Genomic DNA, 134,208 nt, shown 5'->3' on the forward strand with positions numbered 1-134,208 from the left:
GAAGAAAATAGGAAATTAGACTTATATATCCCGTATGGCGCGTTTGCTGTCGAGTGTCTTGATTCTTAGTAAACTCGCCTCGGCCAACATCGGTTAATTCGACTGTTCGCTTAATTCGAACAATGTGAGGTTTTGGTGAGAAATCGTACTTTGCTATGGAAAGAAAACACGTTTTGTTGGTATGCGAAATCACGCCGATTCGATTAAGTTGACCCCACCGGCGGCCCCTCATGCATGCAGCGGTTACTAAAAGCTTGAAAAAAAAAAAAATCTGCAGATAAGATTACTGCTTCCCTAGGCATGGAGCTGTTTTATTTTTATCTTTTAGTGGCCGTGGCGCCCCTTCTGTCCATGAAGTCTTCCGTTTGCTTGCTTTGTGCCGTGTCGCGTCCCCATATTGAGCCATATCTGCTTCGTCCGTACAGCATGCCGTCGCGTGGCAATTGACCACTTGAAAAAAAAAAAAATGTTGCCGTGCATGTGCGAAAAACATTAACAGCGAAGCTATTTGAGCCAGCCGTAATTTCTGGTGCGTATCAAGAAACTACCAAGAAAGAAAATAAACTTCCTTGCCGAGGCGGGATTCGAACCCGCGTACCCCCAAGTCCCAAGGCGAGCGTCGTAACCACTAGGCTATACAGCCACGCTTGCAGAGCATGCATTTATGCGAACCATATGATTTCGTTCAAGCGTCGTCGTCTTCGTCCACAGCTGGTGCGTTCGCACGCTCATGCTCTGCGAGGTGAAGAGGTTTTGCGCGCTATGAGAGCGGGAGACGCATTCACGGAGCGGGTCTCCTGGAACGCGGTGTCGGCATTGGAACGTGGTGTCGGTGTTGCAAGCTGCGCTATGCAACGCGCAGTGACGGCCGTAAGTCCGAGACGCGCGAAAAGAAATTATCATCATTATGAATAATAAGATGAAAAGTTCGCGCGCACTTCCGGAAAATGCTGGGCTATGATCGCCCAGCTTCGCTGTTTCAAGCGTGCGCGGCCGAGTGCAAGTTCAAGTGTTCTTTTTTTTTTTTTTTTTTTTTTTTTTTTTTTTTACACCAAATAAATTTCGACCACAGACTAGCAGAACGAAGTAGTGTTCCCACTCAACACGTTTTTTGCCTTGGCCACCGCGGAAACCTCCACACGCCTCTACTCTACCAGTGTTTGGTGGTGGTAAAACCTTTTGAATGACAGCATATACAGTTGTTACCCACACCCAGGTTTAGGGTTCGGGATAACTTTGAGGACGTGGAAACTTTGCAGTCATTTTTGAAAAGCCTTTGTGCTCGCGCTTCCTCCCCAGAAAAGAGAGAGACAGGGGGGGGGGCGGAGCGTACTTAGAGGGAGAAATGCAGTCTATGAACGAGAGTTTGTGGTTAAAAAACGCCGGGCGGCGCTTACTACTTTGCAAAGGTCAACCATTGAGGTCAACAAATAGAGGTCAACAAATAGATTCTTCAGGATGTTAAGAAAGGTGCTCTCAGGTGGTGCAGGCCACAGTGTCGTGTCTGACGATCCGCATTGTTATTGGTTTCCCGTCCACGCTGCACGTGCGATTTCGCATAGAAGATCGACACCACTGAACACCAAAAAAGTAGAGCGCACAAAGGGACCGACAGCGCATTGCCGCATCTGCAAACTCGCGAGTGTGAAATCGTAACCTGAATCGCATCATGTTTCACATGCCGCGATGCGATACGCTCCGAGGAGTGGCTCCGCGCCACCATCGCGACATCTTTTCAGATATTCCGACGTTCCGACATTGAGCTAGATTGAGCTTCCGCCGACGCAGCGCATTCCACCGATTGTACTCTCCCGGTAGCTAGCGCGTGATCCCGCCAGTGATGCCAACCTCCTGGGCCGAGATACCCCTTAAAATAATCCTTAAAAAAAAAAATCCCTAGTTTGCCAAGAAAAGTTCTCGCTTTGTCTGTTCATGGTTATCTTTTATTTATCAATTAATGGTCCTCTCTGTTGTCTTGCGTCTTATATATTGTAGCGGCAATGCGCGGAGTCTAGAAGAAGACAAAGAGGTGGCGTGGAGCGCGTGCTTGAACTGGGCGGTTGATCGTACCGGACTGGTTTTCGCCTTTGGCTGCTCCCCTCATGTGTTCTCATCTATCATCACCTGTAAATAAACCCATACCTTCGTAACATTTTGGTGGAGACGCTGGGTACATCGCCCTGGACGACTACGCAGCTCTACCGACTTCGCGACGGAGCAGACGCTTGGCTGGCTTGCCACCACAGGCAGCGGACATGGAAGATTCAAGAGAAGGCGCCATCGGCGGTGAGCCCCAAGACCCTCACACAGGCCTGGCTGGCTACGCGACACCGGAGCGACATCCGAGCACCTTTTCGGGAAAGCCGGATGAAGACGTGGAAGACTGGTTGAAGCACTACCAAAGAGTAAGTCGCCACAACCGCTGGAGTACTACGAAGCAGCTCGAGACGTGGTATTCTTTCTTGCCGGGACCGCACTTCTCTGGTTCGATAACCATGAGAGCGTGTTGCCAACCTGGGACGATTTCGTCGACGAATTTAAGAAGTGCTTTGGTGACTCGATGTCTAAAAAAAAGAAGGCTGAGCAGTCGCTTTCACGCAGGGCTCAATTACCTGGCGAGACATGCACAACTTACATTGAGGCTGTTTTAAAATTATGCGGAATAGTGAGTGCGACAATGTCTGATGAGGATAAAGTGGGGCATCTCCTGAAAGGAATCGCAGAAGATGTTTATAATTTTCTGATAACGAAAGAAGACCTCAGAACCCCTTCCGACCTAAGACAGCACTGTCGGACGTTTGAAGCCCTTAAAATGCGGAGAATTTTACCAAAATTTGGGCCGCTTAGACAATGTAACCACTGTTGCAAGTTTGACAGTCCCATCTGATGACATCTCCTCGGTAATACGGCAAGTCGTCAAAGAAGAGCTTGCTCTGCTTCGCGTTGCCGACCCAGCTCATGAGTGTCATCAATGCGCCTTTGACCAGCGCTCTCATGCACCACAGACATCTTGGTCTCGCCAGAGTTATCCGGAACCTCGTGTGCCCTATACCGAGTGGTGTGAAAGCAGGAACATGCGCCCTCTCGGAAACCAGGGACTTCCACACTTCCACCCCAAAGATTTCCTACTCGGGCTCTTTCGTCATTCTCGCTCGTCTAAGTGACGTAAGCTACGTTGTCGCCCAAGTGACTGCAAATAACCGGCGTTCGCGCGTGACACAAGTTGTTCATGTGGCTCGCCTCAAGCAGTATTATCACCGACCCATTTAACTCGCTCGGCGAGCTTCGTCTGCCCCCGGGGAAAATGTAGCGGCAATGCGCGGAGTCTAGAAGACAAAGAGGTGGCGTGGAGCGCGTGCTTGAACTGGGCGGTTGATCGTACCGGACTGGGTTTTAGCCTTTGGCTGCTCCCCTCATGTGTTCTCATCTATCATCACCTGTAAATAAACCCATACCTTCGTAACAATATAATGCCGGTACTAGCGCGAATAACGAGCAGAAAAGCTCCAAAACTGGCAACACGTACACGCTAATCCTTTGAATCTCAACTCATCTCGTGCTACAAAAGCAATTGCCAATCAACTCGGACTTGTCCAGCTTTACACTCGCGCTTCATTGCTCACGTACTTCAGAAGGTCGCCGCTTGAAAATACTTCGAATTTTCTCGAGAGGGCACACATTATTTTGCAAGCGCACTTTGATATCAATGACATTGAAAAGGTCTGACATAAATCCATCTTCATAAATATTCTGATGCGGCATCCTCAGTTCTGAAATCGCTGTACAAGATTTCTATGTATGTTGATTTTCATAAAGAGGCATTGAACCGACTCATCATCAAAAAAGGCACTGTTGCAGACAGGCAGTGATAGCAGCGCGCAATGCAAATATTTCTATGAGTTCTCTTCCTGAGCAGTGAACTGCTGCTCGGAACTGCTGCAGAGCGCCTCTCAACAGCCTACTTTCTTTCATTGATATCAACCTGACGAAACGTTTTTGACGGCAGCATTCAACACGAAAAGCCCTGAAGTTTTCTGAGAGCCTCCGGCGTGTATTACAGTCCGCCGACACCGTTGTTCGTTTGCAATGCTACCGAGCTTCTGGAGGGCGGTTATGACTTAAGGTTCGGTTTGGGTCCTTTTTTCTGACCAGGCAAGATGTACTATCGACCAAAAAAGTCTACTGACCAAGAGATCTGACAAAAAGCTGAATATCTCCGCAGCTTCAAAACGCAGCCGGGTATTCCCATTTCCAGCCTCTACTGGTATATCCAACAGCATTGCGTTGTACGTTTTTACTGGCTACTTTTAAAGGCTGCTCGGATATTTAGCGTTTTCTGAGATCCCGTGGTCCATGAACGTTTTTGGTCGATAGTACATATGTATACGTTACTCTGAATGGCAATGTTCAACAAGATACAGTAGCAAAATGGGAGCCTATCACCAGCTGTTTTTACTTCCTAATATAGATGGTATTAATATATACCCAATACCTGCCGTGGCGGCTTTGTGGCTATGGCGTTGCGCTGCTATAAGCACGAGGTCGCGGGATCAAATCCCGGCCACGGCGGCCGTATTTCGATGGGGGCGAATATGGTGCATGCATGGCGCACGTTAAAGAAGCCCAGGTGGTCAAAATCTAGCCGGAATCCCCCATGGCGTGCCTCATAATCAGACCATGGTTTTGGCACGTACCCAGAAATTTAATTTAAATTGGTAACCCAATTACAGCGGCCGCATTTTGTGAGGATTCCTTGCTTGTTTATCATATTCGTTGCTGCAAGTGGCCGATCCCAATGATATAACGACGGCGACCCAACCAGCGACAATGATAAATAGTGGGAATAGAAATGAATGATAACAAAATACGCGACCAAGTGTATGAATGCGTCTTGCCGATGGTTACCAGCCTCTTTCGGAAATTCCTTGATATCGCTACAATGACGCCATATGCTGTTACGAACGGCCAGCGGGGACAGCGACCTTCAACCCTCCCCTGCTTTCCTGCGACGAATCGCCTGGTGGAGTTGAAAATACGTCCCACGGGAAAGACCAGCGGCGACACCATGGCGAGACACGTATCGACGAATATGTGGTTGCTGGATACCACTTCGTCGCCGACCTTGACGCTGGGACCGATATACTCTTGGGAAAGTGCGTTATACGCCGATTCGCTATGGCCGCTGCTAGTAGAGCACTGCACGGGCTCGGGCTTACCCGAAAGCCCGGGCCCAGCCCGGCCCGTGGGCTGGGCCGGTCCGGGTAGGGCAGTTTTATCACGGGCACGGCATGTGCTTTGTGACCCGGGCCCGGGCCGGGCTCAGGTTTTTTGACACGGGCCCGGGCCGGGCTCGGACTTTCTGGTGGTGTGCATGTAACGTGCATCGAGTTATCCTCGCGTGTCTCGACTCTGAAAAACGTGTTTTTTTTCGGTCTCGGGCCGGGTTCGGGCCGGTTTCGAGCCGGGCTCGGGCCTAAAGTAAATGGGTGGCGGGCCGGGCTGGGCGGGTAACGTAGATTATTTCCGGGCCGGGCCCGGGTCTCGCCATAAAACTTTTGGTCGGGCTCGGGTGGGCAGCCCAACGTAAAAATGGGCCCGGGTCGGGCCCGGGTTGAAAAAATCGGCCCGTGCAGTGCTCTAGCTGCTAGCCTCCATAGCTGTTCGACAGACGAAGCAGCTAATTGCTGGGCCATCCTGGGAGTCATGACGCGCCAGATTGGGTCAAGCATGACACCTCCCGTCTACGATTGTCCCCTCCGTTCTCTGTGACAGTGAGCCGTGTGCGCCCGAGGCTACTTTTCCAGGTGTGTTCAGGGAACAAAGGCGCCTGAGTGTTTATGCGCACCCTTGCACTCAAGGCGGAGCCTTCGGCGACATTGGACGCTCCGGTTGGGGGAATGTGTCCGCAGGATTTTTCTGCCCTAGGGATCTAGGGAGGGCAGAGGGCATTTAAGCGGACTTTTGCGGCTCACGTGGAGTGCTCTCCATGAATGATAATAACTAGTGCTCGCCCAGAACGCTGTACTGCGCTCCGTACTCCGGCCAGAAGGATAAATAATAATAATAATAATAATAATAATAATAATAATAATAATAATAATAATAATAATAATAATAATAATCTTTACTTGCACTAAAAAGAAAAAAAAGGAAAAAAGGTAGAGGAGTAAAGAGAAAGAGGGGGATCGCCCCGGGTGGCGTGCTATAGGCGTGGCAGGTAGGTACAGACCCGTACACGGAGCGCCTGCCAGCCATCCACCAAGGGAGAGGGGGGGGGGGGTGAAAACACTGTGGAGGATGGTAGACACCAGATAATTAATTCACTTGCTAATTAATGAACTAACTAAGCCCGGTCACGGAGGCTTCTCGCCACTGCTCTGCACAGCTCCCCAGATGACGCACGGTCCGAAGGGAGGGGGGTTCGCACATGTCGTGGGGCAGAAAGAAAGTCCCGCACTGCAGCCGGAATGAGAGAACTCTGGTGGCGGACTGTCCTCGCGTACATTGGTTCAGGCTGACCCGTTCGTTTGCTGTAGCGGACGACTGAGCTGATGTTGTCCTGTACGTACCTTTCCGATGTAAATAAACCCCCTGTTCCGTTTCCCCTACCTCTCGACCTCGTACTCGTCACGATAGAAGCAACCCTCGTCAAGTCAGCTCGGACGACGGCGTGGGCCAGCTTAGCCTCCATGTGACGCCCCGGTAGCGTAGGTCTACTACCCGTTACGAGACGCACCGGTGGCGTAGGCTAGAGAGCGGCCCTCAGTTTGACGTTGGACTCCGAGACCATGACCCCCGAATCCTACAATGCCTAATTTGACTCAAAACACCTTACATCTGCACGGATAAATCCTTAGAGTAGGTATCACTGGATCCCGCTTAAAATTCAACATGTACGTCGGACTCAGCCGCTGCTCTGCTATTCGTGAGACGCAGCGTTGCTGGGAAGATTTCCACCAATACCAAACGACCCAACTCCGCCGTGCCGCTTCAGCCACTGCAGCCGCTGTTCGAATCTAGACCGGTTTCTGCGGCAGCTGCGGCTGGAATCGCGGATGATTCGTATCATATGAAACAGAGTCTCACGAGTCGCATAATTTCAACTGGTTGACGTTCACCATCGCTCTACGCGGTCATGCATTCGCACGTTGTCAATGACAGCTATAGGTCAAGATCGCAGCAGTAAGTGTCCCTCAAATCTCATATGTGTGTATGCGCCAGCGAATCACCTCGTCTGTAGTCCCCACCTCCCCTCTTATCCTTTGTATCCGTGTCCCCGCTTTCGCTTTCCTCGGAGGCTTCTTTGTTACGAAACCTCTCGCCTTGCTGGGGGAGCTTTTTTATGGGGGATATGTCTGTGAAGGGATCAGTTGGTTCATTCAGCCTTTCCTGGTACATCTCGATAGTCGCACGTATCCATTCATAAGGGGAGAGAGGAAGGATGTTCGCGAGGAGGTACTTTGCCCATAAGGCTAGTGAAATCTTTCTCTTTATCCCCTTTTCGAACGACTAATTTGTGCGGTAAGCTGTCGTCTTCGTTACAACACTTGGGCGGTTTTGGCTGTTCGTGCATTCGTTGCTTGACATCGGCGTGCTCATTACAGCTGGAGCTCCTCTTCTTCGTACTGGTAGCATTCTTGCCATTACTTATATTTTGGCTCGCAGTAAAGTCAGCTGTGAACAGCACAGCTTGGCGACGACAATAATACGTTTGCGCACCTCTGGCCATTTGCCATGTCATGCTGAATGCTCCGGTTCTCGTCAAATCACCTAAGCTAAGTAGCATTGGGCTTTGCCACTCCTTGGCAGAGAAAACACCAGGAAATAAGGAACGCCGAGGTAAAGTCTTGCCCCTTCTTCTACATTGTAGTTCTAAGTGCCCGCGGCAGAATATGCCACCCACCACTCCATTCTTTAAAAAGCACCGCTTTGTTTTCGCGCTTTCTTTTCCCTAGTTTACATTGTGAACATATTTGTCTGCTTGCCATTAAAAAAAATCTGTCGTGAATTGTAAAGATCCGTGGTGTTATTTTTTTAAGCGTGCAGCTCTAAGACAATCGAGCGCTGTGCGAGTTAGGGCTTCAAGGCTATAGCACAAGGTGCGCAAGTTATATGGCAGTGGCCTAAAAAATAACAGTGCACGGTGTGGAGTACGGGCCACAATGAAGGGGCTCGCGCTTGTGGGAAAGGATTCATTGTGTGCATGCTCGTAAAAGCGGCACGATTAGGCATATACTTACGTTAGTTCTGCACGCAGGGGCTGTTGAAAGAGACATCGGAGAAGCACCCCCAAGAGCAAATTAAAGGGCAGCGAAAGACGGTGACCAGCTTTCTGTCATCTCTACGCTTGGAAAGCGTGTCTGCGTGTGCGTACGTTTTTCTTTTTTTTTCTTTCTAAATCATGAATTAAGCGATTTTATATTTTTGCCGTGCAAGAGCTGACAGCAGTAATCTACCAAGTCTGCTTATCTAATCAGATGAGTATTATATGTTGTGTGCATTTGTAGTAGAAAAAAGTCGCAGTTTCGCCTGAAAGGCGAAGCATCAATTAGGATAGCAAATTAGTAGATCGCTAAATGGAGTAAAGATAGTCGCTTTATCGGCTGCATAAACTTGGATACATTCGCTTACTAAGTGAATTAACAAGTGTCAGCGCGCACACGCAAACATTAATAGATCACACTCGATGACCGCACACAACTGCTGTTAAAACGCTGGCGTGAGCAAGCGCGGCGGCAGCAGCGAGCGAAGTTTGTGCGGTCTATCACTTCAACGGAAACTGAGCAGCGAAAGCACAGCGCATACAAAGGTAAGAGCCGTGTGGCAATCGCTTTCAAGATGCGGTGTGCGTGACAGCCCGGAGCCGCGCAAAGTACAAGTGCGCAGTTGCTGCCAGAGTAGAAGCCGCATCCCTTCCTTCCCGCGCTGCCTTTCCTCCTTTCGCGTGGGAGATTGATTCGCCAGTTCCCCTTGCGCCCGGTCGCAAGATGCGCATTTGGTGCCGCAGCTAAACGTCTCCTCCCCTCCCTCCCTCCCATCCCTCCATGGCCTTTCGCCCGACGGAAGATGTCGCGTTTGCTCTCCGCCGTGCGGTCGCTCTGTGAAAGCGCGCGTCCCTCGCGCGCTTTTACTCACACATTCAGCATACAGCGCGCGGCGACGATTTTATCGCCGTTGGACTCTATACAGAACCTCACGGTGACGACGACGCCGACGGCAGAAATCCGCTTGCATGGAGTGTCCATATAATTGATATCGCAATTAAAGTTTGGCCTGTGTGAAGTTGAACTCCACACAAGGCGGACTGAAGTTCCGTTTTAAATCCCCTCTAATGGTGTGCTGTATAGACCCTTTTCGCGGGCAGTTAGCTCTAGAAGAACCAGATGGTGCGTTCGGCGGCGCGCTGCACATTGCCTCTGCGAAAACGTACAAATACGAACCCATTGCCGCTTCTGCCCATACGCTACTGTGCGATCATCTGTCGGAAATGCAACTGGACGTTCGCTAACGGACTTTGTTCTATTCATGCTGCAAGATGTGGAACGGTAGAGGTAAGACGTGCGCAGTAGTTGGCTACCAGAATAGTGTTTGATATATCAAGAAATAGAATGAATCTCTGTGACCAAGTCCATATGGACTGCTGCTACATAAAGACTGTCTGTGTTGCCGGCTCTTTGCGATGTACGGCTTCTCTCGACAGACAGACAGTCAGTGAACTTTATTATGGCTTTTCTCAAGGATAAAAAAGTCACTCATCCGCCAGCGTTGTATCGCTAACATCCAAAGAAAGAACTTCACCGGAACGTCGGCAAGAGTGAAGATACCGCTCGTTACACAGTGACAAAGGGAGTAGCGCCGCTGCCTGCCATATATAGTAAGTTTATCGCACGTTATCTGCACGCACCCACCGCAACTCACGCGCAAACTTACGCCCACTATATCGCCAACGTATCAATAATAAGTGAATGGGCGCACACTTGAATCAATGCGCCGATGTATGGGTGACAGTGAGTACACCGACGACACACGAATGTTAGGAGCTGAACGTGACGGTCGTGAGCGAGTGACTAGCGATAATACGTCTTTCCCACAAGCTATTACAAAATACATAACATCCATGTTCCAAGCCCTTGTACGCAGCGAGAACAAGTCTATCGCAACTGAGCACACCCACGAGCCATTGGGCAGAAAATAAACAATCAGATAGTGGCCACGCCGAGGAATTTTACTGAGTCACAAACAGGACAAGCCGCTGCTTAAAAGAGCTGGCCAAATAAAGAACGAAGAGTAAAACACACTGATCCTGATTTAATTCACAAGCGGAAAGCTTAGACAGCTTGTAATACATTTCTAGCTCCACCTGTAGTACAGCACCGTATACGCTGCTTGCGCCGTTTGGACGAGGCGTAATGAGCTTCGAAAGCGGTTTCGTGTCCTCTGAAGCTGTGGCCAAAGTTTCGTGTCGTTCACCTAGTCACCGTCTACGATATCCGCCAAAGCATACATTAATTATAATTTTTATCATACTTTTTTGCTGAGCCGCACCGGGTGCCGTGCACATACATTGTAAACACGGAGGCAGCTGAGGCATGTAATGGACGCGTCAACACGTTATCGAACATATATGGCGGCGCCCACGGGATCGCCGTGGACAAGGTTTATACTATATTATACCGTATACTATACTATACACGTGTATACTGTACGTGATTTGTGGAGCTGTGAACGGCGATGCAGGGAACGTATACGTAACAGGCACGGTCAGAACCGCACGGTCAAAATGTATGTGCGTGCATGCCTTAAAATTTAGGGCTGGTATATACCAGGATATTTTAAGGTGAAAGGCTTATATGCCTCATCGCACAATGGCCTTCACACAACCTTGAAAAAAAAAAAAAAAACACCTGTCGATGCTTCTGTGAGTAAAAAAAGTCACGTCTTTCACAGCTGGCTCCGATGCTGCTCATTATGCCAGCGTTCCCAATCTGTCCCTCGCACTCGTGCCACTGCTCGCGCGTTCGTCATCGTCTTCTTTCAGAGCTGGCTCCGATGCCGCTCATCAAGCCAGCGTTCCCATACTGCCTCTGCGAAGGCGCTGTCGGCACTGGCCCCACCACCAGTCGGTGCGGCTGACAAGCTTTCGCCTCCACGTTTTACAAACGAGTAACACTTGCTTAATTTTTTATTCTCGCACCCGCGTTTAGAACAAGGGGACGCGGGCCTGCGTTCCACTTGCGTACGCAAGCCGCTTGGGTAGCTGCAAAAGCCATGCAGACTTTTGGTTTTTGGATATATATACGCAAGCCACTTGCGTCTTCTAATAAAATCTGTGTCAACCCAAAGATCAGGTACAGCCGGCATGGCTTTGCTCGCGCCCAGTGTTGGAGGTCACGCGATCTGTGTTTTGGAAGCGTGGTATATAGTTGAAGCGGCAGCACGAAATGATCGCTTTGGGACAAGCACGTGCACTCCCAGCTGCCAGCGTCACGCCAGCTTTGTGACCGCGAGTGGTCGCGGTCGTCAGGAGAACTGCTTTCATGTATTTGTCTGATAACACGCTTATTTGTTATTAAGCGAAAGTTAACTGCAAATACTACTACCTACAAAACTGCAAAATTTACTTCGTGTAATAGTCTAATACTTTGTCAACGCTTCGACTTTCGAGCGAATTTGCGACTTTTTTTACTTCCCTGTACCCATTCGGCCGGTTACGCCGAGCCATATGCACAGACGCGAAAACTAAAAGCGACTGGGTTTCTTGTTTTTGTTTTGTTCTGCAGCCAACGACACAACACAGTGCAGTTTCTGTAAGTCATACCTAGACTACGTCGAGAGGTGCCTGATGAACAGAAGTGCTGTAAGTATACTTCCCGTGCACCCATAACAGCTCGGATGCCTCTTCATTGCATATATACGGCTTCTTGTTCTGTATGTCGATTCACGAGATTCACGAAGTGCTTAAGGAGGTAGACATCTACAACGCTGTGAAATCTTGGTAGACGCGTTCCAGCTTAGTTGCGTATGGTGCATATATATATATATATATATATATATATATATATATATAGCACGTTCAAATTCGTTGCGCAACTAATATTTAACCAAATTTGAAGCGCATAGACAGATTTGGAGTCGTTTTTGATTGCCGCTATTTATTAGCACCCACAATCGTGAATTTCTACTTAGGCAAGGAAAAAAGCAGGGAAACCCACGTGCTTTCAGTCGGTCTCGCATGTTGGTTTTAGCCAATGCATTCGCTACGCGGCCAAAGCGTGACGTCACGATGATGCGGTTGCGCTGCCATCAATGACATTCAATGCTGGGGAAATAAATGAATATGAAGAGCTTCTCCGTCGTAAGTTTTCTCAGAATGTAAGATTAATGTCCTTGGCGAAGGTTTTGAAAGTTACTTGGCAGTCATTATATCGTTTAAAGTGGCGAGCAACGAAGAGGAAGAGACGTGTTAACCTTTATTTTCCTCTTCTTTCTCTCTGCTCCGTTTACTGCTACGTTCTCTGCTACGTTATACCGCCATGTTTCTTTGTTTAGTAACATTCAGCTTGAAATCGTACGCAGCGTATGCAGATCCGCACACATTACAGGCGCGGGCCTTTGTGTGTGCGCGCGCGCGTGCGTGTGTGTGAGAAGAATGTGCTATTGCGCGTTCTGCATCTTTTCGCGAACATCTCTTTGCCGACATATACTCCGTTTCATACACCAGATGCAACGCTGTGGAGGCTACGCAAGAAGTTCAGTCACCAAAATTTATTGCTCCGCGAGGTCCTTCTATGCTTCGCTGCGCGTTCCGTCTATACGCTTCGCTGCTCGCAAGCGGCGCGTTTGCTCGGCAGCATCACCGTAACGTGAGGCTGCCGCGACACGCTGCAAAACTAATAAGCACGAAAAGAAAAACAACGAAAAGCAAATTCGCCTAAAACAACGCGTTAGCTGCCGTATAAGTACATAGCTTGTTTCTAAGTATTAAATATTTTTTTTTTCATTCAGAATTCAGCCGATATAAAAAAAATCATTTTCACAAAAATCGGTCAGAAAACGCTGAACTATTCCTAAGCGCGAACGCAGCCGCTACCAGAAGTCTCTCTAGCCTCCACAGCGTTGCATTTGATGTATGAAACGTAGTATAGCGACAAACGAGTTTGGTAGTGAATAAGTCGCGAGACTCCTTTACGTTTCCGCGAAGGAGAGAACGCGGTCCAAGCTTGCACGGGTAATAAATCACGTCGTATCGTTCCCAGGCGCAGGTAATGTACCGGGTGAGCGTGATGTGCGAGTTTTTCTACACCACCATAGAGGAACCCTGCCGGCTAGCCGTGGACAAGAACGCTAACATCATCTACGCCGGCCTCAAGTATCGCAGTGACCCCGCCCTGCTTTGTGGCGTTATGACGCTCTGCCCGCGTAAGTTATCTGCAGTACATAAGGTAGTTGGCGCCAAGTATGGGAATTGCCAGAGCTATCGGCCTTAGCCGCGTGTCTCGAGTCATAGAGGAGGCACTGCTCGAGTACAGGTAGCGAGGTGAAATACGCGGTACCAAGGAATTTTACACACGACATTGTGCAGAAAAAAAAAAGTACCGGTATTCTTCTATTTGCTTACTCGGTAACAACAAGTGTTCAGATATACGAATGCTGTTGTCATAGATCTTTGTTTTCCAATCTGTGGCCATCGAATGTATTGAAAGCCTCCAGGAAGGTCAGATTGAGTCTATGCTTTCTTTGCCAAAGCGAACACCTGTATATGTATAACGTATACGAAGTTGGCGTTCTCAAGTACACATTGTTTCTGACCAAATGACCCACATAGTGGCTATGGCGTTGCGCTGCTGAGCTCTAGGTCGCTGGGTCGATCCGGCCGCGGGGGCCGCACTTCGATGGAGCTCGCGTACTTACATTTAGGTTCACGTTAAAGAATCCCAGGTGGTCAAAATTAATCCGGAGGTACTGCGGCATGCCTCATAATCAGATCGTGGTTTTAACACGTAAACCTGGATTTTTCTTTATTTTTACCAAATTGAAAGCGGTGAAACAAAATAATGTTTTACCGCGATTGCGACTTTGACTACCTTCATAGGTGAATGTGACGTCAGCACCATTGTTCACGACCTGCAGCACTACTGGCAGCGCACAGGGACGTAATTTTTTCAACATTTCTGGGCTTTCTTTAGAGCTCGGAAAAAAGACTCGCGTAGAAGATTACGAGATGGAAACATGAACTTCATTCGGTGTTTCTGAGATAACTTCTCAAGTGCACGACTTATGCCTTAAAGCGAAGTTAATTTAATTATGAGGTTTTACGTGCCAAAACCAGTTCTGATTATGAGGCACGCCGTAGTGGGGGACTCCGGAAATTTGGACCACCTGGGGTTCTTTAACGTGCACCTAAATCTAAGTACACGGGTGTTTTCGCATTTCGCCCCCATCGAAATGCGGCCGCCGTGGCCGGGATTCGATCCCGCGACCTCGTGCTCAGCAGCCCAACACCATAGCCACTGAGCAACCACGGCGGGTCTTAAAGCGAAGTTATATATATATATATATATATTCAATTAAACGTACCTAATTTACTAACCAATCACTTCAGAAAACAGCATGAGTAACTCAAGACGACTGCGAATTATATATGCCGGAGGTCCGACTTGTCCAAGATGTGCCACCATATTTTTAAAGTTTGGTTCTGGTTACGCGAAACACCCGGTAGATACACCGGGCGTGAATGCGTATTCTGGAAACTTTGTTTTTTTAGGGAGAACTAGTTAGTTAGGTTTCATATTGCGTATTTGATAGGAGAAATGGGGGCTTACGGAAAACTCCTGATGCTGTATCTGTCGGTTATAATGTTTTTTCGCGCTATAACGCCATCTCGCTTCTTTATATTTCAGAGACATCCACTGCACAGAGGCAAAAGCTTTCTGGAGAGCCTTGGTCGAAAGGTTGTGACTTCAACCCAGCGATTGAACCATAGCTTGTTAGATGTCCCAGTGCTATATACAATGAGACAAATAGAAAACTCCTTTACGACAGATGAAACTTTTCATCGCTAATCGCATGGATCATGTTCCAATCGCATGCTCCGGAGGTGTGCAACTGATTTGGAAGCCTAATGAACGTAGAGGAGGAAGCTAGGTGTCATAATTTTATATGGGGTATAGTCGCATTCACAATAAAACGAGTTATCCAACTATCGGTGACTATTTTGTCCCGCTACTTCATTTGCTCACACAGCGAGGTGGAAAATACAGGGCTCTCTGCCTATACCTACCGTTATGAGGTATAGAAAACTTGACAGATTTGTGTGTATTGATGCATATTTGTGAATGGCGCAAAAACACCGTGCGGACGAAAGGAACGGACGCACAGATGTGAACTCCGAACTGAGAGTTTAATCAAAGCACCACACCATCTTTTCTTTCTTTTTTCTTTTTTTTAATGCGAAACATTTCTTGCGAACTGCAGGCACTTTGAATGTATCTATCTGTCGCCGCGGGGCTTGCGGTGCCCATACCAACTTGAGCCGCTGGGTTTACGCTCACGTTCGCGTTACCGGCGTGGTCGCAGTATTGTCGTCATTGGAGCTCCGTAATCCGACTCTCGCCTCTGATTTTCGGGTACTACCTGCGCCGAGCCAGGTGGCGCGCGTAAGAAGATCCGGGCATGTCTGCTGCGGAACACCGGACGGTGGTTGCCTCCGTACGAAAAGCGATTCGAAAGCAAGTTTCCCACCCCGTGCACGCCAAAAGACTCCTGACGCTCAGAAAGAAGCTCTTGGAAGACCGTAGCTTCGCCGACAAGTGCGTCAACTCGGACATTGCGTTCCTCAGAGGTTTACTTGAGCAGCTCGAGGATGACATTCTACATGGGGTACTACTGGGCGCAGAGGAAGGGGGACGTGTTCACAATAATCGAGCAGCTAGGCAAGTTCAAGTTCTTTCTGTCCCTCAGCATGTCTAATGAGCGCCTGCTCGAAGTCACATCGAGAGAGTCAAAGAGCCGGTCGAGGCGCGCCGCCGCAGGGTCGATGCCATAGCCAGCTACCTGCAGAATGCTTCGCATAACTTCGATTCCTACAGTACGTGGGATCTGCATAACTGTTTTTCAATGCAATATAAGGCAAGATCACACGATTCTGGAGTGTGAAAACAAGGCAAGGTCATCACAATGACACTGTCACATCGAAAGAAAGAACCTAGATTAACAGAACCTGCTATCCGCAAGATTTTAAAATGTAATCATATTCACTTTTTTTTTTTTTGCACGGGCGGAGCACCTGCTGTTCCCGATGTTTTTTTTTTTTTTTTTTGCGCCCTGCGTTCTTAGCCAACGTCCACACATACCGACACGCGCCGCATTCATGCTGCGCTTGGTCGCGTTGCATGTTGTTTTTGGCTACGTGCACGAAACACGTGCGTTCTGGTACGCTGATTAGACTAAGGCTAAGGGGCAGGGACATATGTGTAAACCCTTTTACTTAGATGCATGTGGTGCCCCTTCGTCATTTTTCTTTAGTCTGTCATCGCGCCACTTGCTTATATAGCAAACGTGCTTGCATCAAGCACTATACCGGTCTGTTAAATGACGACAGGTGTTTTACAGTGACAGCTGTTACAGGTATACGTTACAGTTTGCAGTCTCGCCGTAACCATCAGTTTTGGTGTCCCAGAAACTCGGCAACGTCAGTTAGTTTTTATTAAGAAGAGAGACAGAGAGAGAAAAAATTGTACTGCACTCATTAGACAGAAGAGATCAGGGCCCGAATTCACAAAAGCTTCTTACGCTAGAATTGTTCGTAAGAAAGAATTTCAGCCAATATGGATGCAAGACATATTATTATCTGAGGTGACCGGTCAATGGCAAAGAGCACTTACGAAAGAAAAGCTTTGTGAATCTGGCCCCAGCAGATGCTTTATTTTTCTTGATATACGCAGAGCGAATAGTCACATTTCGCCTTTCTACCGACGCGAATTGGCTTCTTCAAGACCGTTTAATATATTTTAGGGGCATTCAAAATTTTGAAAGATCGAATACAAATTGAATATTTAGGTGTCAAACCAAAATATTTGATTCCAGATTTCGATTTCTTTGAATGTCCTAGAATGTCAGAATGTCGCGACATGTAGAAACTTTCGAAGAGCGGCTGTGTGGCGGCTGGCGTCTCGTGTCGTCGCTTTCTTTGTAGAGAAAGAGATACAGCGTCGGCGGAGGTCGATGATGGCGCCATACTTTCGAAGAAAGTCAATTCCGTGTATTAATTCACGGGAGCATTCTCGGAGAACAAGGGAGCTGATCCGAAACGTAGAATTTTGAATTTGCACCCGAGAAGTGCACACATGAAGCGGTTTGACGATCATGTCCGCCAGCTGTCCGTACGTGCGTCCCTGTCCTAGGCGTAACGACTTTCTTTAAACGGCTTGACAGTTTTCCGCTGATAATCGAGTAGTCAGCGCCAGTGTCGATTAAGGCAGTAACATTTCGACCGTCGATCAGCACAGGTATGTTCATGGAAAAGTTGTCTCCAGCCTGGGACACCGGCGTCGTCAAGTCTCCGTCGGTCTGAGGTCGCTTTGATTGGAGGTCTTCGGTACGTCGAGTATCAGCGGCCTCGCCTCGAAAGGTCGCTGACGTCAGTTTTTCAGGCGAGTGCTCGGAGAGCGTCCTTGTGACATCCGACCTCCACCTCCGAAATAGGATGGTCGTGGTGATGGCGATCGCAACTGGCGCCTTGATGACGGTGGCGCGCGTTGTCGGGCAATAAAATCTTCAATCTCGGGTGGCCGTTGTCCGAAACGGGATCGGGGTGAATTGACAGGAAACTCCTGGAGTCCAAGGCGGCGGTACTGGCACTCTCGGTATAAATGACCCGCCTCACCACCATGGTAACAGAGCGGTCGCCGGTCGGGCATGTGCCAAATGTACGATTTACGCGCGGATGGCCGAGCCTCTCCAAAATAAGGAACCGCCTGCGCTGACTGAAGCATCGCATACAGGGGGACGGCAGGTAGGGGCGCTGGTGCCGGGATATATGGCCCGAATGCGTCGGCATAAGTCGCACGCTGGTATTCGCCCATGGTAGGAGGTGTCGCCGGCGACGGGGCGGTGCATCTTAAAACGTCAGCGTAGGTTGCGCGTCGAGGTTTACTTGAAGTTGTGAACGCCTGAACTGGTGGAGCGGGTTGAAGTGCTGCTTCGTAACGTGGTGCGCCGAGCGCATGCTGCACTTCGTCACGCACGACGCTAGCGATGAAGTTGGCTGAAGGCTGCTGCGTCAGATGCAGCTGTCGCAGCTCGTCGCGGACTTCCGCTCGGATAATCTCGCGAAGCGACTCGATGTCGGTCGTGAGAGCTCCTAGGCCACTGGTAGCAGAGGAGAGATTCACTTGCCGATCGTATTGGTGCGAGCCCTGGTGCAGGGCCTTCTCCATGGCGACGGCGTCATTGAGAAACTCCGCAATCGTTTTGGGCGGACTACAAACGAGTCCACCAAAAAGCTGCTTTTTCACTCCGCGCATCAAGTGACGCTGCTTCTTGTCTTCCGACATGGTAGTGTCAGCTCGCCTGAAGAGGCGCACCATGTCTTCCACGTACATAGCCACACTCTCGTTGGGTTTCTGAATGCGAGACTGGAGGGCCCATTCTGCTCGTTCTCGGTGATCGGAGCTGGCGTAGGTGTCCAAGAGCCTGCGACAGAACTCACGCCATGTTGTCAGGACGCCTTCGCGGTTCTGGAACCACGTGCGAGCAACATCCAAAAGACAGAACTAAACGTTTTTGAGCTTCGCCTCGTTGGCCCAGCCGTTGAACCCTGCTACGCGCTCGAAGTCCGCCAGCCAGTCTTCCACGTCTTCAAGAACGTCACCATGGAAGGGTCTTGGCACGCACGGTTTTTGCAGCGTGTAAAGAGGAGGTACCGGAGCTGCCGTCGCAGAGTTAGTCGTGGTAGTACCGGATGTAGCATCCGTACCTGCCGACGTTGTCGTTGTCCTCTCAGGTAAAGGCTCAAACTCGGGGGCCAATCCCTGGATTCTCCGGCTGGCGCGGTGTACTGGCGTGAGGTCTGGTAGCGGTCTAGCGTTCCTGCTGCTGGGAGGGGTCTGTTGCATGGGTCGAGAATACCCAGCACCTCCACCAGAAAAATGTCACGTTTAATATACAGGCGACTTCTAAAAGAGGCCGTTATAGTAAGTCCAAGTCGTCGAAGGGGCAGCGCAGCACCGACAAAAGACCAAGGCGCTAGCTCGTGAACTAGACCGTCCTCGTCTTCTTCTGGGAGCAAGTGGCACAAGCGCGTGGCAATATCTTATCTCAATGCAACAAGGATTAAAATTATCTCACTGCCACAAGGAAGAAGTTAAGAAGAAAAAACTAATAAACATTATTAGTCACATCCGGGCTGACAGTGAATGATGTAAAACAAACGGGCTCGTCCGGGATTTGAACCCGGGACCTTTCGCACCCTAAGCGAGAATCATACCCCTAGACCAACGAGCCGACGACTATCGGCTACAGCGACATGTTTACACATTCGTAATGTCTTGGCTCACTGCAACATATATATTTTGTCTTCCTACTGGCATAGATTTTCTTCCACGTTCCAGCCTCTCCCGTCGCCTTCTTGACGTTTCGTGTTTACCGCTGGTTTTTCCTTTTGGTATAGGATAGTATATCGCATGAAGTGACAACTAGAAGACACCTAGACCCGAGTTCCGGAATGTTTCATTGTGTCTTATTGTAAGTTTTGAGACATCCACGCCTTTCTATCTCAAAGGGGCAACATCAATTACACAGATTTTCCTTTTCACCTTTCCCTCATAATGGAATTAGTCGGTAAGATTACAACAGCCAATTCTTTCACGACTACAGACGAAGAAACGCAGCACCTTAGTTGCCACACACAGTGTTTTCTTTATTATTTTTTTTCGCCCTATTATATTCGGCTATCTTTTTTAATTGGCAAACCTAATATTGGCAAAGTTCCTCGGGATTTTTATGCGAATTTGCTGGGCGCCACCATGTTGATCACGTGGTGACGTGCCCATTATAATGCCCAATATACATGAGGCTCCCCGGTGCGGCTCCGCAAAACTCGTTTCAGCGGATATCATTGACAGTGACTGAGTGGACGACACGAAGCTTTCGCACAGCTTCAGATGACATGTAAGTGCATTCGGAACTCATTACGCCTCGTCCAAACGCTGCGAGCAGCGTATACGATGCTAGAAATTAAGCGGGGCTAGAAATGCATTCCAAGCCGTCCAAATTTTCCTCTTCTGAATTAAATCAGGATCAATGTACTTTGCTCTCCATTTTTTATTTGAAAATAACTTTGAAGGAGCGGTTGGTCATATTTATGACTCAGTAACATTCCCCGGTGCTGTCAGTATCTGATTATTTTCTGCCTAATCGCTCGAAGGTGTGCTCAGTTGCGGTAGTCTTGTTCTTGCCGTGCACCAAGGAAGAAGGAAAAATGAAGAAGATAAGTAAAAAAAAAAAACGAATAAGCATTGTTCAGCACATCCGGGCTGTCAGCGAAAAAAAAAAAAAGGGCTCGTCCGGGATTTGAACCCGGGACCTCTCGCACCCAAAGCGAGAATCATACCCCTAGACCAACGAGCCGACGGCTCCTGGTGTCACCGACATGTTTACAGATTCATAATATATTAGCTCACTGCAACAAGGAAGAAGATAAGCAGAAAAAAAAATTCAGTGCCATTCCACTCTGTGAAGGTGGATGACCAGCGGAGCGGTAAATATGGTGATAAACTATATTGATTTAATTAAAGACACATACCGCGTGACTTGTCATTTTCTACCGTCTTTACTATTTTGTCACTACGGTGACAAAATGTGGTCGCTGTGGCCGCTGTAGTAGACGGCCATGAGTTCCGTAACGACGCTGGAAAGGTTCTTCGCGAACGTCAAGTCTATGCAGGACCGATGACGTGTGGTAGGCCCACCAATGTTTGCATAGCACTGAATGCCGAACCTTTGCAACAGAAACGACAAGAAGCACTTTCCGTCTCGCCGAGACAGGTCTACGTTCAAATCCCCCGCATTTACGATGGGAGTGGAGTCGGTAGGGGTGATCCAACCAAAGGCGTCAATAATAAAGTATCCGGTGTGCATTCGCGCGGACTTTTCTCCTCTGATAGTACATATACATGCGGCCTGAGAATCTGTGATTATTGTCAGTGGATCGTTGCGCTCCATGCCTTCTCTTGTAGCTAAGTCAATGGCTTGGGAAACCGAAGCACAGGCCGTGATTTTACCTTTTCGGTTTACGACAACTGCCACCATATTCTTTGCGTTGGCCGGGTATGGTGAAGCATCCGTGAATCTTGCAGTGTCCAACATCTTCGTTGTTTTGTCTATGTACTCTGCTCTAGCCTTTCTCCTTCCTGCGTGTTATGTCGGATCCATGTTTTGTGGTATTGGTGATACCGCATACAAATTTATGATCTGGCAGGGTGGTGTCTTTGGTGTTTTGGTTTACTTGTATGCATTCTCTAAGGCCGACTCTACGAAGAAGAGCTCTGCCGTCTGGCGTTTGCGCCAATCGGCTCGTCTGCGCTATGAGTTGGGCCTCAGCCAGCTCGTCGAATGTATTGTGGAGGCCGAGGGCTAGAAGCTTCTCATTTGAAGTGTTGCCTGGCAGCCTCAGGGCTGTCTTATATGCCATCCTTATTATTTGATCAGCCTTTTCTTTTTCCTCCCTATTCATGGCAAGGTAAGGTAGGGAGTATATTAGTCTGCTAATGACCAGGCTTTTCACCAGTCTGAAGGTGTCTTGTTCCCCCATCCCTGTCCAATTATGAGCCACACGGGCTATCATCCGGTTAATCTGTTGCGTTGTTTTTCTGATCGTGTTTAAAGTGTGGATACATCTGTGGGACGACAGAAACTTGCTCACTTTAGGAATACTGGGATGTGAGCATCGTTTTATATTAATTGCGATAACGGCTGTTCATTATTCGAAAACTATTCGAAAAGTATTCGATATTCAATTCGATTCGCTTGTGACACTATTTGATTGGTATTCGATTCGGTCTAAGAAATCACTATTCGTACACCCTTACAGATAATGCATCGTGCAGCGAGTTCGGCTTCGAAAGTTGTGTAACTCGGAGCGCAAACTCACAAAGCACAGCGCAACTACCATCATTGAGCGGAGGAGCGGATCTATAGAATTGACAGGTAAAGCAAGCATCGTCGCTTTGTACAAAGCTCGTCCGGGAAATCTCTACCATGCTGCGGCTATAGGCGAATATTTGCTCCGGGTACCCGGCGTATGTCATATACTTACTTGATTGTTTCCTGGTATGTGGCACATTTTCTCGCATCACTATGCCCGATGATTTTATTGTTAATTTTTCACCACTGATCAGGATATAGACGAGCTGCGCCTGCTTTCTCACTGCTCGAAAGTTTTTGTCATACATAACGGCATGAACTGTACACCACAAACCCTGAAGTGTGTGTATAAATTGCAGCAAAGGCATGATAGCCTCAGATGTTAGTGCGACATGTGGTGTTATTGCGACATGACGGCGATCGGTGCTGAGTGTTGGCTACATTCAATGCTTTTCAGGGATCTTTGCATGATCCTTCTCTATAGCTAGTTGTGGATTAAGTTGCTTTGCATGCGCCTTTTTTGCAGCCCGTGTGAAAATTTTATAAGCGTTGGATTGCCTGTTCGAAATTTATTGTGCTTGCTTCGGGCAGATGCGGACCTTGCATGCTCTGCATACGACTGTTTTTTTTATAGCAGGTTTACTAGACTATTTCCCTATTAAAGCACCTATATTAAGAAAATATGCTTAATTTACAAATGTATGCTACAGGGAAAAAATTCTCTTGCTTTATCTGGGAAATCGAATTAGGAGTGCAGCATTATGTCGTTATATTTACTGTGTTATACTGTTAAACAAAGGACAAAATAAAAGAAACTGACATATTGCACGCATGTGCGTCAATTTCTATTATTTTGTCCTTTATGTAACAGTTTAGCGTACTAAACAGAACTATGTCATAGCATCTAGCCCTAGTCGACGCCTTATTAGCATTATGATCTTCTAGTTTCGTTTTTTTTTTGTGTGGTTCACTACATAGCTTTCTCTGTTTTAGTTTCCGTCGTTTCTATTGAATAGCCAAAGTGATTCAATAGAAGCCATGGTGCAGCCTCATCTAAAGTTTAATTCGGAAACATCTGTTTATTCTTTATACTCTAGAGCCCCTATTGGCTGGCTGCTGACACTAGAAGCGCTGGGTGTAAATGATAAAGACGATCGCACGAACAGCTGCAAAATTCGTGCTTTGCAAACCATCTCTCTTTTCAAGGACATCTCGTTTCACTGGTCAATGTTGAAATTGGCAAATCGTGGCCAACAGTGACAAGGCCTAACTAATGACCTTCAGTCGTATACGGTAAGATTACACTTTCAGTAAAAATATAAAAAAAATTGACATCTACCTGACTGTAGCAGAATGCTACAAAGGAAATCCTATCGACGTGCTTCGTTGCCTTCTACTACAGTCATGTTGCTGGCAATGTTTTTCTTACCCTAAACTTACGCCACCTTACGGATTTCTGCGGAACTTACTTTAATAATTTATTTGTTGAAGCTTCCAGCACTTGTAGTTGTCGATTGCTTCGGCCTTGTACCGCCTCTTGCTGACCTCCCGGTAGGCTCAGATGGTAGAGCAACCGCCCCGAAAATGCTTTGGTTCCGTGTTTGAACCCCGAACCAGGACGCATTTTTTCCTCATATGCGATGTTTGCTCTTCGAGGACACCGAAATGGGCCCCATTGTACCATACTACTAGTCAGGATTTTTTCTTGCTTTAAAGTAGTCCTGAAACAAAAACTTTGTGTTCGATTTTTTTTCTCTTAAATTAAGTCCAGTGTGGTTTCGGACGTGCGCCAGACGAATATTCACGTATTGTAACAACGCAAGAATACAATACACAAAGACGAAGGTCACGGGACAAGCACTGGCGGCACACGGTGTCCGTTGGACTTGGCACGCATTTGGAACTGGTCGCATTAATAGGTAGCGTAATTATTAATTTGTTGCGCTCATAGCGTAATTGCTAGGTAGACAGCTACACAATAAAGAAATAAAAACAAGACAGAAGCTTTGTCAGTACCTTTTTAAGCTTCCTCCACGTTGTGGATTTCCGCAGAGCTTACTTGAACAATTTCAGTTAGTATGATCACAATTCCTTTATTGTTACCACACAGTTTACAGATATACGAGCCTGGCATGTACAGCCTGAAAATCACTTGAGGGGCAGTGCCTGGCAGTGTGAGGGACAGATGCTTTCTATATTACAGTACCATGTTGTATAGTTTAAGCCACAAAGCATGTTCTGGTTAATTGCACATATTGAAAAACAAGAATTTTGCGTCTTTACAATTGTTTAATGAAAATGATTGAGCCCACAAGTCACTAAGGATTTTGGGCACATAGTGCGCGCGGCAATACGCGTACGCACACGTGGCAATACGAAGCGATGACATGGATGAATTGCAACACGAACATACAAACGATAGAATTCTTTTGGCCACAAAAGAATTCATCAATCACAATTTATTTATTCCTAAAAGAAGAACATGACGTGACAGTAAGCGAACATATTCTTTTCGAAATTGAGGATACTTAATGCATAACAGACCATAAAGTTCTCTTCAAAGTAGAATCCAGCTTATCGTGCCAGTACACGCACCATATATAAAAACAAGCAATACTCGTAATATAGAACATTATAACTCATTGCGTGAACCATAAATTTCCTAAGTGGACAAAATGCTTTGAGTACAAGACGAAGGCGGATGCTATCATAATTCAAATGGTTTGAACCAAATTATGAACTTTCTTTTTCTCGTCGAAACGTATTGAATAGGCGAGACGGTGCAATTACTTCATTGTGAAGAGGAGAGGAACTGCGGGATTTCGGAATCGGTTTTAACTATGACATATGATTACTTAAAAATGCCAGTTGGTTGCGAGACCTTCTCACAATTTCTGTTTCTGTGAGGCACACGTATACATAGTACGCCCAGCTCCAACCCTTCACTGGCGTAAATCCTCCAACTAGAGTGGTGCGCTTCTTATTAGGAAATGCATTCCGATAGCGTGTTTGATGGCGATGCAGTAAATTCGCACGTAATGCTTACACCTACCTCTAGAAGATGTGGAACAGGTCGACAACGTTTAAAGCTTTAGGCTTATTTGTGTTTTTTTAAAGCATTGCTGACGGTGACGATGTCGGCCTCAATCATTACATTTCACTTTCTTTCTAGTCACATTGCTTCCACGACATATACTTTCTATGGAATAGTTCACCTGAATGTAATCCGAGTTATTTTCACATATATTTGTATGCATATTCATCCCCCTACCCCTGCTTGTGCAATACCCCTTATTAATGTATTTAAGCGCAAAATAAACAAATTATAAGGTGTTACTGGGCTACTTTTGCTTTCCTTCGAGGAAGCCTAGCTACATCGGTGCAAGCAGCGCTTGTGACTCGACCATCCATGCGTGTGATCCCTTCGTTACGTTGCGAAGCCGAGCTGTGTTCGAACCTTCTCGCACAATGTTGTCGGCCTTTCAGATAAAGTGCGATCGAATGGCTTAACTGTGGGAGCAAGCTAGCACTTTTATTTCTTGCGAATTACGAATACATACGCGCAGGTCATCGAAGATTTGTTGACCAAGTAAACAAGTTCATTTTTTTTTACTGCCCATCGGGTCGTTCTTCTCAAGGTTAGGAAAGCACGAAAGGAAAAAAAAAAAAAGACGACAGAAGAACAGAGGACGAGCCCTTTTACGTGTTTTGTCGTCTTTGTCCCTTAACTCGCGCTTTGGTAACCACGAATTCACACCAACTCGCCCAAATTGTCATTTTGTGAGGTCATTCTTCTATTCTTACCGTATTAACGAGAAACCAGTCACTCTTCTACGCCGCTTCTTTTTTTTATTTCAGTTATTCATGAGCTTAGTACAGTCGACATAACACGAGTAATTAATGGACGCTCACACACACAGGGCTTGGTGTACACGCGCATGCCGAAGATCTCTTCCATTTACCTGGCGTGGAGGATCCACTTCAAGGCACTTGATTTTCCGGCTTAATTACTCGCTGCTGCAGCTTCGCTGCCCCTGCTTTGCGCGCACGCTAACTTTTCGCTCCGTGCGATTTCAGTTCAGGGCCCTCGCTGCACTCGAGGGACAAGGGTATAAAGGAGAAGCTTTGGCTTTGTCCGGTTTGAGACGTCGCGACAAGAGTCACCGCAAGCGACGACGGTCGTGCTGGCATTGAACTGCTCTGAAAGTCTGGACAGTGCAGGCAGATTGAAGAGGGCTCGACTACGCAGTCCCGAGCATCGGCGCTTCCGTGCTGGAGAAAAGACGACGACGAATGAGAGCTCTATGCCTTGCAGTATTCGGACTTCTCGTTGGTGGTGAGCAGCTGGACGCCCCTCCCAGGAGCCCTGTCGCTGAAGTAACCCATGAGGCCTTGCGGCCCGCGCGACTGGCACTTGTTCTGCTCCAGTGCCCGGTAGCCTCCGTCGCACGGGATGGACACGAAGCGGCACCGCTTGTTGCGGAGGGACTCGAGGAAGTAGGCAGTAGCCCGGAAGTGATCGCATGGCAGATCTGCGTGCAACCAGAGAACAAGACCGGTGAACTTGAACGTCCAAGTTCTGGCTGGACAGATCGGCCGTCACGCAACCAATTACAGCTATTGTCGTCGGCAGGGCGTGTACTGTAGAGTATGCCTTTGATCAGTATACGGTATATGTGGCCGTGGCTGGAAAACTCATAATCTAGATATTAGAGTATATTGTGGCTATTAGCTGACACACGTTGAGCACTAAGGCATGGCTCCCCAGATGCACTTTTCGAGGCTGTCGAATATTCTCTTTCACCTTTCTCTGTTGCATTTTTCCACGTGGATAACCTGAGCTGCGTCATGCATGGTTAGTGAACTGCTGTTCACTAACTGTTCAGAATATACTTTGCTGGTGTAAGCTAAATTTCTATAAAAAGCAAAAATAAAAACAAGATAAGAAAACAAGATGATGTGCAGCATGGTAACGATTATTTTCTATCCTTACTTATATTTCACATTTCGTGCACAACAAATGACTGTCGAACAATTTTTGAGGCACAAAACAGCTGAATTGCTGAGTGCAGGTGCCATGGATTCATCTCTTCAAGGTAGCCCGCTTGCTAGCCAATCAAGTGCTTTGTAAATGTTTCTATGTAGGATGGCATAGTTTTTTTTATTTGAATGTTTTTCTGCGCCACTTTATGTCTCAAATGTACCAAAGCTCCATCACTTTGTTTTCTTCTTCATTCATTTCATCTTCTCTCAACTGAAACAGCAGATAAAAAGGCAGAATTTCTACCTACACACTTTAGCAGCTAGAGCCAGAAACGCACATTGTTTTCAAGAACTTTACAACAAAAAACTATTGCGAATGCATCTAGAGTAAGAGAAAATTTGTTGGAACGCTTGTAACAGTTTCATTCACTTTGATTGCCATGACCGCCAAGAAAGCAAGAGACAGATTTAGGAAGGGCACCCAAATAATGGTAATGACTGATCTCCTTAGCAGTGGCATAACAGCTATTTCTCGAGTGAGGGGGGGGCGGGCAAATCGCAATCCATGTGATCCCCCCCTCTCTCTCTCTCTCTCTCTATATATATATATATATATATATATATATATATATATACATGGTGTCCCAACTATCATGCACCAAGATTTAAAAATATGCAAATGCCGCGTAGCTGGACAGAACCAGGTGGTGTTGTTTGCCGTCGCTTGGAGATACTCAGATTATTTTTGCATCCCGCCTAATTACATAATTAATCTTAATTATTTGATCAGCTTCTCAAATATTATAATTGATTAAAAGTGTCACTGAGAGAATTGCAGAGCAACATGAAAAGCTCCCGATACAGCTTTCTGTTGCTGAGTACGTGCCGTGTAAAAGTGTTTTTCCGAGCGTGAAAGATGCCCGCGAATACAAGTAAAGTGCCTCGAGCGGCCAGTCGCGCGGCAAGAGTCTGGAAAACGCTTAAGCTTCGCCTTTAAGAGTGGAACGCGATAACATTCAAAGATTCCTGACTGTTTGTCAGGCTTCCCGGCAACTGCAGCTTTCTTTCTTCTGCACCTTCGCCTCGTCGCGCGGCTGCCGACACCGGGTTTTCTGCAACACGGGGCCCTTAACGCTATCGCGTTAATATTGCGTGTATTGGCGGGCTTCTTCCACGCTTGGAAAAAATACTTATATGTAGCGCTCACCGATGACGCAGGAAGCGCCGGCAGTCATGTGCTCCGAGTATCGCGTTTCAATCGCCAAGCACTGTACTGTCAACTTGGGCCGCTGAGCTATAGCGGCCCAAGTTGAGTCTACTCTCGATTTTTATTGTGAGAGATCGGCCGACGTCCAACCAAAGTGGGTTAAGTAGCTAAAAGAAAAAAAAAAAGAGCTATCGCTGCAAAAAGTAAGAAAAAAAAAAAAACACCAAGGTTTCGACCATACGAGAGCCGCTGCCACGTTAGAATTTTTTTTGGAGTCTGCACTTTGACGTTAAACCCGTCAATTTTCGCAAAACAACTTTAAATACTTTCAAATGACACGCGTACGAACTTTCTCTTGTACAAAATGTCCACCTGTACTTAATTGGTATACGTATGGAGTATGGACAAAAGAGGAGGTAAGGGGGCGAGTGGTGAATTCCGGACGTCACGAATGTTGAAATGTTCGCGGCAGGTATTTTCGGCTCACGTTGAACTGCTGTCGCAGCCATGCCCCTACACCGAGAAGACCGCGACACTCACCGAGTGGCTTGCACCCTGGTTGCTTCTTGCCGCCGTTGGGGTAGAAGTCGACGTGGCCGACTTGCCGGTCGATGCCCAGTTCGCCCACCACTATAGCCTTGCCGCCGCTTGTGTGGATCGCGTCGACGTAGCGGGCGTCCTTTTCGGAGAGGCACACGGTTGTGTTGTCGAACAGCGGTCCGGCCGTATCCAGAGCTGCGTAAGGAGCGTTGCCATCGCGACGCACGTTAGTGACTGCAGCGGCCGAGAAACGTAACGGCCCGTACAAAGCGTTTAAGACAGAGAGAGAAACAAACACACACACATTAGGCGGTGGTTTTTGCTCGATGTTAAGAGGAAATGGATTGAAGTCTAAAGTGTCGTTTCCTTCTTTTATTGGGGAGTTTTCGATTAGGGGGACGCAAGCGTTGGGGCCCCCTAACTCTTGGGGCGGCGGTACTGCGCAATTTGCAGAGGGGTCTGCACATGCGCAGTACGGCGGCCCCATGAGCTAGGGGGCCCCAACGCTTGCTTCCCCCTAACCTAAAACTCTCTATTAGCGAATGACGACAACGAAGTACTGGGGAAGAATACTTAAATGGGGGACGTTTAGAGGCAACAAAAAAAAATACACTGTACACACACGGTGATGCATTGAAGATGCAGCGGATCTTGCTCTCGTCTTTTGCCCCTCTTCGCCCCGTCTTTTAGAGCGCAACTCTTAGGCGCCCCTTCCTGCGACGAGCGTCGGCGTCCGTCGGCGTCCCTCGTAACCGAGCGAACGAGCACAGCGAAGGATGTAAGAGCGAACGCGGAGCGCAGCGGGCATGAAAGACACCGATAGCGAGGAGAGAACGAGAAAGAAAGCGGAGGAGTAAGGGGCAACGGTACCATGAGGCGGAAAGTGCAGGAGGAGGGTATGACGAAAGCGTGAGAACGGGCTCTGCGGCGACGATGGCTACGAGATGGTGCCAGAGTAGCGCGCGTCGTCTGTTCACCGATGACGTCACCAATACTATATATGGAAACAAAGTGTTGGATGAGCGAAGGTCTGTCTGCGGCGGCTGCTGTGTATCGCTCCCACGCGTCACATACGCGCTGCCTCTCGCGATCTCCCGATTAGCGAGGAAGTCGCGCCACACTTCGCTCCGTTTGCAACGTGTCGCCCGGGACAGATTGTCCGCGCCAGCCAAGATATCGCGAAATGAAAACAAGTATAGAGCTGCGGTCAAATTTCGCTTTAGGGAGTATCTTAATCGTCGGTGAATGTTTTTTTTCTGTTCTTTTTTTAGAACGCAGCTCTTAGGCGCCCGTTCCTGCGACGAGCATCGGAGTTCTCGGCGTAACCGAGTGAACGAGCACAGCGAAAGATAAGAGCGAACGCGGCGCACAGCGGGAGATGAAAAAAAGTTGTCGCAGTTTCACCTGAAAGGCGAAGCATCAATTGCGATAGCAAATTTGTAGAGAGGTATACGGAGTAATGATATTAGCTTTATCAGCTGTATAAACTTGGACATGCAGCAGCACCGGCAACACGCAGAACTGTTGTAGACGCCGTCGGCGTTTTGCCCGCGTTCGCTCAAAATGCGTGCGGCGTTGGTGACTGTTGCCGGAGCCTCTGATATAAATGGGCACTTGGTGCCGCAGCTAAACGTCGCCTCCCTTCCCTCCCCCTCTCCCCCTCCCCCACGGCCTCTCGCGCGTCGGAAGAAGGCGCGTTTGCTCTACATATATGGTGATTGTAAAGGAGGAAAGAGCCGCCTACTTCTGCAGCCCTTAAGGGAGCACAGCGCAGAACGCGCGTTTGTTCTCCGCCGTGCGTTCACTCCCCGTGAAAGCGCGCATCCCTCGCGCCCTTTCACTCGCACTTACAGCGTTCGGCGCGCGGCGACGATTTCATCTCCATTGACGTCATACGGAACCTCACGGCGACGGCGACGGCAGAAATCTGCTTTTGAGTGTTCATATAATTGCTATCGCAATAAAAGCGGCGAGAGCGAAGAGGCGGGAGGAGGAAAGCGGAGAGCCGGCGGAGGCCAGGCATGCGGCCAGCGCGGAAACAAAGCGCTGGCATGGGCTTCGGACCCACTGCGCATGCGCTACTTTGCCTGTGGCGCCGCCGCCGCTAGAGAATGCGCTCCGCGCGAACCACGCGTCTCCGTGTTCACGCTTTTTTTCTGAACAATAAGCAACGCAACCGGTGGAAGTGCTTCGTCGCCCGCTGCTGCTAAATGAACTGCCCGAGCACGGAGAGGCTAAGTGCCGCCGCCAAGAGACCCTATCGCTCAGAATCGAATTATTTGCCACAATATACCGCGAATTCAAAAGCCTAAACAGTTGCGCGAAAAATTCGCATTAGGGAATATCGTAATCTTCGGCGAATTCTTTTTCTTTTTCGCGTTGCCTCAGCGCACTTCGCTGTCTGGCGATACAGTATACGAGTGGCGAACGTCGGAGCCCTGCCAGGCGATGCGGAAACGCTCACTCGTGTCGCGCGACTACAAAAAGAAAAAAAAAAAGAAAGAAAATTGGCTGAGGTTTAACTCTAGGAAACCTAGTTATCAAAGCGAGAGGTCTGTTTGGCTTGGTTTTGCAGACTATGCACGCAGTGTTTCATTAATGCACGCTTCCGCGCTTGGTAAACTTCTCTATAACGTGCTAATCTGGCCTCCATTTGCTCCTGTGTTTCAGCAGCCTACTTTGCCTTTGCTTGAAATTTCGCAGCCTGCCGTCTAGCTATATCTACTCAATGATTGGATTCAGCCTGTCGCTTGCGCTGAAGCGCAGGCACAGACGGCACAGCCGGCGCGCCATCCATGGCGAGACCGAGCGACCAAGCGCCGGCGAAGCAGCCGTTAAACCCTTGCCTAGTCACGTGGTACCGTAGCGGCGAGGATCCGACCGAGCGTAGCTGCGACGCCTCTCCGCAGTGGATCACGTGGCGTGACGTCACACCTGCCACACTTGCGCTCCAGCAGCTCAAGGTCATTGCGACGCGATGAATGACCTTGCGAAACATGGCGTAGTAGAGCGTTCGCTTAAAAAAAGAAGAAAAAAAGAAAACAATACCGCTAATGCGTGGGATGAGCGTCCCGGTGCTGTTCTTGAAGTGTCTGCCGAAGAAGCCGGAGATCTGGGCTCCCAGGCTGAAACCCACGATATGCACCTGGTCCGGGGTGAGCGTGTCGCGGTGCGTCTCGATGAGTCGCTGCACGAGCAGCGATGCCTCGCGGCCCACAAGCGCCGTGTTGCCCGACGCCTTGATGTAGCTGAGCTGCTGCGCGCCACCGCTCCAGTCGATGACGATCACGTTGCAGTCCTCCTGCAAATGGGCTACGTGAGGGGTGCGTCGCGATTTCGCAGTGACGCCATTGCGACGCGAGCATACATATAACGAAGAGATCCCTTTCCTCGATCAATCTCACACTTCGTCCTTGGCGAGCAGCTTCTGACTTGACCAGCTGCGCTTTCTTAGGCCAATCCGACAAATTAGAGGAATGCCGTTATTGCATAACCCTTCGGACGTCATCACCGCTGCTGTGGGCGTTCCAGGTTCTGCCAGACGACGCGCATTTACGCACTCTGTGGGATATTTTACGTTTTTGGCCTGCGGCGTGGCGCACGTGCGAAGGATTGTTTAGTATTCTCTGTATTCACCGATTTCAGCTTGCGCGGCGCAGCCTCTTGCACAAGGTGGGAGGGAGTAGTGGGCTAAATAACGCGCAGAAGAGAAGAATGAAAATGATACGAAGGCAAGGAGGTTAACCTGGACAGTATCCGGGTTGTTAAACAGGGGTGGGAGGGACGGGGTGCAGAATGGTACGAGGAAGGGAAAACAATAGACACGACATAAGTTAAGACTTATAGTAAACGTCTGTGACCAAGGAACGACACCGCACCCAATCGAGAAAACGCACGCACAGGCAAAACAAGGAAAAAGAAAAGTAAAGAGAGGTAGAAAAATAAATACATTAGCAGCTTATTTAAAGGTTTTTGAATATGAGCCGACCTCGTCGGCTCATTTAAGTACAGGTCATCTGAACGTCCCAATGCGACAGGGAGTAGTCTTTTCTATAGTTTAATCTGGGCGAACAGTGGTAGGAAAGATTGCAAGTGCTGCCTCTGTAACCGCACAGTTCGCAGACAACAGTATCGGCAATTTCGGTGAGGACGCAATGGGCGCCCGTAAAAGCTTTACGATGGCAGATAAAAGCACAAATGGAAGGCTTGAGCGGTTCCATTCTTGTATGGATGCCAGTGCCAAAAATAGAGCTGGATAGTCTAGGCAGCACTGGCTGTTGGTCTTGTTGGTACCCTTGAATGAACGTGGTGAGCGTAAACAAGGCGGCGCAGAACGCGCACAGGAAGGTGTGCACAGTCTTGTTTTTTGTGCTCCTTTTTGTTTTGCACTGAGCGTGCTCACCAAGTTGGATGGGTGCAGAGTAAACATCGGGAATAGCAAATAGACGACCCTTACCGGAAGTGGAGGCTTGGTATGTTACAAAATGAAGGGAATGATACAGACGAATGAACTTGATAACTTTAGAATTTGGTCTTGTCGGTTGCACATAATTTGATCTGAACAGCGCCGAGCAGGACGAGAACGAAATAAGGCATTCACGTTACGCTGACTTCCAACTACTATTTTAGTTCAAAATCAGCGCACATATTAAGAGGACAGATAAACATAAAATAATTAGAGAAAGAAAGGCAAATGTTTTATCGTGCCCCTCCTGGCATTTCTATAATAATTCTTTGCTGGAAAGTGCGAGTGACCTCATATAACAACGCCTGACGTAACCGACCCACATATTTCAAGAGCTTTCGAAATTTTCGTAATCAGCTGTTTATGAAATCCGGGCGAGAATGGCACTGGGACAGCAGTGAGAACCAATCGTGCGTAATTCTCTTCTGAGGTTTACTTCATGTTCATTCAGCCTTTAACACGGCGTCCTGTTTGTGCAACATAACACTTTCCACACTACAGTGAACTATGATGTCGGCACCTCTTGAACACTCATGTTGCCTGGGTGCGTCATGCGTTTTATCACTTAACTGGCGTATCCAGCAAAGAGTTGATGGCCACAGCCATCACAGCGCATTGAAAAGTGATTAATCACATTTCAACGCATTGTGATGACTGCCAATTTTCGGAAATTGAGTCGATGGTCCACGCAGACAACCCTGACGTGCATGCATTACTTCAATGAAATATCAATTGAAGGCCACCTATATCATTATCGTTCTTTTTTGTTTTGTTTTGGTTTAGCTAGGTTGAATGTATGAGCTAAGGCAACCGCACCAAGTAACCCAATTTTCTTCCTTGTCAATTAAGATAGGAAGCCTTGCCTTTTCTGATCAAAAAGATTCTCCGAAGGTGCGGTATCCACGGTTTAAATTCGTGGCGAAACTGGTGTGCTGCCCGCATTTTATATATTATATAGAAAAAAAAAAAGAGTGTTTAGCAGTCACCACTATCCTCTCTCTCTGTCCTTTTTACTTCCCCACCGCTATCCGCCCACTGCTAATCGCTGTTCAGGTTGTCAGCAAATCGCGCTAGACAGTTACAGTGCGGTCAGGAGTAACTTCCCACCCTACCTCTTAGTTTATTTTTAATAATCAACCAATTACTATACCAGTACACGTGGGTGCACATACCAGGTCCAGGAATGCGTCCTTGATGTCCTGCATCCAGCTGGCCTTGCCGTTCTCGAGGAAGCCGTGCACGATGAGCTTGAGTGGCTTGCGCTGCTCGAACTGGGCGAGGCGGCCGAGCCTCTTGCTGGGCCGGTAGTCGAGCTTGACGGGCGAGCGCCGGTTGGAGCGCGAGTAAAGCAGGAATTTGGTGTCCACAGACTTCGGATCGCTGGGGAACGAGGTCGGGTGTGTGAACCTGTCCCGGTTGGTGAAGCAGCCCACGTACTCGTAGCACACCTGGTCTTTCTCGCCGTCGAACTGCGATGGATAATCGCGCCATTCATTGAAAAAATTGTGTCCTTTCTTCTTTGCTCTATCCCCCTCTGCTATCCTCTCTCCCCGCCATTTTACTGCCACCGGAAATGCGCCGCGCAGCAACAAAATAAAGGGGGGGATAGAGAGAGGGGTCACAGCGTAAATGTAACTTAGGCCCTCGGCTCCGATATGGGAGAAGGCAATGAAGGAATGATTTGTTTGTGGACCACGGTCGAGTCAATGGAAGAGAGGGTCTGCAGCAGGGAGGATAACTCGCCTCCGTTGTTCACCGTTGCCTCGCAAGATTTTATTTGCTTCTATCTAGAATATTACAGACATTCTTAAAAAAGAGGAAAAAAAAGACTCCATATTTTCGTCAACAAAAGATCGATATGGAAGACAAAATTGAGTGGTGAGAAACGCTCACACACACACACACAAAAAAGTTTAAGTGAGACAGGTGTTGCAACACGAAATGAATATACATTCGCTAAAACAGTTCTAATTGAATAAAGGACCGCAATTTATAGGCTCAAAAATGGCAGAATGCGAGAAAAACAAAAGTGCTGCGCGTTCGAAGAATACAGGTCTCATAATATGATTAGCTTGCACGCATTACGCCGTGCAAGCTAAGTTCTAATCACTAAATGGAAAGTTCACACGGTGCGCATGCATACCTTGTAAACTGGCGCAATGACAGAGGCTTTCTGATGCCATTGCGCAGGTACCAGAAAATAATAGCAGTGAAATCCCAAGCATAATCCTGCACATAATAGTGACCTAATATCCAAAGCAATGTTTGAATTAGTTTAAATGAAAAGTTGTGAGTTTCAGGGAACATATCGCTTTGCGCAATTGCCTGCAGACGATCTTTGCCACTTTGCAAGACTGAGGAGTATATTGCCAAAGTGGGGCATAAAATTTACACCTTATGCTGAGTTGTATATGGGTAAATACAACAACGTCCACAGTTCTAAGAGTTCATGATGCCATATTTAGGAAAGGCAACATTTCTTGCCATTTTCCTTTACTATATACTTGTTCTGTGTTCAAAATTACGCGGTAGTGTGCTGTCACATAACGTTGAATGTTCCACGTCATTTCTTTTTTTTTTGGAACAGGTCGTTCGCACGAGAAAGCATAAAATGTATAACCATAAACCATTTGTTTTCTTGCCTCCGGTAGCAGCACTGTATTTGGAGGGGCCTTTCGCACTGGAGTCTCCTCTGCAGTCTGTTTGTTTGTGCTTTCTTTGCATCTTTTACCGGTTTTCGTGGTTGGTCGGTGGTCGGACGCGGCAAGGAAGACGTCGTTCGTTTGTTCGTTCAGACTATTCCATTCGCTTACATTGAAAATCATTGTCAGTAGTATCGGTACAATTTTTTTTTTATTTAGAGAGAGCTCTCGTTCGCTCTACCAGCAACAGACTGGTGCAGGAAACGCTCACAGAAGTGCGTAAGCACATCAGCGAGCTCTAAAAACCAGACTGCGGGCCTTTTGTTTGAAACTCACCTTGGGCAGTAGCTTCTCGGCAAATTTCCCTGGAACAACTGAGTCGAAAACTTTACCCGTGGAGTCCAGGTAGCGGGCAGCGTCGCCAATTGGCGAACTCGTAGACAGTTGGGGGTTCGATTGCACGCCGGGTCGGAACTGCAGGCAGGCGATGTGCAACAATGCCATTAGAGAGCGATTTCGCGGATGATCACTGGCTTATATAGTGTAGTTTCTCTGTATAATCCGTGCGAAAGAAAAGGAAAGTGTAAATCTGCAAGAAAAATCCTTTTTCTTTTTTTCGTAGGCGACTGCGTGATTACCAGCATGTACTATTCCTAATCATTATAAGTCGCGATTTCTTCTTTGTTACTGGAGCGGAAAAGCGTATTAATGCGATTAGCATTCTTTGGTAACTATACCCACTTTGCGGTATGTCTGTATATAACCTCTTTCACCCAGTGACCCAAGTTTTCGACTAGCTTGGGCCACTAGGTATTTGCTGGCTACTGCTTTGCCTTGCCGAGCAGACAACATGGGTCAATGGGTTTGTGCCCGAATAGGCGACTTGCTGCTGGCTGCCATGTGGCCTAGTAGGCAACTTGGGTTTACGTTTTACTGGATACGTGCCCGAACAGGCACCTTCGGCACTGCGTGTGTGATAAGGGTGTGTGCCCATTCTGGACCAATCGCTCCAGAATGGATGTGCCAAGGTGGCCCAAGGATTATGTAGCTTTGAATACATTAAAGCGATAGCACCCCGTCTACATCAGACACCTCCTCGTCGAGCGCGGCCGCTTAATGGAGAGCCATCGCAACGAAGCTGCAGCCAGGATGCTGCGATACTACGAAGTTTCAACTGGAATTGGGGTTGGTAGCGAGTTTGCCACTTCGTGTGCCTGCGGTGGCAATACGCTGTGTCGCTATATAATGATGTAATGCTAATCGCATTAACGTCGACATTCATCGTGAGATGGGTTCTGCCAGATATTTTTTTTTTTGCAGTGAATGGGAAACAGTTTTGTATTTGCTTATTGAACATGCTTATAACATCCGGGTTGTGAGTGTAACTTTTTGGAAGCTTCATCCGGTTAGGTTCCTGCTGGTCATAGGGTTATACGCGTCTTATACTCGTAAACTGACACTATACTCGTACTTCGATACTCGTAAACTGATCCGAAGTCAGTTTACGAGTACAACGAATACGAAGAGCAGCAGTGAAGCAATGACCGAGACGCTGCCACAAGCACACGCCGTAAGCGAGCTGGGCTCGATAGGGCAGCACACCGGCAGCAGAGCATACCCCCCCCCCCCCCCCCCCCCCTTCCGTCTACGCGTGGGAGTAGTGCTCTTTATAGTGTGTTTGCCCTGCATCAGAGGGCATGGTTTGAGGCGCCTTGTTTACGAGAATGCGCTGCCAAATAATGGAAATTGCGAGACCACTGCTGTCCACATGCTTTATCTGATTCACCGACGGTCGGGGGGGTGCCGAACCAACGGCCTCCGGCAGGCGGAGAGCGCGCACCCAGAGCGCACCGTTCAGGCATGTGCTGGGAGCTGTACGCCATATTCGCCATACCAGTTTTTTTCGTTTGTTATTTAGCTGCAAGTATAAAAACAGAATCTAACCCTTGACCTAAATTACTCGATGAGGTGTCCATTACTTTTACGAGAAATCAAAATGCTTACCTAATCGAGTAATTAACACAATTACCCTAATTCACTTCTTAATTAATTACTTTGCGGTACATATTTCAATTTACGAATTGTAGCCGGTGAGTTCGCAAGGCCTATCCACCGGAACGAATTCTCAGGACTACATCAGTTTGGATATATTAATTTTCAGAGGAACCGACGAAATGCATTGGCGTTCCAGTTAATTTTGTGCTTCAATGCATAAAACAGCATTTTCTTTAAAAAAAAAGTAAGTGGAACAATAGTGGATTATTACCGCAAGATTGACGGCGCATATCTCGAAACCGGTGCCATTCTCAGTATTCATTCCAAGTCAATATGCCTTGTAAACTGACTAGCTGCAATTCGTAGATTGAAATATGTGCCGTAAAGTAATTAATAAACAGTTATGAAGCGTAATTATGTTAATTCTTCAATTAAGCACTTGGATCGCTCGTAGAAGTAATGGCCGCCTCATCCAGTAATTTAGCTCAAGGGTTAGAATTGTGCTATCTACCACAGGCAATTAAAAAAATGATGCAGCTAAAAAAAGGTACCCTATATATATATATATATATATATATATATATATATATATATATATATATATATATTATTACTACTACTAGCATCCGCGAAATACATTTTCTTTTTACCGGCCATGGTCTGATTGCAGTCGTGTGATCCTAACCTAACCTCTGAAAACTAAGGCAGCTAAAAACGCACACTTTCTAGCTGTTATACCAGCATAGCGATTCATTGTTCGTGCGTCTGAGTTTTGTTATCAGCCGGGAACTCAGCATTTTAGCGTAGGGTTGGGCAAGGAATAGCAAGAAGAAAAATAAAATATGAAGGGAGAAGGGAGGTAACACTTATTCACAAAGGGCTTGAAACTGTGTCGGTAGGTAAGCCACACAAGCACACACAGGGGGGCAACGAAAAAGCACACATGGGCGAGCACACACATGCACGCATACGTTACGACTTTTCGTGTATCTCGTTTCTTCGAGGCCTGAAAAGGAAAACGAAGCGCGAAATAAAGGGAGCAAGGAAGATTTGCCACACCGCTCGCAGCGTTCTCGTGGGCAGGAACGACAGGCGACGAATGGAGCGAAACGCTTTACCCTGAACAGAACAAAAAGACAAGACGACAACAGACAACACAAGTTACAGACAGGACAAAGACAGGCACAACATACAGGTGACGAGTGGGTTTACAATTGGGGTTATACACAGAGAACATCTCGTGCAGGGGGTTCGAGCACGAGGCAGCGTCCCGGGTTCGATGGGTGTGATATACGCTACAAAGGCTGGTATCGAAACCGTGGCCCGTCCGCGCGCGTTGACACAAGCCAGCACCACCAGGATTCGCGATTGTCCTACTGCGGGTGTCACGTGCATCGTGCGTGGCTACTGGGAATAAACAACTGGATTCCTTGGGCTAAGAAAGCAGCCGGAACAGGCGATAAAACCGCGCCATTATTGGTGACGTTAATTGAACAACACGAGCAGGCTTGTACGCAACCTGATGGTGCTCGACTTGCTGCCTATAATCGCTGAAGGATTTGCGTACTACGTCATCAGTGTTATTCATCTATAAGCTTGATAATATTTTTCGAACAATTACATCTGAGGAAGAATCGAATGCATGGCATGTGTGATTTTGATATCTGCTAAAGCTGATTGGGCCGGGCTGTATCCGATGCGGTCTGGCTAAATTCTTATATAAATTACGGTTGGTTTCTTTTAGTACATGCTAACGACAATGTGCGGATACTTGCGCTCAGAGTTCAATTAAATTATTATTACTGTATGCTGAAGTACGCAAGTTACTTACAGCCTTAAAAGAGCTGTTGGTGTGCGTCGAGATGTGATTCTTGTAGTGCTTCAATGTTCTGGAGGATGACGGCGATACTTCACCACTCTATAGACCGTTTCACTGTTTACAAACATAGGCCCTGCACGGCTTCCGGTTTTGCCCTCTGACGTAGCTGCTAAGTGTAACTGGCAAAGAAGCAACCATGCGTTAAAACATAGAACACGTGACCGGAAGTTTCTTGGGGGCGGCGCGCTCGCTGCTGTTATCGCGAGCATGGAACCGTCTATAGAACAGTGAAGGGCTAATGATGCAATAAGAGCCCTTGCTATACGGTTCATAGTCAGAACTGAACGTACGTTTAGTGCCCTGCATTGCCACGCGTTGAAAGATAGTCACTTTTGACAAGTGTTAAGCCGCTCATTCAGCTAATCAGAGTTGATTACAAATTTTGTCTAAGGTACACTAATGGTGCTCAACTCATTGGTTTAAATTACTTTGTGGTCGAGCGGCTTGCGGCGTGAGCGGAACAAAATGCGTTAAACGCATTACCATGCAAGATAATATACAGCTGTCTCGCTTCAATGTGGAGTATATGATTTCGTTTTGCGTGAAACGATTGCTTGCGCACTGCTTTCAAATGACATTGACAGAAAGCCTTAAATATTATCATACGAACTTGAAGGTTTGAGCGGGCTACTGCGGCGTGGGTTCTACGAGATCGAGGGCTTCGATAATAAAGTCGGTCGATGGTGCGGAATTGCACTTCTTCCAAATCAGCTGTTGTGAACTGATCTGGAAGGCAGGACAGCCTTTATTAGCGATGCCATAACCGGAAATGCAGGATAACGGCCTTCAACCTCAAGGTATCTCAAGTCTTATTTCACCTCGGGAAACATTATGAGGAGGAAAAAAGCGAGAGTTTGTTAGAGGACTTGGGGTACAGAAACTGGGAGCTTGGGTGTGCAAGCAAAAGCTGCAAGGAAACACGTGGTCCGTAGGGCCGCAAGCTCGGCCGCTTTGCTTGAAAGCGGCTGCCGCGCTGCAAAGGAAGTCGCATTCTGTCAATTTCGCATGTTTGTACAAAACACAGGCAGGTGGCATTCACTGAATTCAATATAACCTGCACGTAAGCAATACAGTGATCATGAAAAAAGGTACTTCCTCGTGGTACTTTCAGGATCGAAGCTAATTGTGTGTGTGTGGACAAAAATTAGCGGAGCCAGGACCTAAGTGCACGCAAGGGGTGTTCTCTACACCTATGACTATGTTATTATAAGAGCTACGTCTACATGTTTTGAAAATTTTTGCACTCTACGGAGTCTCTACTTATCAGCCCGGGCGGAATACAAAGTGTTTAAGATTATTAACTCAGTCGTAAACAAACAGTGAGAGAGCGAGAGAGACATGAAAAAAAAAAGATGTACTATGTTACATTTGATTTCGCAGCTGTGTGAGTATCAGTGTGACAGATAAGCGAAAATACAAATAGACAAGAGTAGGGAACCTATTTAAACATCCTGCAGCATGTGTGCCTGATGGGCCATTTGTACTGGAGCATACCTACGCTATAGCAGACGAGAGTTACGAGCATTAACCCGTTCAGTCTAGAACGATGTGAAGGCGTTCGGCTGCCGCGTGCAGCTAGTCAGACTAACAAATCTCTTATAATCCTGCTGCGACTACCTTTCTAGTGAAGGTGGAGAGTCACAGGATAGAATAAAGAATGCGTCAGCTAGGCTGGCGTATTTTTGTTAACTTCTGCCAAGTATGATCTGTGTATGGGTAGCTAATCCAATTGATGCGATCACCTTCAAATCGATTCGACTGTACGTTCCTTAACATCGTTAATAATAACAACTCTCCCGCACGCTGTTAACAGTTCAGAGCTCTATATGCCGCTGATTTCTTTCATTCAGCGTTATTTTCATGTTTAGGGGCAACGATTGAGCCGTCTTAGGCAGCAGAACGCAGCTTATCAAGCTGAGAAATGTTAACAAGGTGCCTATGCGTTGGTGATGAGATCTCTGAGCTCCGAGTTTTGTTGTGTTTTGTGTGCTACGCAGCGCTGGTAAACATGCGTCATTATAATGTGTTTTCCTTTCTGAACTTAATGTTGGTGCGGGCGGTGATGGCTGGGGCGTTTCGGAGCCGTACCAAGGCGCCAAGTCCAAACGACGACTCTTGCTGGGGTGCAGCATTCACCAGCAGCACGCCGGCGGAGAGAGAAGCCGCCAGGAGCACGAACGCTGTTTGTGGTGCAGGAGAATACGAGGAGTAGAAGAAAGGGAGACCGGTAGGCCACATTAACTTTTTTTTTAAATCGTCGGTGACGCTAATCGTGCGTGACAATTACCCACGATTAGCGAGCGAACTAAAAAAAATGAAATGAAAAGAAAAATAAAGCGTAACTACAAGAAACAGATCGGAGCCCACGAAATATGGAACCAATCACATGCTTTAAAGATGGGCACTATGCGCATCACCGATCGGTTAAACCACATCGACTTTTGCCATTACCTGAAATTCATTTTCCCTGATGCATTTTCAGTTAGAGGTACGTGTATGCGTAGGGTGCAGCTGGTATGGTATGGTATGGTAAAACTGGTAAACTGGTAAACTGGTAAACGCAATGGTAAAACGCAGCAGAAAGGCCGAGCCTCTCTGCTGCGTCGCGGGCCCGATGGACAGCCCATAGCTGGTGCAGCTGGTGCTCAGATTAATAATAATGTGACGCTGGAGTTGAAGTTACGAGGCGTGCCCTGGGGGAGGGGGGGGGGGCGCTTCAGAACACGTTCAAGACACGGGGAGACGCGCGGCGTATAGGCCCATGTTACATTCGCATGACGACGCATATTGTTTGTCTCGTGCCAACTGCACAGCGCGAGCTTTCATTCCTGGGCCACTTTGTGAAACGGAGTATGCAGCTCTGCTGTGACTGGGACCACACATACTCGAAATTAGTATTAAGGACTTGGCAAGCTCTACAGCATAATTTAAAAGCGGCATTGTCGCAGTAGCGAAAAATTATAATATCCGAACAGCACATGTCCGACATGTGTTCGTGTCGCGAGGTTATTAACTCTAAGCTGACGACCACCAAGCTTTTATTCAGGCTTATTAATTGATGTGATAATTCGTCGCCACCATTGGCCATTATTTCCATGTTTAGTTTTCTTTTTACGCTCGGCGTACGACGCCTAGCCTATAGAAAATGTAACTTGTTGGTGAATATCACCTTTATGGTAAAGTGGCGTGGAAAATTCACATTTTGCCATGTAGTTTTACTTTCGGCGACCACTATACCCAACGATGCACAGTGATGCCTAGCCTTACTCCATTTTAAATGAGGTGATATCGCTACTTGCGTTTACGAAACTTACAAGAAGGTATTTGAGCGTTACGGTTGAAAATCTCCGCCTACCTCGCTCACAATGGAACGGAGTCTATGCTGTAATGAGGCCTATCGCGGTTGCACAGGGTCTTGTTATGAAGGAGGAAAGAGAGCGATAAACAATGTATGCGCTGCCGGGTGCCATATAGAAGCGACATCCTCTTTTCTAGGATGTGCGCGCTTTTCTTAAGAAACGTTCATCGGCGGGAAGTCACCGTTCTGCCTCTTCATGATATCGATCCAAAATCATGCAAGCTTTACTGCTCGAGTCATCAGCCAATGCAGGAAGCGGAACGCATACAACAGATCGGACGGTTTATTTTCCGGTATTATGAAACAGACCGAACATAAGGCAGCCATCCAGCGCTTCAACGCAGCTTTCGTTTTCCAGTGCCTAATTTTCCGCTCTACCGGTATAAAACGCTGCAGGAAACCGCAGCATTAACGTTTTCGAGCATGCGAGGCTTCCCACTCGGATATTGCATTTGCTCAGGACTTTTGCTCGGGTTTTCGAAGGACGCTGTCTGTGTATAAAGTATTTTTAAATGTCTTATATATCACTAAAGGTAAGTCCTTGACGCTAATGAATCTTGCGCTCTGCTTGCTCTTAGACTGGCATCTAAAAAGCAAGAATGCGCATTTATATTGTTATTCAAAGTATATAAGCAGTTCGCTCGCAGAGGCGTTCTTAAAGCTTCGTAGTGTCACGAAAAATTTTAGTGCGACCAGCGGAGCGTGTGCTCGAAGCATAATTTAAGGTTCAGTGCTCACCGTCGGCCAGTCATCACCAGACGGACGCGAACGTTCAGTTTGCCCGCGAAATGCGAGGACGCTCACTCCACTGTGATAATTTTGCTCCTGTTTATCTATCTTCTTTGATCAGAAAGCGAGAAAACGAAAATGAAAGAAAACAAGCAAGCCTAATCGCAGTTGAGCGGGCATTTTCGCATCCGGCGGGCAAATCGGATGTGCGCGCTGTCTGGTGACCACTGGCCGACGGCGCGCACTGTATACCTTCAATTATGCTTCGAGCACACGCTCCGCTCTTCACACTTCTATATATTTTTTGCTGATGGCTCGTAGTTGGGTACTATTATTTGAGATAATTAAATGACATTGTAGTTACAGGTTTGTTTAGGTATGCAAAAAAAAAGAAAAAAAAAGAAAACGGCAATTCTGCTAACAACGCCTGACGTTCATTTTCGCACATTGTTGGGTAAAGTTATGCACTGTCGAGGGGGTGGCCAAGGGGGCTGGAAGGAACCTGCTCCCGGCTACTCCATTTTACGCGGGTGGGGACATGGAAGTGAACGGTAACTTGTCTGCATACGCCACGATCTAAATTGGCAAGATATGTCAAACCCTAAAGCGTAGCCACGTTTATGAAAAGCATTTTCGTTAGTCTGCAAATGTACGAATGTTTTATGTTTGTTTTTTCGCTTTCATTTCTGAGCATCTCCGTGATATTGAATCTGCAGGATATGATGGATTCTGAATGAGCGGGACAAAGATAATTGAAGATCTCTGGGAGGTGTCTTCGTCCTGCAGTGAAGTTAAACAGGTCGATGATGAAATAGTGACGCCATTTCTGGACACTCTGTTTGCGCGTTTTTCAGCATGAATGTGTGTTTAACAGATTGTTCGAGCCACATCACAACCGTCCGGTGTTGCGACAACGTCACTATGGTAAGTTCTTGTGTCGAGAACCGTCAAAATAACTGGGGAAATGGCGTGGTGACTTATGTCCCCCAAGAAATGTCACACTTGTTGAGCACGGCCATTTTACCACGTCAGGTGGCAATCAGTATAACAATACGGTATGCATGGCATTTACACCACGAATCCATTGCCGGTCTCGAGGCATGGAAGGCTCGAGACCAGATATTTCTCGTCACACATTAAAAATGTAGGCGCGTTTTACTACTTCGTATCTTGTGTCTTGGTTCTTGTCACATAGTTCGGACCGGGGGGGGGGGGGGGTTGAAGGTGAAGGTGAAGGTGTACTCGAAATAAGGTGAAGGTGTACTCACCGTAAGATTGACAGCGTATCGTCATGGTTCCACTTCTTAGGTGAAGGCAAAGTAGCCTGTGAGAAGCAAAAGAAAGCCTGAGAACTTTTCAAACACGCATGAATTTCATTTGCGATCAAGAAGGCTTAAATCGAGGCTTTGCAGTAAGAGGAATCGATTGACTCATTTTCAGGCAACCAGCATCGAACTAGACCTGTGCCGCTAAAACGGTTTACAGCACTTAGTTTGCGGAGCTCAAAAGAGATGGCGCTACCTGCTCCGACGCCACACGGCGCCTTCAGAGTGCAACCGAATGCCTGAATCGCCGCACAGGTGAGTGGGCTTAGTCACGCTATAACTATGGACTGTATAGGATAACATATTTCACATATGAAGCAATGTGTGGCGTAGTACAACTGAAAAAGTATCCTCTGACACTATGTAGTATCAGCGTACCCTGCAATACCAATAAATGGGAACGCGAGTTTGCGTGTTGTGCGGACAGTGCCTTTAGTAAATAAATGGTTGTCTGTCATAAATGAATGCGTATTTTTATAAATTAGGTCACTAAGCTTTGAAAAAGAGATGTTCAGCTCAGATATGAAAGCGGTATGAATAGTTACGAGCGTTAGTGAGCTATGGACGACTGAGCGTCCTTTAGCCCACATTTGATGCCACCGCATTCTCGTGCTTATTTAACGAAGATTTCGCGTCCGCTAAAGCGTATTTTATTAACAGGTGGAGACGATTAGTCAGGGATAGATAACGAAATATACTTAAGCGACTGCAGTTCAATTGAAGCGAAAAACAACAAGGCAGCTCAGGGGCAAATTTCTCATTATATCGTTTTGTTTATCCGTATGACTGATTCGGTGACCGATAAGCTAATCTAACAATATCGTAGCTAAATGGGCAGACATTCATGTATATATAGCTCTGACTGCTCCAGCAGCTTATGCATCTTCGCGGATTGTCAGTCTCTTGCATGTTCAGAACAATGGTTGTCAGAGGCCGTGAACACAACAGAGAGACATTTTTAATTGCCCGGAAAGCAATAACATCGACCGACTGCTCGCACTTGACCCCCGTCACGAGGAATTACACAGTACTGACGTGGTAATAGCTGTCTGCTATTGCGCAAAAATAGACAGAAAAAAGAACTGCGGGCCATATAGGGTATCGCTTCATCGGAGGAGGCACATGCGCCAACTTGAATTATTCGCTCACCGCCATTAGACTAAAGTAAGGCCGTGTGTAAATTATCACCTTCACCCAACGTTCTGTTTGCGCTTTCGGTAGAAACCGCTGCATTAAAAAAATTATGGAGTTTTACGTGCCAAAACCACGATCTGATTATGAGGCACGCCGTAGTGGGGACTCCGGAAATTTCGACCACCTAGGGTTCTTTAACGTGCACCTAAATCTAAGTACACGGGTGTTTTCGCCCCCATCGAGATGCGGCTGCCATGGCCGGGATTCGATACCGCGACCTCGTGCTCAGCAGCCCAACACCATAGCCACTGAGAAACCACGGCGGGTAGCAACCGTTGCATCACTGGCAAATTCGCACGTGAAGAGAAAACAGCGCTTTTCTGCATTTACTCAGCACGTCGTGCACTATCGAGAAGGGGAAGCCAGAAGCCGCTCGCGGCGCGCCCATGTGTTCATATATGACAGCGCCCATGAAACGGCGCTGCAAACGATCTGTGGAGCTCGAAACAGGATCGTTGCACGGGAGGGCTGAGAAAAGACAACGCGCGTGTTCTGGCATTCTGACAGAAAGCTTGAAGGGCATAGCCAAGAACGTAATAGCGAGGAGCACGTCTAACAAGTGATTTGCATGCCGAGAAGCAGAAATGAAGAACCTCAAGATTTGTATTCAAGGCAGCAAGCAAAGCGCTGCTCGTGGACACTAGAAAAGAACTGTGTACGCTCCGAGGTGAAAGCAGCTGACTACTCATGGGGCATCGTCCCGTTTAACAAACGTGCATCATTGGAAAGCAGCTAAAGGTTTAAGGTTAATATGAAATTAATGCAGGATTGTGGCCTAAAAGCTTATTAACTTGCGCTCTGTGTAGCTTGACCTATTTAAGAACGGGAAAGAAAGAAAGAGCGAAAGAAAGGAAGAAAGAGAGTGCAAAAAACGAAGCTCTAGCTCGGGGGATCCTATCTAAATAACATTGGAATGAAGAAATTGTTTTTATCTTCAAGCACTACATCCAATTTCATGAGGTTTATAGCATTTAAAAGGAAAAGCTAATATCAAGTGCACCGTTTGAAGTGGGATTTTGCTTTAGGCCGTCAGTTGTTTAATAAAAATGGTTGAAAATCGCAAAATGTAAAAAAAAAAACACTATCACGTTTAGAACTCTATAGCTGAACAATGAAAACGATATAAAAATTCCGTAAACTGCATTTAGTATTACATCTAAAGCGGACAAAATTTATGTATTATACACCGCTCTGAAATGTGCAACTAATTGATGAGTAGGACTTCAGCAAAACCCTCATAAACATTACAAGAGTTTCACGCAAGCTGTAAATAATTACACAAAATTTATTCGCTTTAGATGATCTAACAGATTACGGAGTTGTAAATTTCATGCTTTTATTTTTTTAATCTTACAAATTTTCGTAAGAAATTCAGGTCCTATAAATCAAAATTGTGCTTGCTACAGTCACCAGATTACGTTTCTCTCTGAAATGCAACAAATTTTATTAAAATCGGTTCGGGGGCTATTTCATAAAACCATTTCTGTCATAGTTTTGAACGCGTTTGAATAAACAGCATCAGAGTTCGGCACGAGCTAAAGCTTGCTCTTCGCGGAAGCTTTAGCTCGTGCCGAACTCTGATGCCGTTTATGCAAACGCATTCAAAACGCAGGCTAAAGCTTCCGCGAAGAGCAAGCTTTAGCTCGGGACCAACTCATCTCTCGAGCTCGGGCCGAAGCTCCGCGGGCTCGGGCGCATGTGGGATGTACTCGGTCGGAATCGCCGGTAACGCCGGGAACCCAGCGGTTTTTCTAATGAGTAGAGGTGTCCCCCAACTTGGTGCTCGGCTACTTGTGTGTGTGTGTTTTTTTTTCATCTACGAAAGGGGTCCTAACTGAACGCTACCTGGAAATTACAGTTATAAGGAGCATCACATATGTTCGCACTGTTTGAGTACTCCCGTAATTCCGGAAGCACCGCACGGCCCTCCTCTTATAAGCACAAAAGAGGCTTTCTCCCATACCCTCCTCTCCCCCCCCCCCCCTGCACATGCACACATAATCCTCTTTCCTTTTCACGCGTTAGCATTAGGAGTGCCAAAGTGGAAAAATAGTGTGTGTGAAATGTGGAAAGCCGGTCACGTGGGGTATATAGACCAACTGCTCGGGACCACCGTCAGTTGCATTCCGCTCCTCGAAGAGACATGACGTGTGTCGAGTGGGCTCCTGAACAACACTTTGCAATGTGACGAATGCGGTTTAAATCGTGGACCCGGAACCGCAATGAGGTGCGACGCAATGCCTAACGCATTTCTCTAGAACTTGCCGCGAAATCCCCACTGACTTTTTTTCGTCCACTTTCTTCTTCCTGCATGGCTTGAAAGGATTGTGATGGTGTTTAATTTCCACTTCTTGCGAAACAAAATTGTATTGCTCGCTCAAGATTAGCGATAGTATTATACGTAAGTTTCGAGCTTAACTGCCTGTCTCACCTGTGACTATGGCTGGTGTAAATAGAAATCGAGTGGGCGGTGGCATGCGAAATGCGGTTTACACAGAGCAAGTGATACGCAACAACACACTTGCCAAGCTTAAAACGTGAATCAGTGGTCAGATCTTGGGTAAAGACCACACGTAAGTAAGGTTATTAGTTCACTGGAGAAAGAAAACAAGTTTGCTGACACGCATGCTTTGCGGGATGGTTCCAAGGCTAGGCAACGAAGGAGCCTTGGGTGTCAGCTATAAACGTGACCAAGTGGCTCTTTCTATCTATCCACCTGCACCATCGTCATCATCAATTGAATTCTCAGAAGTCTTTTCTTGCGGACATAATGGGGGAGCAGATGTGTCTCGTGATCAGAGACATTTGAGACTCTAATTTCATGGGCGCCGTGACGTAGTCGATGCATGAGACGGAGCACGTTGGTTTCTGTATGTTTTAAATTGGGCTCATGTTCCACTTGTTCTTGAAGGGATTGTGGATGAATTTTTCGTTATCCCTTGAATCGCGTTCAGTCTGAAAATACAGCACCATTCAGACGCTCACATTTATTATTGCGTTAGTATTGTTAGGGTACTTCCCGCATTTGCAGTGACTATCCATCTATCTATCTATCTATCTATCTATCTATCTATCTATCTATCTATCTATCTATCTATCTATCTATCTATCTATCTATCTATCTATCTATCTATCTATCTATCTATCTATCTATCTATCTATCTATCTATCTATCTATCTATCTATCTATCTATCTATCTATCTATCTATCTATCTATCTATCTATTCTATCTATCTATCTATCTATCTATCTATCTATCTATCTATCTATCTATCTATCTATTGCTGAGGTAACAGGGTTCGAAATCAATGATGAATGAATTCTGGTTTTTACGTGCCAGAACAGCGATTTGATTATGAGACACGCCGTAGCTGGGGACTCTGTATTAATTTTGACCACCAGGGAATCTTTAACGTACCCCTAATGCGCGGTACACGGGAGTTTTGGCATTTCGCTCCCATCGAAATGCGGCTGCCACGGCCGGGATTTGATACCGCGACCTCGTGCTTAGCAGCGCAACACCATATCCCCTATAAGCCACCGCGGCGGGGGTTCGAAACCAGCCATCGGACCAACTTGGGTAACTTAGTATGTGGAAATATGTACTATCGACCAAAAAAAGTTTACGGACCACGGGATCTCAGAGAACGCTAAATATCCGAGCAGCCTTTAAAAGTAGTCAGTAAGTAAAAACCGTACATCACAATGTTGTTCGCATATACCAGTGGAGGCTGGAAATGGTAATACCAGGCTGTGTTTTGAGGCTGCGGAGATATTCAGTTTTTTTGTCAGATCCCTTGGTCCGTAAACTTTCTCGGTCGACAGTACACGCGTGCCGGTCTTCAACGAACCTCTTTCACGCCGACATATGGGTCACTGTAGATGCGATACTGGGTAGGTGCCGCTGTTTAACGAAACTCTTTGACGCCGACTTGGAGCACCGGGTATATGGGCCACTCGGTCTGCGTTGGTATTCAGCGAACCTCTTTGATCCCAACTTTGGTCACTGTGTATGTGCTAGTAGGTGTTTGCCGCTCTTCAGTGAATGCCTTTGGCGCCTGGGTAACTAATTATATGCCACTGGGAATTGTGCCGCTCTGCAAATGCGAAAAAGATCCCTTACATTTCTCCGATGCCGAAGCGCGGAATCGAACCCACGTCGCAAGGCTTCCTCGAGGAGAGCCAACCGACGCATTTGTAGGCTGCGCCACGAATGCACAGGGCACGTGCCGCTCTTCAATGAACCTCCCGCCAACTTGGTTCACGGCGCATGTGCCACTGAGTGTGCGACCAAGCGCGGGAGCGATTCTCGGCGTTCGCACGCCTCATGCATGTCGAAGGCCACGCGCGGGCTTCGCGGTGGCGGCGCTAGTTGGCGCCGAGGGTTCTTAGAGAAGCGCGGGAAAAGGAGCCCTGCTGCCGTACGCATATAGAACTCATTTCGACGGTGGCAATACCTTGCGCCGCTATAGTTTTTCAATGCTAAACACATTACCATCGACAGTCATCGTGAGATGAATTCTGCCGCAATTTTTTTTAATAGAGACATAAGTGACCGTTCCTTTAAAAAAAACGAACTTGGTCCCATCACAACGACAAATTAACATTTAGCTAGACATCATGCAGAGGGTGTTACTTTAGACAATACCGCTTTTTTTTTATACGAAAGCTATGGCCAGGAGACTCTATAGTCGTCTTCGCATACGAGCTCTATATACGGCGAGGCGGAAATACTTTGCCGTGGCTGAAGTTACTCTGAAAAGACTAATTAACAATTTTTTTAAATTACACTTTTTTAGTATTAACTTAAGCTTAGGTAGTTGTTTGTAGGGAAAACTTGTAGGGCGTCCCAATTTATGGCGAAGTGTATCGTATCAGTAGGTGCTGCGACGGGCCGAGCCGTTCGGTTTCCAACTTCCTCGCGCTTGTGGTCACGGTGCGTATCGGTCTGACATGATAGCGGGGCCGCCTTTTCTGCCCTCCCACGGCGCTCGGTTTCGACATCGCCTGGATTTACCGCTGAAATTCGATTATAAATATCGCCAATTAGGTGTGATTTTCACGATTTTCAAAAAATGAGGGTGAATTAAAATGTGACTGCCTTCAAGTTCGCCATTTAAACAAATGCCTCTAAGGCACTAATAAAAAAGTAAATTTTTGTTATTGTTTTCCGCCTCGCCGTAGAGCTCGTATGCGAAGACATGCGTCTCACGGTCATAGCTTCTTTATAAAAAATCATGTACTGTATGAAAAAAAAGGGGATAGAGAAAAATGCTATAGAAATTCTGAGAATTGTCTTCTAATGCGCAAGCATTCCTTGGCTTGGCTGCTACTTCGGTCTTGCTTAGTTATTTAGCTAGCTTATGCATGTCTACCCATGGCTACCAACCATCTACTATTATACTATTATAAAGATTACATGTGTTAACTTGACCAATTATGCATTTATTTTGCGGTTATATCGTATCAACTGGGCAAACAACCGTTTTTTTTTTGCCAGACTACGACTTTTTTTATTTTCCTTTTTTTTCTTGTTATGACCTTGACGCGGCGACGGCGACGTAAGCAGTTTTTGTTTTCCTTTTTTCCCCCTAACGATACCAATAATCTACTATTACATTATTATAACGATTACATGCGCTAACCTGTTTATTTTCCTTTTTTGTTACGACCTTGACGCGGCGATAGTGACCTAACCAGCCTTTCCTTCTTTTTTTCTCGCGCTACCAATCATCTACCATTACATTATTATAACGATTACGTGGGTTAACTTGACTAATTATGCATTTTGCACATATAAAGCGTCACGGGACGCACATATCTTGATGGGGTAGTCGCCAAAGAATGGTTACGCGTTAAAACTGAGAGAGAGAATAACACGAAGAAAAAGACAATAGAATGAAGATAATTTCTTTGCGATGTTACGTAATTTAGTCAAAAACATAAATAAAATAAACTAGTGTTTTCTGCTCTTTAGCAGCAATTATGGGGGGTCGTTTTCAGTGTCCTGTTATTGCGCAGGCCATCTATAAAAGAAAGCTGAGACGCCCATGCACTCAACTTTTGGAGCATCCGGTGACGCACAAAACATCGTCCCCACAATTATCTAGGGTACCTTTCCACAAAGAGTTTCGTGCTATTCTCGGGACGCCGATTCCCCACACCCTTTCATTACGTAAAGCTGCATCGAGCGCAAGCCGCTGCTGACGTCACGTGGACACATGGGTACATCCTTGAACGCATACCAATTACGTTGCAAAGTCGCCTGTTATAAGGGAGCTCAGATAAGGAGAAAACAAACAACGAGCGTTGTTTACACACTTGCAATATATTTACTTGTACCCCGTCATTTGTGGTATAGCGGCATCAGTGTACGACAAAAAGCAAGGGTTTGTTTGAATGCTCGCGACTTTCCTATTGCAGGATATTCGGCGGCGTTCGAAGCACGTGCTACATAAGTGTTCGCAACTTCTAAACCACGCGCTCTTATAGTCGCACATTTGTAAAGTTAAACTACTAAACGAATTCCCCAAATATGTCATCTTCGCGATATGCGCTTTCGAGGTATTCGAACGGCAACGTTGGGATGCTTGCATCGAATCGTGAATGCTACTTATTTCGCATGCACCTTTACGTTCGCGATCGAACTACTTGTTCCAGGAATCTTTTATGCATTTGTGTTGCTGTACTTATGCAGCATTCTGCGTATATGTAAAGTAAACTGTCACGCAATTAGAAAGGAAAAAAAAATGATTGCACCTATAGTCACGAAAAGTATATACCGGGTGTTTCAGCGAGCACTTTCAAAATGTTTGGAAGGTTTTCTGTTTTCTGTGGGAGATAGCACAATTATAGTTCCTGAGCTGGTCTACTCGAAGACGGGGGCATTACTTGCACAAAAAATTGAAATGCATAATCAACTAATTAACAAACATTGACAAATTAAGTTTTTAACTAATTACCTTATGGCCCATATTGCAATTTACAAATTCTAGCCATGGTGTTCGCAAAGCGGATCCACTTGGAACGATTTCTCAGGATGACACCAGTTTCGAGGTATTAGTTCCCGAACTTTGCGGAGGAATGCATTGCGTTCCAGTTACTTTCGTGCTTCAATGCATAAAACGTCGTTTTGTTAAGAGAGTAACTAATAGCAGAAAGTAACTAATATATATATATATATATATATATATATATATACAGGGGTAAGACAGGGGTAATTGGATATATATCCATACATATAGGTGGGACTGGCTAACGCTCCCAGGTTTAGTTATATATAGTTCCAGTTAACTTTGTGCTTCAGTGCAAAAAGCGACGTTTTGTTAAGAACCTAACTGGAACGCCAATGCATTTCTCCGCAAAGTTCGAGAATTAATATCTCGAAACTGGTGTGATATAGAGTATTCATTCCAAGTGGATCCGACGCGCGAACTCCACAGCTACAATTTGTAAATTGCAATATTGGCCATCAGGTAATTAGTTAAAATTTTAATTTGTGAATTTCTGTTAATTAGTCGATCATGCATTTCAATTTTTGGTGCAAGTAATGTCCGCCTCTTCGAATAGATCAGCGCATGAACTAGAATTGTGCTATCTCCCACACGAGACCTTTAAGAATTTTTGAAAGTGTTCGCGGAAACACTATATATATATATATATATATATATATATATATATATATATATATATATATATATATATATATATAACTAAACCTGGGAGCGTTAGCCAGCCCCACGACTCACGGCCTTCTTCTTCTTTTGGGGTTTTACGTGCCAAAACCAGTTCTGATTATGAGGCACGCCATAGTGGAAGGCTCTGGATTAATTTTGACCACCTGGGGTTCTTTAACGTGCACTACAACGCAAGCACACGACTCACGGCCTTGACAGGGGATGTCGAACATCCTTATATATATATATGGAACGTGTACTCGTGACGCCTGCGGCAGAAAGGATGTGCCCCATCCGCATCCAAGGTTTGTGAGTGGTGGCGCTGGCTAACATTCCCAGGGCTAGTTAGAAATCAAACCATTACCCCAGAAAGGGGATGGAGAAACGGCGCCACGGTAGCACAATAGTAAGAGCATCGCACGCGTAATGCGAAGTCGTGGGATCGTTCCCCACCTGCAGCCAGTTGTTTTTTCATCCATTTCCATTAATTTAACATTTCTTTAATTCAATTAGCAAGTACAAATGATTTCCCCTATGGCGCGCGCTTGTCCAAAATTTAAGTATCGGTTTTAAGCATTCCCCTCAATGTTGCCCAGAACCAAAGTACAGCGAAACACCATCAGAATTGGAGGACGCTTAAGCTTCGCCTTTCAGAGTGAAACGCGATAGCATTCAAGGATCCCTGGCTACTTATCAGGCTTTTTTCTCGTATATTCAAATTAAAATCCGACGCTATCACGCCTGTAGGTTGTGGTTAAAGGCCCAACCGCATGCACGCGATATTCCAGCGACAAGCGACGCGACAGGCACACTCTGTCGCGCTGTCGTGTCGCGGCGTGGAGCAACCACATGAACGCCACATCGCGAAAAAGAGTAGCGACGGATTTACATTGTTGTGCGAATAAATGTTATCGTGCGCGCGTAAAGAAATCTCAATTTTATTCAAAAAATATATAACAGGGACAAAAATTGGAGAACGCTTAAGCTTCGCCTTTAAGAGTGGAACTCGATAGCGTTATTGCACCCGTTCGCATCACATCTTTCTTTATGAGTAGGCTTCACTGCAACACACACCGTAGGAAAGCCAGCTTACAAAGCCCAGGCTTACACCGTGATCCCCTTAAAGTCGGCTTCACTTTTAAACACAAATGCATTGCTGGGAAGACATTTTTACAGGAGCAATTTAAGCCATCTTATATCAAAATGTGAACACCCTAGGATGTTTTAATTGAAATTATTTTATGAATTGTTTGCTGTTGCCCCGAGGCGCGCGCTTGTCCAAAATTTAGAAAGGATCGGTTTTCAGCATTCCCCTCAATGTTGCCTAGAACCAAAGTACAGCGAAACACAATCAGAATTGGAGGACGCTTAAGCTTCGTCTTTCAGAGTGAAACGCGATAGCAAAACCTGTCGCTCGTCGCCGTCGCTTGTCGCTGTCGCTCGAAAATCGCGTGCATGCGGTTGCGCCTTAAGTCGTACTTTACAATTTTTTTGACGGATTTTACTTTGAGAAATTCAAGTTTTTTTTCACTAACGCCTTGCGCCACGTGGAGGGCCTGTGTGGTCGGGGTGGTTCGGGATGATGTGGTTCAGCATTATTATTTCCGCCAGACGCCGATGCTTAACGCCGACGCCGAAGCCGATGCCGACGCCGGATTTTCTGCGACACGGGGCCCTTAAAGCTTTTGTGTTGAAAGTACTATTTGAAGCATCTTTGTGATTTTTATGAAAACTTTGTTTATCCCCAGCTTTATTGTTACCAGTTCGGGCAAGTCTTATGTTCAAATAATTTACCAAAATATTTTGGTATACTACAATCGCCGCAATGTGGGAGAAAAATAGTCCCAGAGTTGCATGAATTATATTTTGGTCAATGTTTTCAGCTGTGAATTCCGCATTGAAGCTCTTCACCTAAGAACTTGAAAGCTTGTGTATTTTATAAAAGGATGCCTCAGAATTCATTTTGTAGAGTTTTGTCGGAGCAACTTTTGTTTTAGGCGAGAAAATGTTTTTTGAAGCTTGGTCCCTACTCCATACGGCAGCGTTGACTAGCAGTACATCTTCACCGCAATGCACGTCTCGGGCTGGCGGGAAATTTTACGTGCTGACGACGTTTTCATAAGTAGGGCGTTGCGTATAGGCTTGAGATCGCCGCGCCTACGCTTATTTAGTCACTTCACTCTCCTGTGTGGATAAATAAGAAGTCACTCATGCAGAATTTGAAAGGTCATCGTTTTATAAGCAAACAAGGGAAATACTTGCGAGAGCTAAAAGCTATCAGGAACTCCCCCATGTGTCGTCGTCGTGAGGCACCTTCTGCAAGCCCGCCTTGCAAAGCTCACGCGTAATTTTTTTGCTCCTGAATTGTGCAGGCTCCCTGGCTGCATAATTTCGTCGAACTTGGCCGCTCAAGTTCGTGTATTTGTGAAGCAAGATAGCACATCACTCGGCCTTCGCAAGTAAGCCAGGGGCCGCAGTACTCCCCGAAGCACAAACTTCGCTCTCTACCCGAGGTTCGAGTGGCAGAGAGCGAAGTTTCTTCAATGGGGGCTCCGGCCCGCTACGCTGCACACTTATATGAGCTGCGGCTCGCGCAGGTGTCTTAGCTCGGTGATGTCAAAGAGAGCGTAGTGCATGTATCCCATTCCCACTGAGGCGCGACGGTGATGTCTCTTAATCCTTCCGCCTTCGTGTATGGTAGTTGTACCACCCCGCATAATCAGGAAGAAAAGAAAAGAAGAGGAAGACGCAATTAGCAAGGCTTGGAGGTTGTATGTGCGGAACACCGCAGTTACGACTACTTAGTTATGTGCTCAAAAGACTGAGCGACGGTTCTCTGCAGCGTATTCTATCATCATTTTTTTGTTGTTGAAAAACCCAGAAAAGAGACGGGCCGAAGTGCAACGTAACTCCGGGCTGCGCTATGCGGCGCGGGAAATACCACTCGAACGTGAGCTTCTTTTTCGTCTCTCCTTCATTCTACTTTACTGACGCACATCAAGCGCATTAATGTCGATACAGAAGCAAATCAGATTAATGCGTAATCTGTGGATAAAAACGCGAAATGGGGTGTTGTGGGCAGAAGTGTATATAAAGAGAGCGTGAGAAAGGAGCCACTTACCTACGGAGACGATGTGGTCCCCGCGGTGATGAAGACCGAGTGTCCGGCTATACTGACAGATACGCGCACTTTGATTCCCCTACTCCGTGCTCTCGGCGATCGCTCTTTGACTTTGCCTTTTCTCTCTCCCCGTGTCTTACGGCGCGGAGTCTGTCGCCCTCGCTCTGATACTTTCTGACTTTTTTTTTTGTTCTCTCCCTTCCGACTCGAAGGGCAGCCTGCCGAAGCTAAGGCCAGATTACTTCATACCGGCTTCGTTTCCTCCTATCTGCGAGCGGTTGAGGAAAGATTAGAATGCGGCAGCTTTCTCAAAGCTGGCGAGGATGTGCGTGCACTGGGCGCTCCTGGGAGGGGCATACCGCACTCTCTCACAACGCCGTGCGCCCCCCGAGGCCAGATCTAAGATGGCCCCAACGAGTGACGCCGATCGATCGAGAGAGCGAGGAAAAAACAAAAACAAAAAAAGAAAACAGAGCGAATAACACCTCGGCAGTCGTGTGCTTCAGGGACGATTACGTGTACCGCTAGATGGTTAGAGATACTGGTATGCTTATTCTCTTGACACTGCTTCGTAGTTGGCAAGCGCTAACCAACGGGGCCTGTAGTCCTTGAATTTTACCTTAGGCGCTCTAGTTTCTTCTATCCAACGTTACGGCTTTCGTTTGTATTATCGGTATTTAAAGTTTTTGTTTTGCTCTAAATGCGCACTGAGCTACCAATATTTGCCAAGTGCCATGGACACGTGCTGTGCGAAGAACATGGATTATTTTTCTGTCTCTTTTCGTTGTTTTCGATTATTCAGGTGCGCGTGAAAAGTAGAAATGCTTTCATTAGGTGAACATCGGTCGATCTGAAAGATATTTGTTGCTCTTAGAGAGAAAGAATAGTAAATTACTTGTGACTGTCGGGGGGCGATTTGCGATCATGGCCCTAAATAATTTTATAAAAATTGATAATATTGCGGTATCAGAAAAGAATAGGCTAATCACCAAGTTTGCACCTTTGTATAAATTTCGCGCCGTAAACAGATGCCACAGTTCTGCCTACTACATCTCATGGAATGTTCAGGACGGACAATATCGACGTACTATTATTTCGAAAGGCAGGCGAAAAATACATTGGTGTAAAAGAGAGAGGAAGTGGACAGCACAAACGGCGGCTTTCTTGTTGCTCTTTTGTGCTGCCTTTGTGTCCATTTGTTTTGCGTTGTCCAGTTAGTCGTGAATCTCTACCGACCAACTTGCTCAGCTTTCTGTCAACATCTTCATTTACATAATATGTAAGGCCACTGCTTCGGTTACGTCAATCTTTGAAAAGTCACATTCCCTAACTAGGGGCGTTTTGTAGAATAGTATGTGATATATCCATCTTGTCAGCTTTAGATACTCTTCCTCATATTTCTGTAAAACCGGAGCTTGATTTGGAAACCTGATGTACGTATACCTTTAATTAAAATATTTCGAAATTTTGTCAATATGTCCGAAAAACATTTGAGGTATAAGCGAAACAATTAGCTCCCATAACGTAACATAAATTAGCTCCCATGACGGCCGACGTCCGACGCTCGCCGCATGAACGGGCGCCTAAGAGCTGCGCTCTAAAAGTTCTGGAAATATTCGAAAGGTAGTAGAACAAGTCCGGAACCAGTCGCTGCTCTAAATGGCGAGGCGTGGGACATAATATACCAAGAAGCGTCAGTGGAGCGCGAGACGCAACCCCCCTTTGACCACAGTATACCTGCACGTTATTCGCCAATAATACCAGGAGTATCAGCAAAGGCTATGCGCAATGCAGTAAATACGGTGGAGCTAAAAAGGTTATTTCTTTTTAGGCGACGCTGTATTCGCGTCCGTGTACATCAAGAATTGTGAGAACCATTCTTCAGTAAACTCATTAGCTAACTAAATTTTCCAAAGTATCTTTTTAGTCTGCTTGAGCACGTATTGCAATACCAGAATTGAAGCAGCTGAGAGCGGTGCTCGAGGCATGTTCACTTAGTTTTGAGATTTTCGCCCCCAAAATCCAACATGATAGGCACGTTTGTCCCGCAGCATGCAAAGTATGTTTTCCGGGATAATAAGTGGAACGCCAATGCGCGCTTCGCCTCAAGTGTGTGGACAGATGTCTCAAAACTGTTGCTAATCTTGAATTACCGACTAAGTGAGCAGGCCGTGAGCATTGAATGACTATAATTCCGCAGTTGCGGCATCTTTCTTAAATGACTATTTGGAAAGGTAATAATTGTTTAATTAATTATTGAGATGATTTCTGATGTCCGCTGGTGCGAATATTGTGCTACTGCGAAAATAGTCAAATAGTCAAGTAGTGCGTTTGTCGTTGCAGCAATATTTAGAAATTAAAATTTCCGCTCGAGAGTTTTTAATAACTATACTCACTAAAGTACAAGGATTTGATGTAGTAGTTCGCCCGGCGCAACACAGACAAATTTTCGCGCGTACCACTTTTAGCCCCTAGCTTGAATTGCTACGCTGCTCGGCATAAGTTTGCGAACCGCGTTACATTCGAGACGCCGCAGCATTACGTGTTCAACAGCGTCACCATTAATCGGCACCTTTCCTTAAATGATGGTTACTTGTTTCTCCCCGTCTCTCGCGCATTTGACGGGGTTTGTTACGGGCATGGCGCAAGTGCGTCGCTGACGGAAAAATTGACGTTGTTGCTTCTGGCGGTGCTAGTCGGTTACTTTGAATGTCAAACTTAACCAGACCTTATGACGCCCAAGCTCACGAGGAAGTTAAGGTTGCTTGAAGAGGCTGCCGAAAGACACGCGCAAGGGAACATTCGTTAGGACTGCAGCGATTAATAAGAAGCGTTTACCAGCGCTCGTATAAAAACAAACGTTAACGAGGCGATGTCGCCGTAGGTCCAAAATGAAGAGAGAAAATATATAAGGCCGTGTTGGACGTGCAGCGTCTACTAATAGTTCGGAAAAAGGCTGTCGGATTTTCCACACTGGTCAGCCAATTTATAACGATCGTCTAACTAGCAATTTCAAGGATATCTACTTTTTGCGCGCAATTTCTGCAATTAATTAAGAAGTGACTATGTAGTAGCAAACTTGAAACTTGTACTAAACCTGTAAGCGGTTGTCGATCAATTTAGTTAGATCGCCGGAGGAGTAATTTTCGAGCTTTATGGTGGCGCTATTTTGGCTCACACGTGTGCAACATAACTGTGTTTGAGGAGAATTTGGGTGCTACAGAACTAGCTATCTAAATAAGTCTTCATTTTCGCGTTATAGAACTGCAGCGAAATTACAGCAAGAAAGAAAGAGAGAGAGAGAGCCAGAGAAGAAAGGTAGAGAAGTTAACCACAGGCGAGTTTCCGGTTTGCTACCCTACACAGGGATGGGGGGATATAGGGGTTGGATAGAGGGCAATGAGAGAGATAAAAATCAAACAAAAAGAAAACAGGAACAAGTTACAGAAAAGGCGTTCCAATCACAGGCGTTCACACAGGCCGGTCGATCTCAGAAGCGCAGCAGCGCTTGCACACGGCCTTCTGATGCGATGTTAAGTCGCGTCCATGTTGCAAAATTCCCTCTTCCGACAGAGGCTGGTCGTCCAACTGGTTCATATGATGTGTTGCGTTGAGCGGCTGGAATGGTCACGGTTTCGTTGGAAGGCAGAAGGCCAATGAACAGGATTCACAAATAATGTTGACAAATAGCCATCAGCTTTCATAGCTTGGTCTAAAGCAAACACTGTGGCCAAGAAACGCCCATTAGAACATCCAGAAATCAGCAATTCTACCGGTCAGGTGATTTATTTGGTCACTGCAGCGGCACGAGTGTCGAGCAAGTAATCTATCGCCTTGAAGACTTTGTGCCATTGCATTGCTTGCATGACCACCAACCTGATTTGAAAATAATACTATTTTGTTACATTCCACCGGGGCAACTTCTACAGCGAATAGCTGTTAACGCCGCACTGTTTCGCCAAAGCGGTCCTGCCGTGTCTCAACAATCGCCATGTATGATGATATGTAGAAGCTTGGTCAACAAAAGGCATCGCAAGCGGTATCGAGCCTGCCGCTTGTTCCTCTAAAGATTGACAAAATTGCTCTGCAACCAAATGTGCTGCGTTATATATATGTATGCTTCTTGTTCACCGTGGTAAGTAATAAAAATCAGGCAAAGAACAAATTATGCCGATCCAACGCAGGTCTTGGAATCTACGTGGAGCGGAACTCGTGGTTTTTCACGTGAAACCCCAGAATTAAATTAAATTCGAATTTTCGTGATGCGGTTAATCAAGTGCTATAAATTTGCCCATTCTGCGTCTTTGGCGTAAAGGAAACTGGCGCGCACGCATGCGCTCTCGCGCACTCTTGCTATACGCAGCACGTGACACACGCGGCGATCATCTCAAATAGCTAGTTGGCTTTTATACGATAAAGCACACGGCAGTCTTAAGGTATGTCGCCAAATTTGGTATATGCCGCCACTGTTTTTCATTTTTTAAAGAGGTAGATTGTACAATTGGCCCTTCCAGAGATTTAAAGTGTGCTGCAGAAAAAATTGCATTTTCAACTTGTCTCGTGCAAAAGGGATGGGCAATTCTGGATCCTCGGCTCAACGCGTCTGTGTGTTGCCTGAAATGCTTTTTAAAGCTAGGCTTTCTTTGCAAACCCTCCCAGACTTTACTGACCGTGGCTAGGCGCTGATGTCGTGCCGAATAACTCATACGCAGGACAGACCTACTATAGTTTACTACCTTTACAGGTGTCCTGGTTGCTGGTCTTGTTTTATACGGAATTACTCAGTGATAACAAATGATAGCTAAATATCCTCATTGCAACAAGTATACGTCATCAAGAGCATAATTCCTTTAATAGAGCAACCTTCCTATGCCAGCTTTCCTTGGGTTTGGGCTTTGACGCATCCTACTGGGTCGGTCTTTCGCCTAGTAAGGTGCAGTTTACTGTTGCCCTATCTCCAGGATCGGCCCGCTCTAGTCTAGGGTGCCTCGATGTCCTCCTTGCCCGCCGCTCCGTACAGGAGGACGACAACCGCGTCGTCTGCTTCGGCGGGCGCCATGTTCCACATCACTCCGCAGTACCAGTACGTGCGCCTAGCGCGGTGACGCGAGACGATCTTCCTGTATGTTCGTGCAAGGAATAACCACGCTGAAGCGTTCCCGGAAGGTATATTGCGTGACATTTGTAATTCAAGTCATTTGCTTATCCTTTTTTTCAAGCTCCGACGCAGCTCTGGAGCTGGTGCGTGAAAAATGGCCTTTTTTTTAACGTGAAAGCACTATATGCCCCATTAGTCTAAAATCTGACGGCGTCGTCGTCGGCGTGACCGAGCGATGGTACCAAAAAAGGGCAACGGTGCAAAGAGTAAAAAACATGCTCGGACTGGCTTCAAGTTTCTCAGAGAGGTTAGTGTAAACAAAGTAAATTGGTGACTTTGAAAAGAAAATTTGGTAAATTTCAGTCTGGGTGGGAGTCGAACCCGGGCCTCCGGGTGGGCGAGACGAGCACGCTTCCAGGCCGCCACGGCGGCTCCACGGTTCTCGCTGACTAAAGGTGTGTGTGTGAGAGAAAGCTCTTTATGGAAAAAGCAGAGTGTTTAGCCGGCGTATTTACGCCTACATGCTACTCTGCAGGGAATGGGACGAAGGAGAAGAAAAACTCTAGAAGAAGGCGGGAACAAGAAAAAGGAGGAAAAAAATGCACGCCTTGTGATGTTATCAGCAGTAGAGTAAGGGATTAAGGTAGACGGTAAGTTCATAAGAAAATCAAATCACAGTCTTGATGAGACGACGTGCGTGAGTCATAGTTTAGACAACAAACAAATTGACTCAATATATAAAAACAAGAAGTTCAGGGCTTTGCGCTGTTTGATAGGCAAGGCCAAGTGTGCCTAGTGCGTGCGTCATTGCACACGTGACCTCGCAGCCATATGGCTGACTAAAGGTGTGGCCTAGTGCGTGAGTCATTGGGCACGTGATGGTGCAGCCAATGGTGAGGAGGTGGCGACACTTCATGAGTGCATAAAATGACCAGAGGGACTCTAATGCTTTCGCATTCCCACACGTAAGCAGTCTTAAGTGCCTCTGCCGAATTTTTTAGTTATTAACTGAAACTACAGACCACATCTCTCTCTGATTTCTGCGCGCAATTTTTTGAAAAGTAATTAATTAATGGTAAAAAATGGTTGCAGGGGACAGTTAGATCACTTCACGCATTTCGAAAGTTAGAGGTGATACACGCTGCTGGATGCAGTGGCGAGAACAGCCCCAACCCCTTGTAAATTGTTTCGAAATCCCAATCGTAGCCTATAGTTGCACCGAATGAGCCAGAATTGGAGGCTGACTCCGACGCATGTTTTGCTCACATGCCCCTCAACCACTCGTGCTTTCATTTCACGCAGATGTATCCTCAGTCTTAGCTGAGCATAGCTGGAGATCAGAAGGTTCTGAACAATCTCCTTGTGCTGGCCACATGCCTCCACATTTGACTTCCGAGTACTCGTAAGATAACTACTAGCCACAGTCTGCACCGGCGACCTCAATTCGAAGACCGTGTCAGTCCAAGCAACAATGTCATTGAAGTGCACTTCACATGACTTATGCTCGCGCAATGAAGGTTGTTGCCTTCGCGAACGCATTCTTTCAGTGGGGATAGGTAGGCTTACTCGCTGGTATTTGTCCCCAAAAGGGTAGCTCTGCGTGGCACACACTAATATGTCCACCTTTGCTTGCCTACGACAAGCACGACCAATAACGTCGGATTAATTAATGTTTCAAGGTCGTTCTCTCAGTTTTCATTAGTCCTGTAACGTTGGCAGCTCTGGAAACCCGACCAAATAATAATTTTTCCGTGAGAACCTATTTAAACCACCTGCCTATGACGATATTCTCTTAATCAAAGTTGCTTAATTCAGCAGATTCCCCTGTACTGTGCACAAGTAGTCCGCAGGTTGAAATTTCGTATGCTCGCGTCAACCGTATTACGTTGCCTAATATCTGGACCTTGCCACCTGCCATCAGCCGGGGCCATCAAGGTGCATTCATTCCCGCAGGATAGTAACGGTAATTATGTTATGGCTTATTGCTGTGAGATATCACTACTAGAAAAAAGGAGTCGATAGGAGTGCACGAAAGGCACTTAATTCTCTCTAGAGGCTTTGGCGAAGAAAGTGCTAAGCTTTTCAGAAAGGATGCACTGGAGCTTCTTTTTTTTTTTTTTTGCAACAGTGAGGTACAAACGCAATTGCTTCGCACGAATTAAGGAAATAAATAAAGCTTGTATCGGACTTAATGTAGTTTCTCAAGTATAGTCTATATACGTAGAACTACAAAGTGGAACGAATTGCATAATATTTTCAGACATTTTTATACTCTTGACTTATTCTCTGGTGAACACAATTGGCATTGAAACAAAACGGGAGAATATAGGGTCGGGGCCCCACCCCATCACTTTTTTCCACACTATTTTTTTTTTGCGTTAAAGGGCTGGGTAGCGGCATCCAGGAGTTGTTCGGGGCTATTATGGTCATTTCAGTGAGGTGTCAGGCGATATATAAAGCACTGCTTTTTATTTTATAAACCAGAATGCTGGGCCTGCTCGTGTCTGCTTAATTTGTTCATGAGCGGTAGCACAATCATCACTGGTCGACCGTGACTGAGTTCAGTAAGGCCACGGCAGTGCTACAGCTACGTCACCTAATACATATCGCAAACAAAATGAATGCGTCGGAACTTCCCTGAAGTAAGCCCTTTCTGATCTCAGACAGGGAACAGCAGTGGCTAATCGGGCATCCTCAGTTGTGTTACAGTGATACTTTTTCCCAGTTTTACTCCTTTGATATGGACCGAAGAGCAGCGACTTTTAAGCTTTGCCGTGAAAGAACTCACCTTATACATTTTTTTATAGAATGATACGTGGTGGTGTTCATTCATGCACGCCGGTTGTATGGCCTATCTCGAGAAATCGCTCGCCGCGCGCTGGTCACCGACTCAGCAAGGTTATCTGTCGATTAAATGCCTGGGTATTTTTTACAGCGAAGCTGTGAAGGGCTCACTCTTCGGTGGTCGCGTCCGGCAATAAAAAAAAAATCTCTCACTTGGCCGTATGCTGTATGTGCTAGTGAAAGCGCGCAGGGCGAGGGACGCGCGCTTTCACGGGGAGCGAACGCACGGCGGAGAGCAAACGCGACTTCCCAGTGGAAGGGGAGCCGTGGGCGAGGAGGGCATCGAGGCACCCTAGACTGTGCGTGTGCGTGCCCGCTCTCCCACTGTGGCGCATGCGCGCAGCCCTGCCGGCCTCTGCCGGCCTCTGCCGCCTGTGCCGCGGACTCTCTCTGGGCTCTCGCCCGCCTCTCCCCTAACAGTGTCGACAACGGCGTTTAGCCGTTCCGTCACGTAGCCAGCGTTTTGACAGCGGTTGTGTGCGGTCACACATGCAACGCGAGCAACTGTTGTCGACGGCGGCGGCGTTTTGTCCGCGTTCGCACCGAACGCGCGGGGCATTGGTGACGTGTTTATGAAGAACGTGTCAATCTTTGCCGTACACCCTATGGCGGTGTACCGTAGCGACCATAAGGTCATGGTCCCTGTGGTCACTAAATAAATGAAAACCACCGGATCATATATATTTCTGATTCTTTAATAGTTCAAATAACTAATTACACCATCACATCAATAATAGTCATAATTGGAAATACATAATTACCGCCATAGTACAGCTTCGCTGATCTTCCATCTCCACCCCAGTGGAAGGGTTGGCAGTTTTTTCTTTTAGTTTCTGTTCCTCTGTGCCATACAGATAGGTGATCAGCCGGCGAGATGAATAAGTATATTCCATGCCTCCTGTGTTCCCCGAGTTCGCTAATGTTGTCTTACCCAGAAATTTGTCACTTTCTTTATTTCCACGCTTTGGAAGGCCTACACAGCGAGGAGTAACGCGCAGGTGGATTGTAAGGGGATGTTATTTTCAGAAAGGTATTGAATTATCGTTGGTTGCTCTGGGGGCTATACACGCAACACTCTGCGTCTTTCTGGCAACATTCATTCAAGAAATAGGCCCTACAGGTGCACCTACGCGAAGCCTACGTGGGAAACGTCGCGTGTTTTCTGTGAGCTGAGATCGTAAAGGTCAGGCGATTAATTGGTATTCGCTCGTCTCGCCTCGTATTTCTAGTTGAAACGTTTGAGATCTCATTGGTATGGAACATTCTTACTCGTAATGAATAAATATGTCCGCATATTTTTGTTTACCCTGAGGCACGGAGTGATTGAGGTTAAGGACAACCTCCGGTTTCCTTGTTCACGACACGCAAACAAAGCCGCTGGATAGCTGCTAGCATGATAGTAGGTGTGTATGGTTCTGCGCAATAGCTCGTATTATGTCGTATACGATGGCTAGTAAAGTGAAAACCTTAAATTTGTTATAACATTTCAAAGTATTGTGCCACCTGTGAGTTGGCGAAATTGTTGCTAGCAGTGTAAAAAAAAAAAAAAAATCGCGAGCTGAACAAACATTGTCACATTCGCAGTTCAAGAATGGCCATCCCACTTGCGACATGTACCAAATAAAAACTTTTGTTATCATAATTTCGACAAGTGAAAGAGATTAATCTCGAAATTAATCGAACAACTGAAAGTTAAATATGATAATGCATGTTTGTCACAGACGCAAGTGTACGAATGCACTAGAAAATTCATAACTGGTGTGCATCTCTGAAAGACGCTCGTCACCCCAGTCAAGCACATGGAGTTGCGATGCCAGAGCATGACAATGCTCGCCCTCATACTGCCCGTGCAACAGTTGCGACCATTCAAGACCTACACTTCGAGCGTCTGCCATGTCCTCCTTACTCACTAGATCTCGTCGCGAGAGATTGTCATAGTTTGGACCGCTGAAGGAGGCACTGGGAGAAAATAACTCGATTGAAGAAGTATACTGAGTGACTGGTGGCGCAGCCAAACACAATAATTTGTTCCTAGAAAATTCACACACTTTGCAAGGTGTTGTAAACTTGTATTGAGCGTGTGGCTTGTTATGCAGAAAACTGATGGTAGTGTTTCTCCTTCGCTAAATAACCTCATTTAAAAATACCTAATTTAAGGTTTTTATTTGACGTACCCTCGTGGATTTGTCGCTTTAGCAGCAGCTTCAACTTGCCCAGGAAGCTGTTTGAAATGATACTGCTGCTTTGCAGGTGCTCTCAATAAAATGCAAACAAGAATTGTGCAATGAAAGGGAAACTGTCTCAGTTAGAAAGCTGAATGGATGAAAACCCTCGGGTCGTTGACTATTAACTGCTAAATTGAAATGGTTACTCATCCCAGTGTCACCGTGTAGATGTGGCTGAGAACAGGATCCCTTAATAATCACTGGAGTACATAGCAACTCGCATGGCGTGCTGCACGTGGAAGTAGTGGAATCCCCATAAAAACACACAAGCACACGCACAATGAGCACAGAGAATAAGCACACGCACAAGCACACGCACAAATGCACACGCACAAGCTCATTCAGAAAGAGCATGTCTACACAGTTTGTGATTCAAGTTTTTGAATGCTGAGTGTATGTCTGTGCAAGACATTGTTGAGCTGATATCCTTTTGTTAGCGAGCTACGTAGGTTGATTGGGATGGGAACACCTGTGTTCAGACATAGAGGACCTGCATTTAGCCCATTTCAACAGAATATTGAAGACCCACTAGACAATTGAAATGTCCGGGTGCTCTTCAGATATTTTGTCGATTACCTTGTTATATTGGAGACTCTACCTCAGCTGGACTTGATCAGAAGGCGGCGCGGGTGCTGCATATCTTTTTAAGCTGTGTCTTTCCTGACATAAGAGTATGTTTTGAAAGCCACCATGTTTGCTGTGCGACCCACGGGCCAATAAGCTGCTGCTGCCATTTCCTTCGGGACACTACAAGCTAATGAAACGGGATGTGGCTCAGCTCTTCTTAATGAATGCTCTTCAATGGTCTTGTTTCAATGAATGTCAGAGCACTTTCCTATAACAGAAGCTGACCAGTTGAAAAATACCAGATACCAACGGTCAAGTGTGACTAAAGTGGCCGATGGTTCGCTCAGAACTTTCAAAAGGGCCCACCGGAATGCACAGCCCAATGAACGAGTGATGGGACGAGAGAAGATGCACCGTTATATCACAGTTGCATGATATCTCATGCCTGCTTAAGAAGCTCGGCAACAGCCCCAAATTACATAATTTGCTAAGTGCCAAACAAGCTCTCGAGCTGCCAGCTATCGCGGTGTCGAGAAGGTAGAGTGCCACACAAAGCATACGCATGGCTTTGTGTAGTGTAAAACCAATATTGTCTATGCTTTTCCGCTGTCCCGTGGTAAACAGAGCATCGGGCAGACGGAACGATGCGTAAATGTCAGAATACGAAATCACATCAACAATGCGCCGCAGCGGTGCTGGTGGTTATCTCAGTTCACACTGCAAGAGCAGTAGGTGCCTGCCTCAATATAAGTGGTGCAATGCAACAAGAAATGTTGTTCGAAACAAGCAATAATCGAAGCAGCGGAAATAGCTGGACACATGCATGAGCTCAGCATCTATCTAACTCTCCATAATAGAGCTGCTGACTTCATGTCCATAGAGCGGCCCGAAGGCGATGGCCGGATACAATGAATTGTGTTAGCCCTTTGTTTTACGCCTTTTTACGGTTTTCTACATCTTTTTTTATTCGGGAGGACTTGCCGCAAGGCATAAAAATAAAAGAAAGTTACTATAAAAGCTTCCAACTCTGTATTGTGTGAAAACTGCAGCAGTGTCTTTGCAAAATTGTTGAATTTTCCAGGTTGGTCTGGCTTCAGTCCAGGCCGTTCTTGAACCTTTAATTAACTCGCTTTATGAACCTTGCTTTTCTTATATCTGTTACGTGTGATCAGATGAATGTTAATCTCAAGGGCCTGCAGTGCCATGATTCTACCGTGATTTTCTTCCTTTGGCAATATGTATATTTGATGCAGACGTTGCATATCTTTTTTCCCCCGATGTTTCCTTCAAAACATTCAATGCATGTTTTTAATGCACCGTTCTGCGAAAGCTGGATAAACATACAGGCTTTTGGTTAGCGTTGTGATGAGAATTGAAGCTTTTTATTGAAGCTTTTTCTTGCGAGTTAATAAGGTGAAACCTCGATTTAATGAAACCAGATTGTTCCAAAATGTTGTTTTAAAGAAATGCTTTTCAATACCCGAAACATATTGACAGAGCCTTGTGCATTGAAACCCTCGATGCAACGAAGTGATCCGAACGTCTCGGCCGATTTACCGAAGCTTTTTTGGGGAAAATAGGAGTAAAATATGGAATATGTCGAGTTTCAGTCAGTCGATTGGACGTCATTGACCTGTTATGAAGGTTTGCCGCTTTTAAGAAGGATCACAAGACAGGCTCAACGGGCTCGATGTTTACGATAAGTGCATACGCAGGCAAGATATTGATAGAAAGAGAAAAATGGGTTGGGAAAGGCAAGGAGCTTAACCCGAAGAAATTCCGGTTTGCTACTCTGCCCTGGGGGCAGGGTAAGGGGATTGAAACATGGAAACAATAGCGGAGAGATAAAGAAACGGTGCTAAATGATGTTAAAAATAAAGAAGGGGAGACCATAAATGCCCGGTTCTCGTCTGCTCAGCTATAGCCATCGCTGTCTCAGCCTCGTCCATTGGGTGAAACTGCTACAGCTTTTTTTTTTGTTCTTCCGTGAACTGCAATTTTTCCATCGAGATATCGTCTTAAATCAGCTCTTTAGATCACCAATTCGCAAGAAGCAAGCTATCACTTCTGGCCGATATAGAAAGCCCAATTAAATGACGTTTTGATAGTGAGTAAATACGATAGCATGGTTTTTTAAAGCGTGAACTTGCACCTAAAGCGGATCTACTTGTTTGTTGTCTAAGTCATCTGGGGGCTTCGCATTGACATTTTTTTAAAGAACTTACACCAACCAAAGAGAAATATGTGCCCAGCAGCTTCATTTATTCATCACTGGAATGGTGCGACAACGACATAGCGTACGTCGTGGGAGTGGGGACATTGTCATTTCTGGCACGCGGGAAGGTCGTGGCTGGCAAACATGTGATGCAACGCGTGATTCCGTGTCCGAACAACTTGGGCGCCACCGGGAAAGGGTTTATCGGTCAAGGTGGCCCTGAATCATGTCGTGGTGCCGCGTCACAACCTATAGGCGGGTGCGTGACATGCATGGGCACACTTGGCCTCCAGTGGGCACTGGGCAGCGGTGATACCAAGCCGAGATACGGCGCTCCAACCAACGCCGGATCCAAACGCGACCGCGTGCGAGTAGGGCAGGGGATCTATTGATGAGGAAAATAACTAAAGAAATCTTCACTTCGCGGTCTTTTGAACTAGAATTAATGTTCGGGAAGAGGAAACGGGCCTACGACGAATCCTCCTAAATTTATGACTCCCACCAGTGTTGGCTTAGTGGTTGTATGGCGTTCTGCTGCTGCTAAGCATGACGTTATGATTTTGATTCCCGCTGCTGGGGGCGCCAGCATTCCAATGACCGCGCAATGCAAAAACGGTCGCGAACCGTGCTTTGGGTGAACGGTTCAATTCATTTTACTTCACATCGTAAAAGTGTAGGCAGGCCTGGACAAAAGGCGAACATTTCACTTGGAAAAACCCACGCCCCCTCCTGTGCAAGGCATACAACAAAAGCCTACCAGCGTATTCTTCTTCTTTATTAACAGAGAAGCATGGAAAGTCTGGCCACAGAACGGGCCGGCTATTCCACAATCTTAGCCAGAAAAAAAAAAGGACATCGAAGATACAAAGCACATTCAAACATCTATAACGAAGGAGCCAAACACTCAAAGAAGACGTCCGTAGACCACGGAGAAAATAGAGATTGTTCAAGTTTATTGTTCAAGTTTATTGTTTGTTATTGCAAGTAGAAAAAACGGGCTTACATATTATATACAACATCAGGAGGTCCCAGAGTGAGAAACTGCCAGGGGGATCTCCTATCATTAGTGGGTACATAAGAGTATTAGAGCAGCAAGAAGAGGGCGAAAAAAAAAAAAACGCGTCAAGAAATACAATTCGTAGGGAACAAGTTATAATGAATAGAAACCAATTAGATATGTATTAAAACAGCGCTATACAATAATATCACAATAAATACTCAGAGGCAGGAATATCTAGTAATGTTTAACAAAATATTTCGCTTTTCTATATACTACTAACAAAGAAAAATACAAATTGTTTTGCAGAAATATGAAGCCTAACGATACAGTAATAAAAGTAATGTAAAGAAAATGTAATAATTATGAAAATGTATTTATGACAAATGAAAATATGATTCTGCTAACAGTATTCTTTTCATATTGTGTTTAAAAAACTGAAATGAAAGATGACTTAATATTACCAGGGATGCGATTCCAAAGCGAAACACCATAGAACCGAAACGTAAATTTTCCATAGTTGGACCTCATTTTACGTAAGAGTAGGTTATTGCGTTCTGAAAACCTAGTATTATTTTAGTTCACGAGGTTATCAAAAGGAAGGCTGTCTAATGATACGCGTATTTCACGATGAAAGAGACGAAATGTAATGAGTGACAACTTGTGATGGAACAGCTGTTGAATGGAAAAATTCGAAGACGTTGATAGATAGGTAAAGAATGGCAACGGAATGAGCCAAATGTAATTAATTTTATTGCCTGATTTTGAAGACGTTCAAGTGGTTTGAGATGAATGGCATAGAAGATAAACATGAAGATAAACAGTATGATAAATGACTATTAATATAAGCATGATATAACGAGCTAAAAACATGAGGTTGGAAGAATGCACGTGTTTTATTGATAATGCGGATGCCAAATGAAACTTTTTTTATTAGCGAGTTGGCATGGCTATTGAACTTAAGGTGTTTGTCAAGAGTGACACCCAGGAATTTAACAGTATCAGATGTCGGTATAACATAAGTATCTAACGAGACAGTTATTGAAGAAGAAATCCCAGTTTGTGGGTTTTGAAATAGTACAAACGTTGTTTTTAGAAGGAAAAGGGTTATAAAACTACAAGAACAACCCCAGAGTAGGTACGTGCCACTAACACAAAAGCTACATCTACATCTACAATAACGCAAGCATGAATAGGTCATGGGAACATAGAGGAACATAGAGAACACGAGAAAATCTTGTAGAGCCTTGAGAGCTAGTGTCTAACCTATATACTGGGTGTTACTTTTAGACGGTACAGAAATTTTGAAAATCACTTAGGGCAGATAGCACAATTCTAATCCCTGACTCTGGATTACTAAAAAAGCGCACGTTACTTGCACAATAAATCCAAAGAGTAACAGACAGACAGACAATGAACATCTATTGAGGTCCTGAGGGACTAGCCGGCGGAGACCCGTTGGGGCCCCCGGCTCGCCGCTGGCTGCTCCCATGTCGGAATCGGGAGGCCGAGCCTCTCCGCTCGTTCACGGGCCCTCTGGACGGCCATCGACTGGAGCTTGAGTTCCGTACTAGAGATGGCCTCGTCCCAGTCCTGTTCGCTGGTGAGTGACGTATCCCGTAACGCAGGACACTGCCAGAGCATATGGGCTAGATTGCTAAACTCCTCCCCACAATCCGGGCACTGTGGGTCAATTTCCGTGTTAATCCTGCTTAGGAAGCCTCGCGAGGGATATGACCTCGTCTGAAGCATCCTAAGCGTGATCGATTGAGCTCTACATAGATTTGGGTGTGGAGGCGGGAAGCGCCTGCGTTCCTCTTTATAGTGGGAGATGATCTCATGGAATGTTAATAAGAGGTCGCTGTGGCCGAGCTCCTCCGGATCCAATGAAGCCTCACCGCCGTCGCGGCGCGTGAATTCTCTCGCACGGCGGTGAGCAATCTCATTGGGGTTCGGGCGGCCCGGCAGCACGTTGTCGCCCATGTGAGCGGGGAACCACGTAATATAATGGACGGAGTAAGAATTAGTTCTGGACTTGCTCTTCAGAAGCGCCTCCGCCCGTATCGCAACCATTCCCGAAGCGAAAGCCCTGACGGCCGCGCGTGAGTCAGTGTAGATATACGGCCTTTTAGCATCCTGCATCGCCAGCGCAACCGCCACCTGCTCTGCCACGTCGGCCGTGCCAGCGTCTACCGAGGCCGCAGATAGGAGCTCACCCTTCTCGCTGACCGCCGCGACCGCGAATTTACCGGAACGCCCATATTGAGCTGCGTCCACGAAGGTTTCCATGCCGACCGTTGTCTTTAAAATCGTCCTGGCACGAGCTGCTCGCCTGCCAGCATTATGCTGTGGGTGAACGTTTCTAGGGAAAGGACCTGGAGTTCTCGTCCCGCTGAACCGCCTCAAAGAGTAATCCAAAGAGTAATCAACTAATTAACAAAATTGCACAAATTAAGCTTTTAGCTATTGACATTACGGTACACATTGCAATTTACGAATTGTATCCAGTGAGTTCCCAAGGCGTATCCACTTGGGATGAATTCTCAGCTTCACACCAGTTTCCAAATTGTTCGCTGAAATACGCATACAGTCGGCGTCACCCTTGTGTAGAGCGGGCGAACGGCGGCTGCCGTGGCGCTCCGGAGCCAGCCAGCGAAGTCTAACGTTGGCTGCTGGGCCCAAAACGTGCCTAGCAGCGACCACTAGACGTCGGACCTAGCAAGAATGACCTATAATACTGGGAGAGTGTCCAAAGCGCCGGCTTCCGCGGGAGGCCTATGGTGAGGCTTTTGCGGGGAACTGCCGCGCTGCGCTGCTGCTGTGCCGGACCCGTTAAGGACCCGTGGCTTTCTGCGCTCGGGAAGCGTGCGGAAAGTGAGGGGCGTCTGCTACGCGGTGTAGTTTTCTTCGTTCTCGTCAAAACGTTCTCGTCAAAACGAGGCGAAGATACTTTGCCGCGAAGACCCTGTCGTGCGTGGTGCCGGAATTGGAGCTACTCTTGAGCCGCTCCACTAGCTTACGCTGTGACTGTGTTGCGTCTGCCGCGCACGCAGGCCTGTCACTTTTTTCAATAAAGAGCTTTCTCTCTCTTTCACACTTTTAGTCAGCCAGAAACGTGGAGTCACCGTGGCGTCGGGTGAGCGTGCTCGTCTCGCACCCCCTAAGCCCATGTTCGATTCCCACCCAGACCAAAATGTAGGAAATTTTCTTTTCAGAGCCATTAATTTACTTTGTTTACAGAAACCTCCCTGACAAATTTGACGTGAATCCGAGCATTTTTAACCGTGTTTTTACTCTTTGCGCCGTTGGCCATTTTTTGTACCATCGCTCGGTCACGTCGCCGACTACGACGCTGGATTTTCGCGTAATGGGACATATAATGCTGTCGCATTAAAATAGCAGTCTATCAGATTTGTGACCACTAAAATATCTAGGAGGGCGCTGCCGGCGCACCTATGCTTATCAGGGCATGACCACGGTCCAAACACTTTGCTCACTGTAAGAGGACGTCTTTCAAGGATGTTCAAGCGGTCAAGCAGGTGAACCCACTGCTGGCCACACTCAATACATCCTCTGATAAATGCTCCACTGAAGCGCCGGGTTCGACACAGAAACTACAATCTGGAGATATTCTTTTGATGCTACACATGAAAGCAGACCCGTAGGGTACGGCTAAATGTAGGCTGTTGTTGCCTCAAAATAACAAGTCTACGTTTAGGCGTAGTCTGCATCGAGGAGCGTGTCGAACGTGCGGTCAACCTCCTTCTTCTTCTTCTTCTTCTTCTTCTTCTTCTTCTTCTTCTTCTTCTTCTTCTTCTTCTTCTTCTTCTTCTTCTTCTTCTTCTTCTTCTTTTCTTCTTCTTCTTCTTCTTCTTCTTCTTCTTCTTCTTCTTCTTCTTCAGCAGCAGCAGCAGCAGCAGCAGCAGCAGCAGCAGCAGCAGCAGCAGCAGCAGCAGCAGCAGCAGCAGCAGCAGCAGCAGCAGCAGCAGCAGCAGCAGCAGCAGCAGCAGCAGCAGCAGCAGCAGCAGCAGCAGCAGCAGCAGCAGCAGCAGCAGCAGCAGCAGCAGCAGCAGCAGCAGCAGCAGCAGCAGCAGCAGCAGCAGCAGCAGCAGCAGCAGCAGCAGCAGCAGCAGCAGCAGCAGCAGCAGCAGCAGCAGCAGCAGCAGCAGCAGCAGCAGCAGCAGCAGCAGCAGCAGCAGCAGCAGCAGCAGCAGCAGCAGCAGCAGCAGCAGCAGCAGCAGCAGCAGCAGCAGCAGCAGCAGCAGCAGCAGCAGCAGCAGCAGCAGCAGCAGCAGCAGCAGCAGCAGCAGCAGCAGCAGCAGCAGCAGCAGCAGCAGCAGCAGCAGCAGCAGCAGCAGCAGCAGCAGCAGCAGCAGCAGCAGCAGCAGCAGCAGCAGCAGCAGCAGCAGCAGCAGCAGCAGCAGCAGCAGCTAGCAGCAGCAGCAGCAGCAGCAGCAGCAGCAGCAGCAGCCAGCAGCAGCAGCAGCAGCAGCAGCAGCAGCAGCAGCAGCAGCAGCAGAGCCGCAGCAGCAGCAGCAGCAGCAGCAGCAGCAGCAGCAGCTAGCAGCAGCAGGCAGCAGCAGCAGCAGCAGCAGCAGCAGCAGCAGCAGCAGCAGCAGCGCAGGCAGCAGCAGCAGCAGCAGCAGCAGCGCAGCAGCAGCAGCAGCAGCAGCAGCAACTCCACGACCGCAGCAGCAGCAGCAGCAGCAGCAGCAGCAGCAGCAGCAGCAGCAGCAGAAGGCAGATCAGCGCAGCAACATCAACAACTTAGCCTGCCCCCCTGAAGGCGGGATGTGCGGTTGTTCGTGTAGAATCTACTTTCTAACTAGGCTGGCTCGCAGTAATGCTACTTTCGGGAGTACATTTGAGTTTCTTGGCTCTAGCAGTTTCTAGATACTAGCCAAAAAGCTTTTAACCGCTATAGTTTAGAGCTTGCGGCCGCTGTATGGGTGCCGATTGTTCATAGTCATAGTTTTTGCCCTTGCATTTGGTTTAAAGCACATCTTAAGTTTTTCGCGCCTGACTGTGGTTCTGTTGTGTTTGCAGTGTGCTCAATAGTTAAAGTCCGAGCGTGCACTGAATGATTTCCCGTGTTTCCGGCAGTATTTTATCCGTGCGATGCTGCTAACCCCAACCGCTGTCATTCGTCATGGCGTTCTCCGTGTACTGGATTCTGATGTTTAGTTAAAACGCAGTCGTTACAATCGGCGACGTTTTCGAACCCTGCAAACACCTGCTGTGATCATACGTTACATTGCGTAATAAAAAAGAGATCACTACCAAGAAAAGCTTGAAACAATTTCCGCGTAAAAATGACAACGTTTATGTTATTAATAATAAAAACGTCAGTTCTCATTCTTTTCTTCCTTGCATCAAAATCTTCTAATAACCTGCCATATCTCCTACCAATGCAATAATGAATGAGTGAGTCCGTACCGCTTTCCAGAAAAGCCAACGTCATGACTTCTTTATTATGGGCTTTATCTAATGCACAGAATTCGTCTGGACTCTTACGTTTTCTCTCTGTCTCTTTCGCTTTACAATTTACTTTCCCAGATAAAGGGTAGATAAATGGACACATCTGAAGAGATATTTTTTAGGTAGCGCAAAAGCACAACGCGAGAAAGTAAATGTCTTTTAGCTTTACGTAAAATACATGTCAAAGTTCGCACCAACTTGCCTAGCAACATGTACTCCTGTAGTACAACTGAACATCTATGGCTAACCTGTTTGATTTTCCTCTTCATTTCTTCCCCCTCTCTATTATTCTGCTTTATTGCTTCAAATTTGTCTCTCTCTTTCTCTCTCTCCACAAGTACACCATTCGTAGTGAGATGAGTAAGCGATTTGAAAGTCGCGCCATGAGTAGCTTGGCAATCGAACTAATCGAACTCTGAACAGCCTTTACACGCGATGAAACATGTACTATACTGTACTGCGCCGCCGTATTTCTGCGGTCAAAGCACACGCTTTCGATGGCCAAGAAAATTAACGAACCACAAGCTAATGTGTACAACTAACTTTAACACGCGAAGGCGCGCTGCGGAGAACATCTTGTCACCTCAATATTTCCGTTCTTGACAGATTGAAAACTTCCATATCTCGGACTTGATTGTGTGTCACGCCGAAGAAGCTGCTTACGCTCTTTCTAAAGTCTTGAAATGGAAAGCACTTGCGCTTGAGCTCGAACAGCTTTGCGATAAGTGTTGGCTTGCTTGCGGTTGATTGGTGTTTCCATGCATGGTACGCGTGGCCATCTTGAGCGCAACTATGCAGACGATATACGTTCTTGGTTACACATGGGGGATGCTTAGGTTTTCAATAAGGCTTCACGTTTAGTAACTCGTTGCAACTATAATGTTGGCTTTTGCTTTTCCAATATTTCTCGTGGTCTGTAGGCATTTATTTGTAATAATGAAATGGTTATAATCGTCCGCATGTCTAAACAATGTTACTGCTTGGGTTTTAGTCACATGTAGTAGTAACAAGGGCCCCTTTTTACGCAGAGAAGACACAGGAAGGACGCAGCGCGTATGACCCTGCAAGAACTGGTCCGTTAGCTGACCTTCCAGAAAAAGTTGCGAACTTGTGCTTGCATTGGCGCGTTGTTATTTGTTTCATTAACGTGTAGTCAAATGCAACTTCGCTTCCGACGAAGCCGTTCGACGAAAACCGTTATTACGTTGAAGGCCTTCGGAGGCATAAGGTCAGAGTTCCGACGGCGTGGGAGCTGTAGCATTGACCGTCCGCACACGTCCCTATAAAAAACATCATAACCGAGATTAAGAACGGATACGTGGGTGCTGTCTAAGGAGGAGGGCCACAGCGATCGGTATCAGCAGCCGTTTGCGCTGGTTCTATTCCAGAGGCCAACTGTCTCTCGAACGCGCGCGTCCCAAATGACATGTGCATATAATTCTGGCTAAAATCCAGCCTGCACGTGTTTTTGTTTCTTGGCCTTGAGTTTCTCGCGCAGCTGAGGAGATTAAACACTTTGGCATTGGAAGAGAGAATATCAACCTTATAGATTGGCGTGTGTCAGTGGCCCCGAGAGTGACCGCATATTTCAGCTCCTAGATTTTGAACTCCTCTAAAAGTGCACTACAGTACACATAGCTAAAACATCAAGGTGCGCGATATACTGACAAACGCGTAGCACTGTCAAGCGCCTTCATATGGTTGTCCCTCTGCGTTTTCATCATCTTGCTCTCAAGTACACATTCGTGACCGTAGCAAGGGAATCCACGCTATTAAAAATTGAGTAAGGAAACGCTAAATAATTATAATTCTCAGAAATAGAGGAGGGACTATCAAGCAACTGCAAACCTAACTCTGTTATTCTTATATTTAGTAAAGTTGAAAAAAAAGAACTAATTGAACAAGAGTTATATAACTATTTGCAGAAATGTACCTTGCTGACATATACACAATTGAGTTTTAGGCATAGATATGCCACTAATTCTGCATTAGTGGGTTTTAGTGACAAAGTTGCGTCTGAAATGGACAAAAAACAGTATTTTGGGACTGTTTTTATAGACATTGTGGAAGGTTTCCTTCCCGTTCCACGTGAATAGTGACCATCTTTATTCACAAGCCGGACTACCCTTTTTCTCCTAAATGTGACACCATGCCAACCCACTTGAAGAGGATAGAAAAAAAAGGGAAAGGATAAGAGGAAGGCACAATACATCACATCACACGCAGAGTAGGAGCCTTACAGACGACAGTCTATAAATTCCGCCGTGGTTGACAAGATTTCAGCACAAATTTGTTTGCCTCATATCGAGTTGAAGCACCACTTTTTGGGAATCAGAAAATCTACCTTTCTTTCGGAAACAGACAGCATGTCAAGCTTACCTATGAGATTCCATTGTAATCTGCATCGTCGTTCCGCAAGCTTCCCTTTTGGGCTCTCTCTTGTTTTTATTGCATATACGCGGCAATCGGACCAAACCTATGGTGAAATTTAAGTGTACGTGATCCTAATAAACCTTGAGAATCATATGCTGATGAGGATATATTCATTATTGAAAAGAGAACGACGTTTATGTTACTAAACTCTCACTAATCCGAGAAGGTATACGTATGATTGCTAAGAACGGCACGCGGGCTTGAGCAGTCGTTTAATCTACCTGCTAGACGCCATCTTCAAGCTTGTTGCCTCGCTTCATCCTTCTCGCCCCAACTCTATTGGCGCGTGGACATTCTTTCGACTAACCACTCTTCGCACTTCTACCCGTTGTAATAGATTATACATGCATTTTTGTTAGTAACCGATGTATCTATTTAGGTATCAACGCCGCTGGAGACTAAAGGTTTAACACCCACGCTGATTAGTAGGGTTGCGTAATGTATTCGGGTACGTTTGAAACGGAAACAATTATTTTTGCACATACGCGTCAATTTCTTTTTATCATGCACTCACACAGCCATTCTAGTTACGGCAGGAAAATTTAGGGCCAAGCTTTTTATTTACCCCCAGTTTCATCATAATACATTGAAAATCGAGTTGGATAAGTTATTCGTACCCCCGATCTGTGTCTTGTGGGCATACATTAAATGATTAATAGTGACGCGTATAGCAAAGAGCTATAAACGTATGCAGCTGTCGCCTACGCATGAGCTGCAATTAATAAATGCTTGGGCAGATCAGACACGCCCTTTCATTTTCTTTTTCAAACGAAGCTTGTATACGTTAGCCAGCGCCGGCGATGTAACGCTAAAAAAAAAAAAAAACCCAGCTGCTCTTAGAGCTGCACAGGTGCTCGGCACGCGCTTGTGCCACTGCTCTCGCGTTCTCCGTCGTCGTCTGCTTCCACAGCTGGCTGCGTTGCCGCTAATCATTCCAGCGTAGAATTTCACTTCCCTTTTGTCGTCGTAATGGGGAGGCCGCGTTTACGGTGGTATGAGCCATTGCTTAAGGGGGTATCAGTCATTCATTGTCTTACGTAACGGACAGATTTAATTTTGAAGAAATTCCATGGAAATCCATCCAGAATGAACGCGCTCGGGAAAGGGCTCGTCGTCGACGTGCCGATTCTAGCGTGAGGGCTTCCGAAGCCCAGGCGAAACGTCAGCGAAGAGCCGCGGATTCCGAGTTGAGGGAGCGCGACGTCGAGGCCAAACGTCAGCGTCGTCTTGCCCTCCAGAAACTCGACAACGGTCATGCACGCCTCGGCAACTCTAGCGCCAACTTACCTGGTGCGACGGCCAGGTTTCAAAGCTAGTTTCTCAACCGGAACTTCGGAGCCAGCTGCAGTGCGTGCGACGGTTGTGGTTCGAGCACAACGTGGTACTCGTCAGTGCAATTCGTTCGGAGGAACGCCGAAGGAACGCACGACAAGCTTCGCTTACCCCCATTCCCTCGACAGGGGAGGGGCTACTAATTTTTTTGCTTCACACAATATGTTTCACATGACAAACAAAAATGATTGCCAAATTAGCTAAGAACTGGAAACTTTACTTACGCATCAGGGTGGTTCGAAGTGCTACGCTTCTTGTGTTACAACTGCATTAAACCGGCTGCATGTACTCACAGCCAGTTGCAGAAGTCAGGTGAGAACCGCGAAAACAGATGCACAGACGGCGATATGCCTGGAATGGTCTAGGAGACTCGCATGCACGATTTGCAGTCAGAGCACGGGGTCCTGTTTTGTACGAATTAGGATTCACAACTTCGCAACTAGGTTAGAGTAATGGGATTGGCTGAAGAGCCGGCGCTCGCTCGATAATACAAACGTATGGGAAACTGCACGTACCCAGACATGCACGCGCGAACTGCTTTTTGTTAGAAAAAAAAAAAAAACTAACCGCACCTTGTATTCATATAATCAGAACTACTCATTTTTGTGTTTGTGTTTTCGTATGAGTTGGCAGTGCATATGCGTTTAATATTGTCCAGTCAACCACCGTGACTTTACTGTATACAGGCATGTATTGCCATTGTTCTGCCGGGTCGGATAAACGAAGGACGTAAGCATATCGTAGATTCAGGAATGAACAATGTAGATTACGAGCCAGCGTGCGTTTTCGTATGTTACGTGTGTTTTCGCACTTTTACAACGCCAGGCCTTGACAGTAAAGGCGTATTTATACGACGCACCACGAATTGCCCCGCGAAGAGTTAGTCCGCGGCTCCCTTATGCATACTAGGGCCCGTGTTGACAAAAAAGCTCTTACGCTAGAACGGTTCGCAAGAGCAGCTAGCTGTCAGCCAACCTAGACGTCGGACGACATCTCGATCTGCGACATTAGGGAAGCTAGGCTCCCAGCCAATGGCACACAGCTCTTACGAGCGAACCGCTTTGTGAATTCGGCCCTATATTCTGTGCCGATTATGTACGTCATGCTCTGACCTATGTGTGAATCATCGATTTGGTTCATCGTGTAAATATGCTTTTACGTAAATACTCTGCTGCTCTGAATCCAGGGCCGACTTAATAAATCTTTTAGTTCGTAAGTGCTCTTTCCCATTGCAAGGCCGGCCGCATTCGCTAATCATATGTCCAGCATCAGGATTGGTTGGACAGCTTTTTAGAGAATACAGGTCCTATTCCTTGGTAAATACATCGGGATGGATTTATAGACTTCTCATCTTATGGTTGGTTACACCTTCGCCTTCGTCAATAACATCTGGTTCTTAAAGCTGATTTTTGCATCCTTATGCTGCGCTACCACAGTGCGTAAATTCGCTTGTGGTATTATTCGAGTGCGGTCCGGAAACTATACCGTAATCGTGTTTCTAAAGCGCAAGATGCAGCGCGATGCTATTGTGTACTTTGTTCAGCGCCTCTATCACCAAATATTTTTTTCTTAGAACACGAAACTTTGTTTATCTAACAGAATAATGCAAGAAAAGCTATAAGGCTTAATTGGTTAGGGTTGCTGCTTCGGCGTTCTTGTTTCAGGATGTAAAAACAAAAGAAAAAAAAAGTGATTGACCGCATAAGGGCTACCCTCCGGCGAGCTGTTTTCGCTGGCCAGCGTGCAGTATTGAAAGGCGCGGCACAGAACGTAAGCTGCTGACGAGTAGAAGATGCCTGCCGGCAGGATGTAAGCACAAACACGAAATAACGGACAGCCGTCATTACTCCTTACGCTCTTTATTGCAGAAGTATCCGAGTGGGCCGGCGCCCGTAGAGACCAGCTGGACACCGCGACCGGCCGCCCGAGGGCTGAAGAAGCCCATCTCGCCGCGGTCACCTCCAGCGTCGGTAGGAACGCACTTCCCGCGCAGAAAAGCCGCAAAGCCTGCTCTGCACGGCCGCGACACCATGCGACAGGCCTTGTTCACCAGTGACTCGAGGAACAGGAGCGGGGCCCGGATGTGGTCGCACAGCGCCGCTGCGGAGGTAGGCGCGCGCCGTCGTATGTAGTACCGCTCAATACGGCAGAATCTCAAGACACTAAGTACATGGTACTTAGCGTAAAGAATCGCGATTTCTTGTTTAACATTGACAATATACCCACGTGCATCGAGGAGCGCGAATTGAATGTTTTTGTTTTTTTTTTTCTATTTAAACTATGGGGTGTGACGTTCTTAAGCTGCACAGTGGGCTCTGAGGGACGCCGTAATGGAGAGCTCCAGATTAAGTTTGACCACCTGGGTTTCTCTAAAGTGCACTCAGAGCATGGCAGACGAACTTTTTTTTTGTATTCCGTCCCCATAAGAATTGGACGGCCGCGACCGGGTAACGAACCTGTGACCTCGGGCTCAACAGCGAACGCTATAGCCACTCAACCACCACGGTCTTTGGGAATGTTTACTCTTTTCTTTCTGTATATATTTTATACAAGAGCGTGTCTGTTTATGTAACTAGTTATTTTTGAATGATTCAAATCTCACAGGCTACCTGTAGGGCGTTGAGCAATGCTCGTCACTTTCATTACATATTTCGTAGTACCTCGAATAACTATATATTCATTTTTATTTGAATAAACATTTATTCATTTTTAGAAGTGTGCGAATATTTGGAATTTTCAATCCGAATTGAATAGTCCCTGGTATTTGATTCGTATTCGATTCGAGAATCCACTCTTCAAAGTTGTCGAATATTTTTTTTTGCGAATATGTATAAGGGGTGAATAAATTCACTTTGCAGGGAAGAGGTATATAGGCGCTTTACCTCCCATGTATTTTAGCCTATGTATGTGACCACTTTTCTCAGGATCTGCTAGGCTTAAAGGATTCATGTTGGTATCATTGTATTCAGCTATCTCTGTACTCGTTACTGAATTATAATTATTGTTATATATAATTTAGTTCTTTCCTGCTTTTGTATTTAGTGGAACCTCCCAATTTTCAAGCAAAATGGACAATAAACAGCTTGTCAGACAATATTGCCTGCATTAATTTTCATAATTCTAGTTTAGTAGACTCAATCTTGTGTTGTCTTGGTAGTGGGACATAATAATGCTTATAGCTTCTGTGGTTCCAGAGAAAAGGGGTCAAACGTCGCAAAAATTGATGTTTTGAGATAATTGGCATTGAAGTGATACAGGCAGCGTCTAAGGATTTGGCTAAAAATCGTAAGTTGGGCAGATTTTTGCTGTTGCAGACGAGCAATAACCATTCCGCTAAACCTAGAGAACGCATGCTTTTTCCTTTCTGATTTTTTTTTCAACACAGGAGAGGTACAGATCACGTATATGTGTAAAAGGGGGCGTGGCCAGACAACCTATGTTTTGGAAAAGGTAATTTTAAGGGTAAATCAATCGCGCACGCGTAACTAACACAGTGATCATTGTTCAGGAATGACTGGGGATTTCAAATTTCTAAGAAAAAAATTTGATTTACTGGCGAAATTTTGCCCTATCCTGTGCCCTTAATAGAGAATGGCGCTTAGGCCTATTGAGGTAAAAGAAGTTATGAAGGTAGGCAAGAGTTGATAACTGGCGGTGTATGCCGGCCTCATGGACGAAGGACCACAGTCTTTTGAGCCACGCGCAACAGTGACAGGCAGCCAAACCCACTGTTAGAGAGGGAGAATTAAGCCCACATGTCGCCGGTGCACGTCCACCAAGCAGGGCCTGCCATCGAGCCTGCCATCGCTGATGGCAGACTCGGAATTTTAACAAAGGTTCATAGTGTAAAAATGTCGGAACAAACAACGTTTGTTAAAACGAAGAGAAATACATCACGAGCACAGCCGGAGTGCGCGCACACATACACCCCGTAGTATTCCGCGCCAACTGCCACGTATAGTTTCTTTTTCGATGATGGTGATACGTTCGGCCGCGCTACTTAACACTAACAATAATGAAAGCACGCGTATAGGTTTTTCGTCCGTGGAGGCCGGAGAAGCTTGTATTGTCTGCCGATTCTACGCGGCGTCCGTGTACACAGTGGCCTCGTCAGGGACGTCAGTCGAGAGGTACTTCTGTGCAGTTGTTTTGCGATGGTCTGCGTGACGCTCTTTTCTGGTCTTGTGGGAAATAGGCTTTAGCGCTCTTATGAGGATGTCCTCTCGCGGTGCGAGCAGGCCTAGCATTTCGTGCGGTCACGCCTGTTGCCCATCGTAGCTTAGCAGCCGGCGGCCTTGGTGCGCGAGTTCGCGACGGTCGGTACATCCCTTCTTTCTTTCGGCCGATAATCGCATGCAATGTTGACATGTGGGCGTAGCGGGGAAGCTTTATTCACCTGATCAGACGCTTTGGCGGCGGGGGAACGAAAGCGGCCAGAACGTTTGTGATATCTGTTCTGATATCGAGAGCGTGCTACGGCGCGATGGGCTTTCAGCTGACAAAAAAAAAAAAAAAAAAGAAACGCAGGGCGTCTAACTTACAACTCTACAGAGACGACCTGAGGACGATTACTGGCCTTCCCAGACAAATATAAGGGTTATGAGCATTTATTGGAGTCTCAAGGGAGAGAAAAATAAATAAATTATGGGGTAGGGTTTACGTGCCAAAACCACGATCTGATTATGAGGCACGCCGTAGTGGGGGGCTCAGTAAATTTGGACCACCTGGGGTTCTTTAACGTGCACCTAAATCTAAGTACACGAGTGTTTTCGCATTTCGCCCCCATCGAAATGCGGCCGCCGTGGCCGAAATAGAGGGAGAAGGATGTATGTGAGGGCTGTTCTGAATTATACTGGACTGCTGTGAATAATTCTTGGATTTTGTTAATACGGGCCCTTATTCAGAGAAAATTATTTCCTGAAAAGCTCGTACTCAGAAAGCTTTTTGTTTGTAATAGCTGTTTGGCGGGCTGCCTTTGCCAATATTATGTCCGACATTACGATTGGCTGCTACTGCCTGCTCTTATATACGAACAGTTGTTGCGCAAAAACGTTTTTTTTAAAATATGGGCTTTGTATAGAGGCATTCAGATTTATGCAAGAATACATGCGAAATCTGATGTCAGAAATGGATTATCTACTGCACGCGCAAAAATGTTGCACGCTGCTCTGTTCTTTTCGTTTATATATTGGAACGGGAAGGACCAGAAAGCAAGGTAAGAAAATGTCTCGAAAGAAGCGTCCGCCCAGATTGCAAGTAGCTAAAATCTTAATCGCAATTATTCTGCCGCAACATGTGGAAGGTTGCAATCATCTACAGATGAAATTATTAAGATCTGTGCAATTGGGGGGGGGGGGTGTAAAAGTATGAAGACGTTAATGAATTGTTGAGAATTCCAAGTAACACCTATCTCGAAGTTTTAAACGAAAAGCTGTAAAAGAAGTAAAAGCAGGGTAAGGATGAACACTCTGGAAAAGTTAAAGATATGTGCGCTAATCGAGGGAGTCACAAGAAGTTATCAGATTCGGGTAATTGGAGTGCGCCGCAGAGACCATAGAAGTAACAAAACAAATATTGTATGAAATTGAACAGTGAAATCAAAATAAAACTTTGTAAAAATATTCGGGCCTTTGTACTTTATTAATGAGGAAATTTTTAAAGTGTTTTAGTCATTTACGGAAGCCACAATAAATTCGCGTTTTGCCTGCTAAATCACTGTATTAAGGGTTAAAACTAATAAAGCTATCGATACATATAAGCAGGCGAAAGAGAATTTTCAGCTAAAAGTATGCTCAGAAAGGTGAAGTTGAATCGGTCTAAGAAGCCAATGCGGGCATTGGAAAACAAGTTGCTTTTATTATCTGGAACATTCAACTGAGCGTGTTAACCAGAGCGGGGTGCGCTCAGCGGTACGAATGAGAGATCACGTAAGCAGCCTGTGTCGAGGGACCGAAATAGTGCCTAAAGGCGCCGTGCGTGACGGTAGTTTCTCTGTTTTTTGGCGGAAAATGTGTCAGCTTCGCCAGTCTTTGATCAGTGATTTTATATTACTGAGCACATGGTCGCGTGTTTGACTCCCGGGTGCGGCGACGCCATAGCGGATTGAAAAAAAAAGAAAATACCAAAAACCCTTCTCGTGTATCGTGTTTTGCGTGCACGTTGAAGGGACTGACAACCAATTTTCATGGTTCCACTTTTTTTTAGTGCAACAGCCCTCATGTGCACCACGATGTATTGAACAGCTCTGCCCACTCTGTCGCTCCACTCGTTCATTAGCGTGTCCTTTTTTTTAACTTCGCAATACGCATATACTAAAGCGCGAAATCTTAATAATATACGAACTACAATTATAAGCAATACCTATGCTGTACTTAATAACAGCCGACTTAGGTACAGTAATCTCATATACTAATCCAAAGTACCAAGACCTCACCGCCAGGCCACTTACTAGTTTTTGAGACTTTCTTTGCCAATTTAAAATTATAATTCCTACTTAAATCGTGAACAGCGGGTGGGACTATCACTCTAAATTATGGTCCATTTCATTTTCATCAACGTCTCACAACACATTCTGACCAGTTGTCAGGTCTTTTGAGGAACCACGCGTCGTTGAATTTAATTCGTAGCTCCCCACTGTGGACGTCTCTCATAAGCCCGTGGGCTGCTCAGGGATTCTAAACCCCATAATTTAATCAATGAATCGTCAAAGTTGTAGAGGCCTGCTGAGGGAGCTCTTTCTCTCGTTCACTTATTTCAAACAAGCGAAATGAAATAGGTTGTCAAACGAAAGTCGTTAAAACAAGTGAGAAGGCGCACGTTGGAGCTAATCTCTCACACACCAAAACAAAAGGTGGATTTGCTCATGTTAAATTCACTGCAGTGGCGTGACGTTACCACATAGAACTCCCGGAGTCATGTTCAGGAGCCAGCTGTGGCAATGTTGAACATTCAGTGAAAGATTTATACAAGTTTTAACGAAAAAAAAACGGGTTTTAAGAAAAAAAAATATCGAATACATAGCCTTAATTTGCGGCAAGACAGCTGCAATCGCTAATCTGAGTTTCGTGCTTTCAGTGTAATTATACGTTAGAACTAAAGACAACGTAGCCTACTCCATGAACGCGGAAAAGACAGCAGCACGTGGGATTCAGCTGACCAGCGATTTCAGTGGTTGTCGAGCGCACACTTATGCTCAGTGTACCGATTACACCCTGGAGCTTAACTCTGGAAACTAACACTAGGAAATTGCCTGGTTATGCTGGTAAAGAAATATTTTTTTTTTTCTTACAGGCAGGGAAAGTGAAACCTTGTCTTGTGTCACACAAACCCGCTGTTCTCGTTGGCATCCAATGAAATCGGGGGCTTCTTCCGGTTTCCGGCTGTGCAAGTCATTCCTGTCTATCAGCGGGCGCTGGTGTGCTAGGTTACAATGCAAGGTAATCTCAGTAACATACGTATCTCAAAGAGAAGTGTATTGACTACATCATGCAATCTTTTACAAGTTACAAAACTTAACTTGTTAGGAAGCGAATATTTACAACTTGATACGGCCGATAAAACTACTATCCTTACTTCGTATAGCTGTCTACTAATTTTCTATCGCAATCGATGCTTCGCCTTTTGGGCGAAACTGCGACTTTTTTTCTATCTGCTACCTTTGTGAAAGTTTCGAAAAAGATACCACGCGCATGGGCTGACACGTCTGAGCATGCTCTTTATCTTTCTCCTTTACACAATGAAAACACTTCTCTGGCATCTTCGTTTGGCCCCAGTTTACAGGCACATGAACTGATACTGATTTTCACACTGAATAATGTAACACAGTAACATAACTAGTGACTACCGAACAGTTGATAGTGTAGCCATCACTCGGTTCCTAGCAAAAGTAATAGATCAGTTTCAATATTATGAAAGAACGTATTCAGTTGCAAGCAATAACTCGTAACCCTGCCGTCTGAACCGATTTCTATAGAACCGAAGTCCGGTTCCTTCCAACGCAACGCACTTGCCTCCTCCCTCCCCAGCCGTGACTTGGCTGGGTTCTCTCGTTGCCATCACTGACTGTTAGAAGTGTAAGTGATAACTCATATAGGAGGTTTTTTCTGGGCCGGTATTTTGTAGCGATGCGTTATGCTTTATTCTATACTAGTCTTATCATCCACCGCTCACGGCCGGCTGATCCCGTTGATAACGTGCGCGGACTGTCGCTCTGACCACTGACCAAGCGCTAAAAGCGCGAAAAGGCTTTAGCATCGGAAAGGCATCGCTACAAAATACCGGCCCTGGAGTACACTCTGTGCGAACACAGTGAAACTTGATCGAGCCGTATTCCTTGTAACCACGGCGAGCTGATTATTCCTAAGAGGGGACCACTCGAAGGCCCTCCTTGGGCAGCTTGAGGAGGTTTGGTGGCTGAAATCATGCCCGAAAGGGGTGCAGTAGCCTTTGTTCAACAAAACGTACTTCATAACACTTTTTTAACCAGTGCAAAGTTTACCCGAAGGTTACTTTCTCGATTTCACCGTGACGTACAAGTGGAAGCAAAAGCAAGCTGCGTTGTACACCTCTAAGACCGAAGTGCGTTGAAGCTCGGACTTTTCTGATATTGAGGGCGTGCTAAACTTACGGGTTTCTGTGCCACAGAATTATTTGTGCGAATGGCGCACTGCGTCTGGATTTTCGTTTGGTGAAGTGTTATTGGTTCCAACAGGACTGTGTTGCGTTTGCTTTTGTTCGCACTCGAACAGAACGGTGTCACGAGGTTTTGCAGGAGCGCATCTATAAACCTGTTCAAAACATCTGCTTAGAGTTTCCAGCCCGCGGTAGCACTTTGGAGGTGACTCACAGCCGAAGCATCCGGGTTGGTCCTTGGCACCGTTCACGTAGAAGTCCACGTGGCCTGCTGGCCTGAGCAGCCCCAGTTGCCAGGGCTGGTGCTCGTAGCCGCCGCTGGTGTGGATGACATCTACGAAGGTGGCGTCCTCAGGGCACACACACACGTCAGTGTCGTTGAACAACGGGCCCGCTGGGTCCAGTGCTGGGTGGAGGTGAGCCGGGTTCAGTAAAGCTTGAGAATGATGGTCAAGCCCAGGGGCGCTATAACGTAAAGCTATTCAAAATTATTTCTATTCCTTTTCTGCAATCAGCCCTCCACGATTGGCGAAAATTTTTTCGCCTCCCCCCCTCCCTTTTGCTGTCTGTCACACGACGCTCCGAAAACCGCGAAAACTCCAAATCTCATATGACGCGCACACACTGATTATGCATGCTTAGACGGAACAAAAGAAAAAAAAATTCTTTCCGACTCCATGCCTTTCTCCATTAGCCTTCAGCGATTGGTCAAAATGTTTTCGGGCTGCGCCCACTTCTCCTGTCTGTCACGTAACGTCACAAATTCCCAAAAGCTCACCACGCATTAAAGATGCATTAATATGCCAACAAAACAAGTTTTTTTTTTGAATAGCAGGAGACGGTCCCATTCCGAAAGGAATAGAGGATGGCCACCCACCGATCGCTCTGGCACTAGCTACTCGGAGCTGCCCGGGATAACGGATTTGTTTGCGCATAATAATAAAAAAAAATTGTGCGACAATATAACATTGTCGAGCCCTTTCGGAACGTATGCGACATCGCTCTGCCAACTCTTATTCCGTTATTTTCGACCAGCCACCGCAAGCTAAGCAAGCGGAAGCGGGCCAATCGCAGACGCTGACACCACCTTCCTGATCAGATTATCTACTTCCACTGCGCTAGCTCGGCCCCGCCGAATCCCTGTCCACTTCCGCGGGCTCCTCGCCTCTCGTTAGCCAATTAGATAACAAAAACCTGCGAAGGTAGGTGATACTATTCGCTTTGAAAGCAAACAAAGGTGACCTCTTAAAATGAGAACTTTTGATTGGGTGGTTCAAACAACGCTGCAGGTCACCGCCCGATCCTCGCGCTGGCGGTTACGTAAATTTGACGTCAAGAGATAGGAATAAAAACAGATTAGAATAGTTTTACGTTATAGGGCCACAGAAATTAGGTGGTGGGTGATGATGATTTATAATGGCATCTCCTTTAAATCGGGATCGTGACATTCAACCACCCTTTGTGATCTACTTAGGTGTTACTTTATTGTTAGCTAGCAACCTGCCTATCTGCTTTATCTCGTAAAGCTACCTATACTTGTGAAAATTATGTAACAATATCTTCCCTGCTTTCTTTTCACGAATACTCTAAATACCTCTTGCTTATCTGGACCGCTGACCTATTAACGCTTCCATGCGCGTTGAACAACAGCGCTTCTCGAAGGTGGACGTTATCTAGGGGTCTATCTGGATGAATATCTTGACACGCCATTACGATATGCGGAGTCGTCTCCGGACTTTTGATGCAGCAGAAACATGCCTGATCCTGTTGCAAATATTTTCTCCAATATGTTTTTGTCGTCAGGCAGCCATGCTCGGGTCGCAGGCTGCCAGCTCGGGCCTCAAATAGCAAGGCACCGGTCTTCCCTCCTGATGTCTTTCTTGTCGCTTCTTGAAAAATGTTTTAAAGCCAGAACGACCAGAATGACAAAGTTTAAGTGAATCCATGTACTGGCCACCATTGGCATGTTGGCGATACCGCCATGCTTGCAGCTGCCGCAGACATTAGCGCAATATATGCCTGTTAAAATTTAGCTGCGGCGGCCGCATTTCGCTGGAAGCGAAATGCAAAAATGCTCGCGTGCTTAGATTGAGAAGCACGTTATAGAATCCCGGGTCCCTTCCCATGTTCCTACATCTTAAATACTAATAATATATAAAAGAAAGACAAGTAGTCAAAATGAATCCGGAGCCCCTGACTACAACATGCCTCAGAATCAGGTCATGATTTTGGCCCGAGAAGCCGCAGAATGTACTTAATTTTTCCCTCTTGTAATTTTCCTGCAATAGCCATTATGTGGACACTACAGGCGAATTTTCGCAGTCGCCATCGGCCATCAGCGTTGCCGTGGGGTTTCCCATATAGTCCAAGTGCGATAAGATCGCGGCCTCACGCGGTACGCTGTAGCTGCGAGGAAATGCGCGTGAGGGTGAGCTTAGAAGGCTGGTGGCTTGATGTGCGCCGTCTTTTCTTGAGCGCTATGGGGGGAGGGCCCGGCAGCGGCTGCGCGCGCTTTATTTTGGAGGTAATCTACGGTGAGTGCAAAGATTCGCGAGCCGAGATAGCCGAGATGGCTGGCGGCTTTGTGTGCGCTGTGTTTTCGTGCGCCAGTGTGCGTTGAAGCGAGAGGCAGTACGAAGGGGGAATTCGCTTGCCGCTCTTCCTCACGCCGGCGTCGTGGCACCGAGTGTCCCCGCTCATCGAGTGAGATCCGTTCCCGTTCGCCTGTGCGCGCGTGACACCATGCTTGTTATTTAATTAGTAAGCGAATGTTTACTGTAATTTATAAAACCAATAAAACTACGAACCTTACTTCGTGCTGTTGTCTAACCCTTTCCTTACCTAGGACGAGCCAGTATGGTCGTTGAAATTTGTACCGCTGTTACCGAGGTTGAGTTGGGCCCGTCCGAACTAAATCATCAGCGTTCAGCGTTAACTGCATGCATTTATTTCTATTGCATGATAAGTGACACGACAGAGCAGCACACTTTTGTACTGGCAATCAGCTTTCCAAAATTCAGTTGTCGTCTTGTAGAGAGTCTGACTGACAAGAACTCCCGACCACAACCTCACAAAAAGAATGCCGATCCTTAGCTGCTCATGTTACGGCTTGTCGTTCACCACTTCGCCAAGTAAATTTCGACAACTACTAAAAGTCAAACGTAAACAAGAAGCTGCTCCGTGTCGGAAGAGAAGCACTCGCAAGAAAGCCAGAACTGGTGCAAAGAGTGCGGCGTGGCGCTGTGCACTTTTTTGTTTTTGCTTTGAAGTGTACCGCACAGAGGCCAACTTTTAGAACGGTCGAAGCCAAGTTATACAGGCGTTCATCGAAGTCACAGTGTCGCTCTATTTTAGTGCAAAGAAGATATATTTTCAGCTAATCTTATAATTTTGAAGCTCCTCAGTGAGAGAGACAGAGAGATAAAAGGAAGGCAGATAGGTTTACCAGACAGGAGTCTGGTTGGCTGCCCTACGCTTCGGGAAAGGGGAATACAAAGAAGAGAGAGAGGGGTAGAGAGACGTGCCCGGACAGCACAACGGAGTCAAAGGCGCTCGAACAAGCCAGACGTTCTCAGAAAGCACAAAAGTGCCTTCACTGTCTTCTGAGCCGATGATCAGTTCTAGTATTGTCTGTTCACTCAGAAGACGATCATTTAGTTTCCTGAGTGCGTTCGACATTGATTGTCCTTTGTTCTTCAAACTGAGCACAGTGGCACAATAGGTGGTTAATGTTCTCCTCGCATCCACAGACATCACATGCAGGACTGTCAGCCATTCCAATTAGTGTTGAATAAGCTTTCGTGAAGGCAACTCCCAACCACAACAACCACAGAAGAGACGCTTCGCGTCGGTACAGTCCGGTCGGAGGTCTGAGTTGCAGCGGAGGGTTTAGTCGGTGCATTTTGGTGCACTTTGTATGTGTGGTATTCCACTCGGCTAACGAGAGTGTACGTGCTAGAATGCGAAATTGTCTCGCAGAGTCTGTCCTTGAGAGAGGAATGGGGACCCAGCGGTCTTCTTGGTTTGACGTTCGAGCTGCCTTATTTGCGTCATCGTTTCCAAAGATACCGCAATGGCCTGGTATCCACTTAAAAGAGATATCATGGCCTTTTTTCTCTCAAGTGAAGGATAAGTTGTACGATTTCGCACGTCAGTTGATCGTGAGTTCCATGTCGGAGAAACGACTGTAAGGCCAGCCTTGAATCGCAGAAGACTGCCCATTTTCCTGGACTCTCTGTATTGATCGCATGAAGCGCACCGTGGAGAGCCGTAGTGAAGTTTTTATTAGTACTGTGGTTAAGAAAACATTCCTAATGCTTTTTTTTCAAAATATTTTGCTTCCAAGCCTTCTTTGAAGACTAAGATGTTCAAGAGCATATTTATGGCTATTTCATTGCGTATATATTAGTTTGAACGAATAAAAATAATCAATATATTTGCGTCGTTTTATCAAGGAGGGCGCAGAGAAAGCGCTAATACTTTGCTATCGCTACCAATGCTTCGTCATTCGCATGAAATTGCGACTTTTTGCAGGAAACTCTATGGCGGAAGTGAGAAGCAATTTGCGAAGAAACTGCGGTGTCGATTGGAATATTCTGGAAGCCTTACGAAACTTCAAGGACTCCGCTTTCAGTTCGTTGATACAGGTGCCTCGAAACAACCAGAAAAATGTTTCTAAACTGGTGTTTTCATAATTCGCAATATCAAAAGAAATATGGTAAATGTAAACCTTCTGGTGAGCCGCCGTGCCCACTGCGGCCATAGCCCAAACGACTTTGATGAACGCAATCAAGCTTGCTATTAACACAAACGTGAGATCGGCAGTTCGATTATGGTGCAGGAGCTATAGTTCCTTTTTTGTATTGCGACAGCAATCTGACACTCCAGGTGAGTTATCACCGCCGTTGTCGCCCTCGCCGTGATGTTCAGCATAAAGTCAAAGTGTGATAAGATCCTATCGCACCCCGTGCGCCGTATGCTATGGGTGCGAGGGAAAGAGTGCAAGGGTGAGCTGAGAAGGATGGTGTATTGGTTCGCGCAGTCTACCCGGGCACCCAATGTTGGAGGTCACGGGATCAAGTACTCTCTAGGAGAGGAGAGCGCTCGCCTCCACCTCTAGCCCGGCCGTGGCTGCGCATGGCTGTCCCCATGACTGAGCGCATATGCTGACCACGTGCATATTTTGGAAGTAATCTGGGGCACGTGAAAAAGCTTAAGGGCGAGCTTAGATGGCTGGTGGCTTCATGCGCGCTGTGTTCTCGCGCATCTACTGTTGGAGGTCGCGTAATATCAAGTTGCCGCGACGTGGTGAAGCGATAGGCATGCCCGAAACGTTCGCTCTCCACGGCCAGCGCTCTTCATCACCCCAGTGTTGTGACAGCGAGTGTTCATGGTCATCGAGTGAGATCTGGGGTGCTATAACGTAAAATGACTGCAAACTGTCTTGATTCCAATTTTTGCAATCAGCCTCCACGATTGGTCAAAACATTTTCGGGCCACTCCCAACTTCGCCTGTCTGTCACGCGACATCACAAAAACCGTGATAGCTCCCCATCTGATATAGCGTGTACACACTGATTATGCATGATTAAACCGCACAAAAGAAGAAATAATCATTCCTGATTCGACGCCTTTTCACCATTAGCCCTCTGCTATTGGTCAAATGTTTTCTGGCTACGCCAACTTCGCCTGTCTGTCACGCGACCTCACAAAACCGCGAAAACTCACACGTCAAAGTGACGTGTACGCGATAAAAATGCATTAATATGCCGAACAAAACTGAAAATTATTCTGAAAATCCACAAACTGCCCCGTTCCGAAAGAATTGAAGATGGCTGCCCGCCGATCGCTCAGGCCCTCGCTACTCGCACCTGGGCCGGTATTTTGTAGCGATGCCTTTCCGGTAATAATGCCTTATCGCGCTTTGTCAGTGGTCAGAGCGACGGTCCGCTCGCGTTATCAACGGGATCAGCCGGCCGTCAGCGGTGGATGATAAGACTAGTATAGATTAAGTCATAAGTCATCGCTACAAAATCGGAGCCCTGAGGGTGAGCATGTATTTATTTGCGCATGATAAACCTTTTTGCGTGGCAGTAAAACGTTATTGAGCCTTTTCGGCATGCATACGACATCGCTCTGCCAACTCTTCCTTGCTGAGGATCCATTTTAGCGGCATTCTTATTCCTTCCGTTGCAGGCCGCCGTGATTTTGACCAGCCACCGCAAGCTAAGTAAGGCGAAGCGGGCCAATCGGAGAAGCCGGCACCACCCTTTTCATGCGGTTATCTACTTTCACTGTGCTGGCTCGGCCCCATCGAAACTATCTCCACTACAGCGTGCTCCTCGCCTCTTGTCATCCAATTGGATAAGAAAAACCGCTAAGTGTAGAAAATGTTATTACTTTTGAAAGCGAACAAAGGCGACCTCCTATAAACGAGGAGAGTGTTTGATTGGGTTGGTCAGACAACGCTGCGGGTCACCGCCCGATGCTTGCGTCGGTGGTTACTTACATTTGACGTCAGGAGTTTGGAATCATTTTACGTTATAGCGCCCCTGTTCATGTTTCGCTTTACGCATGTAACACCATGCTTGCTAATTTATTTAGTAAGTGAATGTTTATTGCAATTTATATGGCCGATAAATATACGAACCGATTCGTGTACTTCATGCAGTTGCCTAATACTTTGCTATCACTATCAATCCTTCGTCCTTCGCGCAGCACTGCGACTTCTTTTTTCACGCTAAGTCGTCTCTGTTAAGTCATTGAGCAAACATTGTATTTTACGTCATTTGTTACGTCATCTCGCAGTGCCGCCACCTGGTAGCTGAGCGTCCAAGCAGCACCCAAAAGTGGCAAATTCCTGGGCGCGGGCAGTGAATCGCAGCCGGCTTAAGGTGGCGGTCCCACTCCGACGGCACGAAATGTAATTTAGCGTCCTAAATGAAAATTACTTGAACTCTAATTTATCCAAAATTTATCTTCCTTGAGCGTGTAGTTGCCGGGCTGTTTACAGCAGAAGAATGCGATATTTGGCAATCTTCAAAAGCAAGTTATCCGAAAAGAAAAAATTCAACATTATTTCGCTGCGTCTAGGAAATAGATAATATGTCCTAAAGCTACAGAGCAAGCCGCAATGCAGTAAATGCGGTAGTTTCTTCTAATATGGTCACAACTGAGACACAGTTCGCAAAAACCATGTATCTCATGCTTGTTCTTGAACATTTATATCTAAATCACATTAAGCAATTTTTTATATTATATATAGTTGGAATCTACAAGAATCAAGCTTTTTATGGTATATACGACAACTTTATAACCTAAGTAGAAGAGCCGCCACGATTGCTCCAAAAGTACTGAAAACGGAGGGCTCGTGCCGCCGGAGTGGGACCGCCACCTTAAGGCGTCTAAATAAGCCCTCTAATGTGTTAGATCCTATCTGGATCTCTCTACGTCTTGGTGGAAGTGAAGCAACTAATGACGAATTCTTGAAGACATTGGAATTCTGACAGACCTTATGCCAAACTTCGGTGTTTCAATTCTCCACATAGCTCGCTTGACTTAACCAAGACGGCAGGCCTTGCACTCCAAGTGCGCAAAAAAAAGAAAAAGAAAGTAAATAAGGTACAAAAAAAAAAAGACCGTGATTATGAGTCACCGTTCCTCCATTTCATGGCTCACAAGACTTTACCTCCGACATTGCTGCAAGTGTGACGTCGTACATCTTGGTTAGGCCAATTCGTTGTGTGGAGAAAAACACTTAACGACATTATGCCGAGACTCGATGGCAAACAATTTTTGCTGCTGTTTCACCCGTAGCTTACTCTTGGCAATCCTTTAAAGCAAGCTAAAGTGGCCTGTGGCGTGGCGCAATGCGTGTTTTGAATTGCTGTACGTCCAAGCTGTACGTGACGTGTTTACGGGTCTGCTGTGATGTGCAACGCACACATGTAAGTATGCGCGTAAATTTACAATTACTTTGTTTTACAGTTAACACTTATGTAAAGTCGTTTTCGCCATTTTTTTTTCGCTTCGGAAGGTGGTTACAAGTTTTGACAAATATGAAATACAAAAGGAGGTCCCATAATTAACGATGGGACCTTCGGTCAAGGTTAGATGAAGAGAGGAATGACTATTTGGAAAGCAAAATAAAGCAAAATAATGGTATTAACCGTCTATTCATATAAGGGTAAAATATATATACAAGTATGCGAGTATGTACAGATGTACCATATTAAACGTGAACTACACGCACTTAACAAGCATAACAAGAGAATGCACATATATATATTCCAATACAAAGACATAAATGCAAAAAAATGATAGAAAGCTATATAAGCAAAATCTGAAAATGAGGTAGGGTGCCAACATAGATAAAAGTCTCAAAAGCGTTATGATACACAGTCAGCAAAAAGAAAAAAAAGAAAAAAGAAAACTGAAAAAAGGTACAGCAATTGGGCCAAATAATTCAAGAACATTTTAGGAGCACTCTTACATGACTGTGGTCTTGCACTCTTTTATAACTATACTCGCGGACAACTTTCCGTGGCAATGAAGGGATAGCTACGGGCGCGTGGATGCTGCACATGCTTTTCTAAGAAAAAAGTTAGCCGGCGTCAACTAAAATTCAGAGGCCAGCAAGAACTACACCTACACCACTACACCACTACACCACCTACACCACTACACCAATTAATAAAGTAAGAAAGAAACCTCAGGAAGCAGTTAATGCTCGAAGGTGATGAATAAACAAGAGCGAAAGGCGCCCCCCAAATGGCGCTGTTCCAAGTTTTGTTTCGTAAGTGCATCAGAGAACCAAGACGTGACATGTCGTAAATGATTTCAAGGACAGTCTTCAAGAATGAATAGAAACTGAATGGAAGAGAAGAGTAGCGCTTTGGAGGACGCAATTTCAACTAGGTGCAGGGGGATATAATGATTTCCTATTTTCTGCCGCTCACAAATTTTCTAAATCTATGCGAAGTCAATTGGCGCGTTACGCAACACAAGAAGCAGCGCTTCAACACGCTAACGAAGCGAGAACGAACTCGGACACAACCATCGCCTTCAGGCGTCGGTTGTTTCCTCAAAACACGGCGTGCAACGGGAAAAACACGTTTCGAAACATTCTAGTAGCCTTCAATTTTTTGTTTGGTGGGAGTTTAAACAGCTGCGGCAGAAGTGCTTGTTATACGCCCTAAAGGCACCCACATCTCGCGTGATTTGTCGCGTGCATATTATATATGGAGAAGTAATAGTGGTTTGGCAGGTGAGCTACCACTCTGTATATATAGATAATAAATGTTTTCACCACCATCGCCACCACTACTGCTCACGTAATCGGCGCTGAAATTATGCTATAAGGAAAGAGTTGCACAAAAGCATTCCTGTGGACTTGGTTTAATTTCGCTAGCAGCTTTGCCCATCAAGGACTCAAAAAAAAAAAAAAAGGATGGCGCAAATTGATGCGGTAGAAGCATCAAAATGCAGGGGAGGACGAGGAACAGCTGCACGCTGAACTATAGTCTTGCAAAAAACGGCCGACATTTGCTTGCTCAAGCGCTACTTCTCAAGTGCGGCTGAGTGTGAAGCCCATCCAAGCGCATACAGGCAAAACATACCACGAGGACGGATTAAAGTGGGAGCAACAAGTTGCGCACCACCAATGTCACCTCATCCTGTCAGCCTGCCTACACAGCTTACTTTTCACGCTCCAGCTATGTATCACCTAGAAATTCGAAAAGCATCCTAAACACCTCCCTCCACATATCCAGCGCCCATATATACAGTGCACCATGTCACTCTCGCTTGCGCGCGGGGCCGTTCTACGCTTGTCTTTCTACTAACGCAAATTTTTTTCGGCGTCACATTCAAAGCTCTCTAACAAATAATGATCAATGTCATCACGAGGTTGGCAAGGCGTGCACGACGGTAACGCGTTAAGTACTGTCTTGTACCTCCAAGCAGGTGTCAGCGCTGGCCCCGTGCGGATGCGATAAAGCAAAAGTGGCTTCAGTTATATGAAATTCTTCCTTTCCTTGTGGAAAGTAACAGGTCAGAGAATACCAGCTCAGGCCGACCTATCGACCTTCTCTATAATCTTAATTAAGGAAAAATTAAGGAGAGCTTACTTTCGTCGCGCAGCAAGCTGAAAGCTATCAACACTTCATTATCTGAGGACTTCTCGCTTGCGACAAGGCTCGCTAGGAAAAAGTTTCTCGAATTTGTTAAAAACCAGCCTGACTCCCCCTCATTTAAACTACTTTTTAACAAGCTTTTCATTGATAGGAAATGTTTCTTGTATGATCCAACAAGTGACAGCGTTATGCACGTTAAAAGTGCTGCTCCATATCACGCACGCGTACCTGGGAACCCGCGTCATCACCCTGCTACGTAGGAACGCGCGAGGGGCAATGGTTTAATATCTTTAACAGCACACGCCTCAGTGCTTGTTGCTAGCGCTGATTGGCAAGCGCGAGGCACTTGACTCGCTCGTCGATAGCTGTGATGCTGGTATTATTGCATTAACCGAAACGTGGCTACAACCTAAAGTGCAAGATTGTGAAATCTTTGACCTGTCTGATTTTCGTATCTTCCGTTGCGATCGCACTGCTCGCCAAGGCGGAGGTGTACTACTCGCTATTTCAATGTCCCTGCAGTGTCATCAAGTGTCCACATTCACTGTAACCTGGAAGTTGTGTGTGCTTGCGTTGATATCGGTCATAGTCAAATTACGATCGTTGTTTGCTACCGCCCTCCCTCCGTACCCACCCATTTTCACCGCTGAGCTTCACGATGTGCTTAACACACTTACTTTGCTGCTATCCTTCAAACCCCATTATATTATTTGGGGATTTCAACTTCCCCAACGTATGCTGGACTACTGATCATCCGCGCTGTTACCCATTTTCTTCGCAAAGTAATGACTTTCTTGATCTCTGCTCTTTATTTTCCCTATCACAATTAGTATTAGAACCAACAAGGATCTCAGCCAGCGCTGCTAACATCCTTGGCTTAATTTTATGCTCTCATCCTGACATGGTTACCAATGTTTCATGCTTACCGGGCTTAAGCGATCGCCTGGGTCTTTCGTTGAACATATTGTCTCCTGTGTTAAAACCAGTTGTTTAGAAAAAAAAAACTTATCACTATGACAGGGCAAGTTTTGACGATATTAATATTGAGCTAGCTAACTTTCTTGATCCTTTCTTAAGCCAATTAGATGATCGCACTGTTGATGAGAACTGGATCGTTTCCAAAATAAAATATATGAATTTACCGATAAGTTTATTCCGTCAAGTGTAATATCATGCAATGTTAGGAAGCCCTGGTTCAACTCCCAATTAAAAAGGCTTTCCAACCGGAAAAAACACGACTGCATCGAATAGCAAATAAAAGTGCACTGGCTTCGAAATGGGATGCTTATAAGGAGACAAACGATACTTACATAGAGGCTATAAAACTTGCCAAAAAGGCATTCCACGTACACACATTGCCCACAATGCTTGCGAATGACCCCCCAAAGTTTTGGCGTGTTATTAACCCCTCAAAAGAGAATTCGTTCACGCTGATCGATTCCAGTGGTTCACTGGTACCCGATGATGTATGTCCCCGTGTACTTAATTATGTATTTTGTAACAACTTTGTCGCATGTACTGATCCTGTGCTTCCAACTTTGAGTGTTGCAATTACCCAGCTATGGATTTTATAATCATTGAACCTCTTGGGGTCGAAAATGTAATTAAAGGCTTGAAGTTGTCATCAAGTCCTGGTGCTGATATGATTAACGCAAAATTTCTGAAAAATACTGTTCTTTATTCATCTGTTCTACTTTCAAGAATTTTTCAGCAATCTTTAGTCACCGAACAGCTCCCTGCAGATTGGAAGGTCGGGAAGGTGGTCCCACTTTACAAGTCCGGCAGCAAAAATTCGCCCGTCAACTACCGCCCCATTTCCCTCACCAGGATTCTTTGTAAGGTTCTTGAGCATATTTTGTACTCACATTTAGCAAAGCACTTAGACAATAATTTTTCACTAAAGCCCAACATGGTTTCCGAAAGAACATGTCCCCCCTTGCGAAACTCAACTTCTTTCTTTTACTCACAGCCTTCATCTTATTCTTGACAAAAGTTCATTCGCCGACTGTGTTTTCTTTGACTTCGCCAAGGCCTTCGGAAAAGTGTCATAAATTGCTTCTATTTAAACTTAGCAAACTTAGTCTTGATCCTAACCTGTTTGCATGGCTTGAACATTTTCTTCTTCTTTCTGGGGTTTTACGTGCCAAAACCAGTTCTGATTATGAGGCACGCCGTAGTGGAGGGCTCCGGATTAATTTTGACCACCTGGGGTTCATTAACGTGCACTACAACGCAAGCACACGGGCGTTTTTGCATTTCGCCTCCATCGAAATGCGGCCGCCGCGGCCGGGATTCGATCCCGCTACCTCGTGCTCAGCAACGCAACGCCTTAGCTGACTGAGCCACCCCGGCGGGTTGAACATTTTCTTCTTAATCGGTCACAGTACGTTGCGTCAAATAACCATATATCCCCATTTAGCCCCGTAGACTCTGATGTGCCCCAAGCATCAGTTCTAGGCCCTCTTCTTTTCTTAATTTACTATAACGATTTACCCAATGTTGTTTCTTCTAGCATTTACGTTTTCGCAGATGACTGTGTTACCCTCCGTGAAATCTCAGACAGTTCTGTTAACAAGTTCCTACAAGACAATATTAAAGCTATCTCTAACTGGTGTGACGTATGGTTAATGCAACCTAACGTAACTAAATGTAAATGTATGCGTGTAACTCGCAGCACTATTCTTCCACCGAACTATTACCTTAATGATACTCCCCTAGAAGCTGTAACATCTTATAAATACCTAGGCATCCACATAACCTCGATACTTTCCTGGTCGTTACACATCGATAAGGTAATCAACAATACTAACCGCATGCTAGGTTATGTTCGCCGAAATTTTTCTTCTGTTCCTATGTCATTAAAGTTAATCTTATACAAACCGCTTATTAGGAGTAAAATGGAGCACGCCTCATCCATCTGGGACTCGCACCTTGAAAGCCTTATTCAATCACTTGAACTAATCCAAAACAATGCCGCGCGTTTCATTTATAGTAATTATAGTCGCACTTCAAGTCGTAACTTCCATGAAAAATTACTTACTACTTCCTCTGCTCTCATCCCGGCGTAAGTGCTTTCAGCCTTGATTTATTTCATAAACTATATTTTCACAATTCCTACCTGCGCGATAATCTTATATCATCTCCTACATACATTTCCTCTCGCATTGATCATAGCCATAAGGTTGGAATAATTCATTGCCACACCAGAACCTGTCAGGAATCATTTATTCCCAGGACCTCTCAAGAATGCAACCACCTTCCCGGCGCAGTTGTTGCAATCAAGGACAACTAAAAGTTTTGTTCGGTCATATCTGACATCATCGCTCCGTGATACAATTAACTAATCAATTTTGCTGTGTTAACTAAACCACTTTTGCTGCTTTGTTAGTTACTTATGTATGTTTTTTTTTCTTTTTTTAACCCACTCCCCTCTGTAATACCTTGGTCTTGAGGGTACAATAAATAAATAAATAATAAATAAATAAATAAATAAATAAATAAATAAATAAATAAATAAATAAATAAATTCTCCGCTCTCTCTCTTAGACACAGATGCTTGGTGTGGTGGAGACTCCAACGGGAGGCCGTGGCTTAAGATAGCCGGCTTCATGGCTCTTTTTTTATCCTGAGGACCCCTATTTGTTGCCCTTGGCTCCAAAGCTGTACGCACAAAACTCTAAGCAGCCTCGTTGCCGGCTACTTCTTTGTGTGAGAATAGCGACTGGGAAACGATGGTAAAATCGATACTGCATAATTCTTCAACTGCACGCGTAATGTACGCTGAGCACATTTATCAAGGGGCAATCCACGCAGTAGTAATTGCAGCGCAACGTTGCTGTCTGAAAGAAGAGGTTGCGGCCGACGAGATTTCAGTTTCCGTAAGGCTGCGTCAGTTGGCAAGGCTTTCACACGCCGTAGAGGACACGGCGCGGTCAAGGCAGTCAGACCATGACATTTTGAGAGCAGTGATCGCTTAAGTGCTCTACTAGATCTATTATTTTTGTCAATGTAACCGTCGGTGTATAGATGCGGATGTTCGTAAATTCTGTCAATCGTTCGTGCCCCAGAGGCCTTGTTTCCGACACGGCTGCCATGATCTTGGCATGATTGTTAAGAATTTTCCGTTGACATTCCACACTCTCGTATGACCCCGGTGTCTCCAGATGTTCTAGTTTTCCTGAAAACTGCAGGCCAACGACACGAAGTGTGCCGAGTGCCACAAAAGCGTCAGATTAAGTCATCCTGCGAAGGCTCTGGAGAAGAGCTCGCCCTGAACGAATCACACCGAGGCGGTACAGCTGCAAGATTAGTCGTTGAGATCTAAGTAGGCAGATGAAGGACGACAGAGATTTTGCGATAGCAGGCGCTTTGGGGGGCCAAACTTCCCATTTTTCGTAGCTAATTAAGAAGACTGAGACTCGTGCAGAACGTTATCAATGATGACTACTGATCAAGACGTCAAAGGCTGACCAGATTTGGCGCCATTAGGTTTTGGATGCGGCTTTTCGTAATTATGGAATTCATTTGGGCGGCTAGGGGCTGGTTTTGCAGAGCCCAAATCACTACTTATTTGATCATAGAACGCGGAAGAACGATACGACATGCCTTTTATGAAGCAGTATTCAATGCCAAAGTACTATTTGCAGTCTCTATTCCGGCCGCAATTTCGATAGCTAGCGTTGTGCACAAATAGGCTCAATTCCGCTAGTTCCCTATTATGACTTATTGAATGCGTAAGCATTTCTATGCTTACCCAACGAGGAAAACCGTCAGTCCGTCCATCCCGTAAGACGATCGCTTTCAAGATAAGGCCCGCAGCAGCGAGAGAATTTGCCTTCGGGCTGCCTCTCGCTTCAACGCGAACGAAGTGGCGAGAACACAGAGCACACGAAGCTATCAGCAGTCGGCGCTCTCTGTCCCTATCGCAGATCGCTTTCAAGATACGGCCAGACGCAGCCGCCGCCGGAGGGCGGTTGATCACTGTTCATAATGGTTCGACGTGGATTGATAAGGCGCTAAACAGCGATAACGGCTTATGATGATCGGAACGTGATCAGCGGACCTGGCGCCGCCACCTGCAGTAGCGTCATCAATTCACCTTGCGCTGCCGCTCGCACCAGTTCGTGTCACCACAGCGCTGTCATTTGTACTGGTCGGATCAAGTTTCATAACACTGATAATGACACCGGGCTGCGTGGAAATGAGCAAGTGGCACAATGCTTACGCATACTTACACAACGCCCAGAGGAGTTTCTGCGTGATCTTTTTTTTCTTTTTTTCACAGTTACTAATGCTGCAGTAAACTTGAACAGAAAAAAAAAGCGTTGAGATGACGTGCTTTAATGTTTTAAGAACGATTGCAAGAGCTAAAGGGCGAAGAAGTTTTTGCAATAAGGCAATCAGAATTACACTTATAACTATGTGTCGAAAAAATTGAAACGCGTCAAAAAAATATGGACGTGAACGTAAGCCTGTGTTTGGAATATTACAGCACAAATTCTATCACACTCTGTACCGTCGTAATAAATTCTAAATCATTTATAATATTTACTATGGTGTCAGCATTCGGCTTGACGGCTCTTCAACATCTCACCAGCTTGCGAACTTCGCCTCTCGAATAATTTTGATGACGTTGTTAGCACTAATAGATGTGAATTAAATTGAAATTATAGGGTTTTACGTGCCAAACCACCATCTCATTAGGAGGCACGCCGTTGTGGGGGACTCCGGATTAATTTCAACCACCTGGGGTTCTTTAACGTTCCCCCAATATAAAGTACGCTTATAGATGTGGTACAAACATATACAGCACTTGCGCCACCTCCTGCCATCAACTACAAAATACAAACGTTGTCGGCAGAGTGTCGGTCATGGGATTGAGAGACTGTTGGCTCATTGCCTGGTTGTATACCTAAAGGAAGGGTTGTTATATTGCTCAATGCTATGCCCGAACGCGCGCCAACCATTAACTGCTGGGAGTTCTGAGGCAACGCTGCTGGATTCTGGCAGACACTGTCTACAATAATTACATCCTAAGAATACCATGCAATGGCGCACTTAGTGAGATTAAAAGTCAAAGCAGGCAGGGAATAGAATTTAGGAACATGTGTCTCTGGTTTGCTACTCTGCAGACGGGTATGAAAAAATGAGTTAGAAAGAGAATGGGAACGAAAGAGACAAGTAGGAAGGATGTAAAAGGAGGTAAAGCAATAGCCGCCTTCAGTACAGTTGTTCTCGATGGTCACTCACTACCCTACGATATTTTGTGCCGATAGCGGGTAGTCGTCCAGTGTGTCAAGCGCTAAACAGCACTAGCCTATCCGCAATGCAAAGTGGGCAGGTATACAAAGCATGTGCGCAATTATATTATCGCAGCTGCAGGTGTCGCAGTTAGGTCGGTTGGGCAATCCAACAAGGAATGGGTATGACGACAAGGGTGATATGGTGATACTGAGTAAGAGCCAGTATACCAGAAGCTGTATACATCGTGGTCGTCGTCTAAGCAGTAAACAGGGCTGTAGCTTAAGTGTGTGAACACTGAAGTGCAGTGCAAAAGCGGAGTGAATAGGTCTTGCAATATTGGTTATCATGTTTATGTTCTCGAGGTTCACCTGTTATACGAGCAATGAGAGTGCCCGTATTCCTCTTGATGTTTCTCCCGAAGAAGCCAGCCACTTGCGCGCCGAAGCTATATCCGATAGCATGCACAAGCGCGGCGCGCAGCGGGAACTCCTCCATGAGCCGCTGCACGACCAGCGCCAGTGTGCGCCCCACGGCCGCCGTGTTGGCCGCTGCGCTGGCGTACGTCGTGGCTGCCAGTCCGCTCCAATCGACCACGAGAACATTGCTGTCTTCCTGCACCAAGAAGTATGCGACAAAAGGAGGCGCACCGTTCCTCACGGGGCCGTGAACTCTCAGAACAGTCACTTAGAACGTCGCTTTCGTTTGACATAAGTGAAATAACAGCTTAACGAGATGTCCCGCCTTCATCATCAGCCTATAGTTGTGTTCACTGCAGGTCGAAGGCCTCTCCCTGCGATCTCCAATTACCCCTGTCTTGCGCTAGGTGATTAGTGAGATACATTAGTAGACTGCACGATATTCATGATGACGAAATTCTCAACGCGCTCGACAACTACGGGACGTCACTTTTGAATCTGACGGGAGTTATTCCGCCCATAGGCGACTACTCCCAGTGGCTTTGCCAAATATATGTGTACCTGCGAGGGTGGGTTCTAAATTCATTGTGCGCCTATACTGCAGTGCCGGAGATGCTTAGTCGTTGAGCCTTGTGAACTACTGCTTCCTGGGTCGACTCTGCGCGTTATTGGAAGACGTTCTTTTCTCTGGAGACCACGATGCCTTCGCGTAACCAAAGCTGGCGGTTTGTTTCGTTTTGTAATTTACACATTATTGCCTGTCCAAATTAAGGGCTCAAAAGGGTTGAACTTCCAGCGCAATGATCATATCAAAGAGCTTTCTTTGTACGCACACGCCCATGTGTCAGATTATAAAGCGAAGGTTTCTTTGCCTTTTCTCCCCACTTTGCGGCTGCTGACTGCTGGTTGCTGCTCCCTTGCTGATTATACAACTTCGACCATTGAGTATATGCAACTGGGCATGCACCCTGGGTATGTGGCATTGCGTATGTAAACATTTTTGTCCAATCCCCCAGAACGACTATGTACCACTATAGGTACGTACCCAAATAGCCAAGCATAACCAGAGGCAAGAACGAAAAAAGTCGGCAACAGAAATTTGAAGAAGTCAGCTACACGGAAGTGAAGAAGTCGGCAACAGAAGCAGCCAAATGTAATGAAAGATGTTGAATGAACAGTATGGAACCAGAGCGTGCATTGAGCGAGCAGCGCTTGGCTGCATAGACGTGAAGGGAAGGGAAGCCATTTCAGTAAAGAACAGCTTGCTTATCACCGATTCCGACACAGGCGTGGGATCCGCCTATGTTTGGGAGCGTGGTACGATAGCATTTGCATGCACTCGATAAAAAAAGTCGCAGTTTCGCCCGAAAGGTGAAGCATCGATTGCGATAGCAAAGTAATATACAGCTATACAAAGTAAGGATAGTAGTTTCATCGGCCCTATAAACTTGCAAACATTTCCTTACTATCTAAATTAGCAAGCATGGTGTCAGGGTTTATAGGCAAACATGAACACATCACACTTGATGAGCGCGGACACTCGCTGTCAAAACGCTGTCGCGAGGAAGCGCGGAAGCAACAGCGAGCGAAATGGCCTTCGTGCAGTGTATCGCTTTAACGCAAACCAAGCGGCGAGAACACGCACAAAAGGTTTCAGTCGTCGGCACACCTAGGGCACTATAACGTAAAATGATTCCAAATTGTTTTGATTTCAAACTCCTGACGTCAAATTTACGTAACCACCGACGCAAGCATCGGGCGGTGACCCGCAGCGTGGTCTGAACAACCCAATCAAACACTCTCCTCGTTTATAGGAGGTCACTTTTGTTCGCTTTCAAAACCAATAACATTGTCTACACTCAGCGGTTTTTCTTATCTAATTGGCTGACAAGAGGCGAGGAGCACGCTCTAGTGGAGAGGGTTCGATGACGCCGAGCCAGCACAATGAAAATAGATAACCGCATGAAGAGGGTGGTGCCGCTTCTCCGATTGGTCCACTTCGCCTTACTTAGTTTGCGGCGGCTGGTCGAAAATCGCGGCGGCGTGCAACGGAAGGATAAGAATGCCGCTAAAACGGGTCCTCAGCAATGAAGAGTTGGTAGAGCGATCTCGTATGCATGCCGAAAGGACTCGATAACGTTTTACTGTCACGCAAAAAGGTTTATCATGCGCAAATAAATACATGCTCACCGGCAGGTGTGAGTAGTGAGGGCCTGAGCGATCGGCGGGCACCCATCTTCTATTCCTTTCGGAACGGGGCAGTCTGTGGCTATTCAGAAAATTTTTCAGTTTTTTTCGACATAATAATGCATTTTTTTTCTCGTACACGTCACTTTGACGTGGTGACTTTTCGCGGTTTTGTGACGTCGCGTGACAGACAGGCGAAGTGGGCGTAGCCAAAAAACATTGGACTAATAGCAGAGGTCTAATGATGAAAAGGCGTCTAATCAGGAATGAATATTTTTCTTTTGTGCGGTTTAATCATGCATAATCATTGTGTACACGTTATATCAGATATGGAGCTATCGCGGTTTTCGTGACGTCGCGTGACAGACAGGTGAAGTTGGGAGTGGCCCGAAAATGTTTTGACCAGTCGTGGATGCTGATTGCAGAATTTGGAATAAAACAGTTGGGAACCATATTACGCTATATATAGCGCCCTTAGACTCTGCCTTCAATGCAGATTGCTTTCAAGATATGGCGCGCGCGGCCGCGAATACGCAGTTGCTTCGGGAGTACAACGCCGCCCCCGCTCCCTCCCCTAGCTCCCAGAACCTAGCTCGCGACGAAAGATGGCGCGCTTCCATCCCGCTTTCGTCCCTTGCGCGCGCGACATTGAGCAGCGATCGTCGGCTCCCCTCGCAAGCTTTCACTCGTACATACAGCATACGGCGCGCGGCGATGGCGTTATCGCCTTTGACTTTATACGGAACATCACGGTGATGGCGGCGGCGACGCCGACGGCAAAAATGCACGTGGAATGTCCGTATAATTTCGATCGCAATATAAAATTGACTCACCATCCCGGCCCTGCGAAAGCGGATGGCCAGCGAAGCTGTTGAAAACCACCACTACAACTGCTCAAGCTGCCATCACCACGGCAGCTTGCGCAACAGTAATCTTTAGCGGGAAACGCATGCAAGGAGCGCTACGTGCTTGGCATTGTTATCAGGAAGGCCTTATCATAAATGATGTTGTTTGGATGCTTGTTTTGTGGTTATTCTTTGTTGATACGAATACTGTGCGTGATAATAAACGAATGTTGTATGCGTGATACCAAAGAATGCACTTTTCGCTTCAATCGCTGCCCCGTTCCGAAAGGAATAGATCTCTGCCTACCGATCATTGGGACAGTGGCTACTCTGAATTGCCTGGATCATGAATTTATTGGCTTATAATAAACATTATTGCGTGGCAGTATAACGTTGTCGAGCCCTTTCGGCACGTTTATGGCATCACTCTGCCAACACTGCTTCGCTGAAGATCTGTTTTAGCGAATTTTTAACCTACCGTTGCACGCCGCCGCGTTTTCCGACCAGCCACTTCAAGCTAAGCCAGGGGAGGCAGGCCAATGGCAGACGCCGGCACCACCCTCCTCAGCCAGTTATCTAGTTTCACTGCGCTAGCTCGGCCCCACCGAAACCCTCTCCATTGCTGCGTGTTCCTCACCTCTTGTCAGCCAATTCGATAAGAAAAACATGTCAAGATAGACAAGTTGATTCGTTTTGAAAGCAAATAAAAGTGACCTCCTGTAAATGAAGAGAGCGTTTAATTGGTCGGTTCAAACAACGCTACTTGTCAACGCCCCATGCTTGTGTCAGCGGTTGCGTAAATTTGATGCCAGGAGATTGGAATAATTTTACGTTATAGGGCCCGTGTTCTTGCATATAAACGGGTTTCAGTACAGAGTTAGCAAATTCTCGTCCACGGTCGCAAATTCACAAGCTGGCACTGTTTAAGCGTTGCTCCATCATTCGCACCTAGAGATCCGAGGGCTTGGAAAAACTTAAAGTATTTAAGTTTTTTCCCCTGTGCATATAAAGCGAAAAAAAAAACAACAACAACAACAAAAGGCTTCTAGTTAACTCAATAAATTAACTCAATAACAATTCAGCCCAACAGAAGGGTTTTGGATTCCCGCACACTTGTGCTCTGCCGTGGCGGCTCTGTGCTTGTTGTAAACAACATCATATGGCACAGAAAGCCAGTTACTGAGTGAAGTTGTGAGCGTCAACCAACACATGCAGTGAAGCCCCCTTTGGAGTATAGTCAAGCAGACCTTCAATACAGTGCAGAATGTTTTTTTTTATTGCGATAGTAATTATATGGACACTTCAACCGGATTTCTGCCGTCGGCGTCGCCGTCGCCGTCGCCGTGAGGTTCCGTATAGATAAAATCTTCACCGCGCGGTATGCCCGAGCGGAAGCGTGCGGGGACGCGCGCTATCACGGAGAGCGAACGCACTCAATCTCCCTAGCGCAAGCAACGAAGCGGGAAGCCAGCGCCGGAGGGAGCGGGGGGAGGGGGGGGGGGCACTTATACTCTGCCAACAACCGCGCTCGCCGCTCGCCGCACCGTCTCTTATCTCCACACGGCTCTGGCCTTTATGCACTGTGTATTCGCCGCTCAGTTTCTGTTGAAGCGATAGACCGCACGTACCTTCGCCCGCTGCAGCGTACGGGCTTGCTGCCAGCGTTTTGTCAGTCGTCTGCAGTCATTCAGTGTGATCTATTCATGTTTGTTTGTGGGCGCTCACACCACGCTTGTTCATTCAGTTAGTAATAGTCGGGCCACATTTTCCAACGCACGCTACACATGCAATGCTGCCCGGATCGGCAGTGCAGCGCTACAGGTGTGTCCCTTCGCACGCGCGCTGCCCACGGGAAGCGCTTCTCATCAACACCACCGTTTCACACGCGCCTTCTCGTGGTCATCGAGTCTCTCTTCATGTCGGTCTACTTACGCCGCAGCACACCTGCTTACTTAATCAGCTCATGTTTACTACAATTCATATGACTACCAAAGCCGCTCACCTTACTTCGTATGACATTGCTGTGTTGCTATCGCATTCATTGCTTCGCCCTTAGGGCGAAACTGTGACATTTTTCAAAGCATTGGGGTTTAGGGACAGTGGAGGCAAAATAGACTCTAAGCGGTTAGAAATAACCAAACGGAGGTTATCTGATTGGTGGCTAAAATCAAGGCAGGGGTGAAATTTCACCCACCACAAAGTACAAAATATGTTAATAGTCACGGCTAGGTGGCGTATGGCACCGCCCGATTTAAAGGGTTCAGCCTCATCCATCCATCCATCCATCCATCCATCCATCCATCCATCCATCCATCCATCCATCCATCCATCCATCCATCCATCCATCCATCCATCCATCCATCCATCCATCCATCCATCCATCCATCCATCCATCCATCCATCCATCAAATTGGGACTAATACGCTTTAGACGCGCGCGCGTCGGGACAATAGCAAACAATTAATAAAATAACAAAAAAAGGTCCTTGGGCCTTCACATTTTAATATAAGACGGCTTATATTGCCCCTGGAAAAACGTCTTCCCAGCAATGCATTTTTGTTTAAAAGTGAAGCCGACTTTAAGGGGATTGGTGTAAGCTTGGTCTTTATAAGCTGGCTTCCCCAAGTTCTGTGTTGCAATGAAGCCTACTCATAAAGAAAATGCGATGCGAACGGGGCCCGATAACGCTATGGCGTTCCACGGCGAAGCTTAAGCGTCGTTCAATTTTTTCTTTGCGTTGCTGTGGAAGGGCGGCATTTTGAACATTTTTTAGGGCATTGACATCTTGATGGGTCAAGTGTTTTTGTGAGATTTGTGCATGACCACACCAAACATAAAGCGGCAATATGAAATATTCGTTAGCATAGCTAAAACTGTTTCTGCTGTTGATGGCGCAGTTGTTGCTCTTGATTTCAATAAAACTTACAATGCTTGGAAATCAGCAGTCACTTTATTTCGTAGCCCAGGCAAGGACCATGCCCGCTTGTCCAGTCCGCATTACGCAAGCGCACTGCCCTCCGGCTTTTCCGCTCGCGCCATTATCTCGGCATAGCAGCTGCCGCCATCGTTACAGGCTGCGCATCGTTACGACAGCGGTTCCGGGTTCTTTGATTTTTTGTTTCACCAGCCGAGAAAGGGAGGGGGACAGTTATCTTTGTCAATGCCTCCGCCCCATGGTCAGACAAAACGCCGCACGCAACAGCCGCGTCACATCAGGGAGGAGCTTTGCGCCGATCCTAACTCTCTTGCATGCGTAATCATGCGAACGACAATTAAAATTTGGAGTCGGATATCTCGGAGCACAGACACGCTAGAAGAATTCTTCCAACTGATACTGTGTAGAAACAATACAAACAAATACCGAATTACTGCAGTCAACAAAGAGTTAATTATTCAATTTTAGTTAATTCGGCTGCTCACAGCGATAATTATCATCTCACTTTGCGCCCCCCAGGCCACTAACTGCACAGGTAGTCTTCGTGTGCCTTCCAGTGCGTAATTTTAAGAAAACCGTAAAGCTTTATTTTGAGCACCCTGTATATGATGGCAAAAACGACAAATTTGTCGCCCAACGCGATACGCGTCCTGAACCGTTGACTGTGTCAAGCACATTAAAATAAAAGTGGTGATGTTAGATTTTTGTTCGGGAACAGAGGCGAAGGACGCGCGACCAAAAACGTATTCGATTGATTCACGAGGTTTAGCGTTCCAAAAAGCTACACTGGGGCGATGAGAGACGTCGTAGTGAACGGCTACAGAATAATTTTGACCACCTGAGGTTCATTAACCTGCCCCTAAATCTAAGTAAACGAGTTTATTTGCAGTTCGCGACACCTTCTCAGTGATGCTGGATGTCTGCGGCTCCAAATAGCACCTAGAGCTTATCGAGCACCAGTGTTGGACGGAGCTAAAACAATGTGTTGGAAGGTTCCCCTCATTTTGTTTTATAAAGCACCTCGATGACAAAAAATCTTTAAATATAGCTAACAATGCTTTGAAACTGGCCTCTTCCTTCGGTAGCAGACGTTCAGTTTGTTGCCTCTGATCAAGAATCACCTCCAATTTTTTAATGACTGAACATAACCGCCTGACATAACAAAACGTGCTGAGCATAGCAACAAGTACGATGACTCCGAACATAAACGGCCTTTTCGCAAGCAAAATATACAACTTTTTTCACTGAATTGGGGCCAGTGTGACTTCCACAGAAGTTCGCTTTGATCCTTCCTGGGAGTTGTGCAGCCCTGCACTAGGCTTTATGCTCGCGTCTTCCGATAGTGGGCTGTCTGGCTGCATAACTGGAATTGACGCACTCTATATAAAGCAATATTTGTAACATTGTGCTTCAGACTAATACTTTGATTCACTAAATTTCAAATTCAAAAGCGAAAGCTTGGCCTTAATTTTTTTCAATTAATAAGCAACCTTCTTTTTCTGTAATATGAACGTAATTATTTCTGTAATATGAATAGGGTTTTTAAAACTACCATTTTAAACTTGTCTTAATCGTTGGCCGAATAGAATCTACTTGTTGCTGGCCCTTTTCTACAGTTCTGTACCTCTTAGGCACTCGGACACTCAACCTAGCTTTCACGATGGTGAACCAGCAACATGAAATTGACCGTGTAGAAAACACACTGCTGCCGAAATAACTCCTTAGATGCAGCACAATAGCCTTCCCTCCCTAGCAGAACAGAATAACTGCTTTTATGGTCGGTAATTCCTACGAAGAGTTTCTGAGCGAATAAAACGGAGCATATACGTTATACATCGTCAACATCTCGCCACAAGTACTGGTAACATCTCCTGGCATGTACTCTCATGGGAAGGTATTTTTACTTTTCTATGCTAATTATTTGGGATGTCTTTTTAATGTTTGCAAATTTTTGGAAAGAAAAACATGTTTTAATCATGCATGTCTTTCACGCCTTACAAATTTACTGAGATTTGACAACTTTATTAGCACATAAACTGCTGCAATGTTGGTATTTCATTTCTGTCAACTATGAGGCTCACATGCATTGTTTTTTAGGTGCTGCAAAATTTGCTCACCTCTACAAGGAGAGCGTCTTTGATGGACTGTGCCCAAGGAGCGTATGCAGACTCCAGCCAGCCATGTACCAAAATAAATAATGGTTTCTCTTTGCGAAACTCCACCAGATGCCGATAACTTCCTTTTGGCCTTAGCTTGAAAACTGTTGGAAAATGCCGTTTGTTTCTTGAATAGAGGTGAAAAAGGGGCATGAAAAAGTTTGGGTTGCTTGGGAAATTAGATGGAAGTGTCAGTCGGTCGTGTCGGGAGAAGCAGCCCACGTTAGCGTAGCAAATTTCTTCCTTTGTGGCACGCCTGCCCTGGGAGAGAAAGAAAAAAGAACGTACAGACAGCAATGATATTACCCACTTCGAGTTCTCATATGAATGAGCCTTCAAGGGGCACCCGAACGCTTTGTTTTGCTGAACACCACAGAAACGCCGAGGAAACCTGTGCTCTAAATAGGCTAACAATAGCCAATCGATTCCGCGTCAGCGCTCCCTGGGATTCCAGTGGAACAAAACGGTGGTAGCACGGAGTTCATAAAGCGTCTGATAAAACAAATAACAAAAATCAACCAGATTGTGCACAGGATGACTTTAGTAGTTACGCGCAGATCAGTACTGAAAGATAAAATGTCCTGAAAGGGAACTGCAGCCATTGTTTACTTTCACGTCATACTATGCTTTCGCTTACCCCCCCCCCCCCCCCCCCCCCTCCCCCCCCGCGCGCCTACGCCGCTTGCGAAGCTGCAGGCCACTCTCTGAAAGTGTCAGTAGGTGGAGCTGTGTGTTCCCTTACGTGCACGAACAAGTGATGTAGAGGCGGCAGCGCTACCGCATACACTTGAACAAAATACTGAAGCGTATCACCACGCGTTGTGTCAACGACGTCGACGCAGGACCGGGCCATTATGGCACACCTTGGCGTGAAATAAGTTAGTGGGCCCACGCTAGTGGGCAGAAGTGGGCCCTCCCTATCCACTCAGAAATTCATATTAGACGTGTCCACTGCTAAGGATGTCAAAATGCAGGCAATCTCGAAAGCCATCCGCCAGCCCACACAAGCAACCGACACATTTATCATACGGTTCGACAGCCTATACGCGCTCTGCCATGTCATACTAAAGTAATTGCATTGTCGCCTTCGCGCTCATTTAAGCACTCACATCTCTTCAGGCGCCAGCGTCTGGGTCTTTTGGAATCGATCCTTGGCTATCAGGTGATTGAAAGTAATGAGCGCTCACTAACTAGCCCTCAATGACGATATACCGAGCGTCCGTATCCGATCACCGAAGCTTATTCCTCCAAATAGCCCGACAAAATATTGGCGAGTGAGTATGAGCGAGTATCCATTTATCCTACTGGCCTATGCAATGGCATCAGGCAGTCCCTTCCGTATAGTCTGCGGGCAGCGTCCTAGCGCGATACAAACTTACTGAGATCATCCCTGAGCTCTCGCTTCATTAGTATTATCACGTGCGCCCACTTTCCGTTCCCCCAAATTAATCCCTTACATGTGGGCTATCCGGACCTCACCACTAAACGACCTGAGCGAGACCTTCTGGCTGTTATCGGTAAGCCGCGTCCACCACAGTCAGGTGAAGATGGAACCGGTTCGGTCGCCACTACTCCGTCTACAGGTAGCGCCACCTCCACAAACGATGATGATTCGAACTAGAGCCGCCAATCAGCAAGAGTTTCTTCCTCTTTATATGATGCGTCCATTTTCCACTGGCACGATATGGCTGTTCGAGGGCAGCATGGTATGAGTGCACTGCGTTACTGCGGTTTAGAAGGCGACAATGTAATTCAAAATCTCTTTAGCTGATCTATGGACAAACCGGTGTAGCTTTGTTCGAGCCGCAGTTCATAAAGCCACAGGCTCAATGAAAATTCCTTCATGATGTAGAGTTGAGAGCAATAGTTTGGAGACCAGAGATACCGGTAAAAAAATTGCTTTTGTGCTTCACAGCCTAGGCATAAAGGCTGAAATCAAGTGGTACTGACTACATGCGACTGTTTGATCAACGTCGTGCATTAAGACAATTTCACGTTGCATGGCTGTGCTATAAAAAATTTTTTTTTGCTGATGCCGTGGACTTTTGCTCTCGACTGTACGTGTGCAATCAAAGAGCTCACGTTACCACACGCTGAAATTCTGGGTTAGGGGTGTGTCGAATATTCGAAATTTTGAATACGATTCGATGCGCATTCATTTCGAGAATTCACTATTCGAAGTTGCCGAATATTCATTTAGTTCAAGTGTTTGTTTCGGCATTGTGATTGGCAACTAGATTTCTACTTCTTGTGTCTGCTAATGTGACTATAACGTTTCGCGAATCCCGGATGGCATAGATACATGACATGGATATACAATAATCATCCAAATATTCATCACAACATTTAAAACATATCGCCAATTACACACTCATGAAAAGAAAAATTGCTAATCGCAGTAACATGGACAGCCCATATTGACTATCTGGCTCAATCACTTTCTTTAGCTACGGAAGCGCTATCGCGGTGCCGCAAGAGGCAAATATACATTGCAGTGTTTCACGCTTGCGTAAACTTTTGCACACTCGTGTGGGGAACAACTACGCTGACAAATCTGCGCAGATTTTTTTTTTGCTATAGAAGAAAGCGATACGATGCGTTGCTAACGTTTCGTACGCCCATTCTAACAGAGCTAGTATAGAAAAGTGAATGACATAAAATGCTGATAAACATAACCAATACATACATTTAATATTCGTCGGTGTTACTAGAACTAACAAACTTATAAATGACATGATATAGTTACAGCACAGTAATAATTGGTAAAGATGACAAGTAAGAATAATAAAGCCAAAAACACATATGGTACTCAAAGATATGATGTGAAAAAAAAAAACATGGCAATCAGGTACAATGAAATTAAAATGTAGGGGTAAGAAATGGATGGTAGCGCTTAGCACAGTTCTGAAATAAAGTGTTCGCGCAACTGTTTTTTAGAAACGTTGTTAAAATTGATCCTGTGCTGCTGCTATTTGTTCAGAAGATACGGGACATTGAAAGTCAGTGAGTGTTTGCCATCAGGTGTGCGCCATCGTGGTACCGACCATCTCTCGTGGCCTCTAGTTCGAGGATCGCCTATTTGTTTTTCCACCCTAGAATGACTGTTCCAAAAATGTTTAGTGTTTTTATTTGAAAAGAAAAACGCGTGCAGCAGGCGGTACTGATAAATCAGCGTGGCGTTTATGAATTTATAGCGGAGAAAGAATTAAACATATTTGTTCGTTATGTATGCTATATTTTGTGCATGGTATCTATACATTTTTCTGTATACTGCTGTGTGTACGGGCCCCCAGGCATCTTCAAGCTGCATTTTTCCACTTTTCGCCCTGGGGCGACCCCCAACTATTATGTTGAAAATAAAATCCGTTGATTGATTGATTGATTGATTGTCTCTACTTCAGCGAAGGCTACACTGAACGCGCATCTGGTAACTATCTGTGCCCTATAGCTTCAGTACTGTCATTTTCCTGTTGCCCCAGATAATTTTAAGCAATCATTAATCATTTACAAGCTCCTCAGTTGTCCGGACGTCTAAATATGAACTGTATTACTCATGTGTCGATGCATATCATCTTTTTTTTACCAAACGAACTCTACGCATACTTCATATTTCATGTTGCTTTAAAAATGACAAACTACCTGATATTCATTTCCATAGTCGGTGGTCGTTTATCTCTAATATTCGAATTCGATTATATTGAAAATTTTACTATTCGAACACTCATATTTTGGATAAACGTGCCCGCCCTCCGCGGAGCACTGCTACCTTCACTACAATTCCCGAATTTTCATGTTTCACAATAACCTCAATGAGTCAGGAAACAACGCAAACCACTCTGCTCGACCAGTAAATAAACGTAATGAGCGGCACTGCGAAGAAATGTCCGCACAGTGCCGAAATAGAGCCAGTAAACTCACGGTCGCTTTATCGCGGAATGCTTTTTAGGGGCGAAGCTCCTTAGGGCGTGGGTCTGTCCTTCCTCCGTATGTAGCCACCTGTAGTTTTATGAAGTGTTCACTAGATGGCGTAAGTCCGTAGCTCTGGTTGGCATGGAGACCGCTATGTATGTATGTATGTATGTATGTATGTATGTATGTATGTATGTATGTATGTATGTATGTATGTATGTATGTATGTATGTATGTATACGCATATATACATATATATGTATATGTATAGTATAACCGGAAGCCGACTTCCGCTTCCGTGCCCACTTCCGTTTCCGCTTCCGGTTCCGCTTCCGTTTCCACTTCCGGTTCCGAAAGCTTCTTCCAGCTTCCGGAGAACGCTTCCGGCGTTTTTCTCTCTCGTCCGTAGCTAGGTGCGCTGCGCTGCACAAGGGCGTTCGTTCCCGACGCGCGTTCTCTTTCTCTCGTTACCGACGCGCGCTCTCTTTCTTTCTCGTCCGTAGCTAGGGGCGCTGCGGTGCACAAGGGCGTTCGTTCTGGTGCATCCAGACGAAGGACCGAATCCGGATTTTTAGCGGACGCGGACGACTATGCCACGGACCGTCCAGCTGCAGGCGCATCCACACGGCGGACGAAGCCCTAGCAGACGACAGCGCCACCGAGCCGGATTACTCTCGACCGCAGCCTCTGCGCTGGCTAGCAGCAGACTGGCTTGAGAGTTTCTTCCTACAAAATGGCGGCCAGCAAAAAGCGACGTTTGGCCCCTTCTAGCCACCATAGTTTGGCCGTGATGGCTGTTGTTCTGTCCGAGATTGACGAGGACATTGATTTGTTTCCACGAAAACGGCGTTGTTGGCGGAAAGACTGAATGGGAAGGAAATAATTGGGAGTCCAAAACCTGATCTACGAAGAGCTCCTGAAGAGTGACCTCGACGAATATCGGAGGCTGCTTCGTGTAAGCAGAGAGAAGTTTCTGCAACTGCTGTCGCACGTGGGGCCCCGCATACGAAGGGAGGATACCGTTATGCGCCGTTCTATATCAGCGGAAACCACGGTTTAAGAAATACACTCTTACACCGTGCTGCAGGTCACACTGCGGTACCTTGCTTCAGGTAAGTATCACACGTTTCCAAGTTATTACAGAGATCGCCGTGGTAAATGTATATCGGTTGAAAACTGAGCTTGGTGCTGATCGAAGGCCGCTACACAAGTGTCTTTAAGTGCGTCCGTGTGGTAGTGTACAGGCTCAATCGCGCCCGAAATATTCAACGCAGATCCAGAGGGTTCACGTGGAAGGGGTATCACGAGTGCGCACAAGTTTTGTATGGCCGTGCTGTCGGCACCGACTTTCTGCATAAACATGCATGAGATAATATTGATCTGTTTATACTTAACTACACCACTGAGTGTGATTGGCTTTTGCTGATACTCTATTCATTTACTGCTCTGAAACAACCAGATATCAGATGTATTTGTACACGTCCTACTTTTTTGTAGTCTGCTAGCGAGCAGTTGACTGAGAATTTTTTTCTTTGCAGGATATTCACTATTCCCTGATTGTGACGGTGTCCGTATAATCTGCACGGCTGAGGTCCCACAAAGTGGGAAACTCTTCCACGATGTGGTTGAAATAAAAGGCGGCATCATCGCACAAATTCATTGTTCATAGAAGTGAACGACACCAGGAGCTATGAAGCACTGAAACCAGGCGCCACCAAACAAAGTACTGATGCTGACTGCACTGCGGCTCTCCTCGAGCAGGAGAGACGTGTACTGGTTGCCAGACAGTGTGTGTTTAAAAGTTAAAGCTGCGGCTTTACCCCGCCAGAATCCGGATGTGAAAAACGGCTTGGCGTTATCCGTCCGCGCGGCTCCCGGACGAGGCGCGGACGAGGCAAATCGCAGATGTGAGGTCACGTGACGCGCCGTCCGGCCCTGCAAATCCGGATTCGGTCCTTCGTCTGGATGCACCATTCCCGACGCGCGCTCTCTTTCTCGTCCGTAGCTAGGGGCGCTGCATTGAACAAGGGCATTCGTTCCCGACGCGCGCTCTCTTTATCTCTCGTCCGTAGCTGTGGTTTACCCGAATGATTCCCCGGTGCTTCGCCCACTCACCATCATTCACTTCGTGGATATGCTGTGATTTTTTTTTCTTCTGCACGAAGCTTTTAATATTTCCACAGCCTCCCATAGCCTAACTTTGCAACTACATGGGCCCCAAATTCAACGCCAAGAAAAAGTACTGCTGCGTGTATCTTGCGCGGATAGACGAGTGGAATCTATTTATTACGTGGAACTCCCAGTTCACAGGCTGTGTGGTTAGAGATAAGAGAGAAAGACTTTTCACTGCCTGTTTCCAGCTCGCTCCCGCTAAGAGCCCTAATTGTTGATGTCCAGCATTTCTTCCTATTGTTTCAAAACGTCGCTACAGCACTCCTATAGCGCTGCTGGTGGCGCTGACGCACTGACATGGACACATTCACCGAAGAATGTAATTCGATGTGATCTTTGACTTGAGCGGCGAACATGCAGGACCTAAAGAGAGCCGACGGAACACTTTCTCTACCTCGTCTTTTGTGCGCTGCTCAAGTCAAAAATAAATAATTAAGAAGTAGAACGGATGTTGTCGATATTGTTGTAATTCGATGTTTTGGATGGACTTTATCGCCCAGTTTAATAGCCAATGTTGCATCGGCAGGCGAACCGTGTGAGTTGTGTTCACCATGGTTCTAAAGTCCGTCGGGAAATTGCACGCGCCAAGATGGTATTCAACGAGGAAAAGACCGATGAACTCTCGTGTATGTCTTTCGTTGCTCCTTGTGATCGCATCCTGTGCCTCATCGGTGAAGGTGAGTGCGGCTCCTGCGCGCCGGGAAACAGTAAGTGCGATGTATTTTCGATGCTCCGTTGGAACACGGGCGCGGGCTGTACAGGGTGTGTTCCTTGGCTGCACCAAATTTTAAAAAAATGCCTGTGTCAGTTAGCACAATTCTAACCCTTGATATAAATTACTAATTAGACAGTCATTACCTCTACGTGAAATCAAATGCTTAATTGAATAATGAACGTAATTAGGCTAATTAACTTTTTAGGTAAGTAGTTTACAGTACATATTTCAATCTACGAATTGCAGCCGGTGAGTTTGAAGTTGAAATTGTTTATTTGCCATCCTGTAGATTTACAGATGGGGGGACTGTAGAAAAAAAGCTATACATCAACAGCTTGACGAGTCTACAATCCCTGTTTCCGCAGGGAGGCGGCATAACATATGCGCACATACATATACATACATATTATAGCTGTATACATAACTTCAATGGCATGTTTCTCAAGAAACAAATGCAAAAAAAAAACACAGATACATAACGCTACTGGATATTACATCGAAACCGTATACATAAGTTTCAGTTGCTTGGATGATGATGTAAAAAGATCAAAACGGATCGAATTATAGTAATTTAACAGTGTTGGTATTACGTATTTAAGGCTTTGTTTCCCATAGCTTGAACGTGGTGTTGGTACTAACCAACCCTCAAAGTGTCTTGTAATGTAATTTGGAGCTTTTCTCTGGAGTTGGGCTAGAGTACGCAGGTTGCTGATATTTCGTTGGATTTCCAGTTTATATACATGACTCAGACGATATCTGTAGAGATTGTGAGCTGAGATCCCACCAGAGTTATTAAAGAAGGTTATTGTCGATGCTGTGTTCGCGAGTTCGCGAGGCATATCCACTAGGAACAAATTTCAGGACTCCACCAGTTTCGAGATATTAATTTTCAAAGTGTCTGACGAAGTGCATTGGCGTTCCAGGAAATTCTGTGCTTCTATGTATAAAACAGCCGTTTTCTTTAAAAAAAGGTAAGGGGGACAACAGTGCATTGTTACCGCAACTTTGACGGCGCATATCTCGAAATCAGTGCCGTCCTCAGAATTCGTTCCAAGTCGATATGCCTTGCGAACTCACTAGCTACATTTCGTAGGTTTAAATGTGTGCCGTAAAGTAATTACCGAAAAAGTTAATTAAAGTGATTATGTTAATTCTTCAATTACTGATTTAGATTTCTCGTAGAAGTAATCACCACCTCATCGAGTAATTTAACCCGAGGGTTAAAAGTGTGCTATTTGCCACAGGCAATTTTAAAAATTTTGGTGCTGCTATAAAAGAAAATGAAAAAAAAGCTATATACCGTTTGCTGCACTGCAATAAATATTAGAGAGAGCGCTGAAAGGCGACACAAAAGCATATTATTTATGGGAGGTGAGAGTTTTGCAAGCACTTGCTCTGTTCTTTGTGAAAACGGTCAGTTGTGCAGTACAAGAACTCATCGAGGCTGAGCTTTAATCAAACATGTACGTCGGTCAGTGAGGCCGTAGAATTGCCTACAGAGATGAGGACTTTGTCTGACAATACCCTTACCAGAACGTGCTGTTCAACTACAATGTTTATTCTAGTCTGAAATCGCAAAGAATGATGTCAATGGCTCGTTTAGCACGAACGGTGGCACGCAGCTGCATTTGCAGCCGTTTATGCTCGGCACTTACAAGAAAAGTGTGAGAAGCTTTCGCGCACTATTCGGCGAGAGTAATCTAGTTAGAGTGCCGCGTTTTTCTAGAAAAAGAAAAACTATGTCGCTCTTGAGCACGTGGTATATTGAATATTTATCTCCTTAGAAAGCACCGGAACATACCTCAGCGTCTGTGCTCTTTGCTTTTGAAGGCATTTCCTTTTCATCGGGTGTTCCGGCTTGTCCCACGGTAGATGCATAGCTCTTGCAATGCAGGAGGAGTAGTAGAACTTTGTAACGGGGTGGGCAGGGTAACATAAAGAGAACAAGCTTCGTCAGGGAGGATTGAAATATTTCGTGCATGAATATGCGTCTGGTTCGCAGCAGAGGTGTACTTTGTTCAGGCATGCGAGCTTGGGATTGGTTTAGTGATGAGGTATCAATAAACGAATAAATTATACGATCGAAGGTGCCAAGAGTATCTTTTGGGTGAAAACTCTGAATGCCAGACTGGAGAACGTGGAAGATCGTCAGGCATGACTGACTTCAACGTTTACTCACAAGCGGTCGTTGACAACATAATTTTGCACTTAATGCGACTTCTTCTGGGGACGTCCCATCCAAAAGTTCTACATTCAACGTGCTGCAGAAAAAGAGGAAAGAAAGAACAAGAAAGTAGGATGAGAAAAAGCGTAGTCTCACTGACTACCGTGGTTGTGAGCAACCATTCTTCGCATTCACCCAGTCTGAAACGCTTGGCACCGTCTAACCATTATATGACAACCTTAGTGCGGCCGTATCTGTCACTCACCTGCTTTCCATTGTGTGCATTGTGTTGTTCCTTCTGTGCGTGATGCGCCGATGCCTTGTCGAGGTTTAGTTTTGTCGAATAAAAGCAAATGCACCTGACGCACATCAGGCCCTTCACAAACACAAACTGAGACAGCAAGGTTTCGAGATGAAATCAATGAAGCTATTTTTAAGCAGCTAAGGGGATTCAATGGCTACGAGAAGGTTCAATATTGGCGCATGGCAGATTGTATGTTTTTTATTGCGATTTCAATTATATGGACACTCCAGCCGCATTTCTGCCGCTGGCGTCGCCGTCGCCGTGAGGTTCCGTATAATGTGCAAGGGCGATGAAATCGTCGCCACGCGCCGTATGCTCCATGTGCGAGCGAAAGCGCGCAAGAGTGAGCCGGCGATCGCGGCTTAATCTTGCGCACGCAAGGGAGGGCATCGGGAAGGAAGCGCGTCGTCTTCCGTTGCACGCAACGCTCGGGGGGTAGGGTGGAAAGGAGTTATGGGGCGTTCTACTCCGGGCGACTACCCGCGCCCGCCAAGGGCGGGGGATAGGGTTGGGGTGGAGGGGGGCGATCTACTCCGGGCGGCTGCGGCGGCCGCGCGTGCCCGCCCAGGCCGCCCGCAGCAGTGACCCATCTGCGATGGGTCACAGTCCGCCGTGCGCTGTGTTTTCGCGGCTTAGTTCGCGCTGATGCGAGACGCAGCATGAAGGTCACTTCACTCGCTGCTGGCGCCGCGCTTCCTCACTCCAGCTACAATTCGTAGATTGAAATGTGTGCCGTAAAGTAATTGATGAAAACGTTAATTAGAGTAATTATGGTAGTTATTCTATTAGTGATTTAGATTTCTGGTAGAAGTAGTGGCCGCCTCATCGAGTAATTTAGAATTAGAATTGTGCTATTTACCACAGGCAGTTTAAAAAAAAACATTTTGGACCTTCTAAAGAAAAAAGCACCCGGCATATGCTACTCCTCGTCCAGTGGGCGTGACGTATTTGTACTAGCATTCACGAAAAACTCTTCAGCTAGGGTTGTTCATAAAAAACCATTTTCAGCCAATGCTGATGTGGGACACGAAAGTGACCAGCAAGTATCAAAGAGCATTTGCGGACGAAAATCTTTGTGATTTGGCCCCTGAACTTTTGCATCTCTTCTCGCTCTCTCTTTCGCTTTTCTCTCACCCTGGATCTATGTAATGTAGCCAACTAGATGAACACTAGTTAACCGCCACCTGTTTCCTTCTATCTATTTATCTCTCTTTGCGTATCGCTTAGAGGAGCAGGCGACTTCGCTAAAGAGCGACAGTCGCGAGATTCTTTCGAGCCAGAAGTAAAAAAAAGGCTCTAAATGTAAATGAACGCGACACGCACTTACTTTGGGGAGACGCGCTGGTCACTGCGACGTTAGTTTCTATAAGATGCAGAATGTAAACAGAGCCAGCTGCATTGTTTTGGACAAGACCGGCGAAAACAGCCTGGCTTGTTTATGTCGAGAAGTGAGGAGAGCAGCGCTTGAGTCAGCGAGAACAACGCCGGAAATTTCAGCTCGAACGAGAATAGGCCGACCTTCAAAATCGGCCTGAGGGAGGCAACTGCAGATCTGCTGTGGCAGACAATGCAACTTGCATAAAATGAATTGCATATGTCATTGCGGTTATTTCGCGGCACAAAGGAGAGAGAATAAAATGCACTGTAAGAGGAATAACTTGAAGATATACGAAGCAGAAGCGCTCGCGGAAAGCAGACTGAGCTCAAACAAACAATTTTAGTGCCGTAATCATTTACGTAACGTCAGCGGTAGAGCAAGAGAGAGAGAGGGCTAGTTCAGTTCTCGCTTTCGGAAGGTTGATTCACTCACTCAGTACGTTTTTTGATGTTTATTTCGTATTTAGTCATCCTTGAAATCTTTTTTCCTCCTTTTTCCGACGTATTTACGACATAAGAAAAAAAAAACATGAAAGCCTGCAGTTTTTGACAGTGCAGGAACTGGAACGATATGTCTGAAAACCTGTGTGTCTTTTGAGTTCTTTTGAGTTCCTTGTTCTGAACAACCTGTAATTATTCTTACTCGTTGCCATAATCTTCATGTACATATTTTATCATGTATCTTTATACTGCTAATCCGCCATTGTCTACTGTATAATGCATTCAACCCCTGTAATAAAATTCCGGACATCGCACTTGACATCGACGACGGCTGTCGAACTTACAGCTCTGTGTGCAGCAATGAAATTTATTGAACAGGAACCGCCCCAGAAATGGTCTATCTTCTGCGATTCCAAGGCCGCCCTCCAGAGTTTGCTCTCTGCACTACGCCGTGGACCCCACGAACGCCTTGTCGCGGACACACGCGAAATTTACCATCAGGCAGTTGACAAAGGACATGACATTTTCTTTCAGTGGCTGCCAAGTCACTGTGGTATCTTTGGAAACGAGCAAGCGGACGCAGCCGCTCGATCTTCACATACCAGTAGCGATTGCGTCGCTATCCCTATGTCCAGAACAGACGCAGCAAGAAAGCTCCGTGCGCTTGCTCGCGAGCTTACGTTAGCCCACTGGAATTCAACGGACTTTAAAAACCAGCGCATCTGTTCCCTGGATCCTGATCTGAAGTTCCGCCTTCCACATGGCTTACCACGACGGGAGGTAACTCTCATTTGTCGCCTAAGACTTGGCGTAGCATTCACCAACGCGTACTCCTACCTGATGGGAATGGCCACAAGTCCAGATTGTGAAACTTGCGGGTGCAAAGAGACGATAGAACATCTTCTGTGTGATTGTCGTCGTTTTAGTGCACAAAGGAAAGTCCTCAGAACCACGCTCGACAAGATAGACAGCCGTCCCCTTACGGAAGCCAGAATTCTTGGTCCATGGTCCCAGCCGACGTCGGAACGAACTGCTTTAAAAGCGCTAGTACGCTTTTTGAAAGAAACAGGACTACATGAAAAACTCTAGAATTGTGCGGACAGATGTGTGTTTTTTTTGTTCTTTTTTGTTTTTTTTTGTTTTTCTTTTTAATCTTCTCTGGTTTTCTCATCTTTTCTGCCCTTACCCCATCCCCCCGTGCAGAGTAGCCAACCGGACACTTAACCTGGTTAACCTCTCTGCCTTTCGCCTCTTATTTTCCTTCCTTCCTTCCTTCAACCCCTGCCTACGTTCTGCTAGGAGGTCCCCCCGACAGTTTTTACTTTGGGACCTCCGATTGTACTTACCATGTATACTTGTATTTTGTAAATTATGGAAATAAATTGTTCGGATTGTTCGGAAATGGCTGTCTCCGATACGTCCGGGTTAAAGGAGGTCTTTCTTGATCATATTGACTCTGATGGAACGCCTTCCATGGCACAGCTAAAGCAGCTGCCCGGCATCTGCCGTGGACATCAGTATTGATTCAGTTTTTTTTCTTGCTGTGTGGAAGAGACCATATCTGCGCACTTCCTGCATTTCAGAAACGTTGGTCTAATTCGAGTAGTAGTTTGGCAATAGTTCTGCTGCGTACATGCGTGGAAAATTTTAAATCAACTCATAAATGACTGTGCATGTTGCAAGTGTAGAAAGGAGTACGTAAACGAAAGTAAATGGAAAAAAAATAGGGCGCTTGCTTTTCAGTTTTAGTGCCGTACTATTAAGAGACACAGCGAGGGAACTGCACGCAGTGACCTAATAGCCAAAATAAGTCCCGCGTGATTGTGAGTCGTGGGAGCTTGGAGGGAGCGGCATAATGGCGTTCCCGGTATGAAGTGAAGCGACACACAAACAAGCGCGCCCGCGAGGGTGCTTTAGAAAGAAAACTTTTATGGCCACTCTACCGAATAAGCTAATCGAAGCTGCATTGTGGATTCATGACTTTTGGTGATAGCACGTTGACACCGGGTTGATGGGTGGAATGCTGTTATGTCACGCCGAGTAGAAGTATTCCGGAATGTCGCCAAAAGTAGATACGCATCCAGTGGCCATTTCTCGTAGCGATTATTTTCATTTTGCACCCTTGCCTTCGCCATTGAATTACACGTTCGCCATTGAATTACACGAAGCCGCGGCACTGCAATCTCGAAGATGGGCCACTTGGAGGACCGGATGGCAAAAAGTGAATGAAATCAGGGAAAAACGAATCCTTGTAAAATACGGCCCCGTAGGTGTTATTGCAGTGGGCAGCGTTAAGGAAAATTAATTATCAACTTGAAAAGCATGTAAGAGCCGTCAATCATCGAAAGAGTTCTGGCGAAATTCTCGAGGTGAAGCTTAGACTCATGAAAGGGAAGGTTACAGTCCACGTGAACAAACGACAAGAAAGGGGAAACCAGGAGCTCAATTTTCGTTAGTCACAAATCATATGAAGCCAAGAGACAATGAAACCAAGGGATGCGTAGGGTAAAAAAAAGGAAAACTTGTTTTAATTGAAATGTAAAAATGATAGAGAGAAATGAAAGTGGACGATAAAACCACTTGTCGCAGATGGGAACCAAACCCACATCTTCATATTACGCATGCGATGTTCTTATGAATTGTGCCACAGTGGCGCCATTTTCCCATCTATACTTTCTTAGGTCGCTTGTGTATGTGTACTATAGATGTAGCCCTGGGAGTGTTAGCCAGCGCCACCCATATTTACAAGTAATTTACCCTATGATTTCCTTGGTTTTATTGTCTGCTTGGTTTCATATGATTGTGACTAAAAAAAAAAGAGTGTCCTTCGCTTCCCCTTCTTGTCGTAGATTACATTGCGAGGGCTTCGACTCGGGCAGCTTTGATACCTTAAGGTAGCATACGAGGGCTTATGGTCCCGTTGCCTTTTTACAAGTTCACGTTGCGTGTAATGCAGACTGTGGCTAGACAGCTACTGTGGTCAGCAGCAATTTTTCTTTCCTTTCCTTTCCCTTTATTTATTTAGCTATTTAAAATAAACAACCAATTATTACTACTTCTACGCAGCTGTAGAAAGGATGTTTTGCATCCGTCGCGATGGCCGTGAGTGGTGGTGAGTCCAAGCTTTTATCGTCGAACCATGGTATTTTCCAGTGGTCCAACTCTTTCGATTGTACCTTAAAGGAACATTTTAAACGGAAAGCATGCTGGCAAAGTGACGAACACATTCGGTGCAATCATGCGCGTTGAAAGTGCGAAACTGCGCGAAGGTGGAACAAGAAGGCTCGTTTGAGAAGTATTCTATTGTTTGTACGTTGCACTTGTCACTCGCACATCTTCGCGCAGTATTTAAGGTGATTTTTTAATGCTGACTGTATGCCGGGCTATCGCCACAAGTTGGGCTACCACGCCGCCTATTTACTCCCCGCGAGCGTCCGGACGGGGAAAGTCTGGTCCTCGGAAAAGATCATGCAGTTCAAATTTTATTTTATTTAAGAAGATCGAAAGGCTTATAGCGTTTCAAATATTATTACGCATATCCGCGTTGAACTTAACAGCTTCAGAATTCAGAATTCTAAATGAAACGTTTTCAGAAAGGTAAGGACGTTCATGTCCTGCGCTTCTAACGTACAAATGAATGAAATTTTTAATAACAGACATTTTCAGTCTTTGTCAGACACATGTAGCCGGCAAAGTAGTGTGACTTAAATTTTGTGCGCAGGCTCATTCTTGCTGTTGCTCCATAAAGTCCTCACTTGTTGCGCGAGGGCATAGTAAAGAACAGCGGAACGGGATCTCAGACGTGAGAATGTAGTGCTAGCTTCAATTTCATCGAAGCGCCGCAGACAAATGAATAAGGCATTAAATAATCCACAAATATATGTAAAATAGTTGTAATACTTCTTCATTGTCTATAATTTAACGAGTCATGACGCAACTTTCGACCAAAGGGGCACTCTGTGAAGGTTTCCTTTGCTCAGCAAGGGCAACTTGGGTTGATGAGTGAGATGTGAATGAGAAGCACAATAAGGAGTTAAAAACGAAAAGAAAAAATACATATAGAAGCAAGGTCAGTTGTCAACGCAGAGATGTGATAAGGCTACGTGCTCTTGACCTTTCCCTCTTTGATTTTTTTCTAGGTACTTGAAACGTGCGAATGTGACGCTGGGATAGAGCTTCTCCGCAAGTATGCACAGAGATTCCGCAATTTCTAAGGTTGATCGCCCTCTACGCGAGGTGTACCGAGAAATTGTGCACACTGGCTGTTGCCATTGCAGTTGTTGTGTAAGGCATGCGCTGGCAGTCATTCTCAAGGTTGGTTGTCAATTCAAGAGTACAAACATTTCACAAGAGAAAGAGGGACAGCGGTACGCTACGAACTGTCGGTTCGTAGACCCCCGCAAGCGACTAAGGGCAGTTTCATTTATGTCTCGCGCAACATACGCTCCTCCGCTTACTTCTTTTGCTTCAGCGTTATCTAAGAAGGTAGAAAACTGGGCAAGTTGGTATTGGTTCATGGCTAAGACGAAGGCATCGACACAACGCAAGCGCTTGTGTTGTGTCTTCGTTTTCAGTGGGCTGTCATTACTAGCCATGAACGCTATCTACAACGTTTAATGACAACTTCTATATCTACGACGGAAAGAGTAATGTCGACTCTTGAATGATTTTTTTACACAAAATGTCTGCCCATTAATGACAACGTATTGACAACTACTAAGATCTTCAGATAAACGATACACAGACGCTACTGAAGCGTAAGCGACACGTTCACCCGGCGACAAAATATTACGGATCATGAAATCTGAGAAAAAGCTGAATATCTCCGCAGCCTCACAACACAGCCTGGTATTTGCATTTCGGGCGTCGACTAGAATATACCAGCAAGATTGTCGTTTACAGTTTTACTGGCTACTGCTACAGGCTGCTCGGGAATTGAACGTTTTCTGAGATCCAGTGGTGCGTAAACTTTTGTCGACGGGTGTACCTACAGCTATAGCTTTCATGCCCTTGTCATAGGAGGCGTGGAAATTGGGAGTGACAGACGGTCGCCTCCACTCATCTCCTTTCCTCTCTTATGGTTTCGCAGAATATTTGGTCTGCCCTCTGTCGTTGTTAGAACAGCGCAGCGGCGATTATGTAAGTATGCTAACAGCTCCAACCCTCCCTCCCGTTTTACGTGACCACGGCTCTCTCTCGGGCAGACTCATTGGTGAAGGCTTAAGCATCCTCAAGCCACGCCAATATCAGGCAGCAACATGGAAGTATTTCGGACATGATTTGTGAATTCACTGCGAGGAAGCATTTAAGGCCCGACTGTCATGTTTACTTCATTGCTAGGTATAAGAAGGTGAGCAGTTTTACGGTCTAATTTATGAGCTTCTGCTTCCAGAACTGGACAGGAGCACTGCCAAGTACGCGAAGATGAAAACAGCAAAATATAAGGAAAGCCACATGAACCGCCATCTGTCTAAAAACACCATGAAACATTAAGACAGGCGCTTTCCTGATTATATTTACTTGGGGCGGATGCAACAAGTGCGCCAGTATACGGTTCTAGAAATCGTCGTTGCTTCGTCAAAAAGTCGACCTTAGGTGAAAGCTTAGCACTACAATTAAAAAAAATGAAAAAAAGAAAGAAAAGAAAACAAAAAAAAAAAAGAAAAGAGAAACCTTACACGAACATAATCACAATTTTAATATAAATATGTTGTGAGCTAGATACTGCGTGAACGCTAGAGAAGAGACAAGAAAATATAGCGCGATTATCACGTACTTTAAATCACAGAAGGACTGATGGACCACGTTGTTTGTGTGTAGGCTTGACCTTGCAGGCTGCAGCAGTCATTGCTGCACCCTTCAAGAAAGCGAAATGTCTAAAGGAGCTTAAAGTGCTGTCAATAACGCAAAAAAGCTATGAAATAAATGAAACGATAAAAGAATTTAAGGTACCTACTACGTTTCAGACAGAGCGTCCTCTTTGGAATACCACTATATGCAGGTGGAGTGCAGAAGTATGATATACAATTTGCCTCCATGTCCCCCTCGCCCACCACTCCGAGCAGTGGGCAAGGACGACATCGAGGAACCCTAAAGGTATATAGTATTTGCGAGCACGCTTACCGTACGCGCCAGTTTGGCGAGGCAGCGGCTGGCGTGCTTAATCGAGGCGCCTGATAAGGCCGAACCGGTAGCGCGATTGTTTATGATAAACCCGAAAGATAGTTCTGTGTGCCTACTCGTTCCGATTTCCAATTTCCTATAGCTTTATATATCCGGGTGAGGAACGTTTTCATAAAGCTTTTTCGGCAAAAACGGGGCACTTTCAGAAAAAAACTGAAGCGCGTGTAACAAATCCGCACGTTTCCTTTTTAAATGTTACAATAAGTAAATAAATGAGCATAATTAGATACTTTAGTTGATAATAGCTACATGCATGCTAAAACAGTTGAATAAAACTTTCATTTCACCAATAGGGAAAGGCGAACAAAGGAGTTACATTGTGCCGGAGCCACCGCTGGAGGCTGCAGTGCCGCCAGTAAGAGGTTACGTCTCTGCGTTCAGGCTGCTATGCACTGAGGCATCTGTGAACAAAAAGAAATATGTTCCTCGATTTCTGACCGCCGACGAACCGTGAATCTCTCAACTACACCGTGAACACATACGGTCATCTGAAGGATGCCGCATCCGAATAACGATGACCATCGCTATCGTATGTATCGCAGGAGGTGCCTTATTGTTTACTGTATTGCGATAGCAATTACATGGACATTCCAGGCACATTTCTACCCTCGCCGTCGCCGTGATGTTCCATATAAAGTCCAAGACAACATCGTCGCCGCGCGCCGTATCATGTATGTACGAGTGAAAGCGTGCGAAGGTGAGCCGACGATGGCGGCTCAATCTCGCGCGTGCGAGTGAGGAAAGCGGGGAGAAAGCACGCCGTCTTCCTTTGCGCGCAAGGCACCGGGGGGAGGGGAAGGCGCAGCTGATCCTACTACTCCGGGAACTGCTGCGTATGGCGCGGCCGCACGCGGCCGCGCGGGCCCTATTTTGGAAGCGACCTGCCATGGGGACACAGTGCGCCGAGTGCCGATAGCTTCGTGTGCGCTGTGTTTTCGCCGCTTAGTTCACGTTGCAGCGAGAGGCAGCACGAAGGTCAATTCGCTCGCTGCTGCAGCCGCGCTTCCTCACTCTAGCGTTTTGACAGCGAGTTTCCGCGGTCACCGAGAGAGACGTGTTCATGTTTGCTTGTGCGCGCGGGACATCATGCTTCTTAATTTAGTTTGTAAGGGAATGTTTACAAGTTTATATGGCTGATAAAGCTACTATCCTTATTTCGTATAGCTGTCTACTAATTCGCTATAGCAATCGATGCTTCGCAGTTCGGGCGAAACTGCGACTTTTGAAAAGTAAGAGTGACCGTGAAAAGGAATTGTGCGGAAATCATGATGCTATTAAATATATCATATTGAAAGTTCAGCCTGGCATGCGGACAAAAATGTTCATGTTGACAAGAGCGCAATGTCCCTTTCTTCGTAATCGTCTGTAAGCCGCGCTGAATTTTCAACGCGTACCCATATCAATTCGCTCAGGTTGCCCTACCATCTACAGCCTCAATTATTGACTGAATTCGTCTTCTATACAATATATACGCTTGGATCAGATAGGGCGTGTTGATGTTAAGCAGCGCTTCCAGATTAGCAGGTTTTACAAGTTTGTATCATTGTGTGGCTGTTTGTTAGTCTTTCAGTGACACCTGCCATACATAGCGGCGTACAGGTTTAAGTATTCGGGACTAGGAAGCCATGCTGAAGTTCACGTGGTTACTGAAGTTCGCAACCAGACGTTCTGGGGTGCCGCAGTCACTGTGGGCTCAAGTAAATCCATAACTTAGGAATCGTGCATAACTTAGCAGAATCGAGCACATGAAGCATGATTTTTGATTCTGCCACCTTAAGCTGATAATCAGAGGTCATAATCGGCTTTTGAGGGTTCTCAGTCATCATGACCTCCACGTTCTGGAGAAATTCAACCGTCTGAATGGCATCTGGCCACTGGCAGCGCTTAATTGTCTTTGTCACAGATGATGTTTGGCCACGAACTGTTGTCTCACCCAGAAAACAAGCCATTTGGCGATATTTAAGAAGGTGGTGATCTCCAAGTCACTGTAGTCGGTGTGAAAGGCGACTAGGGGAATGTACTGCTGCTTCATCTACAGTGCCAGACTGAAAGCCGATATCCTGGAATAAATGTGCTAGATAGGTGACAGAGGGGTTGGTGTGGACGCTGTTAAGCGCCTAGACAGATAGAAGAGGAATGTTAATGTCTGTGGGGATTCAAAGCCGTGTTCCTAAATACCTCGCGTACCTGGCAGTTACATACATACATACATACATACATACATACATACATACATACATACATACATACATACATACATACATACATACATACCTACATACATACATACATACTAGACAGAAGCGCATAGCTGTCCATGTTTCCCCATTCTCATTTACACACCCGGAGGGTGGAGGAGAGTTAGGTATACGCACACATAGACACTGTTAAGATAAGCAGTAGCTGCTCTGCAGAGCGAAGACAGGTCGCGTTGGTGAAACATCGGCTACAGCGACATTCCTTGTTCTACCATCTCTGAGGATGTGTGACATAAAATATTGAGGGGCAGTGCATTTTGTAAGACTAACGCGACTATATTCGTTATCTTGTAGAAAGACGTGCACAAATGGTTGTTCTACGACCGTGTCATTCCTTGATGGTCAAATCCTGCAGCGCGCTCGGCGAATCTGAAAGGCAGTGCGTCAGTGCAAGTTTTTAAAATTTTTTTTCGATTTGTGGTACACAGCTACTGCGTAGTGGCCGTGTAATCCCTCTAAAGCTGAATTACGCTGCCACTTCTCAGTGACTGCCTGTCACACGACGGGTCGGATAGCTGATTCAGTCCACTAAAGAGTATAACGTGACTAAACTGCAGACAATCACGCTGCGAGCTGCTGGCCTGCCGCGCCCTTTGTAGCGATTCGGTGGTACTGAATCAGAAATCCGGCCGATTATGTGAAGCCAGATTAACTCACAAACACTAGTAAAATCATTGTTGTCTTTAGGTAAA

At 46.2% G+C, this 134,208-nt stretch overlaps 2 protein-coding genes and 2 non-coding genes across 7 annotated transcripts; all 4 read right to left on the reverse strand.

The window, feature by feature from the left end:
- Positions 1-19,431: 19,431 nt before the first annotated feature.
- Trnap-agg (transfer RNA proline (anticodon AGG)) lies at positions 19,432-19,503 on the reverse strand. Its single transcript has one exon. It is a non-coding gene; the product is annotated as a tRNA-Pro (tRNA).
- Positions 19,504-20,556: 1,053 nt separating this feature from the next.
- Trnap-ugg (transfer RNA proline (anticodon UGG)) lies at positions 20,557-20,628 on the reverse strand. The gene has a single exon. It is a non-coding gene; the product is annotated as a tRNA-Pro (tRNA).
- A 3,959-nt stretch (positions 20,629-24,587) lies between these two features.
- On the reverse strand, positions 24,588-57,411 carry LOC119436708 (pancreatic lipase-related protein 2-like). Of its 2 annotated transcripts, XM_049659775.1 has the most exons (9): positions 57,259-57,411; positions 45,210-45,265; positions 41,943-42,034; positions 39,035-39,094; positions 36,317-36,454; positions 34,511-34,807; positions 31,922-32,174; positions 28,874-29,068; positions 24,588-26,675 (listed from the first exon to the last, which is right to left on the reverse strand). In XM_049659775.1, exons 2-9 carry the CDS (start codon positions 45,232-45,234, stop codon positions 26,446-26,448), a joined length of 1,290 nt encoding a protein of 429 aa, XP_049515732.1. In that variant the 5' UTR covers positions 45,235-45,265; positions 57,259-57,411; the 3' UTR covers positions 24,588-26,445. The 2 variants fall into 2 exon arrangements, with proteins under 2 accessions (XP_049515732.1, XP_037559603.1); XM_037703675.2 differs by lacking the exon at positions 39,035-39,094 and having other exon boundaries at positions 57,259-57,410.
- Positions 57,412-82,287: 24,876 nt separating this feature from the next.
- LOC119436709 (phospholipase A1) lies at positions 82,288-124,777 on the reverse strand. 3 transcript variants are annotated; one of them, XM_049659789.1, is made up of 7 exons: positions 124,585-124,777; positions 122,969-123,050; positions 122,591-122,697; positions 113,955-114,254; positions 105,823-106,066; positions 89,293-89,412; positions 82,288-82,547 (listed from the first exon to the last, which is right to left on the reverse strand). In XM_049659789.1, the coding sequence occupies exons 2-7, from the start codon at positions 122,985-122,987 to the stop codon at positions 82,291-82,293; spliced, it is 1,047 nt and encodes a 348-aa protein (XP_049515746.1). In that variant the 5' UTR covers positions 122,988-123,050; positions 124,585-124,777; the 3' UTR covers positions 82,288-82,290. The 3 variants fall into 3 exon arrangements, with proteins under 3 accessions (XP_049515746.1, XP_037559604.1, XP_037559605.1); XM_037703676.2 differs by having other exon boundaries at positions 89,293-89,484; positions 124,585-124,774; XM_037703677.2 differs by lacking the exon at positions 89,293-89,412 and having other exon boundaries at positions 124,585-124,775.
- Between the last annotated feature and the right edge of the window lie 9,431 nt (positions 124,778-134,208).

The sequence above is a fragment of the Dermacentor silvarum genome, chromosome 1, assembly GCF_013339745.2.
Source record: "Dermacentor silvarum isolate Dsil-2018 chromosome 1, BIME_Dsil_1.4, whole genome shotgun sequence".
Lineage (NCBI taxonomy): Eukaryota > Metazoa > Arthropoda > Arachnida > Ixodida > Ixodidae > Dermacentor > Dermacentor silvarum.

Coding starts and splice junctions, on each gene's coding strand:
- LOC119436708 (XM_049659775.1), bottom strand. CDS start 45,234: ATGACGATACGCTGTCAATCTTACG. Junction 36,455..39,034: donor CCACGAGAACGCTGCGAGCG/GTGTGGCAAATC, acceptor GCCTGCCTGCAG/TTCCGACCCGGCGTGCAATC. Junction 29,069..31,921: donor GCTCATCCCACGCATTAGCG/GTATTGTTTTCT, acceptor CTCCTTACGCAG/CTCTGGATACGGCCGGACCG.
- LOC119436709 (XM_037703676.2), bottom strand. Junction 89,485..105,822: donor TCTCATTGCTCGTATAACAG/GTGAACCTCGAG, acceptor ACCTCCACCCAG/CACTGGACCCAGCGGGCCCG. Junction 82,548..89,292: donor CCAACCCGGATGCTTCGGCT/GTGAGTCACCTC, acceptor CTACCTCCGCAG/CGGCGCTGTGCGACCACATC.